The 121896-nt window shown below is 34.7% G+C and overlaps 1 protein-coding gene and 1 pseudogene across 2 annotated transcripts; one reads left to right on the forward strand and one right to left on the reverse strand.

Moving 5' to 3' along the window:
- The first annotated feature begins 40160 nt into the window (after positions 1 to 40160).
- LOC147401669 (MYB-like transcription factor 4) lies at positions 40161 to 42136 on the forward strand (annotated as a pseudogene). The gene is made up of 3 exons (XR_015178633.1): positions 40161 to 40427; positions 40541 to 40670; positions 41507 to 42136. The product of XR_015178633.1 is annotated as an MYB-like transcription factor 4 (transcript).
- Positions 42137 to 57762: 15626 nt separating this feature from the next.
- LOC147401670 (uncharacterized) lies at positions 57763 to 113974 on the reverse strand. The gene is made up of 19 exons (XM_086443032.1): positions 113741 to 113974; positions 113519 to 113572; positions 113354 to 113428; positions 101285 to 101338; positions 97185 to 97286; positions 86670 to 86781; positions 83932 to 83977; positions 83588 to 83659; positions 75617 to 75679; positions 75381 to 75535; positions 75199 to 75263; positions 73642 to 73792; positions 67794 to 67899; positions 67574 to 67709; positions 59957 to 60021; positions 59645 to 59809; positions 58969 to 59041; positions 58808 to 58887; positions 57763 to 58120 (listed from the first exon to the last, which is right to left on the reverse strand). Exons 1-18 carry the CDS (start codon positions 113742 to 113744, stop codon positions 58811 to 58813), a joined length of 1575 nt encoding a protein of 524 aa, XP_086299158.1. The 5' UTR covers positions 113745 to 113974; the 3' UTR covers positions 57763 to 58120; positions 58808 to 58810.
- Between the last annotated feature and the right edge of the window lie 7922 nt (positions 113975 to 121896).

Here is a 121896-nt window from a genome sequence, read left to right on the forward strand (position 1 = left end):
CTCAGATGCCGCCAAGAGTTTTCTTGGAATTATGCTCAGATGCCGCCGAGGGTTTTCTCGGAATTATGCTCAGATGCCGCCGAGGGTTTTCTCGGAACTATGCTCAGATACCGCCGAGGGTTTTCTCGGAACTATGCTCAGATGCCGCCGAGGGTTTTCTCGGAATTATGCTCAGATGCCGCCGAGGGTTTTCTCGGAACTATGCTCAGATGCTGCTGAGGGTTTTCTCGGAATTATGCTTAGATGCCGCCGAGGGTTTTCTCGGAACTATGCTCAGATGCCGTCGAGGGTTTTCTCGGAACTATGCTCAGATGCCGCAAAGGGTTTTCTTGGAATTATGCTCAGATGCCGCCGAGGGTTTTCTCGAAACTATGCTCAATTACCGCCGAGGGTTTTCTTGGAATTATGCTCAGATGCCGCCAAGGGTTTTCTTGGAATTATGCTCAGTTTATATTTACTTCATACTTAGATTTGACTCATTTCCAACTCAAACTCTTTGAAATCTATCTCAGATTTTGAGCCCACACACTTGCACTATTGTTAAATCAGTCAAGGAGAATTTTCTAAAATTCAAGGGTCTGACACTGCCAGTGAGAGCTCGCGCTCAAGGACCTGACATTTTTCTAGTTCGGAGAGAGTTTTACGCTCAATGATCCGAATACCCCGACGAATTGTTAAATCAGGCTGCAAAATGAACTGTCACTAGCTTTGGCATTCGGATATCGTACTATATACCAAAATAGATTTGCTATCTAGTTTGCTTCAACCCTCTGCCAAAGAGGGGCATTTGTAGACACCCCATTTTTGCATCCGCCTGATTAATCAAGTCGTCAACCCGATCGTAAAGGTTCCCAATGATGGATGTCTATTCCAATACTTTATTTTGTTACCAGATATGTTTCAGAAATCCGGATGAGGTATCTCGAACAGACAAAATTAAAAACCACGCTACACTAGGAAAATACGACCCTAGAAACATAGAAATCATCATCTTGCAAACCAAAAAGAAGCTTAACGATAAAAATCACTGAAAATGACTAAATTACCAAAATACCCCTAACATCAAAACAACCTTAGAGCCTACATTACGCTTAGGAAAACCCACTCAAACACATAAAACAACAAATCGAAACCAAGTAAACCACTTCACCAATTTTCACAAAATTTGACAAAATTACGAAAATACCCCTCATAAAGTTCACGACCATTTCATACAAAAAACTTCCAAAATGACAAAAACCAGCATTTCCATTGAATTCCTTACGAAAAATTGATTCCAAAACATCCTGGAACATTGAAAAATGACTTAAACGTAAAAAATCCTCTTCGAGGGCAAAATGGTAATTTCACAATTTTAATAATTAAAAATTTTGAAATTAATAAATAAATCATTAAATAATGTAAAGTGAAACATTAATAAAATTAATTAAAAAATTTAAACCAAAAAATTGATCAATCAGGCTTTCAAGAAAAATTGTTGATGGTTCGCAAGATATTTCTTTAAGGACCCCTCCATTTGGGGGTCCAAAGAATCAAAGATATAATAGAGGGGGGTTCTCCAAAAATTTAAAGTCAATCAAGCAAGACTAAAGTCAAGATATTAAAGTTAATCAAATAAGACTAAAGTCAAAATTAAAGTCAATTAAGTAAGACTAGAGTCAAGTATTAAAGTCAATCTCATAAGACTAAAGTCAAAACCCTAAATCAAAACCCTAATCTAAACTAATCGAGTCAATCTCATAAGACTAAGGTCAAAACCCTAAATCAAAACCCTAATCTAAACTAATCAAGTCAATCTCATAAGACTAAAGTCAAAACCCTAAATTAAAATCCTAAAGACTAAGTCAAAACCCTAATTGAAACCCTAAAATAAATCCTAATCAAACCCTAATGCTTCTAAAAACTTTATAAATAGGAGCCTCCACACCCTATTTTCGTATCAAAGAAAAAATCCTAGAAAAAGTAGGTGAAGAAGTCTCCACAACCTCCCCAAAACCCTAATTTTGGAGCGTCAACTCCTTATCTAACACCCCTGCTTCGATTTTAGCCTAAAAAATACCCAAAAACCTCTCAAAAACATCCCAAAAATCCACAACAAATTCGAAGCACCTAAATCCAAGAAGGAGATACCTTACCTGGGAGATCAGGAATCAGATCCGGAGATAGAACGAAGTAAGGAATACGGTAGAAGGAGCCGTTTTCACCAGATTTGAGGGAATAACACTTTTGCTGATCGAAGGTAAGATTTTTCATTATTTTTTAATCTAGGTTTGTCATTAGCGATGTAGATTTATTTGGGATAAGTAGAGACCGGTAATGGCCGGGCGGGGTTGGTGCCTAACACCTTCCAACCCCGTAACATGATCCCCGGATTCAGATTTTCTATAGTAGATTAGTTCATTATCCGTTTTAGAGTCAGTTTGGTTCCTAGACCATAATAACTAGGTGGCGACTCCCAAACCTCAAGAGGTCAAAAGCGGATCCGCGCACCCTGCGGATCGAGGCCCTTTCACTATTAAAAGTATAACTATTTAAGAATTGCAACTTAATTTTTCTCCTAATCGATGTGGGACTAAAATTACTTAAGGCAAAAACAAAACTATCAATTAAGCTTAAAGCAATAAAGTAAAAAAACATAAACTATAAAGCATAAAGCATAAAGCATAAAGCATAAAGCCAATTTATGATTGATTTACCCTATGGTTTAAACATTGTTTACCAAACGGTTAAAACCTATTGAATATTAAAGGGTTTTCAAATTCAACCCTCTAAATTCCAACAATCCACCACATGAATGCAGAAAATACAAAATAATATATATATATATATAAGAGAAAGCACTTTGAACAACCATGTTTCAGTATAGGTGTCTTTTGGACTTGAACCTTACCTAGTATAAATCTATTGGATTTACAAGTTAGTCAATAGACTTTGAGCATTGAACTGCCAACCTTTAGAGTAAATCAAAACAATAAACTATACACACAAGTTATCAACTATCAAGTTCTATTGATGGTGTTCATTTTACCCCTGAACATAACCTGGTATCATGAGTAGTTTAGAGAGCTTGGCCTAAAGTCTCATAGAACTGGCCCATTCTATACTCATTTAGTTGTGCCTGTGAGAAGTACCCTGATATACTCCGTTTTTACAAGTATAGGCAGCATTAAGACTTATAATTCAACCTTCATTCTTTACAGGCAACACTAAACACTTCATAGGAATGGACTTGGAACACTATTTTTCATTAGTGTTTTCTTTTAAATTACATTCAACTGGTTCTCCCATTAAACTTATATTTTGGGACCTCCAACCAATTAGGTTGGGTTTCATTAAAGTAATTTTTAATCAATAAGATTTAGGCCTATTTCCCTCGAAGTCGATACAACTAACTCTCTAGATAATTCTTTTGTTAGAGAATCCGCCAAATTTTCCTTAGATTTTACAAAGTCAGTGAAAATAATCCCATTAGAGAGTAGTTGTTTTACTAAGTTGTGTTTCCGTTTAATATGCCTTGACTTGCTATTACATACATTATTTTTGGCTCTTGTAATGGCAGCTTGGTTGTGACAATGAATAGATATAGCAGATACTAGTTTAGGCCAAATAAAAATGTTAACAAGAAAACTCCACAGCCACTTAGCTTCTTCACTAGTCTTGGCCATGGCAATAACTCAGATTCCATGGTGGAACGAGTTATACATGTTCGCTTGGTGGATTTCCATGAGATTGCTGCACCTCCAAGTGTAAAAATATAGTCACTAGTGGATTTCGACTCTTCTGAATCTGATATCCAATTGACATCACTGTATCATTTTAATACGGCAAAATACCTATTATAATGTAGCATATAACTCATGGTATACCTTAAGTATCTCATGATTCTCATCAAAGCTTCCTAGTGATCATGTCCTAGGCTGCTAGTGTATTTACTTAATCTACTTATTGAATACACAATATCTGACCTTGAACGGTTCATAATATACATTAAATAATCGATAACTTGAGAATATTTTAGTTGAGAAACACATTTTTCGACATTTTTGATCAATTTATAATTTAGATCAAAAAGTATTTTAGCAGGAATACAATCAAACTGATTAAAACGTTTCAGAACATTTTCAATATAATAAGATTGTGATAAACCAAATCCATTATTATTTCTAAAAAACTTTATTCCAAGAATGATATCAATAGGACCTAAGTCTTTCATATCAAAACTTTCAGACAATAATTTCTTAGTTTGATTTATAACATTTATATTAGATCCAAAAATTAGCATGCCATCTACATATAGGTAAATAATCACATAAGAATCAACGATAGTTTTATAATAAACACACTTATCAACTTCGTTGATTCTTAATCCATTTGATATCATTACATTATGAAATTTTTCATGCCACTATTTTAGAGCTTGTTTTAAATCATATAAGGATTTAATTAATCTACAAATTTTATTTTCATGTCCTTTAATTACAAATCCTTCTGATTGATCCATATATATTTCTTCATCAAATTCTCTATTTAAAGAGATAGTTTTTACATCCATTTGATGAATTTTGTTATGATAAATGGAAACTATAGCAATATGAATTCCAATAGAAATGATTATAGTAACAGGAGAATAAGTATAAAAAAAGTCAATGCCTTCTTTTTGTTTATACCCTTTAGCCACTAATCTTGTTTTATATTTATTTATAGTTCCATCAGATTTTAATTTTCTTTTAAAAATTCATTTATAACCAATCGTTTTATTACCTGGAGGTAGATTAACTAATTTCCAAGTATTATTACTCATTATTGAATCCATTTTACTATTTATAGTTTCTTTCCAAAATGGAGCCTCGAGTGTTGAAATTGCATATTTAAAAGTTTAAGGATCTCCTTCTAAGAGAAAACTAATAAAATAAGGTTCAAAGGATGTTGTTGTTATAATTCTCTTGCTTTTTCTAGGTTCCATATCAGATTCTTGTTCTTTAGGTTCATTAGATAATTCAAAGTGAAATCTTTTTAAAAAAATTTCAATTTTATCCTTATAAGAATATATATCCTCAAAAAATTCAGCATCTCTAGATTCAATTATAGTGTTAGGATTAATATAATTTATATTAGATTTATATATAAGAAATCTATACGCACTATTATTAATAGCATATCTAATAAAAATGCAATATATAATTTTAGGACCTAATTTTATTCTTTTAGGTAAAAGGACAGACACTTTAGCTAAATACCCTTATACTTTCATGTATTTAAAATTAGGTGTTCTACCTTTTCAAAGTTCATAAGGTGATTTTTCAGAATTCTTCAATGAAATTTTATTTAAAATATAATAACATGTTAAAAAGGCTTTTGCCCATAAATTTAGAGGTATACCTGAACTAACAAGTAAAGAGTTAATCATGTCTTTTATAGTTCTATTTTTCCTCTCTGCTACACCATTTTGTTAGAGAGAATAAGGAGTAGTACTTTGATGTATGATTCCATTTTCTTGACAAAATATAATTAAAGGATTAGATTCATACTCTCCTCCTCGATCAGATCTTAAAATTTTAATTTTCTTTTTAAGTTGATTTTCAACTTCAGATATATAAATTTTAAACATTTCTAATGCTACATTTTTACTACTTAAAAGATATATTATACAAAATTTAATGCAATCATCAATAAAAGTTATGAAATATTTTTTACATCCTCTAGATTGAACGTTTTTGAGATCACACAAATCAGAATGAATTAATTCTAAAGGTTTTGTAAATCTTTCAATATTTTTAAAAGGTTTTTAACAAATTTTGATTCAACACAAATTTCACATTTTTTAGATGTATCAATATGTATTTTAGGAAACATACCACTATTCATTTATTTGATAATTGATTTATTATTAACATGACCTAATCTAGCATGCCAAATATTAGAATACTTAGATACATAAGTAAAAGAGGTAATATTATTAATAAAATCAGAAATTACATTGAGTTTAAATAACCCATCACACAGATAGTCCTTACCCACAAACATTCCATTTTTGTAATTATACATTTATCAGATTCAAACACCATTTTGACATCTCTTACTTAAAACAGAACCTGAAACCAAGTTTCTTTAAATGTCTGGAATGTGAGGTATGTCATTTTGAGTTAGAGTCTTGTTAGATGTAAAATTCATATTCACTTTTCCTTTTCTGATCACAGCGGATGTGGAAGAATTTTCTATGAATAACTTTCCATCTCCAATGTTGTTGTAAAAAAAAACATGCCTATCTCAGAGCATATGTGTTTGGTGATTCTCGTATCTAGCCACCAATCATTAGTATTTCCTATCAGATTCACTTCTGAAACAACCGCTGATAGGTTATGAGTTTCAGTCACATTGGTTTGTTCATGCTTCTGATTGTATTGATAATTTTTCTTTTACAACAATCCTTAACCCAGTGTCCAGGTTTACTACATAAATAACAATTACTCTTGATCTTCTAGATATTGGCTTTTGGACCATGCAAGTTTTTCTTTACATTTTTTTTTTAGAATCTGGGTTTGAACTTTCAAGTGAATTTGAAAGATTCTTCTTCTACTATATTCTCTTTAGAAATCATAGAATTTGTTTCACTATTCTTCTCATTATTTCGGTTATCCTCTTCAATTCTAAGTCTTATCATCAGATCCTCGAGTCTCATTTCCTTTCTTGTATGTTTCAAATTATTTTTGAAGTATTTTCAAGATGGTGGTAATTTTTCAATTATCGATCCAACTTAGAATCCTTCACTTATACTCATACCTTCAGCATGAATCTCATGAATAAGGATTTGGAGCTCTTCAGATTGTAATACAACTGACTTAGAGTCTACCATCTTAAAATCTAGAAAACGTCCAACAACAAATTTCTTTGTGTCGATATCTTCTAGAGTATATTTCTTTTCAAAAATTTCTCACAATGTCTTGGCAAATTCAATATATGAATAAACCTTAAAAAGAACAATACTTAATCCATTTAGGATATAATTCTGGCACATGAAATTGAAATGTTCCCATTTTCGATATTCGGCTCTTTTAATTTGGTCCTCCTCATTATCGTCCAAAGAAACTGATTCTTAAGTAATGATATGAACCAAATGTAATGTTGTTAAATAAAACAACATTTTCTGTTTCCAGAATTTAAAATTCTTTCCATAGAATTTATCGAGTTTTTCACTATGCACGGGATTTGAGATTGTTTCCATAGAAATTAGTAATTAAGAGAAATTTCATTTTAGATTGTTAGTACTTGAGTACTGATTTCTTATGGACAGAGAGAGAAAAAGTTTGAAAAAATCCTGACTTTCAAATCGAATGTAATAGGAAAAATATTACCTCAACAAATTGGTTGAAACATGCACAAAGGACTGTCCTAAAATGAAATTCACCCCTGTTACGGTACCATAATCTATAGGAGTTCATTCTCTAAGATACAACAACCCATGTTTCCAAAAGGGTACTCTAAATTGGAAATGTAACTTTGAATTCAACGATATTGTGTGCTTTCACAACGAAAAATAAAAATGTACTGATAGTCAAAAATATATAAAATAAAGATCAGAAATCAAGTGTTTTAAATCGAGATATCTCGGTAGCTAAAACATAATGATATTTTAAATAGGGAGGGAAAATGTTTTCTATGGGGAAAATTTCATACAAAAGTTATTGGGGTAAGGGTTGCTGGTGACTATTAAGATTTAGGCTTGGCGAGATGTTTTTCGATTATGTTCCTCTTTTAGAAGTCGTAAAATTTCATAAATATTCAATTATGGAGTATGGATAACAATAGCAATGAAAACAACAAGCATTGGGCGCAGTGGCTAAGGCATCCCTAAAAAAAAAAGAGGTTGTGAGTTCAAGCCCTCTTATTGGCCACCCACAATAATTTATCCCTGCTTACTTGGTATGTGTGGTTTGCGGGGTATTGCATGTACTCGAGAGATTTGAGCGTAGGGGGGAGCCAAGATTTTTCTCTTGTGTTGGAAAGTAAGAGTAATATTTTGGGGGGGGGAGGGGGCAACCAATGGAGTAAAAAGTTTTGTGGGGGCAATAACAGTAGATTTTCTTATCCACCGTTGTTATTTGTTGTAATAACTCATGTATCCTTATAGATTTCAAAAACTATTGTGGGGCAAGTACCCCCAATGTAAATTAGCCCTTGTTTGGGAGAGATATGGTGCTTTAAGAGGTTAGTTGCCTTGTAGATGCTAGTTAGGCTTATGGGTTTAGAACCCCCATCATCAAAAATACATAAAAATAAAATATTTATGTTAAAAAGTTACTCTTTTACACTCAGGGGGTTGGCTCAACTATAAAATTAGTGACATGGGTTTACTCCCCTTGGTTGTGTGTTCAGAATTGGGTAGTTTTCTTGTGAGATTTATATCATTATAAATCTTTATCCACATAACTATAAATCTATAATTTACTAAGATCCATAATCATTCATATATCTCAAGAAACCTATTCATATTCTTAAGGATAAGAAGTTTATGATACTTACATTGTGTTATAAGTTAAATCGATGATCCAAGATATAGTTAGAAATTTGCCTTTCGTAATCTATGTGCCAATGATTCAATGTGCCCAAATCCCCAAGTCGTAACCCTTGTTTTACGTGTTCTCTAATTTTCTAGAGTTACGTTCTCTCTCCTCTTTATGTAGGTTTGACCTTGGGTTTTGTGATTGACGGAGATCACCACACTTAAAAATCCTATTTCTTTTCACTTTTCATGCTTGTCTATTATGGGGTGCCGATCCACTTAAATAGATGGCCTAGAGATCCTCTTTTAGTAGGATTCCTATCCATCAAGGTTTCCTTCTAAAATTTAAAGAGTATTTTTAATTCTAATTTAATTGGGATTTCCATTAGTTCACTTTGACATCTCTATTTTATAGAATTCGTGTGCAAACTAAATACACAAAATGTGTAGGTCAATTGGGCCACACGATATTGGATTCAAATATTCTCTCACTTGGCCTATTAAATCGATTGTGTAAAAGTGAATATTATTTTACAAAATAATTTTTTTTTAAAAAGACTCAATTTATGATTCTATAACTAAAACATTTTTACACGTGGTCACGAATTTTAAAATCTTGTCAATAACCACAATATTCAATTAGATACTATTGTAGAGGGAAATAATCGCACGATTATCTAGACCGTACACTTGTCCAAATCGATTAAGTGGTACAATCGTAAGTCAACGTTCGTAGCACTGCTTAGCAGTAGGACAAGCCAAGAGATAAGACCTGACCTACCAAACAAGGCAGGCCTAGTCAAAGAATATTTGTAATCCTGATTTGTGCACGTCAAGCTTAGAGATCTCAAAGAGGATCTCCGTATAATAGCAGACCCAATCCCAAAAATCCCAATTTAGTTTAGGATCCTGGTAATCAAGGGATTCTCTGGGATCATATCCTGTGAGAAGGGAAAGCCTTGATTTAGAAGAATGATCTATAAATAACGAAATTGACACAAACTTAAGGATCTTTTGACTGATTGAAGAAGGATAGAGTCTAACCAGTAATAATCATTCTTCAACAACTCTAACTTGAGCGATGAAGAATCTTTGGCATGTACCACATTGGTGTTAACATGGAGGTGGAAGGAGTGACTTCAGATCAATAGAGCAGAGTCCATCAACACCTTCACCGAAATCTGATCACACAAATCTGGCACAGTCTATGAAAAACACCACAACATATTGATTTCAGTTGAAACAATGGTGAGATCCACTATAACAGTCGAAGTCAATGTTCCCTCACCCATGGTACTAGAGATGCTAACCTTCTAGCAATGCTAAAATCCATGAGGAAGCAGCAAGAGGATATGTAGAAGAAAATGGACTACTTGGCTGAACAGAATCAAAATCTGAGTTAGCATTTAGAAAACCAGTAGAAAGCAAAACGATTTCCCATTGTGAGATCCTCCGCATCTTGTGGGAGATGATCACGCCTCGAATGCAAAAAATAGTTCTCAATCGCAGAACCCAACTAGAAATGAAGAAATGGAAGCTGCCACTACTACAACTCGAGTTGACTCCATGATGGGTCTAACTCGAGAGGAGATCAAAGATATGATTTGAAAATAGAAGGAGATTATGAAGAGTGCAGACATGGGCACAGTGGCAGCGCAGGCCATTAAGGGTATTAAGAGATCCCCCATTTACAATGAAGATCTTGGTTGTAGAGATTCTAAAGAAATTTGTACAATCGAGTTTCATCCCTTATTTTGGGACGAAGGACCTAGTAGAGCACTTATTCCACTTCCAATAGATGCCCATGTTGTGGGAGGGGAACGAGGGTTTGATGTACAGGCTTTTCCCTTCTAGCTTACTAGAAAATGTTTTGATCTGGTTCCACAAGTTGCCATGTGGATCAGTAACTTCCTTTGAGGAGCTTTGCATTGCCTTTGTAGCTCGTTACATCAACAATAGGAAAATTGGCGAAGATATGGATGATCTATTCAGTATGAGAATGCAATCAGACGAGCCTTAGAAAATTTATTAGGAGATTTAGGGAAAAGGCGATGGCTCTAGAAAGTTACTACGAGAGAACGATAGTAGTGGCATTCAGGAACTCTTTGCCATATACAAGTCTCTTGTGAAGAGGAGGTCAGAGACGTTAAGTAAATTATTTGAAAAAAGTAGAAAAATATACTCGACTAAAAGATGATCCTCAAAATTCAGTCGAAAAGAGCATGGTCATACATATTGTGATGAAGCCTAGCAAGCAACAACAGCCACAACAGAAGAGTAGTAAGAGACCATTCGAATAAGGCAGAGAGCAGATAAGAGAGGGGACGTACTTCTTTATGCCCCTAGTGAAATCCTACCCCTCATCGTGAACGAGCTTTATTTTGAGTGACCAACACCGCTTCCTCGAGATCAAATAAAGTAAGATAAACGATACTGCAAGTATCATAAGGTACAAGCCCATTAATAGGGGTGTTAATGGATAGTCGAAATCCGAATCCGAATTTGAATTCGAATTCTAAAAACCGAATATTATCCGAAGTTTTCGGATATCGGATTAGGATTTGGATAGTTTTGAATATCCGATAACATTTTGGATATCAATGAATTCGATTCAATAATATTCAATCTGAAATCAATAATAAATAAATATTTTTTTATTTTAATTTTCATTTATCTTTATTTAGGGTTAGAACTTAGAGAAGTTCTATAGAACACCTCACCCCGTCGGCTCAACTATTCCTCTTCATCGCGGCATCGTCTCAAGACTGCACGACTTCAACCCTTCGCGGTCACTACCTCATCGCCTCACGACCTCACTTAGTCATCATGACTTCAACCCCTTGCTATCACAAACTTACCTTCGACATCGACATCAACTTAGACCAGGTTAGACTTAGACTTCTTAATTTTTTTTCTTCTTTTTGTCCAAATCGATTTCCTAACTGAACCATATTCTACTCAAATTCATTTATGATTTTCGATTCAAAACCTTAATATCTTCTGTGTAGTTCGAGCTCATAAGATTTTATCATGGCAGATTGTCAATTGTTTTCCTTAATGTTTATTTGATTATACAATTTTCTGTAGTTTCTGCTTTGATTTCAATTATGATGATGAAACCCTAGTTTTTGGTATGTTTGAGATGACTAGAAAGAGCCTTTAGTATTTGATTATGATAAACCCTGGTTGTTTTAGATTTTTTTTAATATAGTTTCGTTTCGTTGATTCTCTCTCTTTCTTCAGATTAACCTTTTAATTACTAGAAAAATCTAAACTTTGATTCTCAATTGATTGAGAAATTGTTATCTAAGTGTTTATAGGAGCATTTCAAACTACAATCTGGTTGTAGTCTCAGTTTATTGGGTGTTTCTTTAAGGACTGTTATTGAGTGTTTCCTTAGCAATTCATTAACGTTTATGATGGTCGGTTACCACACATTCATTTTTTCCATACAGAATTGTGTTTTTGGTTATTTCCAATTTGTTAATTCTCTCTAATTTTTTGTTCTATAGGTCTATGTATTGAGCAAGCAGAACCCCTTTATCTTTATGAATTTCTTGGTCCTTTTTACTTTTACAACAACATATCTACCATGGGTGAGTTATCGAACCTCTAAATACTCCACATGTTTGTATTATATTCTGAGACTGGATAACCTCATATTCATTCCTTTGATGGCCCTAACATAAAGGGTAGTAAGAGTAGCACTTAAAAAATCTTGACACGTCCTTCTGTAGACACCCCATTTTTGTATATGCCTAATTCGACAATTCTTCACTCGGTTACCGTGAATTCTTAATGATGAGCACAAAGAACCCGAAGGCTTGTGAGTACTGTCTCTGATTTCTTCTGTTTCCAATCTTTTCATCTCCCCTACTCGTTACGACTCGACATAGAAATTTACGCACGCTTAGGATCGCTACATCTTACACTTGACTTAGCAAACACATACGCCTTAGGTTCGATACACAGTTCGATAACCTAGAGACCTCGCTACGCTAGGAAAACATGACTTTGAAACTTAGAAATAATCACATCGGGACTAAAAGAAATCTCACGCAAGAATTCGTAAAAATCTACAAAAATCGACAAAATGACGAAAATACCCTTCATGAATTTTGAACCTCCGAAAGACCTTGAAAGTACCTCCATTGCACTCATAACATGATTTTGAGCCTAACGAGACCCAAATCGACGAAAACAGAGAAATTTAAGAAAAATCGTAAAAATGACTGAAAATCCCCTCGACCTCCAAACTCAACTTAGAGATCTCGATCCTTAGGAAAATATAATAAAAATTAAAATCAAATTAAAAATTAAACAATTAAAATCTGATTCAAAATTAAACAATTAAAATTTAACCTAATAAAAATCAAAGTAAAAAATTAAACAATTAAAATTTAAAATCTAATGAAATAAAAAAATTAAATTCAAATTTAAAATCAAGCAATTAAAATTAAATCAAATAATTAAAATTTAAGTAACCAAATTTAATCAATCAACCAACAAAACAAAAATCAAATCAACTTAAATTAAAAATTACGTAATCCACTAAAATGAAAAATCAAATTAAAAAACTCAAAATTCAAAATCAAAAATCTTAAATAATTGACCAATCAAAACGAATAAAAATCCAATCGATCGTGCAAAACGAATCCAATCGACAAGAAATAAAAAACCAAAGCTAAAACCAATCGACCATAGGGGACTACTAATGCGCTGCGAGTAGCGGGGGATCGCCCCTCCATCATTCTCTAAAAGAGAAAGAAAAACAAAAGAATTAGAAAGAGAAAAAACGAAAAATAGAAAATTCGTTACTATTAAAGATGAGACGTCCTCTTCTCTTCTTCTTCTCCAAGAAGACTGCTCAAGGGGCTGAACGGCTTCATCTTCTCTCCACAGATGGCTAGACATCTTCTTCTTCCTCTCTCTTAACTCTCTCACATCCCTCTCACCTCTCTCTCCCATCCTTACAACTCAGTCCATTGCAGCCATTGCTGTAGCTACATTCCTTGCTGCACCAACATCCCAACAGCCCCCTACAACTCACCTCTCTCTCACGTCCCTCTCTTCTCCCAAAAATGTCCCAAAATAGTAGCTCTTCTTCTTCTCCATTGGGCGGTGACACCTTCGACTTGCCTCCCTTCTCCACGTCCTCAACACAGCCACTGTAGTAGCCCTCCATAGTAGCCCCCATATCAGCCCTTTTCTTTTCCATTAACGCCCCTGCAACACAACCTCTTGTTACCCCTTCATCAGTTTCATTAAACCTGCAATCCCCTCTTCTCCACTACACACACAATGCCCAGTAGTCCCCCTCTTCTCTACAGCACACACAACGCCCAGCAGTCCCCCTCTTTTCCACAGTACACACAATGCCCAGCAATCCCCCTCCTCTCCACATTTTTCAACCATTAAACCACCAAGCTTCTACAACAGGCAGCTGCAATCATGTTTTTGGTGCCTAGCTGAGTTTCTCCACCATTACAGCACTTAGCACAATAGCTTCTCTCCGCCTTCATCTCTCTGTGCTCTCGTCTCTCGCATCTCCACAGCAGCGAATACTCGCGAGCCTTTGGATCTTACCTGAAGGAATAAACTCGCCATTATCGATTCAATAGGTAATTTTGTGTTCAGTTTAGTCCTTTATTTTATTTCTACCTTTTCTCTCATTATTTTTGCATTACATTTTTCCTTTTTTTTCTCTCTACTGTGCTCATATGTTTTTCAATTAGATTTTTCCCTGGTATTGATGTCCCCCATTGATTTTTTTTTAGTATCGTAACCATCATAGAATTTATCATAAAAGGGATTTTTATACTTGCGATACTATACGATGTCGTTTTTGTTTTGAAGGATTTACCATATTCCCATGCATCGTTCTTTTTTATTTTACTTTTGCATATCAATAGGGTAGGAAAATATTTTTCTCTATTTTCTATTTTTTTGTTTTCTTTTTTGCATGTTGTTAGGGTTAAGAGAATATTTTATTTTTTTAGTTTCGTGTGACGTAGGTTTTTAGGTTTATTTATTTATTTATTATTTATTTGTATATTTATGAGATTAGGTTTTTTTTTTATGTATCATTTTGTCTTTACGCATTGATAGGGTTAAGAGAGTATTTATTCTTATCTCTGTGTTTTTTATTCTTTATTTATTTTTATTTCTATTTTTTTTATTTTTTTTTATGCATCTTTTTTCATGAGTTTTTGATGATACGATCTTTGCGTTTAAGTATGATGGTTCCATATGATTTTTGCAATGGATTTGGGATGGATTGGTGATGAGTTTAGACTTTTTCCACGTGATTAATGCATCCCTTAACTTGATGAGTATACATGATGTTGAATGATAATTGTCTTAAAAATTGAGAATTATGTATGCATGCTCTTTGATTAGTTTAAAGATCCAATGAACATGGGAATTTTCTTGTGGATTTTTCTTTCAAATTTGGAAATTTCATGCAATGATATTTGGCAATCTCCATTTTAGTTAGTATGATATCCTGGACTCTTTGTTGTTTGATGAATTTCTAATTTGGTGATTTTTGACAAATTCATAATCTTCATTATTTATATGATTTTTCTTTTTGGAGATTATTTGTGGATCATTAGAACATTCATATTTGAAAACTTTCTAATATGGGATTGCGTAGTTTCCTATTTTGGGAGAATATATTCATAGATTTCTAATTCAGAAATTTCATATTTTAACATTTTTCCAATTTAGAAGATTCCGCATTTTTATATTTAGGAGGTTCGTGTTCTTGAAAATTTGGGAGTTTCAAATTTAGAAGCTTACATGTTTTGGAATGTTCTATTTTAGAAAATGTATCTTTCTAAAATTTTAATTTGGGAATTTAACATATATCTCTTGAATTCTAATTTAGGAAATTTCACGTTCCTAATTTGAAAATATTATAAGTCCCAATTTTACAGGTTTCTGTTTGTAATCTTCCCGTTTAGAATATTCTCATGAGTTTCTATTTGGGACAGTTTGAGAAATACTTGCAGGTGAAATTTCCTTATCGATTTTTAGATCATGGAGCTAATCAGGGCTTTTTCAAATCCTTCCATATTTTATGGAATTGAAAGAATGATCATGTAATAATTGGGACAGTTTTAGCCATAGGATTTGTTTGACAAATCCAACATAAATTGATGATGATGATTGGACTGTGACTTTGACTGTAGTCTTTGTATGTTGACCATAAGATGATTTTGGATCGTAGTAGAGACCGATCATGTTGATCGGGCGGGTTCGGTGCCTAACACCTTCCGAAACCCGTAATCTAACCCCTTACCCATCTCTCTGATCCGTGGATCGACCCATATCCATTTGGAGTTAATTTTGGTTCCTAGACCTAAACTAGGTGACGACTCCCATTTTTCAAAAGTCCCCCATTTAATAAATCGGACCTTTATCCACTATTTAGTGAAAAATGGTCGAGGCAATTTCACCTTCCTCCCCCCTCCCCTCAACATGCTTGCTTCCTTTCACTTATCACTTTTTTCTGTCTTTCCAAATAATAGATTTATAGTTTCTATGACCTCATGACATGAGCTTAATTGTGAATCATAATGGTAATACTAAAAGATGATTTGAAGTTTATAATGCAAATGTTTCCTCTTTTTTTTATCTATATGTTAGTCCTACTATTTGCCTTGTTTATTTTAACTAAATAGGAAATACTTTCTTTTTCTCCTCTGGTTTGCTCATGCAGATGAGATCATGCTAAATGAAGTTACTGTCACATATAGAGTACTTGGTTACCTTCTTCTTGGTGTTGTCATAATAGACTCGAAGAAAATTGAATATCTATACCATGACTGTGACAAGATTCTTAACAAACTAACTACTTATACACTTTTGGGAAAAGATAATTCAACTGTAGAACCCATGGGTGAATCAAAATTTTCTATCACTTTACCGGACAAGTTCAAACTTGACACTTTCAATCTTGACATCATGGAAGATATGACTGGGTAAGAAGTTGGATATCCAAACAGGATTAAGTTTCTCATTTTCTTTTTTAATCAAATCATTTAAGCCCACCATTTGTTGACTTTTAGGGACAATGTGAAACCACATCAACAGATAACTCTTGAAGGTATTGGATTTTTAAGTTATTTCTGAATCTCTTATTAGATTATTTATCTTTGATCATTTTGAACATGTCATCGTTTTTCCCGCACCTCCACCACCGCCCAAAAATGCTTACAACCAGGTTTATTGTGTTTTTTTTTTTTTTGGCATTGTTGAGTTGCCAACTAATTATTTCCACATTTTTGATTGACCTTGAAATTAGTAGTGGCTTTCATCTTCTTGTTTGATCTTTACTAAATGAGTGATTCCACTATTTGTTAACTTTTATTTATTTTTGATTTTGTGTGGTGCAATACGAGGGTGAAGACGAAGATGTGAATGTGGAAGAGGTGGATTTAGAGTTGAGGGGTGTTGAGCAGCTATAATATTGTTTTTTTATCTTGCAGTATCTCAAAGGTTAGTGTTGATCTTTGAGGATAACCCTTTGTTACAAGGACTGATTGGTTATCTTCAAGTTTTTTTCATGCTAAACCATGCTGTCATGTTCTCTGTTATGGTCATTAGCTAGCTAATTGAATCTAGGCTCCTGTTATGTTGTACTTGTTGTCATCTATTTGTATTGCTCATGTTACATGACATTGCTAATAACAAGGAAAGGAAAGATATTTTAGTTTGTAACATGAGCTTTAGTATATCATAATGGTAGTACCAAAAGATGATTTTAAGTTAACAAATCTCATATTGCTAATGCATTTATATGCTTCCTAAGATCACCTTTTTAATTTATAGATAACTTTTCTCATTTAGAGGAAGATGAACAACTTGCGCGAGATCTGCAGGAAAGTTTGAACATGGAATGTGATCTTCTTCTTCCTCCTCCTCATTCTTTTCTTGGTGCATCTGTACATGTTCCACATGATGTGCTCTTTAGTTGTAACACTCATTCTATTCAAATTTACAAGTTAAGGTTTGATATTTATTAAAACATTGAATGGTATAATTGGTATACCATGATGTTGTTACCATTTTGCTTAGTGTTCTGTATTGGATGTGGAATGTTGTACAAAACGACATTCTCCATCTCATTAGTAATTGAATTTTTTTTCCTCCACAAGTCATGAAAGCTTACAATGACAATGTTTTTTTCCATTGATGTGCATCTCAATTTAAAAAAATGCTTTGATATTCAATATTATCCCAAATTTCTTTTTAAACTATTAAATGAATCTTGCCATACTATCTAATTTTAGAATTAGAATTACATAATGGAATTGGGGTGGTGTTAGAAAAAGTTGGTGTGGCAATAGAATTTCTCTAAATAAAATTCAAATAATTTTCGAATAGTAAATAAGTTTTGGATAGTTTTTGAATTCAATTTGCAATCGGATTCGAATCGGATAGTTTTCGAATTCGACTTGCAATCGGATTCGAATCTGATGATATCGGATATCTGATAATTTATTCGGATACGAATTCGAATATTAGTTAGTGATATCCGATAAGATTTGGATTCGGATAGTGTACTATCTGATCAAATACCTATTCGTTAACAACCCTAAGCCCATACTACCAACAAGTGCCGAGCGTTGAGGAGATTTCTACAAAGATTGGCAGAGCATGGACAACTAAAGGACCTACCAGGAAGACAAAGAGAAAATCTTCCCTGAGACAAGATTAGCCACCTGTTGAGGGGCAGGATGGAAAGACAGTGATTATTCACATTGTCTTAAAGCAAAAACCTAGGAGGTCAGTCCTTAACAAAACTAACGAGTGAGTCAAGAGGCGGTGGATAGAGCATCTAGCGTACGTTTATACGACAAGAAGTGGACCCACATAGTAGATGGAGCCTTACGAAGAACAAACTATGGCCTTCACAAAGAAAGACTTGGAAGGTATGGTGAGATCGTACTATGATGCATTGGTCGTAACCCTTCAAGTAGGCACATTCACTCTCAAAAGGGTGTTGATTGATAGCGGTAGTTGAAAGCGCCCTCGATCCGCGGGGTGTGCAGATCCGCTTTTGACCTTTGAAGTTTGGGAGTCGCCACCTAGTTATTATGGTCTAGGAACCAAACTGACTCTAAAACGGATAATAAATTAATCTACTACAGAAAATCTGAATTCGGGGATCATGTTATGGGGTTGGAAGGTGTTAGGCACCAACCCCGCCCGGCCAATGCCAGTCTCTACTTATCCCAAATAAAACTACATTGCTAATGAAAAAACTAGATTAAAAAATAACGAAAAAATCTTTCATTCGATCTGCAAAAGTGTTATTCCCTCAGATCTGGTGAAAACGGCTCCTTGTACCGTACTCCTTACTTCGTTCTGTCTCTGGATCTGATTTCTGATCTCCGAAGTAAGGTATCTCCTTCTTGGATCTGGGTGCTTCGAATTTGTTATTGATTTTTAGGGTGTTTTTGAGAGATTCCTAGGTATTTTTTAGCCTGAAATCGAAGTAGGGGTGTTAGGTAAGGAGTTGGGGCTTCAAAATTAGGGTTTTGGCGGTGTTGTGGAGGCTTCTTCACCTACTTTTTCTAGGGTTTTTTCTTTGATACGAAAATAGGGTGTGGAGGCTCCTATTTATAAAATTTTTAGAAGCATTAGGGTCTGATTAGGGTTTCTTTTAGAGTTTTAATTAGGGTTTTGACTTTGGTCTCATGAGATGGACTTAGTCTTTAGTGCTTTGACTTAGGATTTTGACTTTATTCTTATGAGATTGACTTGATTAGTTTAGATTAGAATTTTGATTTAGGGTTTTGACTTTAGTCTTATGAGATTGACTTGATTAATTTAGATTAGGGTTTTGATTTAGGGTTTTGACTTTAGTCTTACGAGATTGACTTTAATACTTGACTTTAGTCTTACTTAATTGACTTTAATTTTGACTTTAGTCTTATTTGATTGAATTTAATATCTTGACTTTAGTCTTGCTTGATTGACTTTAAATTTTTAGAGAACCCCTCAACAATTTTGTTTGAAAGCCTGATTAATCGATTTTTTGTTCACATTTTAAAATTAATTTTATTAATGTTTCACTTTACATTATTTAATGATTTATTTATTAATTTCAAAAATTTTAATTATTAAAATTGTGAAATTACCATTTTGCCCTCGGAGAGGATGTTTTACGTTTTAAGTCGTTTTTCAATGTTCCAGGATATTTTGGAATCAGTTTTTCGTAAGGAATTCAATGGGAATGTTGATTTTTATCGTTTATGAAGTTTTTGTATGAAATGGTCGTGAACTTGATGAGAGGCATTTTCGTAATTTTGTCAAATTCTGTGAAAATTGGTGAAATGATTTATTTGGTTTCGATTTGTTATTTTATATGTTTGAATGAGTTTTCCTAATCGTAACGTAGGCTCTAGGGTTCTTTTGATGTTAGGGATATTTTGGTAATTTAGTCATTTTTAATGATTTTTAACGTGAAGCTTCTTTTTGGTCTGCAAGATGATGATTTCTATGTTTCTGGGGTCGTATTTTCCTAGCGTAGCGTGGTTTCTAAAGTTTTGTCAGTTCAAAATACCTCATCCGAATTTCTGAAACATATCTGGTAACAAAATAAAATATTGGAATAAACATCCATCATTGGGAACTGTTGCGATCGGGTTGATGAGTTGACCAATCAGGCGAGTGCAAAAATGAGGTGTCTACAGTAGCTCAATCAAAATCCTATATGGCTCGATTTTTCTGAAGATGGGTCTCAACAAGAGCATGTTGACCCAAGCAATATCCCCTTTGATCTGGCTCTATGGGAGGACGAGCCAACCTTGAGGGAAAATGGTCATGCCTGTGTAAGTAGGGTCGATAATTTTGATGACTAGATTTATGATCGTTGAAGCAAGCTCCCCTTACAATGTTATATTGAGCAGATGGTGGACCCATGAGATAAGGGTTGTTCCATCAACATATTACTAGGTCCTGAGGTTCCCAATATTGTAGGGGATATGGGACATCTGAGGGAATCAGGTGGCAATCCAAGTATGTACACTAGGCAAGGAGGAGCTCTCTGAGGAAAAAAACTCAACAATAACAATTATAATAGGGGAAGTGGAGATTAATAAGCCCCCACGCTTTGAGAACATCTGGATAGTAGATATAGGGGAATGAATGCAGATTGGGATAGAGATAGAACTAGGCCCAAAGGAGTTGAAAGAGTTAACAGATTGCGTGAGAAAAAACATGGATGTTTTCACCTGGTCCATAGAAGAGATGCTGGAGATCAACCCTGAAGTGATTTGTCATCATTTAAATGTTGAGCCAACTATAAAGTCAGTAAAGCAGAAATCAAGAAAGCTAGCACCTTACAAACTTGAATAAGGCCTACCCTAAAGATAACTTTCCTATTCCAATGATTAATCAACTAATAAACACCACTTCGAGACATGAGAGGTTGTCATTCATGGAAGGTCAAAGCGCCCTCGATCCGCGGGGTGCGCGGATCCGCTTTTGACCCTTGAGGTTTGGGATTCGCCACCTAATTATTATGGTCTAGGAATCAAACTGACTCTAAAATGGATAAAAACTACTCTACTACAGAAAATCTGAATCCGGGGATCATGTTACGGGGTTGGAAGGTGTTAAGCACCAACCCCGCCCGGTCATTGTCGGTCTCTACTTATCCCAAATAAATCTACATCGCTAATGACAAACCAAGATTAAAAAATAATAAAAAAGCTTACCTTCAATCTGCAAAAGTGTTATTCCATCAGATCTGGTGAAAACGGCTCCTTGTACCGTGTTCCTTACTTCATTCTATCTCCGGATCTGATTTCTGATCTCCGAGGTAAAGTATCTCCTTCTTGGATCTGGGTGCTTCGAATTTGTTGTGGATTTTTGGGATGTTTTTGAGAGGTTTTTGGGTATTTTTTAGGCTAAAATCGGAGTAGGGGTGTTAGGGAAGGAGTTGGGGTCCCAAAATTAGGGTTTTGGAGAGGTTGTGGAGGCTTCTTCACCTACTTTTCTAGGGTTTTTTCTTTGATACGAAAATAGGGTGTGGAGGCTCCTATTTATAAATTTTTTAGAAGCATTAGGGTTTAATTAGGATTTCTTTTAGGGTTTCAATTAGGGTTTTGACTTTGGTCTCATGAGATGGACTTAGTCTTTAGGGTTTTGACTTAGGTTTTGACTTTAGTCTTAGGAGATTGATTTGATTAGTTTAGATTAGGGTTTTGATTTAGGGTTTTGACTTTAGTCTTATGAGATTGACTTGATTAGTTTAGATTAGGGTTTTGATTTAGGATTTTGACTTTAGTCTTATGAGATTGACTTTAATACTTGACTTTAGTCTTACTTAATTGACTTTAATTTTGACTTTAGTTTTATTTGATTGACTTTAATATCTTGACTTTAGTCTTGCTTGATTGACTTTAAATTTTTGGAAACCCCTCTCTATTATATCTTTAATTGTTTGGACCCCCAAATGGAGGGGTCCTTAAAGAAATATCTTGCGAACCCTCAACAATTTTGCCTGAAAGCCTGATTGATCGATTTTTTGGTTCACATTTTAAAATTAATTTTATTAATGTTTCACTTTACATTATTTAATGATTTATTTATTAATTTCGAAATCTTTTATTTTTAATATTGTGAAATTACCATTTTGCCCTCGGAGAGGATTTTTTACGTTTTAAGTCATTTTTCCATGTTCCAGGATGTTTTGGAATCAGTTTTTCGTAAGGAATTCAATGGGAATGTTGGTTTTTGTTATTTATGAAGTTTTTTTGTATGAAATGGTCGTGAACTTTATGAGGGGTATTTTCGTAATTTTGTCGAATTCTATTAAAATGGGTGAAATGATTTATTTGGTTCCAATTTGTTGTTTTATGTGTTTGAATGGATTTTCCTAAGCGTAATGTAGGCTCTAGGGTTGTTTTGATGTTAGGGGTATTTTGGTAATTTGATCAATTGTTAGTGATTTTTATCGTGAAGCTTCTTTTTTATTTGCAAGATGATGATTTCTATGTTTCTGGAGTCGTATTTTCCTAGCGTAGGGTGATTTCTAAGATTTTATCAGTTCGAGATACCTCATCCGGATTTCTGAAACACATCTAGTAACAAAATAAAGCAATGGAATACACATCCATCATTGGGAATCATTGCGATCGGGTTGACGAGTTGATTAATCAGGCGAGTGCAAAAATGGGGTGTCTACAGAAGGCTAGTCTGGTTACAATCATATTCAACTCAACCCTATAGATTAAGAGAAGACGGCCTTCATCACCAAGCAAGGGCTATACTGTTATAAAGTCATATCCTTCGGTTTGAAGAATGTGAAGGCAACTTATCAGAGATTAGTAACGAAGCTCTTCAGAGATCTGTTAAGAAAAATCATAGAGGTCTACATTGATGATTTATTGGTAAAGAGCAAAAAGAAGGAAAATCATGTTGCTAACCTAAAGGATGTCTTCTCTCAAATAAAGAAGGTTAGAATGAAACTTAACCTTGAGAAATGCACTTTTACATTGACATCAAGGAAATCCCTTGAGTACCTGATCATGAAGAGAGGGATAGAAGCTAACCCGGACCAGATCAAAGCATTACTAGAGATGCCCTCGCCAAAAATGCAAAAGCTGGCAAGAGGGTCGCAGCACTTAACAGATTCATATCCAAGTCTTTTAATAAATGCAAGTTTGTGTACCAGAAGCGAGGAAGGAACTAAGGCTATACCTGGTGATTTTTGAGTGCACGCTCAACTCAGTCTTGGTCAGAACAGTGATAACAGTTGAGTAGCCTATCTACTTCCTAAGTTAGACCTTCACCGACATAGAAATGCTATACTCAAGAATTGAGAAAATAAGACTGGCTTTAGTCTACATAGCTCTACGATTAAGGTCATACATTCAAGCACATTGAGTGCAGGTCATCACATAATACCCCTAGAAGTCAGTCTTAAGAAAGACGGAAGGATTAGCCAAGATGGCAAAGTGGGTTATATAATTGGTAGAATTTAGGCTTGAAAACAAGCCTAGGGTCTCACTAAAAGGGCAAATAGTGGTAGATTTCTTGGCTGACTTTCCAATAGAAGAAAAAAAAGACTTGTTGGTAGAAGAGCTGGATAACGCAGAAAATGGGCACAAGATGAGCAACCATCTTGGGTGAAAGATCTACATGGATGGGTCTTCAAATCTAGATAGATCTAGAATAAGGGTGCTACTAATCACTCCTAACGGTTCCAAGATATAAAAAATGGCTAGACTTGGGTTCAGAGTTTCAAACAATGAAATAGAATATTAAGCGATGTTGTTCGTCCTCAATATATTGACTAGGTTGGGGGTAACAAAAGCTACAGTCTATAGTGACCCGTAGTCAGTAGTTAACCATGTCCCAGAATACAGCTTTACCTGAAGAAAATTAGATCTGCCATACTTCGAGCAGGAGAAATAAAAGTAGAACACATACCTAGAATGGACAACAAACATGCAGACATACTAGCCTTCACAACCTCAATGCTGGCAGGACGAGATAAGAGAAAATTTCTACTAGGCTACCAAGAAATGCCCTTGATAGATGAACCTAAACTGATTAGTATAGTGGCTACGATCGAAAATTAGGGGTAAATGAGCCCAATCTTCACCTTCCTACAATCAAGGTTGTTACCTGATGATCATAAGGAGGCAAGTATGTGAAGACTAGAGCAAAGAAACACACAATCTTGGATGGGAAACTATACAGGAAATCTTTGGGTGGACCACTCCTACGTTGCCTAACGTCAAAAGAAGCAAAGGAGGTGTTAAACGAATCCATAAAAGAGATTATGGAAATCACTTAGGGACAAGGTCTTTGGCTCATAAAATACTCGCCCAAGGGTACTTCTAGCCTTACTTGTAAAAAGATATAGCCTTGTACATTAAGCATTATGATAATTACTAAAGGCATTAAAGGATTATCCATCAGCCTGCAGTACAACTCATCTCCCTAGTCAGCCCATGGCCCTTCAGGCAATGGGTGATTGATATGGTAGGTCCACTACTTAGAGCTCTAGGGAACCTAACCTTCTTGTTAGTAGCAACAGATTATTCACAAAATGGATAGAAGCACTCTCTCTTGCCAAAATTTGTCAGCAAGAGGTGCAAAAGTTGATATGGGGAACATAATCTCTCAATATAGTTTTCCATGCACAATAGTCTCAGATAATGGTAGGCAATTCGCAGAAGAACATATCAAAGCTTTCTGTAAAGAGCATGGGATAACATAGTTATTCTCCATACCACAATATCCGCAGGATAATTGACAATCTGAAGTCATAAACAAAGTGCTAATAGATATGTTAAAGAAAATACTGGGAGAAGCGAAGGGTAGGTGGACAGTAGTCCTGCACGAAGTGTTATGGGCTTATAGGACATTTGCCAAGACTTTAATAGGGACATCTTCATTCGCCATGGCGTATGGAATGGAGGCAATAATACCCACAGAAAACAGTTTCCTCACAATAAGATCAAAGGTGGTACAAACTAACCAGAGTAACAAGTAAATATAGCAGAACTAGATTTGTTGGAAGATAAGCGAGAAACGGTGTTGATAAGGCTAGAGAGTTATCACCGAAAGTTGTAAAGTTACTTCAATAAAAGAGTCTGCCATAGGTAGTTTAAGGAAAGGGAATTAATGTTGCGTAAGGTATTCCAAAATACAGAAGAGTTGAACAGCAAAAAGTTAGGTCCAAACTAGGAGGGCCTCACAGAGCAATGAAAGTCGGCCAAAAGGGGGTCTACTACTTATCCACAATGTTAAGTCAAAAGCTGCCTAGACTGTGGAAAAATTGTAACCTCAAAAGATATTATCAATGAAAAATCTTCTTTGATTGTTGACAGCTTGTGCGTAAAAATAACTGAGATGGGACCCTTTGGGGGTTCGGGTCTACCTGGTTCTATTCTACCTTAATTGGCAGTGTATGGAGTTGATTGAGGTCCTACTCTGTCAAGAGTAACATAACACTAAGATAGGCCCCTTTGGGGATCCGGGTCTGTGTGGTTTTGCTCTGCCTTAATTGGCAAAGTATGGAGTTAGTCAGGGCCTTACTCTGTCATGAGTAACATAACATTGAGATGGGTCCTTTTGGGGGTTTGGGTTTACGTGGTTCTGCTCTATCTTAATTGGCAAGGTACAGAGCTGGTCGAGGCCTTACTATTTCATGAGTACATAATACTGAGATGGGCCCCTTTGGAGTCTAGGTCTACATGGTTCTACTCTGCCTTAATTGGCAAGGTATGAAAATGGTTGGGGTCCTACTCTAACGTGAGTAACATAGCACTAAGTTGGGCTCTTTCAAGAGTCAAGTCCTCGCAGCTCTCCTCTACCTTAAGTGATGGAGTGAAGAGTTAGATGACCATGCTTTGTCTAGAGTGATAGAGTACTAAGTTGGGCTATTTTGAGAGTTAGGTCCTCGCAGCTCGCTTCTGTCTTAAGTAGTAAAGTGATGAGTTGGACGACACGCTCTATCCTAACTGATAGAGTACTAAGTTGGACTTTTTTAAGAGTCAGGTCCTCGCAGCTTTCATCTACCTTAATTGGTAGGGTGAAGAGCTGGACAACCACGCTCTGTCTTAAGAGATAGAATAATAAATTGGGTCCCTTTAGGAGTAAGGTCCTCAAATCTCCTCTCCGCCCTAATTAACAGGATGAATATCTAGACAACAGGAGTTTGCCCTAAGGGACGAGGCATTGAGATGACCCCTTTTGTGATTATGGGTGTACATAGTCCTATCATGTCTTGATAGACAAGGTATATAGAGTTAAGTGATATCCTGTACTATCCTAATTGGTGTAACATTGAGTTAGAACCTTATTGGAAAGCAGCAACTTAAAGATATTTCTCTAAGGCAGAATGTTATTTGGCTTAAACACATATTGCTTAAGATTCTAGGTAATATTTCGCTATGCACATGCTTTCGAAAAGGTACTACCTAACTAAAAAAACATAAGGTACAACCTGAGGGAAAGAAATATGGGGTACAGTGCAAGCTGTGCAAAAAGTATATCAGATTCTTGCTCAAGTGCTTAAATAAAGTGCAAAGCATATTCAATGCAAAAAGTAAATCAGATTCTTGTTGAAGTGCTTAGTAAAGCAAAGTGTAAAACATATTCTAAGGTTCTTGTGCAGAGAAAAATAAGATTTTCGTATAGGAAAATTTTGATCAAATTGCACGTGAGTTATTCAGTAAAGGGACATAGTTGGCATAAAAGTAAAGTCTTTTCATTAATAGTGAAAGACGTATAAGAGAAATCCCAAACATAAGAAAGTACAGGAGAAAACAACAAAAGCAAAGTAAAGAAAAAACCAAAAGACATGGCTTCATTCAGTAGCATGAGATTGGTTGGCTGGAGGTGAAGCAGTAGTGGAGTTGAGAGGATTGGTCGATTCGTCTTGATTGACATCAATGATAGGGATAAAAGGCAGATTACTGGTGGAGGCAGGGATATAGAGCTCCCTCTGAAGTTGAGCAATGTTGATGGCCATTGTGAACTAAAATTTGCAGAAGAATGAAGGTAAAAAGAGAGGATTACCTCAGCTTGAGAAAGATAAAAATGGCGATAAGACAGAAAGAGAAAAAATGTCGTAGGTGTAGAAAGACGGAGTTGGAAAGGCAATAGCACAGTAGGAAAGAAAATTGATGCAAGTCCCTTATTTATAAGAGAGACTAAAGGAGTACGTACACTTGAGAGAATAACCCTATCCAACCTAACCATTGCAGCCTTGGGCATTGTGAAAACGTTAATAGGGCACGTGGACGGCTACAAATAAGAGACGATTCGTTTCAACCGTCAAAGAAGATTTGAAACGATGTTGTATTGAATGTTTCTATTCATTAAGAGCAAATATAATGATAAAGGATCATGACAGCCAATTAGAATAGGATACATGTCTCGAGAAGACGACGAGATTTCGCATCTCCTCGAGAAGGGGTAATTGTAGAGGAAAATAATCGCACGATTATCCAGACCATACACATGTCCAAGCTGATTAAGTGGTACCATGCGTAATCAGCGTTCATAGTGTTACCCAGTAGTAGGGCAGGCCAAGAAAGAAAGTGCCTAGCCTAGCTAAAAGGGCAGCATAACACTAGATAAGATCTGGCCTGCCAAACAGGATAAGCCTGGTCAAAGAACATTCATAATCTTGATTTGCGCACGTCAGACCTAGAGATCTTGAAAGGGATCTCCCTAGAATAGCAAACCCAATCTCAATGATCCCAATTCAGTTTAAGATCCTAGTAATCAGGGGATTCTCAAGGATCGCATCCCGTGAGAAGAGGAAACCTTGATTCAAAGGAAGGATTTATAAATAGCGAAATTGACACTGGCTTAGGGATTTTTTGACCGATTAAGGAAAGATAGAGTCCAACCAGTAATAATCATTATTCTTCTACAGCTCTAACATGAGCGTCGGAGAATTTTGACAGATACCAAACTGGTGCTAATAGGAAGGTGGAATGAGCGACTTCGAATCAAGAGGGCAGAGTCCATCAACACCTTCACCGGAATCTAACCCCACAACTATAATACTATATTTCATTTATTCATTAATATAAGTCATCTATGTCATCTATGTCATACTTCCTTCCATGTATCGTACCAATAATACCCTTACTAATATAGCCTTTAATTATGCCCATGTAATTTATTTTGTCAAGACATTTCATATATTAATTAAATCCAAAACAAAATATGATCATAACATAAATAAAAATAGGAAATAAGCTGAAACAAAATTGTATTTTGTACTAATGTTAATGTTAATCATATAACCAATTCAAAGTAACATATTCCAAATATATAAGAGATTTTATTCAAAAGATTCATCTGATAACATGTCCTTTGTAAGTTTTTGGTGATAATCCCTTTGTCAATGGATCAATTGTCATTTGAGTGGTACTAATATTTTTTATTGACACTAATTATTTATAGACTCTCTCTAACCACTAAGTATTTGACCTTCATGTGTTTCGCATTATTTGAGTACTTTTCATTCTCGTAGAAGAATACAATTGCAGTATTATCACAATATATCTTCAACAACTTTGTTATAGAGTCGACAATCCCAACTCCTAAGATAAAATTTCGCAATCCCAAAGCATAACTCATAGCCTCAAAGTATGCTACGAACTCAATCTTCATAATGAATAAAGTAGTTATACTCTTCTATTTCATACTCATCCACGAGATAGCTCTACCCACTAGTAGAAATAGAAAATCTAATGTAGACTTTCTATTTTCAAAGCATCCGAAAAAATTTGAATCTCGGTACCCGATTATCTCTAGATGATCTGATCTCTTATTCGAGTACTTTACATTCTCATATAAGAATATAACTATGGTATTATCACAATATAACTTCAACAGCTTGGTTATAGAGTCAATAACCCCAAGCTCCAAGATAAAATTCCACAATCATAGAGCATGACTCATAGCCTCAAAGCATGCCACGAACTCAACCTTCATAGTGGATAAAGCAATAATACTATATTTTATGCTCATCCACGATATAGCTCAACCTGTTAGTAGAAATGCAAAACCTGATGTTGACTTTTTATTTTCAAAGCATCTGAAAAAATATGAATTTGAGTACCAAATCACCTCTAGATGATTTGATCTCCTATAAGTAATCATATAATTATACTTCCTTGTAGATATCTCATAACTTTATTTGTAGCTTTCCAATAATCTATTCTTAAGTTACTATGATATCTACCTAACATCCCAACTATAAAATTGATATCTGGTCTAGTATAAGTTTGAACGTATATCAAACTCCCAATAGCTAAGACGTATGGAATATATTTTATCTTATCCATTTCTAAATCATTTTGTAGACAATGCATCAAGTTGAACTTATCTCATTTTTTATACGTGAGTCAATGATAAAACAAGACTACATGCTACATTTCTTTAAGACTCAATTCTTAAGAATTTTTATACCAATGACATATGTTGCCTCATCTATATCATCCATCTTGAAATTCTTAATGAGATAATTCTTAATGAAATTACTACTAGCTAACAGAATATCATCCATGTACAAGACCAACATAATAAATTTGCTCACACTGACCTTCAGATATAAACATTAGTCAATAGTGTTTTTCTTAAATCCAAATAATGTAATGGTATCATTGAACTTTACATACCATTTCTTTAAAAAAAATTAAGTCCGTATTTCTTAAGTCTGCAGGTTAATTTTTCTTTTTCCATTTCTATGAATCCTTCAGGTTGTTTCATGTAGATTTCTTCATCCAAACTCCCATTCAAGAAAATTGTTTTCACATTCATTTTGTGTAATTCCAAATCATAATGAGCTACCAATGCCTTAACGACTCTTAATGAGTATTTCTTTGAAATTGGAGAGAAAGTTTAGTGTAATTGACACCTTCTTTCTAAATAAATTTTTTGGTCATAACTATAATTTTAAATCGTTCGAAATTTGATTTTACATCGTGTTTGATCTTGAAGCCCATTTACAACCAATTTTCTTACTTTTAGAAGGCAATTCAGCGATATCCAAAAAACGGTTCTAATCCATAGACTTTAACTTTTCTTTCATGACAACCATCTACATAGAAGAATTATTACTTTCTATTATTTGGGAAAATGTGACGCCCCGCAAAATGCTAACACAAATCCCCATGTCATATCCCGAGGTACTAGGTGGCCCTCGAAATTTTAGCATGGTCTCTGTAGACACCCCAATTTGAACGGGCCATCACTCAAAAGGGCCCAAAAATAGTGATTTTCCGATAAATTGGGCTAACGGGCCTCGAAGGTCCGAAACATTAAAATTCGACATTTTTGACAAATCAAAGCCTCTAACACCTCTCAATGGGTTTGTAGGTCCACCAAAAAGCTCGACATGCTCCGCTCCACTCGAAATATCGATTTTCTGACAAAATAGGCCAACGGACCTTTAAGGCCCAAAACATTAAAAGATGACAATTTTGATTAAGTCGATGCCCCTAAGATCACCCAATGGTCTAAGGGACCCACAAAAAGGATTGTGACCCATCCCACATGTGTTCAACATCACCACTCCACGTTTACATTCAAAAAATCGATAAAATCCTTCAAACGGACCCAAAAAGTCCGATTCGCCAACACGTGGCATTTTGATTAAATCAATGATTTCAAAATTTTCAAAAAAATCAAAAAAATAAAAATGTGAGACTTGGGATACCTACCCATCATCTACCTCCCGTCGCTCCACCTCGAGATCCGCAAACACCCTAAGCCCCTTTGAGGCCAACAAACCTTTATTCCTTTCCTAAAAATAATTTCTAACATTACCCTCAACCCAAAATCAATTCCACACTACCTAAACCTTAAAGTGAACCCACCCTAAAAAATCCAAACCACAAACAAACCTTATCCAAATCCGAAATAACCCATAACCCTCCTAAACCCAAGCCCAATACACTAAAAACCTACTAACTATTACCCATATCCAACTATTACCTAACTCATAACCTAACCATACCATTACCCATTACCCACTCAACCAATCAACCCCTCAACATCAAAAGATGACACATGTCATCACCACCATTCACCTCCCTCATCTAATCACCCACCCCTATCGTCATTCTCTAAACAACTCATCTAACCCACATCACCTCTCTCCAAAATCACCTCAACCCATACCCTACCCTAACCTACCTTATCCCCATTCTCTAACATCATCAACCACCCACACCTCAACCCATACCCTAACCCATCACCATTCTCTAACATCATCAACCACCCACATCACTACCCATATCCCTTACATATCAACCCATCACTTTCTCTTAAAACACTCCAACAAAATCACCTCAACCCATACTTCCATCATCATCAACCAACTAACCCACACCCTTCTCTCAAATCAAACAACCACCATCAACCAATCAACCAATCTCATCCCCTCATCCTCTCATCACATATGCCACATGGCATCATCCCATCTCTCCTCCCAAAAACCAATTTAACAACCTCTTACACAATCCATTCTCCTAAATCTACACACCTCACCTCATCAACCAACCTAACACTCCTTCTCTAAACAACTCCCTTACACCCCCACTCCACCATCAACCACCACTCATATCAACCCACCAAACACTCTACCCAAATGGCTTTGGATAGGATCCAAACCATTTGGGTCAAAATTTCATCCATTTTCATTCTTTACAAAATTACCCCCAAATTCACTCCAAATTTCATAATCCCATCTTCTAAAAATCATGTCATTATCCATTCTCCCAATCTTTAACCCCATTATACCTCTCAAACCATCCTCCAAACACTATAAATACCCCTCTCCTCCTTCCAAAAATGGTTACCAAGTATTATCAAGTCTTACAACAAAAAAAAAAATTCCCTACTCATCTCTTCTCCACTATTCTCTCATACCACTTTCTGAAAAAAGGGACAACTTCACTCTCAACCTTCACTAAGGATCTAAGAAGCATAGAAGAAGAAGAAGAAGTGAAGAAACAAGAGTGAACTTGGAACTTTAAGGTGGGTTCAAAACACCCCCTCTCTCTCTATCCTTTCCTTCTCCCTTTTCTAATACCCCCTTTCTACTCATTTATTTTTATTTTTTAGATGAGTGGACCCCAAGGCTAAAGGTTCATAAGGATCATTTCTATCGATGAAATAACCCTATGATCAAGCCAAAAGTGAATCCCTACTTAGGGTACAAAACACACACACGTGGCACTTTTATTTTCCCTTTTCTTTATTATTATAAAATGATCGAATTATGTGGAAGTTACCGCCACTTGGCAGGGAGAAAGGGATGCATAACCCCTTCCTTTTTCTCCAACCGAGTCATTTACCCAAATCCCTAGGTTCGATTAGATTAGCTTCTTATCCATCTCGAGTCACTAAGGCCAAAATGTAATTTTTTGAAAAAATGTACATCGGGTGACCATTCACACCCACTTACAACATGAATGGTGGCGACTCCAATTCATTGTAGATGTGGTCATCCTAACGACGAAATCCACGTATCTACAGCCTCCTCTGTTTATGTTAGCATTCCAAGGCGTTCAACCTACACCTAGTAAACGACATACAATCTTGCATATATATATATATATATATATATATATATATATATATACAAAATATAACAATAACGGCAGCTTACATACATCTAATAACGAACGATAGATCAGAGTACGGAAGGATAACAAAACACATAATTATACGAATATCCTCACTCTAACAGAAGTCCTAACACTCAAGACAAAATTCATAATAATCCTTGACAAATTGACACCATTAGGGGGTATAACCTCAATACTCACCAAGTGACGGACTCTAGCTGTCAATCTGACCCACCAGATGATTCTCACTCATTTTCTACACTTGTTTCATCAAGCTTTGAATCTGAAAATAAAAAAATAGAGAAGAAAATGGTGAGTAACAATGGTTATCCAGTAGGGAAGCAAACAATTTCTGTCAATAACCTCTCCTAACATGAACGAATAAACATACTGAATCATTTTAAAATATACAAAATTTTACAGAAGAAACTACGATTAACTGGTACATATAATCAAAGATGAGCAACTAAACATTTTAAAATTGATTACATCAACCAACAATACTTACTATAGCATTTTTTTATACAAATCTAATTGATTAAATGAAAACATTAAATTTACATTTCATTTCATATATTAAAATAAGGCAACATATACGTAATACACATGGTGGAGTAGTGGAATTAGAGAGTTGGGATTCGCGATTGGATCGCTCCCAGTCGGGACATGACGTTACAATTCTTTATTGGCTTTTAATTCTTGATTTTGTGGCCAGTCGCTACATTTATCACGTTTGGTTGACCATTTATCCGGCTCAGGCAGGCCGTTTGACGTGACCGTAAGCAATGGGTCTCTTTTCGATGTGTCAGAACGTTCGACTACTATAGATTGTTAGTGATCACTAACTAATCATCTTCATCTATGCCTATTAGGCATACATGTGATTCCCAAATATATAAATCATTCGTATACGACCACCTTTACAGTACAAGTTTACTGGTAAAGATAGAGAGGAATAAACCTGGATTCCAGTTGTGACTCTACTCTCATACGCGTCCCATACCACGTATGAGCTTGGTGGTCTCTACCGTACATCCTAGGATAGTATACCACTCCAAATGATATGACGCACTATCCCTTCAAGCATTCACAGACTCTTTAACAGCTCACAAAATTGTTACATATATATATATATATATATATATATATATATTATTTTCATTTGAAACAAAAGAGAAATTAACAATACAAGGTTGAGAATGGATATCCAGTTTCTTATCATGCAACTGTGATCAGCCGGGCTAAAACAAATAATAGAACGAAAACGTAAACATCACCTCGCACTAACAGAAAGTAAATAAACATGCAACCAGTAACATTATCCCTGGATATCCGTTCACCAACCTACACACAACACAACAATGTAAAATGCAGACATCACGCATCAGGTGTGACTCTGACATTTTACCGTTTCATACCCTTTTTTTTTATCTTCACAATTTTCAATCTCTCAACAAAATATCCACTTTCTGATATTCATCAACTCAATATATGTTCATTGAATATTAAATCATTTTTTTTCAATTATGAAATTTATTTTCATCAATAATATTAAAAAAGTACAACACTTAAATCAAAATGGGGTCCGAGCGGTGCACAGGACCCAACTGACAAAAATAGCTCGTTGAAATATCCTACCTACGTATAATTTGTTAAAAAAATACAATTAAACATATCAAATATGCAAGTTCTAGCGTGAATTTAAAATAATCGATTGACTTATATATTTTTGGAAACTCACCACAAATTTTTAATAAAATCCTAGATGCAACTTTCACAATCTACGATTATTAATAGAAATTGAGAGTTCCTTACAATCTTTGTGTGAAAGGATCGAAGAGTGTGCACGAAAATCGAGACGAATGAAGTAGAAATTGAGATAGTTTGAAGTTCGAGACGGCTAATTTTCAAATCTAACTTGGTAGTTTCGAAGATTTCAACGTCGTCGTCTTTTCTCCATTTTACGGTGGAAGACAGTTTGACCCCGAAACAGACGAAATCCAAGGTAAAGTTTCGAAACCCCTGTATATGTATACGACTGATTTTTGATAATACAGGATGAAAGAGAAAGATAAATGGAAAGAGGTTGGGTGAATTTTGTGGAGAACGCGACTGCGGACGTTTCTCCCTTCTGCGTCAGTCATCAATGGCAAGCCGTTTGCGAGGGATTTGAAGTGGAAGATCGAAGAAAAAACGATTTAAAAAAAAAAATGGGTTGACATATTTTGTGTCGTTTAAAACGAAAGTGAATAGTGAAAAAATAAAAAAAAATTATTTATATATATCTTGGAACAAAATTGGTATTTCGCCTACTGTTTCGTTTGATGATAACTTGACCATCCAGACTTCAAAAGTAACAAATGAATACTCTATTTTACCTAATTTTTTGTTCTGGATCTAATGGTGTTGTCAATTTCTATAAATTCTATCTCTAACAAAAATTAACATTTTTGGCCTGAGGTGACCCCTAAAATTGACGTCATTTTCGTTTTTTATGATAATTCGACTTCTTGATCTCCAAAAATGAAAAATAAATAGCCCATGTTCATTAATTTTTCATTACGAATCCAATGGTGTAATCGAATCTTAATAATTCTTGTTCTAGCAAAAAGTCACTATTTTAGCCTGGTCCAACTCAATAATCGAGGATTTTGCAACTTTTATATTCAGACTCGCATTTAAGCATGTTTGCAGGCTAAAATATGTTTTTTGATCATTTTGAATTCAATGGTGAGGTTAGATTCCATTAAAAATGATCAAAAATATTCTAAAGTTTTACCCCTAAGTCCCATATTCAAGATTTTCTTAAAATTCTACTATTTATTTTTTCTCGAGATACGAATTGAAAACTCGGGATTTTACAGAAAACGTAATCAAATATTTATTTATCTTAATATCATAATTAGATTCATTTAAATACACCATGTAATCATCTGAAAGGGAATGTTTTTTTCATTGAAAGTTTTTCTCAGAACTATCGATGGTGAATCTTCAATCATAATAGTTGGGTCATGATAGAATGTTGAACCAACTTATTCTAATTGGTGTCTATTCTCTTCCAGCCGTTGAGTAACTTGAGAATCAATAGTTTCTTGAAGATTAAGAGGTGGTAGGATGTACACTTTTATTTCTTCAAGAGTTATTTTACATGGTTATACACTCCCACTGATTTCACAATTTTTTAGGAATCTAGCATTTTTTGTTTCAACTATTCTCGTATTATGGTTAGAAAAATAAAATTTTGTGTCATTTAGACTTTTCTATATAACAAATGAAATAGTCTTGGGATCCATTTTTTTTTTCTTGTGGACTATAGATCCTTACTTCCGTTGGACAATCCCAAATATATAAATGTGCTAAAGTAGGTTTCCTACTAGTTCATAACTCGAAATGAGTTTTGGGAACTACCTTACTAGGAATCCTTTTTAAGATATACATAACAATTTTCAATGCTTCTTCCCACAAGAATTATGAAATAGTTGAATGACTCAATAAACATCTAACCATATCCATAAGTGTACGATTACGTTTTTCAGTTATACCATTCTGCTGAGGCGTACCAAACATTGTGTATTATACATAAAAGACTAACTTTTCTAAAATTTTAATAAAAGAGTTAGGATTCTAACCTAATTCATTAAATCTATCATAATACTCACATCATCTATCTTCTCTAACTATTTTAATTTTTTTTATCTATCTTTTTACTTAAATTATAAATATTTGGAAGATATCCATATACTGAAATTTCTCATGTATCAAAAATACATAACCATACCTATAAAAGGAATGAAATATCTTGCTCCACTTGGACATGCAGTGGGAAAAGGTCTACAAATGTTAATGTATATGATTTAAAGAAGTTCTTTACTTCTCGTAATTATTTTCTTAGTATTTTTTATTTTCTTTCCTTTAATGGAATCCATCCATACTAAGAATTTTGTGAAGTCTAAATTATCTAAAACTTTATCCTTCACCAATATTTGTATCATAACTCTTGAGATGTGCCCAAGATGTTTATGTCACAAGATGGAGGAATTTTCATTTATCAAGTCATGTTTCAAACCATTATTTAAATGCAAGGTAACTAAATATTAAACATAATCATAATTCAAATTAATGAGACCCTTTTACTATTTTCATTACAATATCTCAATCTCAATTCGTAGAAAATTGAAAATCTCTTTCATAGTAACTTGAAAACGAGTTTGCCATAATTTTACAGTTTGAATAAAAGTAAGAAAGTGCCCAAATATGTAAACCCCCCCCCCCCCCCAAAAAAAAAAAAAAAAAAACAAACTTTCCTTACTTAGTTAGAAAGAAAAGTTCTATAACTCCGTCTACATGGCATAAAGATGTAGATCACAAAATTTTCAAAACTTAAAAAAAAAAAGTTAAATTAAAAATTGATAAATTTTCATTTAGATTTTAATTTTAAATTTGATTTATTTTCAAAAGCTTTTAACATACCAAAAAATGTTTTTTTTTTCTTTTTCTTGTTTTAAGTTTGATCTAGGCTGTTGTTGTTTGACCATCATCACAATCCACTTGGGCCCAATGACCCCTATTAATTAGTAAGATTTCAAATCTTATCATTGTCATTAGAATGGTTTTTATTTCCGTTATGTCTTCTTCCTTGTAATATGCTTTGGACCCAACAAACAAATCTTGTAGATATATAGAATAATTCAAGATTGATATTCGGGTCAAAAGAATCAAAGAGAAAGCATAGACTCAAATTCAATGAAATAGCCAAAAGGAATGAGAATAGCAGTTCTGGTGGAGCAAATTAAATTAAAGTCCCACTTGCTCCACAAGCTGAGGGGGTAAGGGTTGGTCACCAAACCATAAGATTCTCTAATCTTTCTTAATTAATCTCTTTTCTTCCAAAAAGCTTTAAAATAAAATAACAACTATTCTTTCTTAACATCAAGTGATTCTTAATACAGATCCCTATAAAATATATATTAGAAAATAAGCCTTGATCTCTAGGAAATTTATGTTTTTCCTCATATCTCAATTCTTTGCCAAGTCTATATCTGATGGAAAGCCTCAAAGATTTGAGGTTAAAATAAAAATTAAATAAAGATGAGAAAAACATTATGTGAAAATTAAAAATTGAAAATTTTGACAAGAAAATTTGACGGGTCAAAGTCAGCAAATTTTAAAATGAATTTTAATAGTTTATGACCGTTGAAATTTTTTATGATCCCCTATTTGACAGTTTAGAATCATTAAATTTCTCTTATTTTCTATTAATTTAATGATTTAGATCTATAAAAAGAAAAAATTGACAATGAAATATTTGACATTTTGGTCCATCAAATTTTATGAAATTTAACAGTCTAGATCGTCAAAATATAGACTTTTTTTCATGTTGGGAAAGTTCTATTCTAAAGTCTAAATCAGCACATGCTTGATGCTTGTAAAATTAATAAGATAAGTCCACCTTTTGTTTGACACTTGTCAACATGACAATTGAATAGGGCCGGCACTAGTTGGTTTAACACCCAACAACTTTCTTGCTTTACCATTGTTTCTAACAACTTGAATCTTCTAGAAAGGTCACTGTTGCTTTCAACATGGTTGAAGGTCAGCATTCTCTTTAGGTTCAAACCATTGAATTGTCTTTAGATTTACAAATACGGATCGCAAGAAATTAATGGATGGTTCTAACATTTAGTATCGGTCCGATCTAAAAGTCAATTGTTTTTTCTTTCAAATGTTGGGGTGAGATTTGAGAGTTAATTATGATCTATTCAGCATAGTAACAACGAAGTTTGGATTTGAAAATTATTCGGTGGTGAGGGTTCATTCATATAAATTTCACAAAATTTTATTTAAAAAATTGGTAAAATTTTGGAGATTATTCAAATTGTTTTATTAGATTTTTTATCAAAGTCTATCATCTTCAATCTCTCTCGAATTGAGAGTTTTGATGAAACAAATTATGATTTTAGAGATAAAAGATAAAAATATTATCATATTCCATGATTAATTGAGGGATCATCGATTAATTTGTCTAACCTCTTAGTTCAAGAGTCTAAAAGAAAAAGTGAGAAGGATAATTTAGTCTTACACCTCTATATTTTGGTCAATATTTGAGATACCCCTAACTTTCAAGTTGATGAGAGATCCCTTGACAATGGTCTTCATCAAAAGACTATGACAAAATGACTTGAATACCCTCATTTTCAATCATTTGCCAAAACAATTATTTGTATTCATTTATTTTAAAAAATATATGATCTCAAGCTTTTACCACTTGTCCTTCCTACCTTTTAGTAAATTACCCAATTTTCTTGATTGTATTCTATTATAAATTAATAAGAATAAAGTAAATAATGATACTTTTTACGACTTTCCTAACATGTTAACCTAGACATTGAAGATCAATGCCTTTTGACTTCAACCATTCCTCAGGATTTATGTTATGTGAATCATGACGTAAATGATAAAGGGATTTGTGTTGTTGAGAAAGGGTCATTGTTCACTTGAAAACCTCCTAACAAAAAACTAAGGGGTGATTCAGACATAATCTTCCACGTTCTCACACTTTTGAAATACCCATATTTCTTCAAATTGATGGCATGCCCCCCTTACCATGTTCTACTTTATAGTACTAATCTAAAATAAATTAAAAACCCTTGTCTTCAACCATTAAATCACAAAACCCCTTGATCATTCTCCCCACTAACCTATCATCAAAGGTACAATCTTTTAGCATAATTTCAACCATAAGATTCTATCGTCTTCAACCTTTAAACATTATAAAAACCAATTAAATAGGATTTCAAAAAAGTAAAATACGAAGAATTTTTTTTATAGAAAAATCAAGGGTCTTGTAAAATGGTTTGAAGACCAGTTACATTGAAGATGATTGATTAAATTCAAGGTTGAATAAGTTAAAATAAATAACATAAGAAGTCATACAGGGGTGGAGCTGGTGAGGGCAATTGCCCCCACATTTTTAATTAATTACATGTCCCATTTATCCTCATTCCCTCACCTCTCCCCATTTGCCCCCACACCCTCATCTCCCTCCAATTTTTGCCTCCACACCCACACCTCCCTTTAATCATATTTTTCAGCACAGAGAATTTTACCACCATTCAAATTCTTTAACACTATACAACTAACCATAGTTTGCCCCCACTACAAGAAAATCCAGCCTCCACCCCCTAAGGTCATAGAAGATGCATGACTGAATTTCGGGAGAAGGTTATGAAAGGTTTTTGACTTAAAGATTGAAGATAAGGGCATTTAGAGCATCGTAAAAAAGTCTTGCAAAGGAGACCAAGGTGGAAGGGACTAACCTTTAGTTTGAAAACATATAGAGTTATCTAAAATATTCACTGAAACGTGGAAGGGGGCAGTTACAAAGAAATTAAACAGAAATAAATGAACTCCACACAACTCCAACTCACGTAAAAGTTAAAGAACAACACCTACCTACTAAATCCATTTGTAACCACTCGTCTTTTCTCACCAACTCGGTCAAATCCCCTCTGAAGGATCGAGTCAAGTGGACCTTTCATATAAATAAATCTTCTATTCGCTTTCCTTTACTCCCTTTTATTTCTAACACAACCAACCAACAACCTCTCTAATTGCTCTCCAAACCTCATCTCTCTCTCTCTCTCTCTCTCACATACGCAGATACCAGATGGGGCGTTCACCTTGTTGTGACAAAGCCCACACAAACAAAGGTGCGTGGACCAAAGAAGAGGACCAGCGTCTCATCAACTACATCAAATCTCATGGTGAAGGCTGTTGGAGATCTCTCCCTAAAGCTGCTGGTACTTTTTATTCTTTAATTAATCTATTAGATTTGTATGATTTTTTTTTTTTTTTTTTTTCAAATCTGTTTGTTTTTTTTTTTTTTTTGATCTTTGGGTTTATTATTTTCTAGGTTTGCTTCGTTGTGGTAAGAGTTGTAGACTTCGATGGATAAATTATCTTCGTCCTGACCTTAAAAGAGGCAATTTCACTGATGATGAAGATGAACTCATCATCAAACTCCATAGCTTACTCGGCAATAAGTAATCCATCTTTCCTCTCTCTCTTTAGAAATTGTAATTTGGACGCATCACTTGGTTATTTACCTTTGTGTGAACATTGAGATACCTCTCTTGAATGTGGTCTTTTATAAACGGCTAAGATAAAGACGATAATGCCCTTTTCTTCTACCTTTTGCCAAAATCCACCTTTCTTACGTTTCATTTCTTTCCTTCTATCTTTGTTTTATTTTTATTTTTTCAAAGACTGTTCTTCAAACTTTGTTCTGGTGATACAATGGCTACTTGTTCTTCACCCAATTTGAGTAGATACTTAATTTTTAATTTTTTTTTTCTATTGTTTCACCTTCCAAATCAATTAGAAGGAAAAAAAAAAATTTATTATTTGTTTTGCTTGAAATGAATTTATCAATAACCTCAGACACGGTGGATTTTTGGAGTAGGTTACCAAAAAAAAAAAGTGTCTAACTAAAGGGAAAGAAGATTACTATAAACGGCAAAATATGTTCTCAAGAATGATTAAATCAGCTTTTTTTTTTTTTTTTTTAATACATATTTTTCTTTAAGAAATCGATCGACTTTATCTACCCAATGACTTAGATAACAAAAGTCACATTTTCTATTTACCACCCTTAGCCTTCATTTGAAAATTCATGAAAGTATCCATACACACCATATGTCAGATAACCGTTTTAGTGAAATAATTGAATTAGTATATAGATATTTTCATAAATATTACAAAATGATTGATTCAGTAAATTTGGCAAAATACATAGCTGTTTTGGTAATTTCCCCTTTTATTATAAGATAAAACCCAATGCTCATTTTTGTATTTTTGTATTTTTTTTTTTCCTGTTCAGATGGTCTCTCATTGCAGGAAGATTACCTGGAAGAACTGATAATGAGATAAAAAACTACTGGAACACCCACATTAAGCGAAAGCTCTTAAGCCGAGGACTCGATCCCCAGACTCATCGTTCCATCACCACCACACCACCACCACCACCAACAACAACAACAATGCTTACTTGAACAACAGTGGGAACACCATGAACAAGACATCTGATACCAATTCAGTTGAAGAAACAAACAGCAACAGTGGCACAACAGAGGAAGATCAACAACAACAACAACAACAATTACAACAACCTGAACTCAATCTTGACCTCTGCATAAGTCTTCCATTTCAATCTGAGCCAGCTTCAGTTGATAACACAGCTGAATCGAAGCACCAACAGAAACATTCATGCCAAGTGTTTACGACACCACAGCCAATCTTTACTCAATCCATTTGTTTGTGCTGCAATTTAGGGTTCAAGAGCAGCAATGCATGCAATTGTCAAGCCATGAGAAGAACAACGATGATGACTGATGTTCTTAAGAGACATTATAGACCGTTTGATTCTTAGATTTTAAATAGTGATCCCTTGCTTCATTCCATGTAATCAGTCATCTTCTGTTAAGGAAATATATTTTGATTTTGATTTTTATATGAGTCAAGAGTCTTCTATTTTTCTTTATTATTTTTGGAAGTAAAATTCAAATGGGCTACTCAATGCAATCCTTAATAGATAGCATCTCTTCTTAGTGGAGGTCATTATCATTAAATTGTTGTCCTAATCGTGGTTTAATTTTAAAAATGAGGAATATATACCAACGCATGGGTGAGAGATCTAAAAATTACACGTTCCAAAATATATTTTTGTTTTTTTATTGTTCTGATAAGGAAAATGCTAAAATGACACAAAGTATTTACTACGATTCTCACAAGTCTGACCTGGGATGTGCGCATAACCATAAGATGTATTTCCTCACAATATGAATAACAACCATCTACGGATATGTATGCATGTCCATGTCAGAATTGTGAGAATTAGTAAATCCTGTGTCACTCCAGCACAACTCTTCAGGTAAATATTAACCTTCTTTTAAAATTATGTATGCTTTTACACTATAACCTTTGATCTATTGAAAAAACAATTTATTTATCAAAACTACTTTTTTATTATTGAATTTATAAATAGTTTGAAATGTGTGGCCCCAATGGATAAAATGATTAATTTCATCCCTTGATTTGGAAGTTTGCCCTTTAAAAACTATCTAAGAAAGAGATGTTCAAGGACAAGACCTAAAAACTGGGGCTTAAATCTCTTGCCCTTTTATTCTTGTTTTAAATATCTAGATTGAGCTTAAAAATCGTCAACAAAGACGTGTCTCATCTCCAAATTGTGCTCAGAGAAGATTAGATTGGAAAGTAGAATTTAAAATTATGATCTTAATTTTAACTCCTTGATACAATTATGTCTAGAGTCATATCTTCCATTCAGTCTCGAAGACCTTAAATAATGTTGAGTAAAGTTAAAGCTTGTTTGGTTGGAATAAGATATGGGCTATTAGCTTTTTTTTTAAAAGGGTAGTGCTGGGGTGACATAGGATTTACTGTGATTCTCACAATTCTGACATGGAGATGCATATATAATCGTAGATGATTTTTATTTGTATCACGTGAAAACACATCTATGATTATGTGCACATCTCACGTCAGACTTGTGAGAATCAAATTAAATACTTATGCCATTCTAACATTTTTCCTTTTTAAATGCATCAAACAATTAAATTACATATAGTGTTTTGAGTGGTAGAATGTAGATAATTATTCCATTTTATAATTAATGAACGAAACCCCTATCTACTTTTTCTTCGATTTTGATTTCTACTTGGTTGGAAGAAAGATATGGAAGATTGACTTTTATAACATTGTTGCCACACTGTTCCCAATTTTTTAAAACTATTCTAGGAAAAATTAGGTGTGGTACTGTAAACTCTATTAATTAATACTTAAATGGGCATAGATGATTTTGGTTTGATGGGCCATGTCGTACATGACGATAGGTTTCACTTAAATGGTCATATGTCCTTGAGGAGACTAATACCAAATTTCCAATCTTTTTTAAAAAAAGTAAAAAAAGTACAGAAGTGGGAGAGTTAGGTAACCTCACCTCCTTTTCCCACTTGAGAGTTGTGACACTGTTTCAGCCGACTGACCAATGGAACATTTGCAATCTCAGTAGTGGACCCACTAAACATAATAAATTGGATTGAAATTGTATTTGAACTTTCTCATCATAGGTTCAGAATACAGTCAAATTAAATCAGCCATGCTAATTTTTTTATGTTTTTCACGAAGAATCCTATAAAATAACCCGTCAGCTGACATACTCAATTGACTCACGTCAGACGTGGACAAGTTTAGAAAACGTAGATTTTTCACCTCGCGTACACTGCTCCCTCGGGAGACACTTTTTCATGGGGAACTGCAATTATGTAAACCGAAGCATACATACATATCTACAGTATCGAACTTGTCACATCAGTGAGAATGTATTTTGTCACGACTCCTTTCAAGAAATAGGGTCAGAGATTACCACCCAAAAAGGCATGTCAAAATTTTGAGAACCTCCCTCGTCAATTGACACGTAATTTTTTTTAAATTTATTTCACACTCTTACTTTTTTAATAAGACTAGTGATCTCAAGATTGTACTTCAATCGTACATCTTGACGTGAAAATATGTAAAAATCACAAATATTTTTTGACTCATATCTCGATAAAAATCATTTATGATTCCTGCACACTTGCATGTCAAGATGTAAGATGTGCGATGTGAGGTATAATCTTGAAGTCATTCGAACACGACTCTTTTTAATTAATATTTATCTTAATTGAGATATTATGTGTAAATCAAAGAAGAGGGTTCTACCAAAATTTTGAAGCAGGATGATTGGTTCAAAGTTTTTTCTCAAAGGGCTCGGTCTAGTTATAAAACTAGTGACAAATCTAGTTCCATCTAACCCTTTTCATTTAATTTGGATAAATTTTGAAAGAAATAGAATTTTTTTTTTAGGAATATACAAATGATTTGTTTGGATTTCATATCAAAACCCATCATTTTTAACTCCTTAATGATCCTATCTTAATATTGATATTTGAATATTGAGGAAAATAAAATTTTGAGGGCGAAAGGTATAAGTATCAATGTATTCCACTGTCAATTATAAATCAACAACTAATTCGTCAATTTAATTGATTAGTCCCTTATCCTGACAATTTTACAAGAAAAGATTTAGAGAATTTTGTGACTTTAATACCATCCCAAAAGCATGTGGGAAAATGCTAAATTAACTACACTCAACATTGAACTAACATGACAGTAGGCATATAATCATAGATTTTAATTAGGGGTGCACATTGGATCGGGTAAATTCGAGAACCAAACCAATTTGAAGTCTTTTGGATTAGATCGGTTCGGATTGAGTATAGTTTGGTTCGGGTACGGATTATAAAAAAAAAAAAAAAAACCAATTGATTTGGTTCAATTTCAGATTAATGGTATAATAGAACCGAACTAATTTTTATATTTATTATAATATATATTTACTTAAAAATAAACTATAATTTTAAAAGACAAAAAGTAAAACACATTCAAACAATATTCAAAGTCTCAAACCCCTTTCTTAGTTTCTTTCATCTATTTTCTTTTCTTCAAGTTCTTTAAAGAAAACCTAGCCATTCGTTTTTCTCACTTCGCCACTCGCCACCTTATCGAAAAATGAAAAGGTAACCCATCTCTCTCTCAACTGTGTTAGTGTGTTACAAAGAGTTAATATTTATTTTGCTTAGTTTTAATTTTTAACTATTTTAATTTTATTATTGAAAATAATAAGTATGAGAACTGAGAACCGATCCGAACGAATCCAAATCAATGTTGGTTTAGATTGGTTTGGTTCTATAGGATAATTGGATTGGTTTGGTTTTAAATTTGTAAAATCGATCATGTTTGGTTTGATTTCGATTTTGCTACAAATTCGAACCAATCCGAACCATGTGCACCTCTAATTTTAATCGTTAGATCTTGAGGAATAAAATATATGGTTATATGCACACTACCACATCAACATATATTGTTGAGCGTAGTGTCGTAGAAAGTCAGTTTAGAACAGTTCTATCAAATATAGTCGTACTTGAGTGACTGCTTTCGAACGTGGAGGTGCACACAGAACCATAGATTTTTCACTCTTATCTCGAGGAAATGCATCTATGATTCTAGCACGTACACCTCCATGTTAGTATAGTATTTAACGCAGTGTCTTGTACAGTCACTTCAGCATTTTTCAAAGAATAATGATAAATTAACTTGAAGAAATGTCACTCAAAAATCACTCGCTGAAGTAGTATGTGCATAGAACCATAGATATTTGAGTCGTGATAATTTGACAACCCATGTGCCAAAGTCAATTGACTACCTGAAGTGACAACTTCAGGAATTGTAGATTTGTGATCCTCGGGATACACGATTCCTTTGAGATACACTTTTTTATGGGGAAATGCAATCGTGTATCTAGAGGAGTGGAGATCTACGATTCTGAACTTGTCTCATCAGAGTAGTCGATTGAGTTTGCCACATGGGATAGTCAGATTATCATGATTCTGGATATTTTTCTTTGTGTATGTCAAGGAAAATTATCTGTGCACATGCCACACCAGCGATTAAATTTTGATTGGCCTTTTTATCGAATCAGTTTGCGACTTTTTGCCAAATTATACAGTGGCCAGAGATGAATGGCTCGAGTACTCGACCAGAAAGAGATTGCAACATGGCAGAATTGATAAACTATGTCGGCATATGAGAGAGAGAGCATGTGAAGTGTTTGGGTAGGTAACCGAATCTTCTGCATGAAATGAAATAAAAGAGTGAAATCAGTTTGTTAGGTAGAGATAATCAGATTTTGCATGTGCACTCGAACCACATTAATGGATTTGGACAACAAAGAAAGCTGAACAACAACTCATAACAACATAAGTATTCTTTCTCACGAAGGAAACAAAAAACATTACATAAGCCCGCGTTATGGTACAGTTGGTTCTGCGTTGGCAATTTTTTTTTTTTGTTTAGTAATACTGACAAAATGTAATTGCACACCCCCCACCAACTTCTTATCCAACTATCCTTTATCTTTTTCTTCAGCTAAGCAAGCAAGTCAAGTGATAGTCATGATAAAGATGGAAAATTAACTTACTAATATTTCAAGGGCATATACATACCTTATGGTGCAAAATCAACACTGAATAAGGCAAACCAAAATTTCTTCTCTTTAAAAAAAAACAAACAAACTATTAGAGCGAGAGAAAAATAAGGAATTAACCTTAGTTCCCATTGCAAAGAAAACAAGTTCATCTGCAACAACACAATTGCCTTTACGGCTGAGAATAAACCGAGTCTTGTTATTTTAAGAAAAAAATGGAAGCAATAGCTAGATTTCCTTTGGAGTCTCTGATCAAGCTAATTGATTTTATTCATCCCATTGAATTTGACGAGAGGGAGGGTGTGCAAAGTCTAATGCTCCTGTGCTAGAATATGTAAGCTCCAAATAGCAAATTGGAGCAATTAATTCAAGGCCACCTGTGCTAGTTGTAGACACCCTATACCAATGTTTTAAAAACTGGACCCATGCTCTAACCGAAATTTTGCTCAATTAGTTGAACTTAGGTCCTACGAGGGTTTAATCCTATCGAACCAATTTCTACACATAAAATAAAATAAAATTATATATATATTATTTGATGAACAACTAAAATATAAGATTTATGAAAGTAAATTCTTTGTTATGAAATAACAATCAATTTTAACATTTCTAATAACTTCCATATTGATTGTCGGCTTTTAATATAGTATCCAAACTTGCAAATTCAAATTCCTTATTTGATGGGTAGGATTTTGGGGCCTTGGACTTCCTGGTTTGCTTCTACTACAAACTTAGTAGGATTTCAAATCTTACGAAGGGTAACTGAGATCAGCATCCAAAAACATGATCCTATACCACACATATGTAGAAGAGAAAATTATATGAATTTTATTATTAAAAAAATCTTAAAAAGAATTTTTTTTTTAATTGTTATTATTATTTTTTAATATAAATTTGAGAGTTTAGTAGCCGTTCATTTTCAAAACCTTGAATCCAACCCAAAAAATATTTTTTTTTGATTATTATTTTTATCTTAGTTTTATCATGAAATTTAGTGGGTGTGGTGTTGGATTGTCACTTTGGTAATCCATTTGGAACTCAACTCACTAGTACAAAAAAGACTTTAGACATCAGTTAAAAAATTGATGTCTATTCCATTGCTATCTTAAGTCTGGGATTTTAGACATCGACTTTTAATCAATGTCTAATGCACAATAGACAGTAAAAATGTATTTTACTTCATTTTCCAGTGAAAGGGCCTAAGGGCCGAACTTTTGAAATTTTCACATTTTGTTTTAGTAAAATGGCCCAAGGCCTTCATTTGGCCTATAGGCTCACAAACAACTCACTTTTTATTTTTCATTGTATCCATTTCTAAACTTATCACCCCCTAAACCACAACATAAGTCAATCCAAATCCAAGTGTCCTAATTCAAAACCCTCCAATTTTTTAATCCTTATCCAATCCCAATCCACTAAGCATTTTCCAACCAAAGCCCTAGCTAATCCTCCAAGCCCAATCTACAAATGTCTATTCACTCTAAACCTTTAAACACCTAAACCCGCTTATTCATAAATAACTTCTAAGTCATGCCCAAACCCATTTCCATATCACTTAAAGTCCAAATCCAACAATTCAATCCACGTCCATTGACTCAAGTCAATGTCCCATAAGACATCAAAGGCTTATTCTCACAAAATGAACATATGTCACCACCACAATCAACCTCCCAAATCCATTCCAACAAACCCTATCATCACCCTCAAGAGCTAAACACCATTTTTCATAACCTAACCTAATCATTGCATTCCATAATCTCATCACAAGTTACCCCCATGATACACCACTCCCCATTTCCTTGATCAACTCACCTAACCCATACTTTCAAACTATTTTGGCACATTTCATCACCACACTCACCCTCTCACAACCAAATTACCTAATCTCTCACATTAATTATTCTCTCAACCAAATAACCACACTTATTAACTTAACCTCTCATATTCGGTTTCATTTTCCCATTCAACCTTACGTCTAATCTATTCTCAATGATCCATAACGATATATGGGGTCCATCAAAAATAAAAAAAATGTAATAGGTACTAGGTGGTTTGTCTCATTTATAAATGATCACACTAGATTAACTTGAGTATTTCTCATGAAACAAAAGTCACAAACAAGTCAAAATTTCAAAATTTTCAAAAATATGATTCAAACCCAATTTCCATCAAAAATACAAATCTTAAAGTCTGATAATGCTAGGGACTATTTCAACTCCATTCTAAGAGAATTTTTAGAAAAAAGAAGGAATAGTTCACTTAAGTTCATGTGTAGATAACCCGCAACAAAACGGAATCGCTAAAAGAAAAATTAGACATTTGCTAGAAGTGGCTAGATCATTAATGTTCTCAACAAATGTTCCAAAATTGTTCTAGGGGGAAGTTGTCCTTATGGCAACTTATCTCATCAATAAAATACCATCTAGGGTACTAAAATTCAAAACACCTTGTCAAACCCTCATAAAATCCTTTCCAACAACTCGTCTTATTTCTACCATTCCACCAAAAAATTTCGGGTGCTTTATCTTCGTTCATGTCCATTAATAGCATAGAAGTAAACTTGATCCTAGGTCGTTCAAGTGCATCTTTCTTGGGTATTCTTCAAATAAAAAAGGGTACAAGTGTTACTCTCTAGTCACAAGAAAATTTTACAATTCGATGGACGTCACCTTTTTTGAAAACAAGCCATACTACCCCAAAATTGATATTTAGGGGAGAATTCAACTCAAGAATATCAATTTTTGGGATTTTAATTAGCCACTCACTGAGTCACCCAAATCCAAAAAAATCCCATTCTCCTATAGTCAAAAAATCACATTCCTCCAAAGTCTCCTAGTCGACCTCTACCTACCGAAAACACCGAGTTCATTGTTGACTTGCAAGATAAGGAGCACATCCAAGAGGAAACTGAGGAAAGAGCACTTTCTCAACAAATCGATGAAGTGGAACCGAGTCCTAATCCAAAAGAAATTTCAAGTAACGTTATCTCTGACTCGGATGGTAATGTTGATTTCGAGTTATAAAATGATATTTTGAATATGCTTATAACTTGAAGAAAAGGAGTTAAATCTTGCACTCAACATCCTATTGGGAATTTTATTTCCAATGAAAAACTATCACATTCTTTTCGTTCCTTTATTTCCAGCCTCACAAAGATACAGGTGCCTCAAAACATTCAGGAAGCTTTTAAGTGTCCTAAGTGGAAAGTTGCAGTCAATGAGCAAGTTCAAGCTCTGGAAAAGAATGATACTTGGGAAATTGTTGACCTTCCAAAAGATAAGAAACTGGTGGGGTGTAAATAGATTTTTCACAGTTAAATACAAGGCAAATGGAAATGTGGACTGGTACAAGGCTTGGTTGGTCGCCAAAGGATTCACTCAATCCTATGGTATTGACTATTAGGAAACATTACTTTAGTTGTCAAACTCAATACTATTCGTGTACTTCTATACTTGGTAGCTAATCTTGAATGGTCGTTATACCAACGAGATGTGAAAAATGCCTTCCTCAATAGGGATCTAGAGGAGGAGGTTGACATGGATATTCCAACAAGTTTTGAGACGAAATCCAACTCCAACAAGGTATGTAGACTTCGAAAATCTTTATATGGACTCAAACAAACTCCCCGCACTAAGTTCAAATGGTTCACAAAGGCTGTAAAAAAGTATGGATATTTTTAGTGTCAATCTGGCCATACCATGTTTTTGAAGCACTCCATAGATGGAAAGTTGGAGATTATCATTGTATTTGAAGATGACATTATTCTAATAAGTGATCATGAGGAGGAGATTGGGCTGCTTAAACAATTGTTGGCCAAAGAATTTGAAATCAAAGACTTAGGGAATCTCAAGTATTTTCTCAGGATGGAATTCGGTCGGTCAAAAAAAGGTATATGTGTTTCCCATCCTGAGCTTGTTAAGTGAAACAGGAATGCTTGGCTACAAGCCTGTTGAGATTCCCATTGTTTTAATAGTAAAATTAGAAACCAATGATGGTAGTACTCTTGTCGATAAAGGAAGATATCAATGTCTTGTGGGAAAACTCATCTATTTCTCCTACACAAGACTTGACATAGGCTTCTCCATCAGTGTGATTAGCCAGTTTATGAACTGTCCAAGTGAACAACCTATGACTGTTGTTTACAGAATGCTAAGATATCTAAAGATGACACCTAGTAAGGGATAATTCTTCTCAAAAACTCTTAAGAAGGATATCGAAATATTTTCAGATGCTGACTGGGCAGGATCTGTTATCGATTGACGATCAACTTCAGGATATTATTCTTATATATGGGGAAACTTGGTTACTTGGAGGAGTAAGAAGCAATCTGTTATAGCCCACAATAGCGCAGAAGCTAAATTATGTGCCATTGCTCAAGGTATAGGTAAATGTATTTAGTTACAAAGACTACTATCATAATTAAAAATGTCGATAGAACACCCCATGAAGTTATTCCATGACAATCAAGTAGCAATCGGTATTGCAAAGAATCATGTTCATCATGACCAAACAAAGCAGGTGGAGATAGATTGACACTTCATTAAAGAGAAGATTGAAGGAGTATTTACAGTCAGTTACACACTGACACATTGTCAAACAGTTGATATTCTCACAAAGGCTCTTACCATATAGATCAAATGTTGATAAATATCTATAATTCGACTTGCGGGGAATGTTGGAATTCAAGCCTTAATTCTCGTGCTTACCATATTTAGCTTAGTTGTAATTATTTTTATTTCCTAGTTGGCAAAATTGGACTGCCTAGTTTCTCAATTCCAGCAAATACATTAATAGTACTTCATTTATTAGCATGATTCCCTTCTGTATTAAAGTTAATTTTTGAAACGAGCAGCTACTATAATCTATATATTTGCTTCTCCTATTCATGATCAATAAAAAGAATCACAGAACGAATTGAGTCTGTGCTCCTCCACTCCCTTGTTATTTTCTTCACTTATCTATTCTAAATGGGTTCAGTCAAAGATCATCGAATGAACTCATTAGGTACACTCTTTTTATTATTGTTTTTCTTAAAGCAGAGTGCGTTTTGATAACAAAGGGGGGGGGGGGGGGTCTTTGAGATTTTATGTTACATGCCTACTTAGATCAAGAAAGATCAAGATTGATCTTGTTCAAAGGAGATCGGACATCCTAAGCCACTAGTTCGAGATGATGAACCTTTAATCCAATAAAATACACTTAATATTTATTCTCTAGATAATTCCATTCAAAGACTAAACTACTATTTTAAATACATCATCTTCTTAATCTCCTACAAAGAAGGAATCAAAGTCCCACTCAGTCAAGACTCTTAACCATGTTGGAAACTGCCTTTACATTATTCCTGCACAATTAACTCACGTATTCCATTCCTCTTAATAAGGAATGATCCCATGCAATACATACCATCTAACTAACCTACTTCATACAAGAAACTATCCCATATATCTAATGCACCAAATTACACTACTCCCATAACTAATAATTCAAGTACATAACAACTTATATTGAGCATCTTTCATGATTGACTTTTAAGCGTTGTCTAACCAATTTTAGGTACTTAAATGTAATGTTAATATATTGAAAATTTACAAATTGATATGGAAACATTTTGAAATACCAAGATCTGTAAACTATTAACTATAATTCGTTATTTAACAAATTATAAAGTGAATAAGATAATGTTTATATATTTCATCTTCAATATCATCATCATCATCAATATTTTGATTAGTATGATGGTCATCATGAAGGGTATAAGTTGTAAATAAGATGATTATAATTTTTATTTTTACTAATTAATAAATTCGCCTGTGTTTCACATTTGAGGGGTATAAATGTAATTTTAGACAAGCAACTAAATAAATACTATCACACCAAAACTCTGTAAATCTACTGATTTTGATACTCATCTAAGAATTTTTCAATATTTTGTGATATATTTAGTACAATGTACTTCATATATATCATAAATAAAAATTTATGCCCACAAAAGTGTGTCTATGGTATAGTTAGAATGAAGGCATCAACCTTTTATATAAAGGAACACAGCAAAATCGACCTTCAAGAAGAATAGGAAGGATCTCAAACAAGCGGCGTAGAAAATGAACCTCCATAAGACTTGAGAGTCAAGAACGTGTGCGAACCACAGTCATCCACGTTGCCTAATGAACTAGTCAAAATTGTTGATATCACATGATGACATAGTTGGACTTAGGTGCTATTTGTTAAACTGAAAAAAATAAGTGTTGAATAGCATTAAGCGCTGAAACTCATAAGCGCTGAATTTAAGTGTTGAAAAAGTTGTTTGTTTAGATGTTGAATCATGTTTGTTACACATTGCTGAAACTGGTAAATTGTCTTTGTTATCCTTACTATTATATTATACATTGTTTGCATGTTTCAAATACTTATTTATTATCAAACACAATAAAATATATTATTTCTTATAAAATTAAAATACAATTTATTTTTAAATAATAAATAATACTCAAATCTTCAATTTATAAATAATAATTTCTATTTATAAAAGCCTACAAATTTCAAATTAAAAATAATAATGTCATACAAGTCACCAAAATTTGAAATCAACTTTAAAAGAACTTAATTTTGGATGAATAATTTTCGATGGAAATAAAAGATGTGTAATTATAAAAGTACCCTATGAATTAATAAGGGCAACCCACATTATAGCATTTTTTGTTTTGTTTTATATAGGTTAAAGTTTTTTGAATGAGCAAATTTTTAGTGAGGATGGTCTATATGGCCTAGAGATCATCCTCACAAAAAATCAATCTATTTTGAAACTTCTAACTCATCAAAAATAGTTTAAAAAAAAAAAGGGACAATTTACAGTTCTTGAACTTGTTTTGATAGGGTTAGAAATTTCAAGATGTGCTGATTTTTTGTGAGGATGATCTCCTCATTGTAGAGATCATCCTCACCAAAAATCAACTCATTCCAAAACTTTTAACTCATATAAGACAAAATAATTTAGCTATGGTGTGGGTTTATTAATTTGTGGGGTGTTTATATACTTATCCATGGGATATAAGAGGTAATATCATTTTAAGAATAAGGACATACTTGTCCATGCTCAAAAAAATAAAGGGCATACTTGTCCGTGTTGAAAAAAGCGAAGTGCTTACCGCTTCAGCACTTTTTTTCAACATCAAAATAGTGCTGAATTTTTTTCACTTATTTTCAGCAATAAGCGCTGAAAAATAGCGCAAACAAACACCGCCTTAGTTTATTGAGTCGAGATCCCATAGGGAGTCCGGTATTATTTATTTATTTACTTTTTTAATATGAAATCCCTGTTGGTAGAGAACCAGAAACCCAACCCGATCCATCAGGTAGTCTAAATCATTTCATTTATGAATTTCATAATAATAGATACTAGGGGTGCAACTTGATTTGGTTTGATTGAGTTTGAGGTCAAAACTGAAACTTAATTGACATATGTCGATTTCGTAAAATAAGAATCAGAACCAGAACCAAACCAAATTCCATTAGAACCAAATCAAATTAAAGTCAATTTGGTTCGGTTCTACAGATTGCCAATATTTTATAAATTGTAAGTACTATTTTTTAATAAAAATATAAATATAAAATTTCAAACAATAAATCTCAAATCTATCCATAAAAATCATTAGTTTATTTATAAAAAATCACTAATCTATATCCTAACTCATAAAATAATTCAAAAAATAATAATTATTATATATATAAAGGATTAGGATCCATGTACACACATATCTACTCATATATCTACAACGTGTTTTGTCCTATATGGGCTAAAAGACGTAGGCTAAAAGTTTCTGATTAAGCTGAGTTTTGGTGAGGATGATCTACTCATCATCGAGATCATCCTCACCAAAAATCAATTCAATCCGAAACTTTTAGCCACTAGAACAAAACATGTTGTAGATATATGAGTAGATATGTGTGTACGCGGAAGCCGACCTATATATATATATATATGGGAGTGGTTCGACAGCCATAAAGTTTGCCAAGTTTGGTGCCAAAAAGTTTTTGTAAATCACTTTTGATGGGGTTAGAAGTTTTGGAATAGGTTGATTTTTGTGAGGATGATCTCTACGGTGAAGAGATCATCCTCACAAAAAATCAGCTCATTTTGAAACTTCTTACCCTAGTTTACAAGTTGAAGAATCGTGGACCGTCCAATTTTTGTAAATCACTTTTGATGGGGTTAGAAGTTTTGTAATAGGTTGATTTTTGGTGAGGATGATCTCTTCATCATAGAGATCATCCTCAAAAAAATCAGCTCATTCCAAAGCTTTTAACCCATATTTTGAAAAATGTTTGGCACCAAACTTGGCAAACTTTAGGGCTGCTGAACCGTCTCCTATATATATATATATATATATGAGTCTCGTTTGGCACCCAACCATTTACCCAACAATTTGCCAACATGTTTTGTCCTACATGGGTTAGAAGTTTTGGAATTGGCTGATTTTTTGTGAGAATGATCTTTGTGGTGAGGAGATCATCCTCACTAAAAATCAGCCCATTCCAAAACTTCTAACCCCATCACAAATGGTTTACAAAAAATGGACGGTCCATGATTTTTCAACTTGTAAACATGGGGTTAGAAGTTTTGGAATGGGCTGATTTTTGGTTCGATCGATTTCAGTTCTAACCCTTGAAACTATAACTGACCCAACAAATACTCGAAACTCATTGTGTACTTGTTAAGATTTTAAAAAATAAAAAAAATAAAAAACTTAATTACTAAGGGACGCTTTGCCGAAATGGATGATGACATTAGCAATCCAAAAATACAGACCTCTAAATTTCATCCAAAAGCTAAGATTTAAAAAATAATAAAATAAAAAGTAAAACATAAAATTGAACTTGATCCAAGGTCATGAAAAGGGACGACTACCGAATTTCCACCTTACTTTTTAAAAATTCAATGGTGAAAAATAACTTTTTTTGGATGTTTTTTTTATCCAAAGTTCATAGAATTTTGTCCTCTACAACTCTAAATCATTAAATTACATTTTTTGATGTCATGTGGTGACCCCAAGAACCCTTAAGGGTGAAATCCTTACTACCTTGGTAATTTGTACCGTCCTGAACTTTGAATGGCATGTTTTAATCTTTCAAAGGATTCAAGTTGAGAAAAATCTAACATCTAATATCTTGAGTACAATTTGTTCATCTTTGAAGTTGAAACTTGAGAGGGAGAGAAGGGAATATGTACAAACGTTAAAAAAAAAAAAAAAAAAAAATTAGAAGGAATTAAAACTTGAGAATTAAGTTAGTTATTTGAGAAGATATTGAAACCTCTCTACATAACTAGTAATTACTATTAATTAATAATATATTAAATAATAAATATAAAAATCCACTTGAATAATTTAAAAAATAAAAAATAAAAATATTTGCCCAATGGATACCTGATGGGTACCCAGTGGAGACCCAATTCTTAATGGGTCCTTAAAATGACTACCCAAATATTAATCAAGTCTCTCATACCATACCCAAAACCAATTAATCGATTTTGAGTTCATCGGGTACTCGTTGAGACTAGGCCTGTCAATGGATACTTATCAATTCAAATATACCTATATCCAAATTCGAGTCCAAAAGATAGTCAAATCGATGGCAGAATTCAAATCTAATAAACTTTATCGGATATTCAACAATATCTAATTCGGCACTAGAGTTAAAAGAACTTCCTTCAGTGGAAAAAATTCCAAAAATAAAATATAAAAAAATCTGAATTTTAGGGTTTCTTTATTATATAACATCCATAGAAAAATTCCAGAAAAAAAAAAAAATTGATGTTTAGGATTTTCCAATTATTGATGAGAGGGTTCGTGGGCATTTCATTGGAGATGATGATGAAGATGGCGGTGGGTGGTTCGCACTTTACAAATCCTAGCTTCTACATATTGCCTAAATGAAGAGCTGAGAAGAAGTAGAGAGGAGAGATCGAATAAACAAAAGGGATTTAAAGAAAAATGTTTTTAATAATATATTTATATAAATTAAATTTTGAATCAAATATTATCAATACAGATATACCAATATTCAAATTCGTATCCGGAACACATTCGGATATTAAAAGATAACCGAATTCAAATTTGATATCCTAAAATTTTGAATAATATCCAAAAATTTGGATATGAATTCGGAATTTGTCCATCCATTGACAGCCCTAGTGACGACAATGATAATGATGACACCAACTATAAGATTTAAGATGATGCTGATGGTGGACAATGAGATCAGTTTTCATTAGTATACAAGAATAGACTAAGGTCAAGATATATCAGTCTTGAAGCATAAATATCACTGCTACCAAGGATAAAAAGAAAACGAACCCATTCAAAGTCAGGATCTCTCGATAGTGGGTTCCAGCAGCATAATCAAATCATAGAAAGGTGATTTTTGGAGGAGATAGAGACAAGCATGTGAAACCATTTGTGTATTTAACAGAAAAAACACAGCAACTAATGAAACTTGATGCCAACAACACAGACAAAGTGGTACAAAACGAATACTTGCCACAGTGCGTCGTATGTTTTTGTAATCCACTAGTTAACTTTGTCAAAGCTTTCAAGGATGGATGGGGGCAGTGTGCCTGAAATGCGCCATTTCGCATTATTTTGGATGCTCAAACCAGTGTGAAAAAACCAAATTACTTTGAATGAGAGATTCTTTCGAAAGGGCTCCATAAGTTTTCCATTATAAGTTAACCACCAATAATACAAGAGTTGTGATAAAAGGACTCCCCCATGTGGCATACTCAATTGACTCCCCCCAAGTGACATGTGCTAGATCTGTACTCCTCGAGATAAATAACTACACATATTTATTGGGGATGTGCAGTTGTGTATCCCGAGGAGTACAAATCTACAGTTCTACCACATGTCACATCAGGGGAGTCGATTGATTGACTATGCAACATGGGGCGAGTCATTTAATCATTACTCATAACACAATAACAAGTCTATCATCATAAAAATAAAAATAAAAAGTACTTGAAAAGACTTCTAACATATCAAATAATAATAGTTCAATCACGACTGATTATATTGGCTACAACATGCTCAACTTACTATTACAATTGCCAATGGATGGAAAAATAGTCAATATTGAAAGTACAAATATCAACCAAGTTTGACGTTTACATGGGTAGTAATTACAATGTTCAAAAATTGAAACCCAACAAAAATGGTGATCCACAGGCATGGACATTGCCGAGGGTAACTAACTTTCCTATGGTGGAATTTCAGTATCACACAATTCAATCATCTGTAAGCCGTATGTGGCATTAACACTGGTGTGCACTTTACTTAAATCAATTCGCACAAGGGGTTCTCCTACCCTATTATGAACTCAAAAAATTTCATTGTCCTGCAAAGAAGAAACGAAAAATGACCATGTTACTTGAGAAACAAATATAATTGTCCAAGTGGAAGGCAAGCAAATAAAAACTAATGAATTTTCATTTATTTGGATCTATTGCCCACATGTTCACTCCATACAAAGACAACTATCAAAGGTAACTATTCAGAATCCAGATTCCAAACAACTGTAAATCATTAAAAGAAAAAAAAAAATTGAAGAAATTGGGATGAGAAGAGATCAACTTTGAGCATTCGGGATCCTCAAAGTTTTCATGCAACCTGTACTACTTTGATTCTTGATTGATTTTTCAATTGCAATTTACAAAACATTTTTATGCAGAAATTCCAAAACCAACTAATGCTCTGTCTCGAGAGAATCAAATCTAACATAAATTCCCAAATCCTGATCCCTAGACTGAGCAACTAACTCTACTACTATGCAATCTAACCGACTACATTATCATACTCCTAAGTCCTAACCACTAATGTTTAGATACCTAACATCAACCGTAAGCATCATCATTGAGAGAACATTATTATACACCCAACCACTAATATTTAGACACCTAATGTCTACTGCCAGCATAGTCATTGAAATATGTCTGTTAATTTATAGGAAAATGCTACCAATACAACAATAAACAAGGATTTTATAACAAGTATGTAAGAAACTGAAGTATTAATCATTCCTTACATTTTATGCCAAGATTGTTGAAGATCCACTGCTCCCGGAAGATAGAAGATTAGTTACTTTCCCCACAGCGACAGTTTTTCCTGTAAAAACATTAAGCTCTTTTAACTTCACAACATATTAAAGAACAAAATTGCATGAGGACTGCATTGTTAGATCATCACCTTCAGTACGAAGAGTAAACCTTCCAAGTTGTGGAAAATCGGAGAACTTCTCAATACATATGAAGTTATTCACCTGAAGACACAAAAGTTATTATTCAGTAATTATCATCCACTTAGTGCAACTTGATGGATCTAAGAGTGGGTAATTTACCAAAACATGCATCAAAAATTGAAAAATTACCAAAATGGTGCACTATTCATTTTAATTCCGAAAATGGTAAATAACCATTTTTGGAAATAAGTTATTTTACCAAATCGATAAAATTTGAAATGAACAGTATTTAGATACCAAAAATAAACATCCCGTTTTTTTCATAAAAACAATATAAACATCCCCTGTTTAAGTAAACAGATAGAAATATAACTGTTTTAGTACAGAGTGATGAAATATAATAAATCTTGGAAGGGAAACATCAACATACTAAAACAGTTATATTTCTATCCGTTTACTTACACGGGATATGTATACTGTTTTATACAAGAACAGTAAAAGGGCATTTTTGGCATTAAACACTGTTCATTTCAAATTTTACCGTTTTAGTAAAATAACTTATTTCTAAAAACAGTAATTTACCATTTTCAGAATTTAAAATGAATAGTGCATCGTTTGGTAATTTTTCAATTTTCATGAACCGTTTTGGTATATTTCTCACTAAGAGTAGATCAATGGGTCAACCTGAACACGGCAAAAAACAACAGCACCATTCTTCACGAAAAGAACCTTCTTCTTCATAGGCTTCTTTGTCTTCGGATCGATTTGCTGTAGCAATGCAACAATCTCACACTCCTCAACAACAGAATGAATGTGCAATACAGCCTTGTAACCAGCAGTAAAAATTGCCTGGAACATGAGGGAATGTCAATAGTTCTTCAAATCAGTACACAACTGTACGTTCCGAAAGAGTAAAGAAACATTATAGAATGGAAAGAAATAAAGCTTGACTACAGAAAATAATGGCAAGTTCTTGGAAGATCTATTTATGCTTACGTTATCAAGCAACTCCAGGATTTGTAACTGGGCATCAAACTCAGAAACTGCAGTTATTGGTTTTACTGCAAGGGAGAATATGTTTAGAACATCACAACCAGTACATAGTAAAATTGAAATAATCAAACTTTCAAGATACCATTTCAGAAGCTTTTTCTTCTTTCTTTGGCTGAACATACCAAGTTAAGAGCTATTATCTCAGCATTGAAAATTTTCAACATAAGAGTTCATTATAATTGCTGAATACATTTGCTAGTATCTCAAAATTAAAAACATTCAACATATGAGCATTCATTATAATTTTATCCCATTTTCAATTCCCATTGAATCCATGGATATGGTTTGTCTGGCTCTCTTCTTTTGCTATTTTCACTAGGAATGGAGATAATGGTTATCAAAGTGTTGCCCGTGGGAAAATAAGGAAATTAACATGTGATCAACCCATACCCTAAAAAGCCAGTTGTAGAAAAGCTTCCAAATGAGGTTTTTACTCAATTACCAGAAGCACCAGAAAACAATTTTATGTTGAATGTGAAAGCATCTTCAAAAAATTAAAATTGAACTATTTTATAACCAGAAGCAGGAGTAGGCTTCTTAAGTGAGAGCACCATGCTAGGTACAAGCTTCATACTACTAGAGTTAGGGTATCAAAACGCATGGGAGTTCTACTTTTACTTGGAGGATATTTTGAGTTCGCCGGAAATCCTACCTTTCCATGGATAGATATGTGGGTTTGACCCCATGGCAAGCTGATCTAGTTGTTGTACAAACGTACTTACATATAGGAGGCAGGATCAAGAGCCAAGATCATCCTTACAAAAAATCTGCCCATTATGAAACCTCTAACCTCATCAAAATTAGTTTACTGGTTAACAGTAAAAATTGACGGCCCGTGATTCTTCATCTTGTAAACCACTTTAGAACTTTCAGAATGGGCATCCTCACAAAAAATCAGCCCATTCAGAAACTTCTAACTAGGGGTGGCAATCTCAACACAATCAACGAACACAACTAGAAAACGACACGAAGTTAGTGGGTTTGAGTCAAACCTAATTGGGTTTGGGTCATAATAGTGTCAACCCATCTAACACGATTATTAAATGGGTCCGTGTCTGGGTTCTGGGCATCAACCCGCTTAACCCATTTTGACATGTTTGGTTATTTTATCATTAACGTATAATTTTAAATATATCAACAATTATTTAAGAATTTTTTAAATTATTCATTTTTTCTAGAATTTCCTAGAACTTTTTCTTAATACAAGTTTATTTTCAAGTTCTATAAAAAATAAAGAGTGTTTTAAGATATTTTTAAAGTAATAAATGGTTAAACTTTAGTTTGAGAAAAAAAATACTTTTCTTACTAAGTTATTTATTTATATTTATAATTTTTTACCCTAATTTTTTCATTGAAATATCTCGCAGATGGTATTGTTGATAGGTATAAGGCATGTCTAGTTGCTAAGGGGTTTACACAGACTCGGGGAAAGATTTTAATACCACATTTACTCATGTTGCCAAACTTTCCATTGTTCGACTTCTTATCTCCCTAGCTACGTATAACTCCTGGCAACTTCACCAACTTGATGTGAAGAATGCCTTTCTGAATTTTGATTTGACTGAAGTTATTTATATGGACCCTCCTCCAGGGTTTCGACTTCAGGGGAGTATTCTGGGAAGGTATGTCATATTCTTAAATCTCTGTATGGCCTAAAACAGTTCCCACGAGCCTGGTTTCAACGATTTTCTGAAGTTATTCTTTCTATGGAGTTTTCTAGATGTCATTCAGATCATACTTATTTTGTTCGTCAATGAGTGGATGGTCGTTGTACCATTGTTTTAACCTATGTGGATGACATCATTATGACTGGAGAAAATGCATAGTGGATTGATAGGGTTAAGATGCTATTGGGTTGTGTTTTTGAGGTTAAGGACTTGGGTCCACTCAAGTACTTCTTGGGGATAGAAGTGGTCCGCTCTCGCTGTGGTATATCGCTATCTCCATGTAAATACATATTTGATTTTCTTCAGGACACTGAAATGCTTGGTTGTCGTCTTACTTCCTTTTTTATGGATCAGAATTATCGTCTTCAAGCTAATTCTGACGATTTTTTATCGGATCCCTTTTCTTATCAAAGACTTGTAGGTCGTCTGATTTATCTGACTAACACTGGACCAGACTTGTCCTTTGCAGTCAGTGTGGTCAGTTAGTTCATGCATACTCCGCGTACTTCTCATCTTGATGCAGTTTATTGCATTCTTCGCTACTTGAAATCACATCCTGATCATGGGCTTTTTTATTCTTCCACTGCTCAACCGCATTTGTCCTATTTTACAAATGCTGATTATGCTGACTCTCTTACAAATAGGAGATCTACCTCCAATCTTTGTACCTTTTATGGTAATAATCTTATATCGTGGAAAAGTAAGAAACAGAATGTGGTATCTTGTTCTTTTGCTAAAGTTGAGTATCGTGTTATGACTCTTGGTACATGTAAACTAATTTGATTTCGATCTTTGTTGACAGAGTTGGATTTTTCTATTTCTGGCTCTTCTACTTTGTTCTGTGATAACAAGTCTGCTATTATACTTGCTTCTGGCTCCACTCTTCATGAAAGAACTAAGCATATTGAGGTTAATATTCACTTTCCCAGGGAGAAAGTTTGATCTGGTGACCTTCAGACAGTTTTCGTTTCTTCTTCAAATCAGCTTGTCGATATGCTTACGAAGTAAATTGGTCCGTCTATCACTAATTCTCACCTTGTCAAGTTGGGTTTAGTTGATATATTCGCCCCATCTTGAAGGGGAGTATTGGAATAATCTAATTAATTGTTATTTTAGTCATAATTACTTCGTAGTGATAGTCTTTTATTTATTTCTTACCTGTAAGGGCTTTTCTATAATTTGACTCTTTTAATTAATATAAATTCCTGCCAAACTCCCACAAAAAGACTTGACTATTATTCTTCTTGATAAATTTAGGAGTCCAACTCAAAAACAATTGGCAATAAGTGGAGAGGCCCAAGATCTTATAAGGAGAGAGACAAAGCAATTGGTGTCCAATGTGGGACTAAACTCAACACGCCCCTACACATGTGGGCTGGATTGGGCCATAACACGTGGAGATATGAATTGGGTGACATGGAGAAGAGAAAGGCCCACTTTGATACCAAGAAAAATTTGAGAAGAATAATAGTCAAGTCTCTTTGTGAGAGCTTGGCATAAATTTATATTAATTAAGAGTCAAATTATAGAAAAGCCTTTACAAGTAAAAAATAAATAAAAGACTATCACTACTAATTAATTATGACTAAAATAGCAACTAACTAAATTATTCCAATAATCTAGAGGAATAATCTAGAGTTATGTAGTGTTTGATTCCTATTGCAAAATGACCGTCATGCAGATTTAAAATCTTACTTAGTAAGGCTTGTATGTCTCATGTGCCGATGAAATACATTTTGCTTAGCCAATTATAACTATAATAATAATAATATTGAAAAACACTTTCCTTACTGAGGAAAATTTCTGACCATCCAAAATCATGTGCTTATGTCATAGGTTGTAAAGGACAATTCTACTAACTTTGAAAAAAAATTCCAAAAGAAAATTATGTTTCACCATTTAACAAAGTTTACAGTTGTGTGACATTATTTTTTTCCCAATAAATATTAGAATTTTATTAAATAGGTTATATATGGGTTAGGTCAGGTATACCTACTCATAAATGGGTTGGGTATGGGTTTAAGTTTTTTACACGATTATTAAATGGGTTGGGTTTGGGTTTGGTAAATTTTCATAATACCCTTCCTTCAACACAACACGAACACGACACGACCCAACCCATTACCACCCCTACTTCTAACCCATATAAGATGATATGTTGGTTCCCAATGTTGGCCAACATATACATATAGGGGAATGCTAACGTCCAAAATCTCATGGGGACGTTAGCATTATCCAACAAATTCACTTTACAATAATACCCTTCCACATTTTATCTTTTAGTGAAAAAGATAAGGGCATATCGGTCTTTTAAATAATAAATGCTACAAGCATTTTAATATTTTGATTTAAATGCCTTTTTTGTAATAAATTCTTTGGCAATCAATGCCAACATAATAAATGCATTTATTAGGGGCATAATAAATGTGTTTATTATGTAAAAAACCAACATACCCTCGTTTTTTTTACTAAAGACAAAATATGGATAAGTATTATTGAAGAGTGAATTTATTGGACAGTGCTAACATCCCCATGAGATCTTGGACGTTAGCATTCCCTATATATATATTGATTCTCCCAAGACAGTCATTAGGCATGTTCGTTCAGTATGATGCAATTGCTAGCAGTACCACTATGACCACATTGACATGCCCACTCTCTACGTGTGGATATAGGTTTCCCTACTAGTCCAGGTATTTTACCTCCTCCGACAAACCTTATTGTGCTCCTTTCTCTTCTTGGGTTTGAGCAATTTTTTACCTTTTACCATTAACAATACAGCACCCTTGGTCACAGTCCACCGGAAAGAAGCTCAAGGGTTGGCACCAACAAATTGTAGTAGTGAAGTAATTATTGTGACGTTGGAAATATAATGCACTGAAGTCAGGATTGCGCAGTGACCAAAAGGGAAACATCACATATGCCCCTGAACTTTGCACAAGCAAATAAAGCTGCCATTTGTCTCATTTCCACATTAAAAAAGTCAACATCTTTGGGAATATAAAGCTTTCTTCTAAGTTGGAACATTTTCACTAAAGCATTGCTCTTCGCATTTCCTTAACGAACATCTTCACCTTCTTTATCCCAAACAGAGCTCCAAACCCTAATTTTTTCCAAAAAACAATGACATCCATGTCCAGCACCGACCTCCATGAAGCATGAGAAGTTGCACCAGTTGGACTGATTTCTTTGGACCAAACATGATTCTCCAACTACCAAGTTGAATTCAGATACTTAATTCCTTACATAGCAACCATTAGAGATAGCCCCTAATTCATGTATATGAGCCTGTGGAGAGTTTTCATGCCAAGCATTTCCACCATGAGAGGGACCATGGATTGTTGGAAGCGATAACAGCCACCAGGAGCCATTCTTTATCCAACCATTTCACTACTTACAGCGCTGATGGAACTATGAAGCCCCCAGCAGCGAGTGAAGTGACTGAACGAGCCGTGTTCCTAAAACGAGTCACCATGTTTGTTTGTTCTCTTCCCTTCAGTTCCAAAATCCCCCTCAAATATATTTCTTTTTTCAGACCTTGGACGGCAGGATAAGATTTTGAAAGTTGGTCACTTTATATCATTGTAACCTTTTTCCCCAGTGTAAAGCTAGTGGTAAAGTTGTAAATCACCTACTAAACTAATTGAAGGATAGCCTCAGCAATCCACCCCATTTTCAGTTTTGTGGTAACCATTGGACATTCCCTGGCCTATTGTTGAGGAAGGATTCTATGGAGACTGATACTGTTTGTTTCTCAATCCACATTATGTAACTATAAATCACAAACCTTTTTCATGAAATATTTCCATATGCTCAATTCAAAGGATGCATAGTCAGCGATCTCTTTCTACACCTTCCAAATACTACTCTTAACAGCGAACCTTGCTATAAAGCATAAACATAACTTTTCACCTCGACATGCATCATATCTCTAAAAAAGGTTGTGGTCACAGCTATTTGATAAACAGCCACAGCGTCCTTCAAATCAAATGACATCAACTGTACTCTTAACCAGTGTGACAAAACTGCTATTTAGAGTCTGCCAGTTTGATCTGCCAATACCCTCAAAATGCCAATCACTGCAGATCACTTACAATCAGCAGAGGTTATATTGATTAAATGATGCATATTGGCAATGTAAAATCGTTTCCATGGCAAGCTTTGTTCAAATAACTAAAATCCATACAATTTTATTTGATTATTCATATTTTTCTCAGCCATAATATTTTTGAATATCCCTTTTTACATGTATCTCCAATTTTAGCCTAATTTTCTTTTGATTTTACCCAAATGTTCTTGGGGTTTGCTTCAATGTTTTAAATAGGAGTACAATGCAAGTTTATGAACTGTCAAATTAGTTGACAACCCAGGCATTTCTTCTTAGCCTCGGGCAAAAATGTCTTTGAACTCTAATAGAATCCTCATTGTCCAATTTGTCAAAACATGCCTAAAGAATCCAATATGCCCTACTTAAACCTTCTAAAATCTCCAAAATCATTCATGTTGAACAAAGGAAACATGATGCAGGACGATGAGGAGAGATAAGAAAATGGAATTTGATCTAGGAAAAATGGGGGATTTAGAAAACTCTAGTTGGGGATTGGATAAGGATTTGGGTAAGATAAGATAATGTAATTTTGGATTTTGGGCAAGTATGACTACAGTCTCAGCGAAAATGGTTAAAGGTTAAGGTTTATAGGGTAAGGAAGGGATTAAATGTTATGGTTTATTGGGTAATGATTAAGGATTTGGAATTGGATTAGGGTTTATGGATGCTTTAGAGGTTCAAAACAGAAATTTAATAGAGAAAATGAGAAAGAAGATGTTTAGAAAAAAAAAATACCTACGTTGATTGAAAAATCGATAGAGAAAACAAATGTTACCTTGAACTCACTTCAAAATGGCCTCACACCATCAATGGGAATATCAAAGCTTCAATCTTAATTTTATTTATCATTGAAGAAAATTACAGCAAGAAGCAAGTATTTCTAATGTTCTCTAAACCCTAAATCTAATTTCAATCATCCAATTAAAATAAAGAGATCCAATAGTTGTAAATAAACTTAAAACAACTTAAATAAAATAAAAGCAGAAATACCATCTATGTCCCAATCCCGTAATTTTATTTCTCTTGAATTTTCAACCTATGAAAACTCATAAAAAAATCAATATAAAGTTACTAAATTGCCAAAGAACACCTATACTAACATCATGGGCTAATAAAACATTAAAATAAGCCGAAAAAATATGAAAAGAAGCCCTAAAACAGAAATCTAAATAAAAATTAAAATCTACTTTTTAAGATTTGATGTCCCCATCAATTCTCCTTGAGTAGGAAGATTTCACCATTAGCGAAATAAAATTGTAGTAATTCTCATCATCAATTGCGTTCCGCATTAAAACAATATCATGCCCATGAGAATAACATTGAAAGGAAGTATACACAGCAGGTGGTATGTGTTTCAAAAAGATCAGTCAAAAACCTGCTTCAATTCGATGGAACCCCCCCAATCTCTACAAATAAAATAAAATTAAAGAAAATAAAAACAACTCGTTCAAAGCATGTTTGGTCATGTAGATTATTTGCTCACATGGATAAGATGCACAAATCTAAAAAGGAGAAAAAGATGGCAGATGGCAATTTGGTGTACATAAAAGGTCCTCTACTTGAGAATCATCTGATGATAAAGATGCCACAAATGCATCTCAGACCCACAGGTTAATAAAACAAACCCCACCCCTACACCAGAAAGTTAGTTGAGCACCATATGGTTCAAAATTTGACCAAGTCATTTAAGTAGATGTCCCAATCTATCCTGGACCAAATTTTAAATGATGAAGGCAACTAAACCAATCACATTGAACTATTTAGCTTGTTGAGGAAGAAACTTACCAACACTTGACAGAACAAAACCAGACAATATGTCCTCTTCTTCAATCCCAAACAACTTGACCCGAACATTTTCACCAGGCCCTGCACGTCGTACTTTATTTTCGTCGCAGTATATAGCTAGCACTTTCACCTGTGCCTGTAAATCGACATAAAATCTTCAATTCTTATTAAATTCCATCAGGATAAAGTTCGAGAAGAAAGGTCAGATAAGAGATGAGACCTTATTGGGCATGACCAACAACGAATCACCCTCACGGATGCTACCAGACTCGATTTTTCCCATTACAACAGTTCCCATATCTTTAAATTTGTCAATAATCGGCATTCTGAATGTTAACAAGGTTAAATTAGATGAATCAAATGATCAAACAAGAACAATGATACATTTAGTGCAAATAATCTACATGACCGAACATTGTTAGTAACACTGAGATTCACCAACTAATTCCCAAAGCACCTATTAAACAATAGCCATAATAATTCTATGCGCTACTAATCAATAACTATCTTGTTTCAGCAAATACATTTAAAGATGTCATATGAAACACATCTAATGGATGATATAGGAAGATCTGTAACCATCCAAAACATTAATGCATCTGGAATTCAAACGATAAGAGCATGCAATATGTGCCTGTGCGCACACGTGAGAGAGAGAGTTTCTCCATGCCTGTTTTACATTCTTCAGACAGCTGTTGGAAACCTCCATAGGTATACAAGCACTAAACGACAATGGTAGTTTTGCAAGGAACAAACCATGTGTAGGTGTTCTCTTATTTCCATGAAGAAGAGCGTTTCAGAAAAATTATGCAAGAAATATTTGCCATTTGGGCAGATATAATCCAATTCCTTCAAGAATCAGAGACAAGCATGTAATAGGCATCACCCAATTCCCAACCTGCTTTTATCATGATGATAGAAACCATGAAATCCAAGGCTCAATCCAAGTAACCTATCCCATGAAAAAAATTATAAAAAAGCAATGTAGTCAAAAGCATTAGGCGAACCTAAGTGATTGGCTACCTTTGGGCAAAGTGATGCCGTGGCGAAGCCTACACGATGGTTTAATTTAATCATTTAAATTGATTTTTCCTGTAAAGCTTTTACCACTTCCAAAAAATTGTCAGCTAGCCTTTTTTAACTTCATTCCATAGCTAAAAAAATGATTGTCTTTTTTTGGTAATAGGTAAATACTTCTCTCAACACAATTTACTGGTTTATCTCACATAAGTTAAAAATACATATTATTAAAAGATATTATATGATTATCACTCAAGTTTAGATGCATGATCAAGATTTGCCAACTTAAAAAATAAGAAAAGCTTAAAGAATAAACACCCCCCCCCCTGCCCTACCACTAAACCAACAAAAAACACATAGATTGATTAGAAAAAAACATACTAGCTCCAACAGATTTCTTACTCAGCTGACATTTCACTCTCCTAGAGGTTCAACCTAAAGTTGTATTAGCTAGTTAGGAGGGTTTTCTAATTGACACTAAATCCATCCGGCTGGAGTCTTTTCTGATATTCCTCGTAAGTTTTCCTTAGTTGTTGAATATAAAACTTTTACTGTTAATTCGATTCAAGTAGGGAAACCTGATTAAAATCACTAGAAATAGCAAGAGGAGAATTGGTGATCTTCTGCTCATGAACGAGGTGGCATGTTTCTCTTCGGATATGGCTGCCTCTAACAAAGGAACTCCTAGTGTACCTCAGTGAATGAAAAGTACAATCTTGGGAAGGAGAAAAGTGGTGAAGACTATCATCAAATGATGAAGGGAACTACAGTCGCTTGACTAATTTTACCGCCTCTAGCTCTAAAATTTCAGCCATTCAAAATAACTTGGACCATCTATAGCTCCTGTGAAGGAGTAGTAGTGTGTTTTGGTTATTTATAAACCCCACTCCGCAATTGAACCTAGTATTAGAGGCCAATTCAAAGTGTAAATGGAATGCAACTAATTTAAACCTAGTGTATAGGCATTTGCTCAAAGTCGTACAAGAAACAAATAATAAGAATTGGAAAGTTAAAATAGGTGTTTTACATGAAAATAAGTTAAGAATATGGATGAAAATATTATTAGGGACCTTTGGGGCAGGTGAGACTTTGGGTGGTGAAACCTCCATACTTTGGGATTGATTGTTGAGGTTGTTATCATATGGGATAAGAAGACCATATGGGTTGTGTATATTCTAGGTGGCAATTTTTCCACTTTAATCTTATTGTGGCCCTTATGTTTTAACAGTTCTATATGGACTTCACGATAGCGCCCTCCAAGCTCAATTTTGGGCTGAGCTAGTTGGCCTTTTTATTATTCCTAGAATAATATTTCTCATGAGAGAAAAGGCCATAGATGTGTGCATGTTGGAAAGACTATTCATTTCTAATAGCAGGGAGTAACATTTCCATAGTGTCCCCATATGGCAATCGCTTACTGACCTCTAATCATGTGCCCTTCTAGATTGTGGGGGTATCTCCCATCTTCTGTTTCCTTTGGGATTCGAAAACATGTGGCTCCAGTAGTCTAATGGAGAGTAGTGGAATTACTTCTCCTTTGAGACCAAGGCAAGGCACATGTTTAGTCTCAAATTGAAGACTCTCACAAAGAAAATAGAACATCGAAATCGTGTAGAATTTAGGAGGGTGGATCTCAAAAATACGATAATTTTGGAGAATATCACTATGACAGAAAAAAAAAGAAGTTAAATCTATCTCTTCCGAAAAAAGAAATAAGAGAATGAATATTTAAACTGAGTACCAAAAGCAAGTTGAGATGAAAGAAATAAGCTGGAGCCAGAACTTGAGGATCCAATGTTTAGCAAAGGTATAAAATTATAAGATTATCAAATATTTCCATTGGATTTCTAGCATCTGCAAAAAAAAAAAGTGACAAGTCTCCATGTTTTCAATAGATCGTTGGCTATTAGAAATGGACACTTTGGCAACATTTCTGCCAACACCCCTTGAGATACATATAGTCGATTAGATCTACAGATCAAGTTTTCTCCAAACATTAAGTTGAACTCGTTTTCTTCATTGGTAGAACGTCACTACTGTGACACCAGTGTGATGCCTACCAAAGAAGCTTTAATGCTCGAGTTAGATCACAAATCCAAAGAGTCATTGAAACTTTAGGTGAAATATTTAGGATCTATCCTGATACTCAGCAAGGGCTCTCCCTTATTATAGTAGCGGCCTGCAGTTACAATTGACAGCAATTACACCCTAATTTGTAAATGCCGCTAGCAAATCCATTTTTCTATAATTGTTTAGCCCGATAAATAGCCCACTTCCCAAGAGTCATGCCATGTGGTAGCACAAATGGCAAGGTCCAGATCTCTAGGCTTTGGAATAAGATGCCTCAAGATTAGAGCATCAAAACCCCCAAATTTAAATTTGGGCTACTTGCTTCTAGGCATATAACCTTACCGAGCTAATTTTCCAGAGAGTAGCATACTTATTCGATCTACTCAACTAGGGAAGTACACATTTAAGTCCAAACTACCTAGAAGAAAGTTGTCCCTACTATTTTGAGGGAGTTAGCTGAGATTGGTACATCCAAGTTATTCTCTGAACCAGGGGCAAGAAGATTTTTTTGGAATTCGTGCACATATATTTTGAAATAGTGAGCTCTTTCATGCAACTTAAGATTTTGGCAACAAAATTAAAGCCCATCTCCTTGTAAAAAATCGGTGGCACTCCTCATTTGGCACCACTAGCAATTTGAGGAGAAAAAAAAAAAAAAAAAACTAAATGGAGAGGAGATTAGTTCAAGTTCATAAAGCAATTTATGATGAATATCTTCCGAAAAGAAATTTGGGGTGTTTGATCTCCTCAATGCTCTTTTTGTATTGTTTTTTATTTTTTATTTTATGGTCTTGAGCTCTATTTAATTGTAGTTTAAGACTTGGGTTATTTTTAAGTAATGGCTCCTCCAGAAAAAAGACCTTGGACGAGGTCAAGGAACTGTTTTGAGTTCCTGACAACATTAATCAGATGGGCACTCATGGCAGATGACCCCAAGCCTCGGCTAGGCAAAATGCACATTTAAGTCCGAGTTGCTTGGAAGATAGGGGTCCCAAATAAGACTTCATTTTTTAAGCAAAGATCATTTCACTAAAGCAGTCAAGCTGAACGGCTAAAAGGAAATAATACAAACAAACAAACCAAAACTAAGAAGACAAAATACAACAAATCTGATCTCACCAAAATCTTCAAAAACAATCCCCTTGAACTCCCTAAAACCCTACACCAACAAAAATAAACTAAGACCAATACTATCACAACCTCAAGCAACTCACTCCATCCTTGAAAAACACGATTTTTACACTACTAAATCCCCCAACAGATAGTGAAGGGAGAAACACTCCACAGGACTCTTAGTCCGCAAAAGAGTTGCCCCACGCATCCCAAGCTTGACAAACATTTTGCACAGACCACAACAAGCAATCCTTGAAGCCAAATAAACCAACAAATGCTGCAAAATCCAACTCGCAAGGGGGCAATGGACCAATACATGATGATTCCTCACACGACATGCACATAGGACAAATATTAGGCCCCACCACTCCTGTCTCATAATCTGGCCCATCGTAAGAATCATTCCCAAAGATGCACAACAAGTGAAGAAAGCAACCCTTGCTGGAACCCTAGGGCCCCACATTAATGTTGTTGGGAACGTGTGACATCACTGCCACACCTTTGACATGTAGAAGGACCTAACCGAGAAGGCCCAATCCTTCCCACCCACCCAAATTCTCCCATCCTCCACCTCTCCTCAACCCATCTTTTCTAGGAATGAAGCAACCACCTCGACCTCTCAATCATTGAAGTTCCTTCTAATGCCAAGATCCTAAAACAACATATCCTCATACTCATTCAAAAAGGAAGCAATTGGTAAACCCTTCTTCAGAGACACCCCATACAACTTTGGAAATTGGTTCATAAGTGTAGAGTCCCCATACCAAACATCCTCCCTAAAACTCATGCGACAACCATCCCCTATCTTAAACCGAGCTCTCTTACAAAGAGCCAAAAGATGCTTGAGAATCCCCTTCCATTGCCTACAATCACGAGGGGCACAACACAACCCGCTCTCCCAACTTATAGCCTTCACCCAAACTTGGCCTCAACAACTGATGCAGAGCAAAAGGGGGAAGGAAGAAAAGAAGGGTGATTAGGGGATCTGATTTGAGATTTGGAATTGGGTTAAGGATTTGGGCGACAATAGGAAAAGGGTTTCAAAATCCTAATTGGTTATTGAGATGTAAAACGCAAAGTTTTGTAAATTATGATATTTTGGTTGGGGTGGATAAGGGTTAAAGAAAGGGGAAAGGTTTGTAGGTTTCAAGAATCAAGAATCAAAAAACAAGATTAAAAGAAAAAAAAAATGTTATCTTGTACTCACTCCAAAATGACCTCACACCACACCCATTGTTGGGAAGATTAAAGCTCAAACTCTACTTTTGTTCATCATTTTTTGTTTTTAAAAAAAAACCTAATACAATCTATATATATAAAGAAAATAATGCCAAGAATCTTAATTAACTAAAATACCAAATAAATAATCTAATTTGGTAATTTTCTCTCTCCTAATTTTCTAACCCTGATAAACTTAAATAAAAGACAAGTTAAAGGTACTAAACTACCCCCAAATATTATACTAAGACCATGGGCTGATAAAACATCAAAATAAGCCCCAAAAAACATCAAATTAAAGTTCTAAAACAGAGATCTAAATAAAAACTAAAATTTACTCTTCAAGCTTTGATGTCCCCATCAATCATCTTCATCCACAAACTGTTAACCTCCACTCCAAATCTCCACAATCACTCACCAAGGACAGCAACATTCATTGATAAGATTGAGATTTGGCTTCGGACAGTGGAATCATGGAATAGGCTTTGTTGTTATTGTTACTCAAAGTTCACCTCATCTCATACAATATATCCGTGTCAAACTTAACACACATATTTGTATCAATGCAAAATAAACAAAAACGCATGGACATGCATCATTCCACACTTATCAGTGCACCAGAAACCTACTCAGATTGTACTACACACCTGCATGGACCTTTAGGATCTCGTGGAGGAATTTCTGTGGAATCCAGGGCTTCAAAGAGGCATGGACCATTCCACCATGGGCATATACTCTTTTCCACTCTAGTTTTGATGTTAGTACCAACCAGACCAGATATAGGGAGAAATTGAACATCTGCAAGTTGCCCATAAGAAATAACCAATGAGTAACCATTCTACAATACTGGCTACATACAATACAATTAAACATATAATGAGCCAATAATGTATATGCTACAGAAACAAAACAGTTGTAAATTTTACACAATCTGGACAAGAAAGAATTTGTCCTTTTGCAACCCCAACCATTAATCTAGGGCATTTGTTAATTGTCGACCACTTGAAGTTCATTGCTAGCAAAGAGTTTTAAAGCTAAAATGAAACCAAAAAAAACTCAGTGAAGAATATCTAATTATAGACAGTCCAGTAAGGAACATATCCACAAACCACAGAAGGAAATAAATAATTATAAGATATAATGAATATGTCATTGCATCTTGCTGTAGTATTGTATCATCACTGAACTAAGTCAGTCACAAGGCCAAGTTCAACAAAAAGACGAAAGTCCCATCAGAATATGATCCTTGTGAAAACGTGATTTCTTACTGGAAGTTCAATTTCGCACTCTCAAAATGCAGCCCCCCCCCCCCCAAAAAAAAAAAAAAAATTCCCATATAATGTGCGGATTGTTCAGGATAAGCCCTTGGTAGAGAGTTCTGTTCTAGCTAAAGGCTAGAGGGATCCTTCATCGAAAAATAGAGAGGATGTAAGATGTTCCTTCTACATCTAGAAGCAATGATGACAGGCAGATTTGCCTTATTGAGAGCTCAAAAAACAGACCTCACTCGTCCTCTTTCCAAAGGATGAGCATGGGCCAACCAACATTGTGTGGTTGAATCCATCTTCTTCATCATCCCAATCTCTGCTCCTCATTAATATCTCAGTCCATCCACTGCATGCCCTCTATTTTACCCACCCTGAAAAGAAAGGATGTAATGCCGTTATAGGAAAGGTGACTGGCAAAACAATTTTAGAAACTCAGTATGCCTCGGATTCTCAGATATTTGGGTGTTGAGCCTCAGGAATTGTTATGGAAGCAAACAAACAAGACATGTCTGGGACAGCCACTGGTAGACTCGTCAAGTAGGCTGCACCTCTCCCACCCCATCTCCTGAAACCCCTTTCAATCCTGAAAAGCCTTGTTTTTGTGGAAACAGAGATTGAATTTAAACTTCTCGACTCTCTTGTCCCCTTGGTCTACATAGGGTTAACCATCAAGCCGAGTATATGGATGCTATCAGCATACGCATCCTCAATGCTTCACCCTGACTGATTAGTTTAAATAAGGTATCAAAAGACAATTATCATGATATCATCATCATCAAAGCCTTATGCCAAGAATTTTGGGTCAACTAAATAAAACATGTTCCTCCATTCCACACTATCCAGAGCCAAGACTTCTGTTATTGAAAGTGTGCTCTCATGATATATTAACGAATAATGTCCCTGCAAGTAAACTCAAAGATAGGATACCTGCATTACCTTTCTTCACATTGTAACCTGAAGATTTTAGGAATGGTACCATCTTCGTTTCTATTTCTTTGTACCTGGAAAAAAATATATAAATTGGTAAAAAGCATCAGGTTTTACAATTGCATGTGCATTTCCATCTCTATATTAATCTCCAAAGTTCCAGAACAAGCAATAGATCATGTAAAGCACACCTTTCCTTAGACCATCTTACAGTGGGATCGTCCATCTTGTTGACAACAACGAGCAACTTCGACACACCCAAGGTTTTGGCCAGTTGAACATGTTCACGAGTCTGTCCACCTCTCTCATATCCAGTTTCAAACTCACCTTTACGAGCAGATATTACCTAAATATCATACAAAACCAAATCACAGATGTTTCAAACGAATTAAATGCAGGAATATAAGCTCCCCAACCATATGCTTACCAGAACCCCAACATCAGCTTGAGATGCACCACTAATCATGTTAGGGACGTAACTCTTGTGACCCTGGAGAATCAAGTAGACGCATCAAAATTAGAAAGTCAAAGAATTGAGCATCAAATTTTGATTGCACTTAGTACCATGGTTCGAAATATTGTATCATATCGGAATATATCAGGTGGTCCATAGAAGTTTTTGAACATTCCGATACGAAACATTTTTTACATTAAATGTTTAGGTTGGTGGCAGTTTGTATCAGAATATTTTGGTTTGTATCAGTATGTGTCGGAATGTTTCAACCGAAACATTTTGAAACAAACCAAAATCAGTAAAAGAAATATTTAGAAAAAATTAACAAGATCTATCAAGTAATAGAATCTTTGCAAAAACATATTTCAGTCCTTTCAAATATTGTTTTATATAGAGAAAAGCATATTTTAAGAAGTCACTTTCAAATGAAGTCCAGAAAAAAATAATCCACAATCTTCTAATCAAAATCAGACGCCTTATGGCCTACAGGTAGCTAATAGTTTATTGAACATTGAAACAGTAAACATAGGTTAATGCAGCCTAACTTAATGTGTTTCACAAGATATCAGTGTCTATAGTGCGTATTAATGCAGAAAAAAAATGTTCAATACTTTAAAAAAATAGTTGCAAGTGTCGGTTTATAACCTAAAACATGTACTAATACATTGCTTACCATTGAAAAGTTGATTTTTATGAATGTTTCAGAAAATTCTGAATGATTTGGAATGTTTCATTTTGTTTCGGAAAACATTTTGACTTTATTCCTTGCAAAAAACATTCCTCAGAAATGGCATTTTAAACCTTTAATGCAGCTAAATTTGAAAGTGATTAGTGATGCATCCTCAAAACCTTTCATACATTCTATAACAATGCCAAATCCAAGTACAAGTAAACCTAGAAATCGCATACAAAAAAATCAACGCAGAAACAAAATAGTTAAGTACCCAGATTTATTAATCATTATGACACGCCAAATTGGTACATTCAGATCCACACAATATAATTGATCAGTACAACCTGATATGATTTGTAGAGGTTTGCCAATTCCCAAACTCAATGGTATGATAACATAGCGACAGCATGCACAAATCAAGGTACGGCTACTAGACACCAACACGATATCACACGACATCTCGTTCAACTCTTAGCTGTCTTGACATAACTAAAGCCAGGGCACCGAGCACCATGTGTTCAAACCCCAAATGATGAGCTCTGTGAACTATGCACAAGGCTGCAATGTGCCAGGTGATGGGTAACATAGATGAAAGTTGAGCCACGTCAATTGTCATATTGGATTATGCCACTTATGGGCTACTCTTCACTCGACAATAGGTGAATCAATCACCCCATTCAATGTGGTAGCTTACTCTTAAACTAGACAAAGTTGACGACGGCAAGATCACTATGTGAGCACTGCATAGACGCAAAATCTTCAAAGAACTATTGGCATCACTAGTTCCAACCGTATAGGTCTGGTGCAGTGGTGCCAATAGGGTTCTTCATAGACTCCGAATATGAGTATTTCCCTTTTCAACTTTGGTGTATAAGGTTCAAATAAATTTAACCACCTAACGGGTGCTAAGTTGGATATGGCTGCCAAGGGAATAAGAACACTCCTACGACATGCAAGGGACTAGTAGAGTAACGATCAACGCTCCCAGAAGAGTTGACAAGAGTCATGTTAGGTGGATGATCCAAGGTGGCATTACCTTGCAACCTTAAAAGTAACTTACAAATAGATGATAACCAAGCACCTAAAGGGGACATCATGCAACCAATGAGCAAAAGACACCCGATATCATGCGACGTTTTACACCAACATTGTCAAAATAAAACTAACAATGTTTTCTATGATATGAAGAGATTGTCATCTATTGAACTACAGAGTCATGTTGACTTAGCCTACCTACCTCGGAGTGAAAGTGGTTGGGCCCATCAACCCTATTAATAATGTATAATATGTCATAAATTGACTTAAGATCTTTCCACTCTCTTGTATAATTAGATATTCTGAGTTATGAAAGGACATGCAAGATTGACCTCGCATATCTTATCTTATTCTTCAAGCATAGTTTCTCAAATTGTTTAGTGCAAAAAGGTCCATACAGTTGACCCGAGTAGTTTAGTTGGACCTCAGAATCTTTTTAAATGATTCATTTAGTAGGGGTATATGAAGTCCTTATATACCTTGCTTACATTGGCAATGGACAATATGTTGAGGATTTGCCAATAGGTTGCAAGTTTATCCAATTTTCCATAAACATATGCAATCCTTTTCTTATATGTTTCAGCATTTCGTGTCGTTGTTTCACTTCAATTTTCAATAGTTTCAATTTTTATGAGTCTAGGCAATTAAACTATCTAGGTCAGTCATATCGACCTTATTGCACCAGAAAAATTGAGGAATTGAACTAGAGGAAAGATAGAAAAAATTAAGGTCAATCTTACATGTTCCTTTGTGACTCAAAAAACATCTACTTATACAAGAGAGTAAAGAGAGGTCCTAAATCAACTCATAACACACCATATGTTCCTAACAAGGTTGGTGCATCCAATCACTTTCACTCTGAGGCAAGTAAGACAAGTCAACATCGTGCTGCCGATCAATAGGTGGCAATGTTACAATAACCTTATGGGTGTAAGCCATCGTGTAATATCTAACTTATCAGGCTCCCCATATCCATTGGTCCCCATAATAATATTCCTCTCTAGGTGCCTAATTACCATCAGTATTTGTCAATTGCTTTTAAGGTTTCATAGTAATACCACCTTGGACTATCCTCCTCACACAATTCATGTCACACGCAATTTGGAAGTGTTAGCTATCACTAATTACATATATCAAGTTAAGGGCATACTTCGTCTAAAAACTAAATCGACAAGTGATCCTTGTATGACATTTCCAAACCAAATACGAACCCATATATTTGCTAAATTATCTGTAACTATGTTGAATTTGCAATTCCAAGAATCTAGAAGGGAGAGAAAGGATGCTCACAAAATATAGAAATCCACGATTATCAATCACTTTTACCCCGCCCAAGTAGGAAGTAAATCCTTCACTTAGGGAAAGGTTCATAGCTTGAAGAAAATGTTTATTGATATTGCACTTAATCAAAAATTTCAAAGATTTTCATTAAGTAGTTATCCAGTTTTGATGTTGCAATTTAAACGAAAGTCCAAAAAATTTCATTATGATGGAGTGGTCTAGTTCTCCAATTATTCTACATGTGCCCACTTTGAAAGTTATTATCAAGAGATCATTATATTTTATTATTTCTATTAGGCCTTTTGGTAAGGGGTTCAGGGGTACGTTGAGATCAATCAGTAACCCTACTACTATTGTTTCCTTTCTTTTTGTCATAATCTAATGGGGATTAACCTCTACAACAATACTGAAGGAATATGAAAGTGGACTTATTTAATTTTAATTGACTTAGTTAAAAGAAAAGCATGATAGTAACTTCTTATTTTAAATAAGACAAGTCTTGTAAGTGTTTGTTTTACAGAAAATCCAGCAACTAAAGCCCACATAGGAGTCTTTAAAAAGGATACATTTTGTAATTTTCTGTAAAAACAGAAAATCCAGCAACAAACCCATGTAGGAGTTTTAATTAAGAGCAGATTAGACATTCCAGAGATGGCCAATTAGAGTGCTTTAAAAACAGTTTGTTTTGTTTTATTATCTAGTTTTAATTGAATGAAATCCAGAAAAAGAACACTTGCAGCAGCAGCAGTTTGTTTACTTGAGGTGTGAAGCTTCAAAACCCTAGGCATGAGCCCTAGGTTGATACTAGAGTGATTCTAGCTTAATTCCTGATTTTCTTCTTCCTTTATTGCATATTGTTATTGTTTTGATTGAGAAATTCTTGCTATAAACCATATCTAATTCCAGGTCTGTTTAGAATAAAATGGATAATCCTAAGCCTATTAAATCTTGTTTTTAACAACCCCATACGCTAATTGTATCATCTATCTTCCATCAAGAAGCCTTTGATTTATCCATGATTTTCCCTAAAACCGAAGCCCTAATTTCCAACTTTCAGCCAAAACCCTTCCAAACCTAGATCTGAATTTTTTTTTCCTTCTTCACTTAACTAGCTTTCCCCCCACTCCTCCTAAAGTAGAACAGACCTAGAATGTCGATGGACAAAAACATTCTGAAAGAATCCTCCGAGAAATTTTATTCTATGAGTGTTTCGTTTCAAAATGTTCTTATTCCAGAATGTCTTGGCCAAAACATTCAAAAAAAAAATGAAATCTTACACCATACAGCCAACCATCTAGACCTAAGGAAAATGCCATCCTCACAATGACAGTAATACTTCACCAAGAACAAAGCCTAAAATGTCCACGTCAGCTACTCAATTCTCCAAATTGTAGGCAAGAACAGGGAAAAGAATAGAGAGAGATTTTATATTTCTCGATGCGTAGTTTTTTTACGCATTACTATGTATTAAAGCAGGCCAATAACTCAAGATGCTGGCTGAGAAATATGCATTCCTCTTTTTGTGTTCACAATGCTATAATTTATGAATACCTATTATGTTCATCAATTGATATGGGCTCATGAACATAATAAACTATGCAAAATAATAAATGAGCACTCAGAATCTGTCTACCAGTTGAAAGACATAATATCATACATTAATTGTATATATGTGCTAATTTTTTTAAGGCCAAATCTGAATTATACCAAACTTTAGCTGTACCTCATTTTTGCAATTTTCATTTTCCTGAAATTTTTAAAATGATTTTTTGAGTGAAAAACACAAAGGCCCTGCTCGGTAACACAGTAAAGCACCGTAAACATTTCTTGCATGATTTTTTCGATCTCCCCCTTTTGATAATAAGGATATCGATAGGGTCGGACAGTAACTTGTCGAGTTTCATCCAACAAAAGAATCTTGTGATCATGTGATCTTTGAGGGGGCAAGCCATTAGGCTCGTTGAAGAAATCCTTCTAGAATTACAAGCCTTCTTAATATTTTGGCCATCCACAGCTTCGACTCCATGGTTAGACTCTCCTTTAAAGTGATAGTCCTGCCCCTTCAACTTGAATTCCATCTTCAAGGTGGCAAAGTCCTAAACAATACGCCCAAGAGTTCAAAGCCAATAAGCCCCCAATACAGCATCACATCCTCCAAGGGGTAATAAGAAAAATTCGGTAACAATAGGAACTCCTTGTAACACCATGCTCACAGCTGAGCATTTCCCATTGCAAGGTAACTTGTCGTCATTTGCAACCATTACCTCGAATCCTCAACCTTCGTGAATGGGTAACCCAATTTTCTTGGCCAAAAGTGATGATCAAGAAAATTATGAGTGCTACCAAAATCGATTAGCACCATCGCCGGTCCGTCCTCTCACCTTCATTGTTTGGGGTGTTAATGTGCTGGCAATTGCATGCAAAGAAATTTTAGGTGGAGGAGCATCATCATCTTCTTTTGTTCCATATTCTTCCAAGTCTGCAGCATCTTTTTCTCCGTCATCATCTTCCCCAGGCCATGCTCCATCCATTAAATAGTCTTTGCATCTTACATTTGTGTCAGGGACTGAATTTTTCATCACAATTGCAACAAAGTCCCTTATCTCGTCGTTCCCTCATCTCTGCATGAGTAAGCCTTTTAATTGGAGGGATTTGTGGCTTACTTGATCCCCCATAGGTGAAGGATGCACTTCTGCTACTCTCTGGACGGCTTTGTTTTCTACGAACTACAATCTTTTCTTCTTGCAGGCGTGCCCCAATCCAGTGGCAGCAGAGAGAGTTAGTGGCCTTAGCATTTGGATGCTTAGATGGATCTCTTCCCTCAAACCCACAATGAAGCAACTTATCATAAACGCTTCATTTAGGCCCTCCGTCCGGTTGGCGAGCTCTTCAAATTGCATTTGATAGTGCTCCACAGTGGTAGTCTGCTGCCACTTAGTAAGGCTGTGGGATCTTCATATTTGGTCGGGCCAAATCTCACTGCCAACGCCTATGTAAACGCATCCCAACTAGTGATAGCATCTGATTTTTCCATCCATCGAAACCACTGTAATGCCCTCCCCTCCATGTGAAAAGAGGCTATGAGCAATCTTTGTTTATCTGGAGCTTGGTGATGTAGAAAAAATTGTTCAGCTCTATAGACCCACCCCATTGGATCTATTCCGTCAAACCAAGGAAAGTCCAAATGAACAGTGCGCGTATGGTTTGCTCTTTCATGCTCAACATGAGGCAGATAGATTAATTCACTGATTGTTCTCCAGACTGCTCCCCTTTCTCCTTGCTCAGTTCCTTTGAAAAATGTTCATACTTGGAGTCCAAAGAAGCGAACCTTTATATCATTTCATTTAGAAGTTGTCTCTGCACCTTTGAATCTTCTTGTAAGGTTGCAAGAATCCATCCTTGTGCCTCTAATGTTGCCTTTAACTGTCCAATTGATTCATCCAACTTAGAGAACCTGGTTACGTCAGCCAGCCAAAGTTCGTCCACTCTGATACCACTGATACGTGATTTCTTCTTAGAATTCAGAAATCTATAATCAATCAACTATTTCGAGGATAGCCACCTCCTAAGACAGAATTTTGGAAGGAGTTAATACTTAGCCTTTTCATTGATAAATGCTATGCTTTACACAGCTGCTCCTTGTGACTTGCTGAAACTAACACATAACATAACTGACTCCAACAACTACTACCACTACTACCCCATGATAGGAGCAAGACTCCTCTAGGATAACTACCTAATTCAATCACTAAGAACATGCCTAAAACAGAACAGAAAGAACATGGCTAAAACAGAACAGACCCACTTCCTATAACTACTCCCACATATGTACAACTAACCCACATACACAGGCACGTATCAGCATTGGCATGAAGGGGGGGAGGCAGTTTTTAAATAAATAAATAAATAAAATATCTATATATATATATATATATATATATATGACTATAAAACAAGGAACATGCACCAACAAGTGAATCGATGCTTAAAAAGGATTAATTGTCAATATACTAAATTCATGCACTCTAATCTCCATACATTCCCTTCCTATGATTAGCAACTCAGAATACAATCGCAACTCTTCAAGTGGATTTTATGCTACTAATACAGGTTTAAACAGATCTTCAACAATTTCTTGGCTAACCTATGATAAAAAATCATATTAGCAACAGTTTCTTAGCTCACCAAGCAGAAAAGTAATTAATAACCATAGTATTAAATTTTGACATATATCCACAAAATATTCTACAAACCTTCCTTTTTAAAAGGACTGAAGGGAAACATTCGTCATCATCATCGAAGCCTTATCGCCAAAAATGAATAAATAAATTAGTAGTAAATCAGACATCTAATAGGGAATTCATTATGTAGCAAATACAAATAAATAGATAAAAAGTCAGAGTTAATTGCAAGTATAACCTATTTTTTATTATTAAAATATTAGTTAAACAAGATGCAGCTCTGAACAGAGTGGGATGGAGGGACAGGATACATTTAGTGTATCCCAAATCTTTGGGATAAGGCTTTGAGGTTGGGGATGAGGATGAGGAAAAAAATTTAGTTAAAACTTAGAAGTTAGAAAAATAGCAGAACCATTGTGTCAATAGTTCCTGTGATTATGGCCTCTTCAGATTCTAAGGGCTTTTTGCTTATTATGAATACTTAAATGTTTTAAGTCTTACTTCTTAATGTAGATGACTGGTCATTGCAATAATAATAACGAGTTGAGGGTGTTCTCATCTTTGTTTACCAAAACCTAAAATTTCAAATTTTATCATAATTTCCACAATGTTTCCATAGTTTCTGCAGTTATTTACTATTTTTCCACACTAACAGAAATATGCCACATCCAAGGCAAGCAAAATACCTGCAAAAATCAAAACTACAAACATCTTTGACAACTAAACCAGGAGTTGGAAAATCTAGATGATCATTAGGCAAGGAGTAAAGGTTACCGGAGCATCCAAAATCGTGAATCTTGAGTTCTCCGTCTCAAAATGTGCTCTACCAACCTCCACAGTCTTTCCCTGAAATAAGCAACAAGCAGAAAAAGAAATATATATATATTTTATTTTCCACACAAGAATTAAATGAGTAAACACAATGTTCAATAAGCTGGTTGTCACGGATAAACTCATACATGCTATCCGTGCACACTACAAAGCAGTTAGTAATAACCACTAGCATATCATCAGCAGACTCGTGTATTGTGCATAATTTAAAGAGAAGGGTGCTTTTTTATCAGTTTTCTAGAAAGGATGTTATAAGAACTGCATTGCAAAACAAAACAACCTTGTACCTTTACACGCTCCTCCTCATTTGTGTCCATGATGTATGCCATGTACCTAGCACATGAAAGCAATCAATAAGATGAGCACAATGAATAATTTTGTACTACGAACCCATGGTCGACCAAAATTAAAAGAACTGATAGAATGGATGTTGAACTAAGCAGCCCATGCCAAGATGATGGTAATGTTGAACTCATAATCAGGGGGTAAAAAAGAAACTAATAACTGCTCATCTCACAAGATAGTTGCAATACATTTGGTAGGTTAAAATATCTTAATCTAAAATTCAAGATTATCAACAACAACATAATTAAATCCTTATCCCAAAGATTTGGGGTAGGGTAGGCTAAATGAATCATATACTCCATTCAATTAAGACCACAGCCATGTCTCCTACAACTGAAAGTGAGCTCATATCTGGATCAATTGGTTTTGGGAGGAATTTCCGTGAAACAATTGAATTGTCTAGAAATGCCATTTTGAGGAAGAGGTGTTTCAAACCATAAAGTTTTTGAATAGGACGAAATGGTTTTTCAATGGATTTTTTCAAGGTTTTCTAGGATCAAGATAGTTATGTCAGATATTATTGGGACTTCACAAGGTGCTTTTATCAAAGGGAGAGAGATTTTGAATGGAGGTTTAATAGCCAATGAATGTATTGATTCAAGAATAAAGTTTGGAGGACCTAGAGTGGTTTTTAAAAAGGCCTATGATCATGTCAATTGGAAGCTCTTATGCCATCTCCTTGGAATGATGGATTTCAACAAAAATGAATAGGATGGATTATAAAATGTGTCTCATCACCCTCGTTCTTTATTATCGTAAATGGAAGTATTGTTGGGTTCCTTCAGAGCTATCATGGTCTAAGGGACCTTCTATCACCTTTCCTTTTCAACATTGTTTCGAAAGTCATAGGTAAGATATTGGCGAAGGTAATATCTAATGATGATTTATCTTGTTTTTAAATTGGTCAAATGAGCCCAATGGTTTTGCATCTCCAATTTGCAAATGATACATTGATTTCTTGGATGCATCCGGAACCCAGTTGAAATTTTTGAGAGATGGTTTGCTTTAAGGTGGTGTCTAGCCTAGTTGTCAATCATCAAAAGAGAAAGGCGTTTGTTGTGGGGATGCTTCTCAAATTAACTTATTGGTCAAGATTAGTTTGTAATTTTGGATCCTATCCCACCCCTTTTCTTGGTCACCTTTGGGTGTAGCGTATAATAGTTAAGCCATCTAAGACCAATGTTGGAAAGAATGGGTCGAAGCTCACTTAAAGAAAAGCAATACATTAGGGCATAAAATGGGTTAGATTTTATCTGAAATCCAGGTGATCCAGAATCCGAATTTAGTGGGTTTGGCTCCTTGGAGTAGATGACCCAAATAAAAAGAATGGGTTGAATATGGTTTGATGCCTCATGATTCGAGTCGGATCCGGGTTCGAGTAAATCAAGCAACCTAATACTTATGCCCAAACTCAACCCAATTTGATTCGGTCAAAAAACAATTGCCAAAACTGACCCGAACCCAAGCTAATTGTGCCCAGACCTGACCAAAGGTCAGGTTCAGTTTGCCCGCCCAAGTTGTGGCCCTACACAATAGTCATAGTCCTCTCATGCAAGTCCATAATTATGTCAATGTACCTCTTCAAGATTCCTTTCATTCCCAATACCCACCAAATTATCGCTCAAGGTTTTTTTTTTTTTTTTAATATGTTTTCTCTAGGTCAATAAAAATCATATGAAGATTCTTCTTTTCTCTTTACTTTTCTATCAAGATTGTCAAAATGGTTGATATATCCAGCATAAAGCCAACTTGGTTCTCCAATTAATTCACTTTTTTATCTTAACCTTTGTTAGATCACCTCTTCCCATAGTTTCATAGTGTGCTTAATAAGTTTAATACCTCGACAATTGGTATAGGTCTCTTTCTCTCATTTATTCTTATTTTAAGTAGAAAGATTGTCAAAATGGTTGATTTATCTAGCATAAAGCCAAATTGGTTCTCTGATTTATTCACATTTTATCGTAACCTTTGTTTGATCAACTTTTCCCATAGATTCATAGTGTGCCTAATAAGTTTAATACCTCGACAATTGGTACAACTCTCTTGCTCTCATTTATTCTTATCTACAATAACTACAGTATTTTTCTCCATTCATATGACATCTTTTAGTCTTAAGAATATTATTGAATAGTTTAGTTTGCTAGAACAATCTAAAACTTCCCATGAATTTCCATACTTCTATTAGACTATCATCCAGTTCTAAAGCTCTACAAGGACTCTCTAATCTTTTTCCATTAACACACCAAACATTATCAAATCGATTCATAAAGAGAACAGCTCCAAGTAGGTTGCAACCCTCCAATGAAAGCATTTTTTTTTAAAGTTCCACGATGGATAACCAGCTTTGCCCTTTCACTTATGTGATCTGGGAAGCCTTTTACTAATCGGTCACTATAAAATGAGCGATGCTCAAGAGTTTGAGGTGTTTTTCATTAAGAAATCCAACTAACTGGTGAGCTAATAAAGTACTCTGCAGATGTCCAATCTTTGTATTCAGAAGACAATCTCATAATAAATAGGAAAGATCTGAAGAAAAAGATAATTCTGAAAGTAGCTCATACTATGGTAACTTAGAGTGTAGGTGTGCATCTTATGGAATATAGGAAACAAAGAATGAAACAACTGTCACACACCACCCCAGTTAGCATCCAAAAAATTGGGAACTGAAACATGATCTCACCAACTTTCTCGACTCTTATCCTTCGCTTCTTTCTCATATTTCTGAATTGTTCGATCATCAACCTGACCACTGAGGAAAAGTATCTGCCCTCCAGTGGTGGACTTACCAGCATCTGCAACCAACATACAGCACATTCTCATGAATACTAATGGTGGGAAGCAATCAACCCCATTACTCATGATGGGCAAAATGCTCACTAAACCATATTCATATTCCTACCCTTAAAAATATTCACCTGTTCAAATAGTAATGATTGTTGTCAGTATTAAACAAGATGCAGCAAACACAATCAACTTAAGTAAGGAATGAAATTGGATAAACAGATACAATATGCACAAAGTTTTGGAGACTCAAAATAGAACATGATTAAGTAAGCAAGAAGCCCCTATATCAAGAGCCAAAAAACATTTATTACAGGTTTATAAAGGAAAGAATGTTCCACAAAATAGAAAATACATCCTTTTGCTAAAATCTGAAGAAAACAAGGACAACCAAATTGATTAGGACCCTGTCACACCATAAAATGAATCAAAGGCACATCTTGGAACATTTTATGTGAGTTTAGTCCCACATCGGCTGGGTAGACCCGGGCTGCAAGGGAGAGCTTGACCCTTGTAAGACATGTTTTAAAACCGTGCAGGGTAAAACACAAAGCAGACGATATCTTACAAGTGTGAATCAGGGGAACTAGAAGGACCAAGTAATAAAAATGGTATAAAAGAGTTTAGGATCATGGAAAGCAATAATCCCAGGGATGCCAATTAACCTTGACGACACGTTGTTGTTGATTATTTAATGTTCGTTTTCAAGGACTTCCAAGGGAATGGGTTTTTAGAGAATGGGTGCTAAAGATATCCTCAATCTAAAACCAATTAGCCTAATTGATTCAATTTACAAGGCATTTGAAGGATCATTTGTCCCAAGCCCACAAAAATATAATATTGTCCGCTTTGAGTGGAAGCCCGTACAGCTTTAAAAAGCTTTATACTATGAAGGGTCTAGTTTGTCCTTATAGATCAGGATTTGAACATTCTCCTGCCCAATGTGGGACTAATCCCACTCCTCCCTACCATTCAACCTTGCCACATGACGGCACATTTCAACCCCTCGATTTTTGCAACCCTTTCCATGTCCAGCTAGTGGTGCAACAACAAAACCGTAAAAATCTCCCCATCAAACAGGAAGAGCCGTCCTTGACTTTGATACCATTTGTAATGCCCTAGGCCCACAATAGTAAAATATTATCCGATTTGGGCCAAAGCCCGCACAGTTTTAAAATGTGTATGTAGGATCTGGTTTGTCTTTATAGACTAGGATCTAAACGTTCTCTAGTCCAATGTGGGACTAATCGTACTCCTCCCTACCATTCAACCTTGCCACGTGACGACTCAATTTTGACCCCTCGGTCTCCGCAGCCCTTTCCACGTCCAGCTAGTGGTGCACCAACAAGACCGTGACAAGATTAGAAGAAGTTATGGTTAACATTATTGGTCTCGAGCAAGGAGCATCTGTAAATGGGCACCAGATCTTTGGCGAAGTTTTCATTGTTAATGAATGTGTTGACTCTAGATTTAAGTCAAGGGTCCCTAGAGTGGTTTTGCAAGATTGATATAAAAAAAAAAAACGCTTCTAATTACATGAGTTGGGAATGTTTGACTTATCTTCAAGTCGTATGTGTCCTCGATGCATTTCTCTATCCTTGTCAATGAGAGCGCAATTGGATTTTTATGAATTTGAGAGGGTTAAGACAAGGCAACACCTTTAAACCTTTTTTCATTCTTGATTGTGGTTGAAGCTATGAGTCGCATGCTAAGTAGAGTTGTTAGAATTGGGGCAATATCAGGGTTTAAAGTGCATTCAGAGGGACCCATGATTTTTCACATTCTATTTGCGATTGATATGCTGGTATTCTTGAACGATTCTATGGAACAGGTAAGAATTCTGAGAGGGTTACTAGGGTGTTTTAAGGCAATGTCAGGTCTAGTGATAAATCTTCGCAAAATTTTCGATGTTGGGTCACTACAAATATTTATTTGCTTGCAACTAACCTTGGGTGTCAAGAGGACTCATTCCCAACTTCTTATCTTGGCCTTCCTCGGGTCTTGCTTATAGGAACTAGGCAATCTGGTAGCCAGTCATAAAGCACATTAGGATAGGGATTGGATCTTGGAAATCCAATTACCTTTTTTTTTATTTTTTAAATATGCTGAAAAATCTCCAAGGCTTATTTTAGGAAAATAGGACATTCTTGATTATTTTTTGTTTTTCTTAACTTTCTAGAATGTTCTTGTATATTCTTATAATCTTCTACAATAGGATAGTTTCTAGAATATTCTTGTATATTCTTATAATCTTCTACAATAGGATAGTTTCTAGAATATTCTTGTAATCTTCTACAATAAGATAGTTTTCTAGAATATTCTTGTAATAGGATAGTTGGTCTATAAATACCCTATTAGGGCATTTGTAATAGATATGCAAGAATTCTCAATAAATTCAGTTTACTACATGGTATCAGAGCCTTAGGTTCATATCCTGAGAATCGATTTTTTTCTTTTTTGCCATCTTGTTCGTTGTGCATCTGTTTTTACCCTCCCTTTATTTTTTCCTTGTGATCTTTGCTAAATTCACGATGTCAGAAGATTCAGGAGCCACCAATCAGTCTGTGATGGTGACACTTCATGAGAGACCACAAAACTTTTCTGGTAGAAATTGGGGAGGATGAAGAAACTGGCAACAGAATTGGCAACAAAAGTTACATGCTAATCTGGCACGAACCGGCAGTGATGGCTCGGATGCTCAAGAGAATTCTAATAGCAAGGAGATCAACAAAGAAGACATTGAATGGCTAAGATCACTTCTCAACTCCTTGGAGAAACCATCGGGTATGTGTTCATTTGCACATTCAGGTATGGTTTCTTCTTCTCATGCGTTTAGTGTCTCGGATAGTAACTATTTCGACTTTTGGATCATTGATTCAGGAGCAACCGACCATATGACTCATTGCTCCTTTATATTCTCCACATATAGTCCATGTTCTAGTAACAGAAAAATTACATTGGCCGATGGGTCACTTGCTACTATAGCAGGTCAAGGAGATATTCACATAAGTCCTTCATTAATTCTGAAAAATGTTTTGCACGTTCCAAAACTTACAATAAATCTAGTCTCTATCCAAAATCTTACAAAGGATTTGAATTGTAGCTTGACCTTTTCATCCACCTCTTGTATTTTTCAAGACCAAGCTACAGGGATGACGATTGGGCATGCTAAGGAAAGCAGTGGCCTCTATGACCTTGATGTGGAAAATAAAAATAAGAGTTGTAGGATTGACAATCCATCTTCCTTATTGTCAGATACAAGATCTCCAATAAAAGACCAGATTTGGCTTTATCACCTTCAGTTTGGACATCCTTCCTTTAGGACTTTGAGTGTCATGTTTCCTTCCTTATTTAAGAATATTGATATTCGTGAATTTCATTGTGACATTTGTGAGTTTGCCAAACACAAACGAGTTTCTTTTCCTTTGAGTAATAAAAAATCCTCATTTCCTTTTCAATTAATCCATAGTGACATTTGGGGACCGTCAAGAATTTCAAATATTTCAGGGGCTAAATGGTTTGTCACGTTTATTGACGACTGTACTCGTGTCACATGGATTTTTTTGCTAAAACAAAAATCTGATGTTTGTACGGTTCTCCCTATCTTTCATGACATGGTCAAAAATCAGTTTGGGGTTAAAATAAAAAAAATAAGATCTGACAATGCAAGAGAATATTTTAATCAAGAATTATCTCCATATTTTCAAAAAGAGGGGATAATACATGAATCCTCTTGCATAGATACACCCCAACAGAATGGAGTGGCAGAAAGGAAGAATGGCCATCTATTGTCAACAACTCGTGCACTGTTATTCCAACGGAATGTCCCCAAATACTTATGGGGTGAAGCAGTTCTCACATCAGCCCACTTAATAAACCGTACTCCATCTCGAGTTCTTGATTTTAAAAGTCCCTGGGAGGTCTTTTCCAAATTTTTTCCTGATTTTGCATCTCACAATCGATTGTCACCTCGAGTTTTTGGATGTGTCTCGTTTGTTCATATTCATTCTCATGATCGTAGTAAACTTGATCCTCGAGCTCTTAGGTGTGTCTTTGTGGGGTATTCCTCAACTCAAAAGGGTTATAAATGTTATCATCCACCATCTCGCAAAATCTTTGTGTCCACCGATGTAACTTTTGTTGAAGGTGAAAGTTTTTTCCAACCTTTTCTTCAGGGGGAGACACTTACTAGTGAAGATAAGGATCAAGGGGATCATGGCTTTCTAATGGACTTTCCTGCTCAAGCTAGCCAACCACCAACCCAAAACACTCCACCATTTCCCTTGCCTGAAATTGAACCACCAAAACAACTTGAACAAGAACAAGTTGGGCCTTCAAAACAACCCGAAGTTGGACAGCTTGAACCTATAACCCCAGGACATACTTGTATTGAATCAGTTATCACGAAACCATTGCAAGTTTACTCAAGGAAGAGAGGTTCCACTGCTAAGCCGAAGCTAACTCAAGCGTCTGAACCAACTCTCGGAAATGAGATAAATATTGATATCCCTGTCATCAACTTGCTTCTGAAGTTTTTGAAAAAAATGATCTTGACTTACCCATTGCAGTTAGAAAAGATACCCGAAATTGTACAAAATATCCATCATCTCATTTTGTGTCATTCGAAAAAGTGTCACCATCACACAAAAGCTTTCTCACCCATCTAAACTCCACAACCATACCACAAACACTATCCGAGGCCCTAAGCAAAGAAGAATGGAGACATGCTATGAAAGTAGAAATGGATGCACTCGCGAAGAACAAAACCTGGGAGTTGGTAGAGCTACCCAAAGGAAAGAAACCTGTTGGATGCAAATGGGTGTTTTCTCTGAAGTATAAAGCTGATGGATCACTTGAACGATAAAAGGCCAGGTTAGTTGCAAAGGGTTATACACAGACCTATGGAGTGGACTATGAAGAAACATTTGCACCGGTGGCTAAGATGAACACAGTAAGGATTTTGTTGTCATTAGCAGCCAATTTAGATTGGAGTTTATACCAATTCGACGTGAAAAACGCATTTCTTCATGGAGACCTAGAGGAGGAAATTTATATGGTGAGGCCTCCAGGATTTGATGACAATTCAGGAGATAAGAAGGTATGCAGGTTGAAGAAAGCATTGTATGGGTTAAAACAATCTCCACGAGCATGGTTTGGAAGGTTTACAAAGACAATGTTAGGAATGGGCTACAAACAAAGTCAAGGTGATCACACTTTATTCATAAAACACTCAGCCTTTGGGGGAGTAACTGCACTACTGGTATATGTGGACGATATTATTGTCACTGGTAATGATGCGAAGGAAGAAAGAGCACTCAAGAAACGTCTTGCAGAAGAGTTTGAAATAAAGGACCTAGGAAAGTTGAAGTATTTCCTAGGTATAGAAGTTGCTCGTTCAAAGGAAGGAATATTTGTCTCACAACAGAAGTATGTGCTAGATCTTCTCAAGGAAACTGGAAAAATGGGTTGCAGGCCCATGGAGACACCAATAGAAGCAAATCATAAGCTAAGTGAAGCTCCAGAAGATGAGATTGTAGACAAAGGGATGTATCAACGTTTGGTTGGAAGACTGATTTACCTCTCTCATACTAGGCCTGACATAGCATATTCTGTTAGTGTGGTTAGCCAATTCATGCACAATCCTAAGAGTATACACCTGCAAGCTGTATACCGCATCCTCCAATACTTAAAAGGTAGTCCAGGTAAGGGAATTTTATTTAAAAAGGGAGCAAACTTGCGTTTGGAAGCATACACAGACTCAGATTATGCAGGGTCCGTGGTGGATAGAAGATCGACATCCGGTTATTGTACATTTCTAGGAGGAAATCTAGTTACATGGAGAAGTAAAAAACAACCGGTTATAGCAAGATCAAGTGCAGAGGCAGAGTTTCGGGCAATGGCACAAGGAATTTGTGAACTTCTGTGGATCAAAATAATTCTGGAAGATCTTAAAATCACCTGGGATAGTCCAATGAGATTATATTGTAATAACAAGTCAGCCATCAATATTGCTCATAATCCAGCGCAACATGATCGTACAAAACATGTGGAAGTGGATCGACATTTCATAAAGGAAAAACTAGACAGTGGCTTAATTTGCACCCCATACGTTTCAACAGAAGGGCAACTGGCAGACGTTCTAACGAAAGGATTACCTGGAACCACATTTCAAAAGGTCATTGGCAAGCTGGGAATGGAAAGCATATATTCACCAGCTTGAGGGGGAGTGCTGAAAAATCTCCAAGGCTTATTTTAGGAAAATAGGACATTCTTGATTATTTTTTGTTTTTCTTAACTTTCTAGAATGTTCTTGTATATTCTTATAATCTTCTACAATAGGATAGTTTCTAGAATATTCTTGTAATCTTCTACAATAAGATAGTTTTCTGGAATATTCTTGTAATAGGATAGTTGGTCTATAAATACCCTATTAGGGCATTTGTAATAGATATGCAAAAATTCTCAATAAATTCAGTTTACTACAAAATAAGTATAAATTCATTTTTAGAAAACCAAAACATTACAAGGCGATAGAGATGACCAATCAAGAGAAAAACAACAAAAGCACAAAAGGCCCTAACTATCACATATCGAATCCTACCTGAAAATGAATTCCTAAAAAAAAAAAAAACACCCATAACATTCGAGGTATAATTTGCACCAAAAAAAACAGCAACCCAAAATCAGTAGCACAAACTCCTAAAAAAAGGTTTCGAAGCCTTTGAAGACTCGCATGTTCCTTTCCAGCCATAACTCCCCAAGTAATAGCAAAATGAAGAAGCCTCCACAGAATTTTCTCTCCCCATGAATAGGGAGGGATCCCAACTTTGAAAAAGGGACAACATCGACCTAGGGACCACCCAAAAGATCTGAAAAAGGTCGAAGAAATGGGACCGAATGAGGAAAGAGAATTTACAATGAATCAAGATGTGGTCCACTAACTCGTCATCCAAATTACAAAGGAAGCAGCAATTTGGAGTCACAAAACCCCTACTAATTAAGTGATCAAGAGTAGCTAACCTATCAAGAGTAGCTAACCAAGTAAAAAAAAACACATTTTAGAGGGAACCTTCGATCCCCAAATGAATGAGGAAGGAGAATGAACAAAAAAAACGGTGGAAGCGAACCCTGAAGCGAATGGATTAACAGTGAAAGTACTACTTTTAATACGAGTCCACTCCCTCCTATCGTCTTCCATGATTTCCCAGTGAACGTGATCAAGGTGAGTCATCAAATCTTGAAGTACCTAAAATTCCCAATCTGAAATCCCTCCAGAGTCCCAGATCCCACATAGGCCCAATTCCCTCAAGGTTCAATAAAGTGGCACACGGCATGGATTCTTTTTTTTTTATAACTCTGTTGCTATGCTTAAAAGTGTTGAATTGCAAATTGAAAAACTAATTCGGGACTAAGCAATAGAAAATTTCAACTTGTCAAATGGAACCAAATTTGTCGCCTAAAAAAAATGAGCATCTTAAAGTCATAGTCATCAAGTCAAGGTTCGGGAATAAGTTGGCAAGGGAAAAAGTCAAAAAAAAAACGAAAAAAAAAAAATCGGGAAAAATTGAAATAGTGTTAAGACAATGTATTTTTTTCTACTAAGTGGTGTTATCATTTATATCATCAAATCCTATTTTAAACTATAAGAATAAACGGTCTTTGAAAAAACCCTTTTAAAATAGCTTGCTCAACGAAAAAAATCACATTTTGTTTGTGTTTAAATAGTGACTTTTTCAAAAAGTCGGGATGTGTTTAAATTGCAACTTTCGTTTAAATCACGACTTTTTTCAAAAAGTCGTGATTTAATCGCCAATCTTTAAAATCGCAATTTAAACACGATTTTTTGAAAAAATCGTCAACTTTAGTGACTATCCTTGGAGTTAGGAAGATTGACGTTATGACCTCGATATTCACTGAAAAGTGGTTTTGGAGGTTCGTGGATGAGGGTTGTAGAATATGGAAGGAGGTTATGAAGGCAAAGTATGGAATTGATCATTTTGGTTGGGAAAGGGGGCCAATATCTCTACTCACAGGTGTGCAAGTTGGATAGGAATTTTCCAAAATCTTATTAGAGTTTCGTAAAAAGATTACTTTTAAAGTGGGGAAAGGGGCGAGGGTTAGGTTCTAGGAAGATCCTCAATGTGGAGTTTTGCCTCTTAGGTCCCAATTCCCAAATCTATTCTCCCTATCTTTCAAAAAGGAGGCTCCAATGAAAGATTTCATGATCCATTCTAACAGCAAGTCTCTAAGGATTTTGGGTTTAAAAGGAGTTATAAAAATTGGAAGATTCAAGAGGTATCTATGCTTATTGAAAGCCTCTCTAAGATTCATATGAACACATTAATGCAAGATAACCATGGTTGGGAAACTAGCAACAATAAAGAATTCTCTGTTAATTTTTTCTATAATGCGTTGGTTCCCCTTAGTCATTCTCCTTTTCATAATGTTGCCATTTGGGGTCCTAGGGTCTCATCCAGAATTTCCTTCTTCATTTAAACCGTAGAGAGTGGAAAAATTCCTTCATCGGACATTATCATGGCTAGGGGAGTTACTTCGGTTAGTTATTATTTCTTGTGTAAATCAAATAAGAAATTGGCTAATCACCTTCTTATCCATTGTTCCTTTGTAAGAAAATTTGAACTCATTTTCTTTTTCGTTCAACATGTCTTGGTACTTCCCGTCCTCTATCTTAGATCTTTTCCAAAGTTGGGTCATCGAAGGCATCTCTATTAAGTTTCGAATATTGTTGACTTTAACCCCTTTGCAGTAGGATCTTCAATGGGAAAGAACATCAACTGCATGAAATCATTTTGGAAATTTTGGGCCTGATTTTTTTCAAGAGTAAATGTTTTAATGAATTTAGAGGTTCTTGCTTTAAGGATTTTGTTTTTTTATTATGTGCTCCTTAGCGTTGTATTTTTGTTTCTTTTCTTTTTTTTGTTATTTCTAAGTTGGTTTCCCTTTTGTAGGGTAGCCTGATCGGTCTCCCCTTTTTCCCTTTTTTGATATATATTCATCTTTACCGATCAAAAAATAAAAATAATGCTTATGATCATGCCTATAATTCACTTCTAAAAGGAATGAAGAGCCATCAAGTTCCATATCCTGCTATAGAACTGAAACTCAACAAAAAAAAAAAAAAAGACAATTAAGCAAGGAAGCAATACCAAACACTCGTCTGCTTGGTAAGTAAGCAGATAATGAACAGAAAAACTGAATTCTTTATGGAACCCCCTCATCAAACACAAGTTTCTTTAGTTAAATGTGAAGTATGCAACAATCTTCAAAATAAAGAGAAACATTTGTTCCATGGTGCTGCTGCCCAACAAACCAAGAAATGAGCACATCTTACTAAATAGAAAAAACACCCAGAGAAAGGAAACTTGTCAGAGAGGTCAAAAAAAACAGATATCAAACCAACTTGGGCAGCTATGAGGCCATAAGGGGACAACACTGGCAGAAACACATATTACAAGCATGTAGCTTATAAAGTCCTCGAAGAGGAGCAGGGGAGTGAAGTTAATTAAGAAAGTTCAAGATTGGAAGATATCTGAATTTTGAAGCATATATAAGTAAAGGAAATGGCCGGAGGCAAAAAGAATGCCATTAATCCATGAAGTTGAACATCTTATTTATCTTTTAAGAAGTATCCTGCCTTAAAATTTCAGAGAGAGAATAAACAAGCGGTAATCTTTCGTCGTCATCATAATCATCATCAAGGCCTTAACCCAAAATTTTCGGCTAGGCTGAACGAATCCTATGGCCAATCTATCTCAATTCTTAATTGACTTCCCCTTAGTTTATCACAGATTGGGCTACTGCAACATTTTCATGAATGCCTTTGTTTCAAATATTATCTTTCTTAGATTTTTCAGTCCATAAAAAGAACATGTTCCTAAAATTTAGCTCTATTTAAGGTGGAGGGTATTATTGCCTGTGTCATAAAATTTTCATTTTATTTGACTAGGATGATTCAGTCGCATAATACTCTAGAAGCACACCTCCACTTAAACCATCTAGCTTTAGTTCCATGGACATCATTCTCCAAAAGTGGACTGCCCTTGATAGTACAAATACCCAAATTATTTCACCTCCGCTTTAATCATCAAATCATAAAGCATAATTAATCTAGTTAACCACAAAATGGGATGTCAAAACACCAGCAAGCAGAAGAATGAGTATGGGATGTCAAATTAGACAATCAACCCACAATGTGATGAACTAGGCAACCACAACTATCTATTAGCAATATAAGTATAAATAGAAAGCTATTTAAGACCTAAGGAACACTATTGAACTAGATGAAACGCAATACACAGCATGAACCAGAGCAATAAAATCAACTCAGAGCTAAGTAATCAAAGGAAAACAATTAATGAGGTTAACAGAAAACACCTAAGTTAGGTCAACTTACCAACATGACCAATAAATACAACATTCAGGTGCCGCTTCTTATCTTCATCCATCTCATCTAGATCTTCAACATTTTCTGGAGCAGCCACTTCCTTTTCTTTACCTGAAAATTTAAAGCATAGCATGGAAAAAAGAATACCATTTTTAGGGAAAAAGTGACAAATCTTTACTATGAATAATGGAAACAGAACACTTTCTGACAGTTTTCATTATTACCACTCTTTTCAAAAAAGAAATAAAAAAAAATTGCCCATGTAATATCAACTCATGAAAATAACATTATTTAGGAAGTTTTAGAACTTATGGAAGGAAGCTTCATAACCCTTCCTTAAGTTGCTTAAGTTTACATGCTACCTAGCTACTCTATTGCAACCAAATGTAGATACCCATGATTCTCTCCTTTTCTCTCTTCAAAAGTAGTACTGGATTTTCAGATTTTTCAAAATGTAATCATTTGATTTGCCATGGAAAAAAGGATACTAAAAAGTTCTACTTGAAATATTTACAAGGATACCAAGGTAGGACGGTGAGGGAAGAAGATGAATGGGGTTTAGGAAATATGGCTTCGAATTGGGTTAAGGATTTGGGTTATAGGGTTTAATTTTGACATTTTGCAATCTCGATCGTAATCCCAATGGCTATATGTTGAAAGGTAAAATGAAAAGTTGTGCAATTATAATATTTTTAATAAGAGAAAGGAAATACTTAAGAGAATTGGGAAAGAATTAAGGGATAAGAGAAAAAGGGTTTCAAGAATTCAAGAAAGTTAAAAGAAAATGATGCAGGATGATGAGGGGAGATAAGAAAATGGAATTTGATCTTGAAAAAATAAGGGATTTAAGGGAAATCCGGTTGGGGAATGGGTTCAGGATTGGGTATGGATTAAGGACTTAAGATTGGGTTTACGATTTGGATTAGGTTAGGAATAATCCAAAAGGTACGATGAAAATTTTATTTCAATTATTGTAAGATAGAGAAAATGGTCAAAGGTTTGTAAGTTTCAAGAATCAAGAATCAAGAATCAAGAATAAAGAAAGAGATTTCAAGAATCAAGAAAGGGATTTCAAGAACCAAGAACCAAGAATCAGGAAAGGGATTTCAAGATTCAAGAATCCAAAACTTCAAAAAGTCAAGAATCAAGAATTCAAGATTTCTTGAAAAATCAAGAAGATAAAAGTTTATGGGTTGAGTTCTAGAAAGGATTAGAGAGTTTTTGATGGTTTCTTAATTTTTCACAAATAAAAAAAAGTAGATAGATGATAAGAGAAGATTAAACAAAAGAAAAAAATGATATTTACCTTGGAATCACCCCTAATGATTTCTACGGCATCAACCATATTGAATGCACCAACATTCAAAAAAAACATAAACTTCTTGTTTATTCCATTCATTCTCTGTAAATAAACTCCAATACAATCTATAAATAAAGAAAATCAACCAAAAGTCCTAATAAAACTAAAACACCTAATTTTCGTAACTTTCTCTCCTAAAGTTACCAAACTGCCCTTAGTTATTATACTAAGACCATGGGCCAATAAAACATTTAAAATAAACCCAAAAAACATAAAATTAAAGCCCTAAAACAAAAATCTAAATAAAAAATAAATTCTACTCTTCAAGATTTGATGTCCCCCATCAATTCTTCTCGATTGGAAGATTTCGCTATTAGCGAAATAAAATTGTAGTAATTTTCATTATCAGTTGTGTTCCACATTAGAAAATCAAGCAAAAAAATTAAGATTATAAAAAAAAAATGGGATAGAAGGATATGACCTTGGAATCACACTAAGAATGATACAAAACTACTTATCAAAAAAAAAAAAAAGAATGATACAGAACTCACTTCAAGAAACTCCATGAAGGAAACTCACTCTTTATTCATTAAATTCTTCGTTAAAAAAAAATCTAATACAATCTATAAAAAAATCCAAGAATCCTAATAAACTAAAATATCAAATAAATAACCTAGTTTTCATAACTTTCTCTCTCCTAAATTTCCAACCCTTATAAACTAAATTAACTAAACTACCCCAAAAACATGAAAATAAACCCAAAAAACGTAAAAATAAAGTCCTAAAACAAAAAATTAAATAAAAATAAAATCTATTATTCAAGTTTTGATGTCCAAATCAATTTTCCACGGCTCGAAAGATTTCGCCACTGGCAAAATAAAATTGTGGCAATTCCCCAATAGATTAGGTTCTTATAAGCTACATGCAATCTGATCTTAACTTGCTTCTCAACCAATGCATCCTCCATACTCCAATAGATATCATCAAACCAAACAAATAATTATTGTACTCTTATTTTTTGGCAAGAACTGAAGTTGACACTCTAAAATGCTCTATGTATAATTTAACTCATTGATATCCAAAACATTATCTGCCTTTTCTTTTTCATGGGATAAAATCATTGCTAAAAGCAAAGAATGTAGTGGCTCCACAATTGCCTATGTCAGTTGTTCAGATTCTTCTTCAAGAACCAATAATGATGCTACACACTCATCAATCTCACTCTCGCCAATCTCGTTCTCGCTTAAATCAAGCTCATAGATTTCTTCCTTACCCCTTGAGTTTAAACAAATGCACTTTGATACCATATGTTTCATCATCCAAGTTTGAGCACTTTGATTTATAGTGTTCAAAACAATTGCACTTGGAACACAATTTTTGTTGCCTGAGCTCTTCATATTGGTGTTCATGTAATTGCTTGTGTTCTTCACTTTGATGTATAATACGGTCACGAATAAAGCAAAAATACGCATGAGAGTGGTGCGTTTGACATAAATCCGATAACGTAGCTGTTAGTTCCTCTAAGAACATGCACGTCAGGTCCGTCTTCTCTCAACGCGATAAGCTAATTTTATGTTGCCTAAGCCTAGGCTTTGATACCAATTTGATACAGAACGAATAAGGGAAGAAGATGAAATAAGGGAGCAGTTAGGGAATTGGATTTGGAATTTTGGGATTGGGTTAAGGATTTGGGTTATGATAGAGTAGACCCAAAAGGATTTGGGTTGTAAGGTTTAATTTTGACGTTTTGCAATCACGATCACAATCCCAATGGTTATATGTTGAAAGATAAAATGATAAATTTTGCAATTATCATATTTTCAATAGGGTAAAGGAAAGAGTTAAGAGAATAGGGAAAGAATTAAGGGGTAAGGGAAAAGTGGTTTCAAGAATTCAAGAATATTAAAAATTGGAATAAAAGGATAGAACCTTGGAATCACACTAAAAATAATGGAGAACTTACTTCAAGAAACTGCATGAAAGAAATTCATTCTTTATTCATCAAATTCTTCGTTAAAATGAAGTCTAATACAATTTATATATAACGAAAATAAATCCAAGAATCCTAATAAACTAAAATACCAAATAAATAACCTAAGTTTTGTAACTTTCTCTCTCTCCTAAATTTCCAACCCTTATAAACTTAAATAAATGAAAAATTAAATTTACCAAACTACCCCTAAATATTATACTAAGACCATGGGCCAATAAAACATGAAAATAAGATTTAAAACATAAAAATAAAAACCTAAAACAGAAAATTAAATAAAAATAAAATCTCCTCTTCAAGCTTTGATGTCCTCATCGATACCCATGGTAAATAGTTTTTTGTTTATATATAAAAGAGTCGTGCTGGAGTGACCTCAAGATTGGACCTCATATTGCACATCTTGACGTGAAAGTGGATAGGAACCGTAGATGCTTTTTCACTCGTATCTCAAGGAGAAGCATCTATGGTTCCCATACGCTTTCACGTCAGGGTGTGCAATGTGAGGTCCAATCTTGAGGTCACTTCAGCATTATTCTATATAAAATTTCCCATGATACCCATAGAAACTTGATTCTTTACAACTAAAATTATGGATACAAAAGTAATATAGTTGTTCAACTATCCAGTTACTATTTTAATAATTGTTCTTTTATCTAAAAATCACCTAGAACTCAAAAATCCCTTGTTTGTCAAGAAATAAATAAAATAGATTCTAAACAAAGCTACTACTTAACTACCATGTGTATCACACAAGCATTTCCCTAGATATAACATAAACAATTGTACATACACTCCACATATAAAGGGAGAATACAGCACCTTTTGGCTCTATCTGTGATGGCTGAGAGATGAGCTGAACTTCATCCTTGATATCTGCAACCAGACATAATACAAAATTATCGTAGAAGTAATTTAATTACACCAGCCTTAACTAGTACAGATTCAAGGTATTTGGGGCTGTTGTAGTGATGATTAAAAAAAAAAAAAAAACATAAACTAACTCTCCGGATATCACAACCTTTCAATTCTAGCAAGTTAATAGATAATTTCCTGGCCGATTTTTTGGTCTAAACTTTATCCAGTTACGCTTGCCAACAATTTTTTATAATTACAAAAAGGGGGCGAAATGGTCCCAGGTAGTCAAGATGTAATCGAACCCAAATGCATGACAGGTATGCCACCCCCCTCCCACCATTAGAGATATCATTATATATTTACCTGTGTTTTTAAATTCCTCTACAATTTGAATCATAAGATCCAAATCAAAACACCACCAGGCGATTTGAATTTTAGGTCCACAATTTTAGTGTGCAAGTTTAGCTTCAGCCACAAAGGTAAGATTCACGACTCAAATCCTTGTGAATCTCTGAAATTTTTATGTTTTGAAAACAAACATGGGGCATATTTTCAAATGAAACCATGAATATGACTTTCCCTAGAACAGAAACATTAGAAATAAGAAAATAGTAGATGTGTCTATTAATTAAAAATTAGAACTCAAATTACCAATATTTTTAAACAGACAAAAGATCATTTTAACATAGTTCCACCATCAAACAGCCATGAGTCATTTTATAGTTCTTTGAACATTTTTGGCTTTGTATAGTTTAAGAGAAAAAAAAAAAGAGCCCTAAGAATTAGGAAAAAAACAGTTAACAAAACCTTTGCCAATCAACTTCCAAATGGTTCAAGTCAATAGTATAAAATAGAATAGGATTTGCTATCCAAAGATTTTACAATAAGGGTTCAACTAAAAGGATGGTTTAAAGTTCCATAATGCCTCAAAATGTCTCATTTGAAACCAAAACCAGAATGAAACATACAATGTTTCGAGATTGTCCCAGATGGACAATCTCGGTTTTTCTCCTGACTGAGACAATGCCTCCAGATGAAAATTAAACCTTCTCTAAAAGTTCTCTTATATTTCCACATCTCAAGGTATTAGGTGTATTTTACATTCAAGTAAGAGTGGAAACTTAATATTCCAGAACCAGAACAAGTAATTCTTGTAATATTACTATTGTAAGAAAACATATCATGGTTGCACTTTGGCATACATCACCTAGCACAGATGAGGAAAAAAACCAGTCAATGTGTGTAATTTGGATGATTAAGAATTAAAACTTTGCTGATAAGAGATTGAAATTTGTCTATTTTCTGATGGACAAATTATAAGATTTTGACTTTTGTTTTGTGTGCAACTGTTCATTCAGACTAGTATACAAGTGTTCGCACAAATTTTTGTCAGTATGTGATAGATTATGGAGGCTTTACGTATATTATATATTTCGTTCTTATTTTATCTTTCTAAACTCACAAAGAAAAAAAATATGAATCTTAATAGTTGCATCCTATAACTTACAATTTTTTATCCAACTTGACTTAAATAAAATTATCCCGGGAAAAGAGAATTTTTCATGAAGTCTTTGTTTTGAAGATTGACAAAACTCTTCTTCTCAAAACTGATCCAAAAAAATTTCTCTCCCCACCAAACTTTCTAGTTGTTTAAGAGTTTTCCAATCCCATCTGGAATCACTTTTCATAAGCACGATAGTGTTAGATAAGATATTCAGGGTTAACCATTTGACAAGTAGGAAGAACCTATGTCCCATACGTGATCTCTGTATAACACAAATAGAGAGTCGGCAATCATCTCCTTCTCCATTGCAATTTCTCTTGTAGCATGTGGCAAACCTTTATCCAATCTTCTAAGGTCTTGGGTGATGTTAGGCAACCTTCTAGAGCTTTTGAATTTTATTTTTTCGATGGATAAGAGAAAAAGATATAAAAAAAAGCTGGGCTGGTCGAGATGACCCACCCCAAGCAAGCAAAAAGCGAAAAGAAAAAACACAACTAAGCAAAAGCGATGCTACAAACGATATCCCAACGGACCAAAAAGTCCTCAAATAAAAACCTCTTAAATTCCTTTAAGATTTTGCACCAAAAAAATAAAAGACCAAGAATCGAAAGAATCAACTCTTGAGTCGTTTGCGACTTCCCTTGGAAAGTTCTTGCATTTCTCTCTTTCCAAATGCCCAAAAAAACCGCGAACGAAGTTAAGCTCCAAATCAACTTCTTCGCATGTCGAAAACTCAATCCCAAGTGAAGCCATTCCCCAAGCACGCCTCTAACCGAAGACAAAACACACCAAACCAATGCAAACAAAGAGAAAAAAATGAGTCCACACCTCCTTAGCAACCCACAATGAATGAGCAAATCATTAGTAGTTTCCTCATTTGACAAACACATGCAACACCCATTCGGCTCACAAAAATCTCTTCTAATTAGAAAATCTTGAGTAGTATCCTTCCCCACACCGGCCCAAGCAAGAATGCCTCCTTGGAAGGCACCCTTGGGCCCCAAACCGCTACATGAGGAAAAGGGGGGTCCCCACCGCTATTTAGATCTTTATAGAAATCTCTAACCAGGAATAATCCTTTACTATTAAGGACCCACAATCTCACATCTTCCTCGTGTATGCCTCCCGACACACTATCATGATGACCCATCAACTCTGAGACCTCCATCATCTCCCAATCGTTCAACGACCGCCGTAGGCCCAAGTCCCACCCTATAAGCCCAAGATGCATCACTCTAAAGCTTGTCACTGGAAGGTTCTTTAATGATGATGCGTATACCACAAGAAATCTCTCCCTCAAAGACCTTCCCCCACTCCAAGCATCCTCCCAAAACTTAATTCTATCCCCTTTCCCTACCTTGAAAGTGATCGTTTTTTGAAATTGAGGCAAAACTTTTAGAATACCCTTCCACACCCCACAACCATACAGATTCTTAGCTTCACCACTCACCCAACCCACTGAATCCTCTCCAAACTCAGTCGCGATCACCTTCCATCACAACCCTTTCAGTTCCATTCCGAATCTCCAAAGCCACTTACCTAGCAAAGCCTCATTTAGAGTTCCCAATTTCCTAAAACCAAACCCTCCCCCCCACCCCCCAAATTTTTTACGGAGCAAATATTCTTCCAACTAACCAAATGAATTTTAATTTTCCCTTCCTTGTTATGCCACAAGAAATCTCTAAACAATTTGTCCAACCTCAACTCCACACTTCTTGGTATAGAAAACAAAGAAAAATAATAGATTGGGATGCTTGACAACACTCTTTACCAAGGTTAACCTCCTACCCTTAGACAGATAAATCTCTTACCACGAACTCAATCTTCTAGAGATCTTCTCCATCACCGGTTCCCAAATACTCCTGCACTTGTAATAAGCACCGAAGGGTAACCCTTGATAAGAGGAAGGAAGTGCCCCCGCTAGACACCCCAAAGTAGCCGCCATGAAGTCCACATTTAACACTTGACCCACCGAATAGACATTGCTCTTTCGAAGATTTACTGGCAAACCAATAACAACCTCAAAAAAACAAAGTAAGCCACCAAATGTTTAGATTATGGAACCTATTTGGAAATGTGTTTTATCTTCCCTTACTACTTGGGCTGGTTCTTTCAAAAGTTCCAAAGGCCTGGTGTTAAGTGCCTAAAAGTCCATATTTTCCGTCATTTACTGAGGCACTTAATAGGTTTCTAACTCATCGTCGATCTTGATCATAAAATCATGCATGTCACTAAAATCATTACATTTCATATTTCATTAGTTAATTGCATGAAGTTTATAGATCCTGATTACACGTTATATTTTTGTAGATGAATCAGACTAAGTTGAGAAGCCAAAAGTGGAAAACTACCAAGGTCAAAGTCAAAGTTAAGATCAAAGCACGGTCCATGAGATCCGATGGTCCCGGATCCATAGAAAGAATGATAAAATCAAGTTTTCCTTCACTCTAAATCTGCAATATCATGCCATTTTGCCCATAACCTTTGATTAACTTATCGAATTAAGGCGAGGCCAGTGGGGTTAGAAACTAATTCAAAGGAGAAAAAATTTGTGTTTCACGAAGAAAATCCAATTTGGACTTTACATTAGTCAAAAACAAATGACTAGTCAAAGAAGACTAATCTGTCACGTTTTACCATTATGATATAATTTTTTACTCGGGCACTGAAACGAAGCAACGTTAATTGGGTTGGAACCCTAATTGAGAGAACATATTTTTATTTTACGATTATTTTCTCTTCAATCCCTCTCTCCCTATCTCTCCTCTTCTTTAATAGTTCTTTCTTCTTCCTTTTTAACTTTTAGGGTTTTACTTTTTTTTGTAATTGAAAAAGACAACAAGAGTTTTATTTCAAGACTATTCAGAAGCAATAAAGATGAGTTTCTTTTCCAATTTTTTCATTATTATTTCTATGATGTTTCTAGACTACTCTCCCAATCTAAGAGATTGATGAAGTCATAATGATTTAATTTAATTTTGTTTTATTTCTTTAAGTTCTTGAATGCTTTAATGTTTTTAATAGATTTCTCTTCATCCAACCTTGGATCTTCATCATATGTTATTTATTTCTCGTTATCCCTAATACTCAGCGTGATCCATCGCCATTGAATTAAGTTCGCTTATGTTGGATGCTCGTCGTGATAGAGGATCATTGGGCGATAAAACCACTGAGGGGAAGGAAATCTTGGTAAATAATCTACATTTATCAAAATTGTGTGTTAATTGTTGAATCTTCCGAATCAAGAACCTTTGTTGGTTTCTTGATTTGAGTTATCAAAAGAACTTAATATTAAAATTAGATTTTAATTAAATTTTTTTGGTGGATTCAGTTTCCCTAGGTCTTCCCAATTGTAGAGTTTTTCTAGTTTTAATAAATTAATTTTCTTCCAACATCAGTTTTAAACAATTTTCTTTTGGTTTTCTTTAGTTCAGATAAATTAGTCCCCCAATCCTTAGTAGAACAACCCTACTTGCCAAATCAAGCTAGATTTTAATTTATTTGTCTATTCTTTTTAGATCACATCATTCAACGACAAACACCCGAATAAGGAAATCCATTGTCATTGTGAAGAGAACTAATAGAATGAATGATCAAGAAGGTGAAAGAGGATGGGCTCTTGGAAACCTTGAAGACAACTAAAGTAAGGCAAGTTATTTCATATAATTAGTTTGCAAGTGACATCAATAGGATTTCACACTGTTAGTTGAGATGAGACACTTGAAGGTGTGTCCTTAAGTGCTTTGTGGCAATGCTCAAATTAAGTATTATTATTTCAAAGACTGAACTGCTCAACATGGACTTGCCATCAAATTGGGGGAGTTGGCATGTTGCTAAGGATGTAGACTCCCTTCTTCCAGTTTGAGCCTTCCTCAAGAAAAAAAAAAACAATGGAACTTTTATTTCTTGTTTGGCATAAAAACAGATCTTCCATCATACAAGGTAAAGCTAGAAATGGAAAAAAAAAAAAAAAAAAAAAATTTGAGAAGCATTAAAATGACACATAAAAATTAGTACAAAAAAACTCCAAGAAGTTTAAATTAGGATTGTAATTAATTATTGTGTAATCAATAGAATTAGATATTCTTGTTTATAATTTTTTTTTTTACATAAACAAATACAATAAGGAAAAAGGGAAATGGGTTGAGATGAAAGAAAAAAATCAGTGAAAGAAAACAATCAAACCATAAAAGCAGGAAAGCAATGGACCCCCACAATACTACAAATCTCTAATATTACAAACTTGATCCCATTAAAGAGAAAATGTTTTAAGAAAACCCCTTTTAATTCCTTAAAAACTTGCTAACAAAATAAAAAGGAAGCAGAAGATAGATATAATGATCTCTTGAAGTGATTGTTCACACCCCTTGAAAATTTAGTAATTTCTATCCCTTTTTTTTTGGCTTAAACATTGGATTATTCTTGATACAAAAAAAGAAGGTTGATTGGATTAATCAAATTTCAAGTTTAGCTTGAATAAATAATTCTCTCTCTTCGGCTGAACATTTATATTGGATTTTAGTCAGCCAACAAGGTCACATTGAGACATGTCTAAAAGGGGTTCTCTATTTCAGCATCAAACAATTGAAAGCTCAAGAATTACACCTCCCTAGACTTCAAAAATAATCAATGGCAAAGAGAAGATTGTTGGTCAAAATAATCCTCCCAAATATTGAAGTGTTGTTGTCAATAGCAAATTTCGTTATTCTTCCTTAAGTTGCACAAATGAGATGACAAGTGGATTTTATTGATTTTGATGAAAATGATGTTGATGATACAATTTTCAATACAACTATTATATGAAATGTTCTCCTCTGATTAACAATAGGATCTTTGAAAAGAAATATGTGTAGTTTTCTTCTCTTTGGGCTTGGCACGTTATCAACCAAGCATGATTCTTTTTCTTTATAGAAGGGTTGTGGGTTTGATCTTCTTTGAAGGCTAGAGTCCAAGCGTGATTGTTAAAAATCTTTGCTACTTATCTGGAGGAGGGCTTGGGAGTTTCTTCTTCTCTTTTGAAAAAAAATAATCTAGGCTTTTCTAAATGCCCCCAACTTAGAGGACTTCAGTAAATTGATTTAAGGATCAAAATCATCTCTTTTGATTTATGTGGGTTTAGAGACTTTTAATGGGCCCAACCCACCTTTCAGATTATGAGGCCCACGATTAAGTTGTTTAGTGATTTGACCAACGCATTTCGTAGATTTGATGGCTCAATCAAAGGTAAACCTGACTTGTGGGTGTGCGAGCTCATCACCTAACATCGATTATTTGGACATGTTAGGAACATTGGATTTAATTTACAAAACCCAACTCCAAGCCATAAAAGGTTATTCCCAACAAATGGGCTCAATTTGGAGGTGTAAGACCCATTAATAACTTTTAAGGACCCTTTTGTTGTTTATAACTAATAAAAGTGAGAATTGAAAGAATTAAATCTTGGATAGGAAGACTTTGTTGTTTTTCTGGGAGAAAGTTTTTAAGATGTCCAGGTGGTCTTTTTTGAAGACTTTCTTATAAGATGGGATAGGGTTTGTAGCTTGGAAGTATTGTAGTTTTCTTTTGAGTGTGCTGTAGTGCTTTCCTTTGTATTTCAGTTGATCATCTGGGTCATCCTGTTTCTTTCTTCTTTTCTAATAATAAAATTCTTAGCTTATCAAAAAATAAATAAATAACAAGATTATTTGTAATTTCAAGAAATATTGGGACTATTGTAAATTTGTTCTTCCTACCATTGCGGAGTTGGAATCTTCACTACACAAAACAAACCTTTGATTTTATTAAAACCAAAATATCAATAAGTGAAAAGAATGAGCAAGAATGCCTTATACCTAATCTATTGAGTGAAAACTTCCCTAACACTAGAACAGGTAGATTGTCCAACTTCGACATGAAGATGATTAGAAGTGAGAAAACATTTTTATGAACAAACATCAAAGTGGAGATAGGTGTGGGATTTTTTTATTTTTTATTTTTTATGTTTTGATAGGTAAAACAATATATTAACAAAAGGAGGTCAAGGAGACCATCCACGAATATTGGAGGAAAAACGAAAAAAACTACAAGGAGTCCCATTTAAAGACAAACTCTTCAAAAAAGACCCATTTAAACAAAAGGTCAAACTCATACACCAATAATACAAAAAACCCATAACCGTCAACATCATCTCGTGGGAAGAGCTCTCCAAACCCAAGAAAATTCTCTTATTTCTCTCCTTCCAAATGCTCTAGCAAATAGCAAAAAGGAGAAGATCCCAAAGCTTTGTTTTCCTACCAGTTAACTCGTTAAGACCCCAACTTAAGAAAAGGATTTTCAAGCAATCCAAAATAACCCAAGCAAAATTAAATAGACGCAAAAAATGAGTCCAAATTTTGAAAGCAAAGGAACAATGTAAAAGCAAATGATTCACTCTCCCCACTTGACCAACATAAGTAATAAAAATTGTGAGTAATGAAAACCCTAGAATCAAAAGCTTATTGGAAACCGCTAGCCAAGCAAAGAAGGTGATTTTAGAAGGAACCTCTGAGCCCCAAAGGATTTTAGCTGAAAAGGACTAGACATTGGGATTCTAGAGTAGCCCGAAAAGAACTCATCGAGAATTTTCTCTCATTGTTGCAAGTCCAATCCCATGTGTCACTCCTAGAAGGCTCTAGACTTCGAAGATCCACAAACATAAATAGATCAACTAGCTCCTGAATTTCCCAATCGTTAAGAGCCCTTCTAAGGCCCAGATCCCACGAGGTACCACTTCTAGAATGACTCAAGAAATTCAAGATGGGCAACTACTTTTTGGATGAGAACTCAAAGATCGAAGGAAACTATAATGACAAAGCCATCTCATCACACCAAATGCCTTCCCAAAAATGGACATGCTCCCCACTTCCCACCCTAAACACAATCCACTTCCGAAAATCATAAATTCCTTTTCATCATTCTACAATGGAACGTCTTCTATAAAAATACCATTAGCCCAGTTGTCGAATTGTTTGAAGAAATTGAAGGATGTTTTGTGAAAATACATGGACCTAAAGAAAAGGTCAATGAGCTTACTAAGGGGAATTGACTCAACAAAATAGATTATAAGCCCAAGGATTTTGATTGTGAGCCAAATAAAAACATTATCATCGAACCCTTATCCCAAGAGTTTAGACCTGCCCTTCAGCTTTTGGAGTTAGGATTAATTTCTTCACACCAAAAGGATTGGTTAGAAAGAAGCTTTGAGGAGGAGGAAGTGTTAGGAGGGCAAAATTCGCAAAGTGGGGAAAAGGCCCCAGGCCCAGGTGGTTTTACCATGGCTTTCTTTAAAAGGAGGTTACAATTAAAGAGGATCTGATGAATGTGTTTAGGGATTTCAAGGAAAAGAATTTTTTTTTTATCACGATTTAAATAGTTCTTTCATAGCTTTGATTCCTAAGAAGGCAGGGACAGGGGATTTAGCGGATTTCAAACCAATCAGCTTGTTGGGGTCGATGTATAAGATAATAATAGTAAAGGTGTTGGCTAATAGGCTTAAGGAGGTGATTGATGGTCTAATTAGTCCGGAGCAATGGGCTTTTGTTAAGGGGAGACAAATCGGAGATGGTATCCTAGAAGCAAACAAGTTTATTGATTCGAGGAGAAGATCTGGCAAATCGAGTTTAATTTGCAAAATTGACATGCATAAGGCTTACAACCACGTGAATTGGGGTTTTTTGAGATACTTGATGCAACGCATAGGATTTGGGGATATATGGATTGAGTGGGTGATGAAGTGTGTTACCTCGGCATCTTTCTTGGTTCTAGTGAATGGCAGCCCAGCTGGTTTCTTTGGTAGCTCGAGGGGTTTGAGGCAAGGGTACCCTCTTTCCACGTTGTTTGTTCTAGTAGTGGAGGTTTTGGGTCGTTTCTTCCAGATAGCGGCTATCCTTGGGGTGATTTCTACTTTTTCGGTTGATCAGGATGGTTCAAGTGTATCTTTCATTCAATTTGCAGATGACACAATAGTTTTTTGGACGCGAGGGAAGATCGAATGAGGTATCTAAGAGGAGTATTTTGTTGTTTTGAGGCAGTTTTGGGGTTAAGGATTAATTTTGGAAAGAGCAAGATGTTTGGGGTTGGGGTCATTACGGGAGGTCTCAGATGGGCCACAATGTTTGGATGTCAATGGGAGTCTCTTCCGACCTAGTATTTGGGTTTGCCTTTAGGGAAGAGTACAGGAGTAAGTTAATTTGGGATTCAGTGATTGAACGTATGGAGAAGAGGTTAAGTTCATGGAAAACAAAGTACTTACCTAAGGGAGGGAAGCTAACTCTGATCAAGAGCACGTTGGCTAGTATCGCAGTATATCACCTTTCCCTATTTGCGATCCTAAAAAGAGTGGAAGAGAGATTAGACAAGTTGGTTAAGGACTTCTTATGGCATGACAAGAATGGGGCCAAGAAAATGCATTTAGTAAATTGGAAAGTGGCTTGCGGGTCTAAGAAGGATGGAGGTCTGGTATTAGGGGTTTTATGGTAGCCATGGGGAAAGTTAGAACGGTTGGGAGAGTAAGGAGGTTAAATTGTCATATGGGTGTAATTTGTGGAAATGTATTATGAAGGTTGGGTCGGATTTTAAGAAGTGAGTGAGACTTAAAGTGGGAAGGGGAGATAAGTCTAGGTTTTGGGAGGACTGGTGGTATGGGGATGCAGCGCTTTATGTTCGTTTTCCTCGCTTTTATAATCTCTCCTTAAAAAAAGGATTGCCCTCTACTGCTTTTTTTGAATCTCGAGGGAAACGAGCCTAGCTGGGACCTGAGTTTTAAAAGGAATTTTAATGATTGGAAACTTCAAGATCTACAAGATTTAACGACTCAGCTTGATCATACTCATTGGGTGACTACGGAAGATGATGAGAGGGTTTGGATCCATACTAAAGGTCTAAATTTTTTTTGTTAGTTCATTCATCGTAGGTATGATCACTCCTACCAATCTTCTTTGCAATTCCCTTCAAATTCATTTGGGGTTTGAAAGCTCCCTCAAAAGTGTGGTTTTTCACTTGGCTAGCAACCCTTGACAAGTTACCCACCGTCGATCATTTAATCAATCGAGGATTTGTGACTCCAAATATTTGTTATCTTCGTAATTTGAATGATGAGAATGTGGACCACATTTTAATGCATTGTTAATTATCTTATTCCATTTGGTCCCACTTCTTCAGGCTTTTCAAAATTTTCAATGTGTTCTCCAATTTGTTGTTATCCTTATTCCAAAGTTGGGATTGTTCCTTGTTCATAGGGAGAAAGAAAATTCTTTGGAGGTTACTTCCTTTCACTATTACTTGGAGATTATGGTTGGAAAAGAATAGGAGAATCTTTAAAGGGGTGGCTTTTTCGGTTCACAATTTGATTTTGAGTGTCTTGGGTTTGATGTATTTTTGGTGCAAGTATATCTAGAGTTTAAGGGTGTTTTTTTTAAGGACTTTGTTTTTAGATGGGACTCTCTTTGTAACTTTTAGCTTTTTTCTTGTGGTTGGTCATCTTGACCGCCAGTTGTATTTGTTATTCTTTTCTCTTGATAAATTTACACTTTCCAAAAAAAAAAAAATTTGTTTGGGGTCAGTTGAATGAATCTTGTTCCTCAATTCAATTATGTCTAAAGCCACATCTTCCAGTATTGAAAGTATGCACATGGACCCAAGAAAAAAATGCCCAAAAAACATCAAACAATAATAAACCCCACAAGCATCTATTTATACATATATAGACTAAGATTTGGCTTTTTTTTTTTCTTTTTCATTAGTTTTCTGATTGTAGCTACCAAATTCTCCTACTTGTTGAAAAGTCACAATTTACTCGAAACTTTTTCAATAAAACGCAACTTTTATGAACTTCACAATTAAATCAAGACCTTCGCAATTAAATCGGGAAAAAAATGAAAGATGGCCTTGATGCACTGTTAAGAGAATATAACCTTGACGAAGTTGATAGTGACCATTTTATCTACAATGCAGAAGATAATGGGGATGCAAATGAGGATTACATTGATTTTGATGTTTTTGATCAGTTTATGAATCCGAACTTGGACTCATGATTTTGATCTTTTTCATATTATTAATAGTATAAACCTAGAAGATGTTGAGGACCTGTGATTACTTGTTTGGATGCATGAATAATATCAATATGGGGTTTGGTGATTTATCATTGTAATTTAATATGGGGACCTGGTGATATAATATAAGAACATCACCCAGTAGAAGCAATGAGAAAAGTACCACTGAAAATGCTTTTAATGGGAATTCAATAGCTAGTAAATTGAAAAACCTAATATGCACATTATCAATAAATTGGAAAAAATTACATAAACATTATCAAATGGGAATTTAATAGCTAGCAAATTGAAAAACCTAATATGCACATTTTCAATAAATTGGAAAAAATTACACAAACATTATCTAATGGGAATTTAATAGGTAGTAAATTGAAAAACCAAATATGCACATTTTCAATAAATTGGAAAAAATTCCATAAACATTATCTGTTGAACCACACAAATTCTGTTGTGTCTGCTTACCTTCTTCAATTTTCTCCGGCATTTTGATTTCTTCGAGTTTTACTTCTTCTATGAAAGCCACTCCGTTATTTTCTTCTGCAGAAACTCAATCGTAGCATTTACTAAGAACAATGAACCGGTAGAGAAAGCAAATCAGATAGAACTCAAATCACAATTCGTTCGCACCTGTCGAATCCAACTGCAGAGACCGAATGCTTAACTGGATCTCATCCTCGATTTCTAGAAATAAAATTAAAAACTCTCCTCAGTAACTCTTGAAATTTGCAGATAAAATACAATTATAACGAACCAAATCAACTCAAAATGATAAATCTCGATCGAAAATAAGAATTAAAATCCACAACCCAATCCACAGAGAAAGAGAGATAGAAGTGTACGGTCGCTTACCCATTGTTTCAGAGCTTCTTCACTCGCACTTTTTTAGGGTTTTACGAAACAGAGAAGTAGAGAAAAACTGCGACTGAGAGAGGCCAGGCCACAACAAAGGGTTTTTAGTCACTGATACTGGTGATGGTGTCTTTGAGGCTCTGAGCTTTACTGCGTAATATAGAAAATCTATCGATCTAGACCGTTCATTGAGACGTTCACGAACAATTAGATTGGTTGAGAGATTATTCAAATGTTCAGTATTTAGATTTGATTCGGACTCAACTCACTATGCGGATTACTAAAATAGTTACGTATTGCAAAATGTCGCAAAACCTTATGGCCTTTTGGGCTGATAAATTGGCCCGGCCTGTCGTGGCTTGGGTTTAGGTTGAGTTAGTTGGCCCATTTAGTAATCGTTCTGGGTTTTATTTAGCCTGATTCATGTTTAAGGGCGGGCTCAGATTTTGGAGCTAGAACCGTCAGGGAGCCCAACGTAGCTCGATACAACATTTTATAGATGGACTCGTGAATATGAACACATATGTTCACATATAATTCCTATAATATAATGTGAAATCAAACTGTGGAAATGAATAATAGAGATCCTGAGAAATCTTGTAGAGATTGTCTTGATTCTTATCAAAGCAAGACACGGTAAACTAACCCCAAGAGGTTGGCCTAGTGGCAAGCCAAGCCTTGATAAGCTACTCAAGAAGGATATCAAGTGTTCAAAATCACGAAGCTATGAATTCCTTATCGACACCCTCCAGCATCCAATTGACCCTAGACTTAACCAGTTGTACGTAGGACTTTTCGAGAGGACAGTCCATGTGACCGTGGGATTAGTCTCAATGAAAGTTGGGGATACTTACGATAAGCAAAAACAAAAGACACGATTAACAAATGTTCAAACAAAAATGGATCAACAAAAAGGTGTTCGCATAGTAATTGAGATTGACGTGGAATATTTACTAATTACTGATCAAAAAAATTTGCTGATGTGTATGATCCAACATTCCAAATCAAAGAAAATTTGTTTAGTTTTTGACAAATAATGAGGAGGAACCTACATAAGCAAAGGCATTACTTAGTTTTTCTTTCAATTATTAGGATTTTTTTTTTTTTTATTGAAAAATAAGAATCTTTAGATAAAGCCAATGCTTTGTTTTTCCACATATTCAAAGTCGAAAGTTTTTGGTAATAGTATATTTTTTTGTAAACTAATTAAATATAAAATATTGAAAAAATATAATTTAGAAAACTACGAATGATATGCAAAAGAAAGAGATTTTGATTTATATTGTTGCTAGGATTAAAATGGTTGAAAATTAGAATTTTAAAGAGGAGGATTGTGTCATGTTGTGACAATCAAGCCGAGACATCATGTATCTCGAGGAAAATTTTATATAAGATATGCGAGATCGAATAATTAAAAATATAAAATGGATAAGTTAAAAAGAATGTATGAGAATTACTTGACAGTTAAATCGATCATGTACCATCAAAAATTGACGGAGAATCAAGACGAGTGGGAATATGTCAAAAGGATAGATGATATAAAGAGATAGAAATTTCGAAAATCGATAGTACCAATAGATAAATCTTGGAAAATTATTCAAGATGGACTATTCGCACCTTGGATTCCCCCAGTCAAGGGTCCCGAAGCTGGGTTCTCAAAATTAATTGACCAAGGTCAAAGTTCAGAAATTGAGTTACTCTTACCTAACCAATCTTCTAAGTTAGGACTATGGTTAGTCAACTTAGTTAATTGGTCATGTCGTTGGTCAAGATAACTAACAACCTTTGTTGACACATAACCCCTCTAGGTGTCTCAAGGTATGCTCACTTTAGGACACATGTTGGCTCCACCTCAGTCCATGCCATGTGTCAATGATTGACCCAACCCATGGTTAGGTAATATTAATACCACCCTATTACATAATCCAAAAATGAGACAAATCTGTCTCTTTGCCTTCTCTAAAAACCCAGCTGTCTTACTCCTCTCGAGGATTTTCATCAACTCAACAACCAAATACACCCCCATGAAAACCAACCTTAACCCCTCCTTTCTTTTGTAAATTTTCCAACCTCACAAGTTAGTAGACACACCGAGCAAGTTAGTTGGAAATCCGTATTACAAGTTTTGAAGTTGTGGGAGGTTAAGGTGTTCGAATCACTCATGTAGATATGGAACCAACTTTGGCAAATAGGTTATGTTTCCAGATCCAAGCATAATAGGATTTGGTTGAAAAGTTACATGTAAAGCATGTTTAATATTAATTATGACTAAAATTGCATTCCATGGTGATTTTGTATGATTTATTTCCATTTGAATTTGATATATGTGATGGACAAGGTGATGGCTAATCAACCTTGGAGTTCACATATGGAGTTTAGAGGCTGGAGGAGGTGAGGAACTCCTGCAGTAACACAGACAGCAAAAACTGTTGTTGTTTATGACACTGCGATGGAAACCAATGCAGCACTTGCGGTGGCATCACATCCCACTGCAGTGTATTTTGCGGTCGCACGCAGAATTTCACCTTCTGCCACCGCAAGTGCCATTGGTAGACAAAAGTGTCATTTTCTGAAGAAGAAAAAAAATTATGTGGGACCTGCATGAGTCCCGAACACTCTAAAATGATTTAAAAATATCTTTTGAATTTGAGTTTAGCCGAAACTAAGATTTCCAATAATTAGTTGTGAACTTTAATTACGCGTATACAATTTACATTAAAAGTGAATTGTCGATACGTATCAAATTTATGAAAAAATAACTATGTTTTTCAAGTTGTTGTGTATACACTTGCTTTATGAGAAATCGTTCACATCGAATTAAAGTTATTGGTTTACATTTTCCATTTATGTTGAGAAAGTAATGGATATGAGATCAAGTTCAATGGACAATTTACTTTTGGGCTAAGGAGTGTCCCATTGTTTTTAACTTTTGAACCAAGAAGTGCCCCGATGTTTTGACTTTTGGGTCAAGGAGTGCCCCATTGATTTACTTTTGGGTCGGGGAGTACCCGATGTTTAGATTTTGAATGTGAAAGAAAAAGTCATGTAGTACCTGTGTAGTTTAAATTGTGAATGTGAAAGAAAAATCGAGTCTTTGGATTACCAATAGCATTTATAAATGTTGGATCAGAGAGTGCCCGGGTGGGGTATTTATAAAGGTTAGATCAAGAGAACCACAAATTTATAAATATGCATTTATAAATGTTGGGTCAAAAAGTTCTCTTTGTGTGTAGTACGGGGATAGAAATTCAAGCGGAGTAAGATGGAAATAATTGATCTTGTGTATGAAAATGGGCATGATCGTCCCAATTGAATATGGAATGATGGGTGATCATTTCAAGGCAAAAGGGGTGATCTCCCGACCACATGTTTACTTAGAAGAGATTGTTTGGGTGCACAATCGTCCCACTCAGGTAGAATTATTGGGCATGGTCATTCCTCAGATAGAATAGATGGTGTGATCAACCCTGAAAATGATATCGGATGTGATTGTTTTGAGGAGTGGTGAGTGACCACTCAAATAAGAGAAATTGGACGTGGTCATTCCGAAGGGAGTTAGGCATGATTGTCCCATGAGTGAAGATTGGTGCATCTAGGATGTATTCCACATATGTGAAATGTTCATTTTCCGTTATGGTCTGATCAGAGTTGAGTTTAAATTCTACAATTCATAAGAAAATTATTTTGCATATAGTGTAATGTAAAGGGGTTGTAGGAGTGATATGCAAGAAGAAGAAGGTAGTCCCTGTGATGGTGGGAAACTTACAATAGTCAAACAATTGACCTCCATAATATAGGTCCCTATGATCATGGAATATCATGGTCAATGACCAACCTGAGTCAGGGAAATGAGTCACTCAACATGGCGGTCAGGCCAACCGTAGAATTAGACAATAACGTTGCAATCCCTCATCAACAAACTTAAGATCCTCGGATGAGGTGTAATTCAGTCGTGAAACCCATGACTCTATCTGATACACCATCATATTTGGAGTAGTTATTTTCTTTGGGTATTGTTTGTTGAAGTTAAGTTCCCTTGCTTAAGAATTGTTTATTCATCAAGTGAGTAACTATTGATTAATTACAATCATACTCCGTTTTATCATTAAACTATACTAAGTTGTGAAGAGTATTCATAAGTATATACAAAATCTATGTTGATAACTATCGAGTATGGTATGATTTTTATCATGATTAATCAAACACCCGACGACCGTTAGTGCACCCTCCATCTACTAAAAAATAATTAAGTGAGAATATTGCACGCAATTGATAAAGAACAACAAATTTTTTTATCAAAAAGATTGTTTTTAATGACTTCAGTAATTTGGTGCTGGTGGGATTAGAAATCAAGGAAGAAGATAAAAGAGCATCAATAATAGAATGGATTAGAAGAGTTTTGTGTGTGTGTGTGTGTGTGTGTGTGTGTGTGTGTGGAAATAAAGAAGAGGAAAGTAAGCGTATATAACAATAGGCTGAAACTTTGGCGGGTTAGAAGGTAGATTTAATCTCAACTCATGTGGCAGAGCTCTCAATTCTAGTATTGCGCCTTTGCTCATTAATCGAAGCTCAAGCCAAGCTTGAGCTTCTAAACTCCTGTCAAGCTTAGGTTAACCTAACTTAAGTAGTTTTGGGTGGAGTTAGGCGATTTGGGCTTGTTAATAAGCCTAATTTTGTTTTGATATGCAAAGAAAATATGGATAGGTATATATAAATTAGTGTTTGACAACCAATGCTTGGAGCCAAAAAATTTCTTATATTGGTTCAAAATTTCAGCTTGGGCTGATTTTTGTGAGGACGATCTATATAGCAAAGAGATCATCCTCACAAAAAACCACCCCAATCTCAAATTTTAACCCCATCAAAAGTGATTTACAAATTAACGATAAAAAATCGACGATCCACAATTCTAAACAACTTTTGTTGGGGTTAAAAGTTTTAAATTGGATTGATTTTTTTTTGCGAGGATGATCTCCCCACCATAGAGATGATCCTCAACAAAATTTAGTCCATTTTAAAATTTCTAACCTATATAGGACAAAGGTGTTGACTCTCCAACATTGACTATCGAACAGAACTCATATATATATATATATGGGAAATGTTCAGCACCCTAAGTTTTACCACACACTTTAACAAACGTTTTTTGTCCTACATGGGTTAGAAGTTTTGGAATGGGCTGATTTTTGGTGAGGATGATCTCTATGATTAGAAGATCATCCTCCCCAAAAATCAGCCCATTCCGAAATGTTTAACCCCATGTTTACACGTTGAAAAATCGTGGACCGTCCATTTTTTGTAAACCATTTTTGATGGGGTTAGAAGTTTTGGAATAAGCTGATTTTTGGTGAGGATGATCTCCTCACCATAGAGATCATCCTCACCAAAAATCAGCCAATTCCAAAACTTCTAACCCATGTAAGACAAAACACGTTTGTTAAAGTGTGTGGTAAAGCTTAGGGTGCTGAACGGGACCCTATATATATATATATTATATATATATATATTATATATATAATATATATATATATATATATATATATATATATAATCACACAATTGAGTTGTTACAGTTTTGTGTTTTTAAAGTTGGAGATAGATGTCCCCTCAGCTATAATTTTTTGGTTGGACAAATGTCTCATCATCCTACACTACATTTTTTCGTATTTCCTCTTTACTTCCTATAACTTTAATATATCTACTCTTTAACCCATTCAATTTTTTTTTCTATCTGTTACCCCAATTTTTTTAATAATATCTCTCAAACTTGTTTTTCCAATTTTACCCCCCTTAACCCCCCCTTTCCCGAGAGGATGCGCATGCCGTAGACACAGGCAAACTCTAGTATATAATATATATATATATAACACATTTTTATACCTCCCATAAACATATTTACTGGTATGTGATGGGGTTGACAAAGTAACTACGGTGGTTGAAATCACTTCCTTAAAATACACATTTGAAAGAAAAGAATCAAGACTCCCAAAACTTCAAATTAATATTCAAGGGCGAAAAATAATTTTTAATTTGTCTTTTCAAAATTTTTAAAATTTCTTCCTCCATAAGCTTAAGGCATCAAATCATGTTTTTGGATGCCGATGTGAACTCACAACAGTTAGATTTCAAAAAATATTATAATAGTCAAGCTATATGATTTCAAGAATAAAAAATGGTTTCCACTCTCTTTGACATTTCCTATATAAACTAGAAAGATTTACTGGGCAAAACTAGCTATTGTAATTTTATTACAAAAACTCACTTACTTTATCAAGTTTGTTACTTGAATAAACCTTAGTTTAAGAATCATGCTAGCATGACAAACTTAGCAAGATATCAAATCTTACTGAGGGTTGTTGGGCCCACACAGATTATAAAATTGGTAATCCAACACCACAAACTTCTAGATTTCATGAATAAACTCAGATTCAAAGTTGAAAAATTCAATAAATTAAAAAAAAAACTTTTTGAGCTTGATCGTAGTTGTTCAAAATGGATGGCTAGCGAACTCTCAAATTTAAAAATAAAATTCAATGGTGAAAATTAACCTTTTTTCAAAGATATAAGAATTTCGTCCTTTATAACCCCGTGGCATCAAATCATGTTTTTGGAGGCCACAAATTGATGCAGTTCAAATCCACTCCAAGGTATGTTAAGTAACAAATTAGCAACATAGATTTGAATTTTAGGGAAAATTATTAAAAAATAAAAAAATATTTATAATTCTTCATTTTCTCACAAATTTATCAAAAAAGTATTAAATCGGCGATCTGATTGTCGATTTTCAATGATAAATACTTAAATGGACCAAAATACCCTTTTGACCACGAAAACAGATGATTTGACTGTCGATTTCATACCAAACAGCTCCCCATCACCCAAACAACAATTTTTAATGAAAATCGACAATTGGAATGTCAATTTTCATTCTATACAAAGTGGTCCCCCCTCCCCCCCCCCACCCCTACTCACTTTCATTTCTCAATTGGGTATATTTTTAATTTTTTATACAGTTAAAATTTTATAATATATTTTTATGATTATTTTTATAATAAATTTTTTAATTATTGTTATAATAATTTTCCCTTATTGTAAGTATTATTTACAAAAATTTTATAAGTATTATATTAATTAAAAAATTATAATATTTACTACAATAAATTGTAAATAAAAGTATCTTAATATTTCTATTATATTAATTAATTAAAAATAAATATAATTTTTAGGATTACATATCTATAAATATTAATTGTAATTTATATATATATATATGTATATATATTGTAATATTGTTAGACAATATTACAATTTTTCATGATTTCTAATTATAATTAATAAAAAAAATTATTTTCTCATTTATAATTATTAAAAAAATATGAATTTTTTTGAATTTATCAGAAAGTAATAAAACAGTGGTTATATCTTCGGTTTTCAAGTTGACAAAATTTTCCTCATGAAAACAATTTTCTCTAAATATAATACTATTTTTTTTTATCTAATAATAAAAAATGATAATTATTTGACTTATAGAATTATGTACTTACAAACTAAAATTATTTGTTTTATCTAATATTAAAGATCATAATTACTAATAAGATATTATTTTTAATAATTACTAATAAATCATGTAAGATTGCTAGAAATTTCATAAAATTATTATTTAAGGAAAATTATTTATATAATAATTAATAATAAATTTTGTTTATTTTAATTAAAAAATAAAATTATTTGTTTATCTAATAATAAAAATCATATAATATGTAAAACCCCAAATTTTCGATTCGTATCTTGATGAAAAATAAATAATGAAATTTTGAAAAAAATCTTGAAAATGGGATTTAGGGTAAAATTGTATAATTTTATTTTGGTAATTTTTAATAAAATTTAACCTCATCATTAGATTCAAAATGGTCGAAAAATATACTTTAACCTATAAGCATGCTCAAATGCGAGTCTGAATAGAAAATTTACAAAATCCTTGATTATCGAGTTGGACCAAGCTAAAATAATTTCTTTTTACTAGAATAAGAATTTTTAAAATTTGATAATACCATTGGGTTCATAAAGAAAAATTATAGAAAATAGATTATTTACTTGTCATTTTTGGAGTCCAAAAAGTCGAATTATCGTCAAAAATGAAAACGACGTCAATTTTA

Source organism: Akebia trifoliata, chromosome 5 (genome assembly GCF_017979445.1).
Source record: "Akebia trifoliata isolate Shusen 1 chromosome 5, ASM1797944v1, whole genome shotgun sequence".
Taxonomy (NCBI): Eukaryota; Viridiplantae; Streptophyta; class Magnoliopsida; order Ranunculales; family Lardizabalaceae; genus Akebia; species Akebia trifoliata.

What these genes read in the sequence shown, in the direction of transcription:
- LOC147401670 (XM_086443032.1), bottom strand. An exon ending in GATAAGAGTCGAGAAAGTTG is followed by an intron (nt 83,978 to 86,669) that starts GTGAGATCATGT and finishes TTCATGTGCTAG; the next exon opens with GTACATGGCATACATCATGG. An exon ending in TCCTGGAGTTGCTTGATAAC is followed by an intron (nt 59,810 to 59,956) that starts GTAAGCATAAAT and finishes CTCATGTTCCAG; the next exon opens with GCAATTTTTACTGCTGGTTA.